The 144,179-nt window shown below is 43.8% G+C and overlaps 1 protein-coding gene and 2 long non-coding RNA genes across 7 annotated transcripts; 2 read left to right on the top strand and 1 right to left on the bottom strand.

Annotated features, from left to right (window-relative positions):
- The first annotated feature begins 4,491 nt into the window (after positions 1-4,491).
- On the top strand, positions 4,492-7,459 carry LOC132507074 (uncharacterized). Of its 2 annotated transcripts, XR_009536040.1 has the most exons (3): positions 4,492-4,584; positions 4,756-5,025; positions 5,865-7,459. It is a non-coding gene; the product is annotated as an uncharacterized LOC132507074 (long non-coding RNA). The 2 variants fall into 2 exon arrangements; XR_009536039.1 differs by lacking the exon at positions 4,492-4,584 and having other exon boundaries at positions 4,614-5,025.
- A 6,035-nt stretch (positions 7,460-13,494) lies between these two features.
- On the bottom strand, positions 13,495-25,188 carry LOC132507073 (uncharacterized). 2 transcript variants are annotated; one of them, XR_009536037.1, is made up of 3 exons: positions 24,976-25,188; positions 15,736-15,821; positions 13,495-14,778 (listed from the first exon to the last, which is right to left on the bottom strand). It is a non-coding gene; the product is annotated as an uncharacterized LOC132507073 (long non-coding RNA). The 2 variants fall into 2 exon arrangements; XR_009536038.1 differs by lacking the exon at positions 24,976-25,188 and adding an exon at positions 19,207-22,811.
- Positions 25,189-76,283: 51,095 nt separating this feature from the next.
- Positions 76,284-141,963, top strand: TARBP1 (TAR (HIV-1) RNA binding protein 1). 3 transcript variants are annotated; one of them, XM_060125307.1, is made up of 30 exons: positions 76,284-77,218; positions 82,176-82,273; positions 83,660-83,729; positions 85,890-86,038; positions 87,115-87,167; positions 88,890-88,987; positions 91,676-91,811; positions 92,709-92,805; positions 93,967-94,056; positions 99,043-99,184; positions 103,887-103,986; positions 104,925-105,097; positions 113,388-113,497; positions 116,036-116,128; positions 118,295-118,482; positions 118,915-119,176; positions 119,282-119,470; positions 120,841-121,022; positions 121,199-121,270; positions 123,111-123,231; positions 124,098-124,208; positions 125,072-125,221; positions 131,073-131,159; positions 133,182-133,378; positions 134,982-135,063; positions 137,023-137,194; positions 140,192-140,383; positions 140,568-140,692; positions 141,109-141,245; positions 141,579-141,963. In XM_060125307.1, the coding sequence occupies exons 1-30, from the start codon at positions 76,288-76,290 to the stop codon at positions 141,745-141,747; spliced, it is 4,776 nt and encodes a 1,591-aa protein (XP_059981290.1). In that variant the 5' UTR covers positions 76,284-76,287; the 3' UTR covers positions 141,748-141,963. The 3 variants fall into 3 exon arrangements, with proteins under 3 accessions (XP_059981290.1, XP_059981289.1, XP_059981291.1); XM_060125306.1 differs by having other exon boundaries at positions 115,967-116,128; XM_060125308.1 differs by lacking the exon at positions 140,568-140,692 and having other exon boundaries at positions 115,967-116,128; positions 141,579-141,718.
- The last annotated feature ends 2,216 nt before the right edge of the window (positions 141,964-144,179 follow it).

Here is a 144,179-nt window from a genome sequence, read left to right as displayed (position 1 = left end):
TGGGTTTCTAGCAAAAGAAAAAAATAATTGATATTCAAGCTAGAAAATAGGGAAAAAAACAAACGAAGCTGTAGGTCTGTTTCGAAGCTCTCCGTCCAGCAAATAATTTTAGGGATGCCTACAAGTAGATGACTTTGGGACCAGGTTACATTTTCCCCATCTTTTTTTCTCTTAAAGGGTAAGAGGTATTTGTCTGTTGGAAACAGCTCTTAACGACAAATGTGAACAATGCTGATGTGTTCTTAGCATAAATGCCATCGCAGAGGAGAAAATGAACAATGAAACAAACGGCAATGCATTTCTTTCAGTTAGTGGCACCCCAAGCAACACAGTGGCTCAGGCCAGAAATCTGGGAGTCATCCTTGCCTTCTCGCTCTCTTTCACCTCCTCCTGCAGTTCCAAACCCTCACCACCCGTTCCTCCTGACCACCCCTTCTCCAGCTGCCACTGGTGTCCTGGCTTGGTCCTGGTGGCTTCCCAGTGGCCCCTGGACCCATGGGCAGACTTACCTGGGCCCAGCTCCCAGAGCAGAGAGGTCCTCATGGCCTGCAAACCCAGCTACTTCATTCCCTCTTAAAATCTCCTCCTTCTTGGTCAAAACCCAAGCTCCTTGACCTGGCATTTGGTGGCCTTATCTCTTTAGCCACCTCTATCCCTCCAGCTCAAACCTGAGCTTCCTGCCTTTCCCTGACCCTCCACAGGGCAGGGGTCTTGCCTTCCAAACACAAATTCAAAGATAAAATTAAGGGTTTTAAAATGTTGACAGCAGGGCCTTAAACTCCAAGCCCAGGGCCTGTGTGACTACTCAGGTCACCTGCCCATGAGGCCGGCTCTGCCCCTCGGGGTGCTTGTCCCACAGTTTCCTCGCGCCTGTGGCGTTTGGCCTGGAACTTCCTGCCTGTTCTCTGTTTCCATCATCCCCCCCCCCCCTTGTTCTTTAAGACTCACGTGGCTTGGGTATCCGTGCCAAGAAATCCCTCCAAACTTCCCTTCGTACAACCCTGGACTCCCAAGCTGGGGTGGGTCTTTCTCCTTGGAGCTCCTTTCAGACAGTGGTTCCCCGAAGCTGGGCCCTAATCACTCACTGTATGAGCACCTGGGGCGGTTCTGACAATGAATCTGACCTCAGGGGAGGGGCCTGGGAATCTGCAAAGCTCTCAAGTAGGTCTGTGCACCCCATACTGAGGTTTGAGGACGAACACCCCTGACCCCAGGGTCTGTGTTCAGTTCCTCTGTTTCCTGAACATCTGACACAACGCCTGGCACCTCAGGGTGTGCCCTGGCCTCCGGAGGAGCTCCAGAAGCGGGAGAGATGCTCTCTCCACAGATGTGAATGAGAGGGTCTCATCTCCTCTGGTTGGGATCCCTCCTGGGGGTCCCAGGCTGGCGGCAGGCCAAGGAGACTGCAAGGCCCCAAACTGCTAGCATTTCCTTTCGGGTGTCCCCCTTGTCCTCTCACAGAGAGGTGACGTCGAGAAATGAGCTAAACCCCAGGGCCTTGCCACTGGCTTGCTTCAGGCCCAGAGCCAAAGGCAGCAGCGAACTGGGCCGTGGCTGAGTTTACCCCAGTCCCGGTGCCGGCATCGGGAGTGTCCACCACCGACGTCCAGGGACCTGTGCCCCAGGCCTGACAGCTCCCACCCAGCATCCCCAGCCCTGGGCTCACAGAGCAACGCCCAGGATGCTGTAAAGATACGGGTGATGGGCCCTCTCCAGCCTCAGGCCAGAGCAGGGCATTTCTCTGCAGGGAGGGGAAGATGCCCCCTGGGGGTGGGAGGGTAGGCAAAGGGAGGGCAGTCGGCCTGAAATCTTCCACCACCCCTCACTCCCGTCTTCCCTGTGGGGTGGAGGGAGCAGCTGGTGCAGCTCAGGGGCCACCTGTGCGTCCTCTGCTCAGCCCGGAGGTCTCAGCTGGCCACACTCCCAAGACCAGCGCGGGGCCCTCCTAGATCAACGAGCCCCCCAGCCAGCAGGCCACCTCTGGTCCTGGGGTCTCCCCATCACCCTCCCTCACAGCATCTGGGGCACCCCGAGCCCTAGCCTCCGGTGGCCCCATGTCAGGCGTATCTACCCCGAGCAGGAAGACCGCTTCACAAAGACTTGGCCCTCTCTCTCCTGTTTTGATTAGATACAGAGTGTTTTTGCTTTGTTTAAAAAAATATTTTTGGTTTCTTTTATGGCGGTTTCAAACAGTAGCTCTTTCTAATTAGGGGCATAGTCAAATTTGGATCCCATGCCCGCTAAACTAGGCAACATTTCGAGGCATCAGGAAGCTGTCCCAGAGAGGGATGCCCTGCAGTGCCCGCAGCAGGAAGAGGAGGGGTCCCCCCATGGACCACTCCGTAATCGTCTGGGAGCCAGGTGTCCGGTGGTCTGCGTGTGGCTGCCTGAGTGATCGGATGGCTCACGGATCACAAGGTAATTGGGGCCACTTCTGTACCAAGTGCTTCAGCCACATACAACTTCTCCCTCTTCCCGGGACATTTTCCTTCATCATTATCATCATCATCACCCAGTAGTAACAGCTTCAATCTATCGAGGGCTTCATAACAGCTTCAATCTATCGAGGGCTTCATACGTGCAAGGCATGGTGTGAAGGCTGTCCTTAAAGAGTTTCATTATATCCCATCACAGCCCTGAAGTGAGGCAGTTGTTAGCCCCATTTATGGATGGGATGATGGAGGCCTGGAGGTGCAGGTCACCTGTCCCATGTCATACAGATATTAGGATTCAAAGGCACATTGCGCCGTGGCCACCGTGAACCTTTGCCCACACGGTTGCCTCATGGATCACTTCCTTTTTTAGGGCCTCCCCAGCCAGCAGGCGGGGATACTCAGTATCACCGTATTTTAGCCCTCCATAGCCATCACCACAGGCATTTACATTTCTGGCTACCTGTGCTATAATAAAAAAAAAAAAACAGATCTATTTTTGTCTTTATCCCTGGTTCATGGCACAGAGTTCTTAAAACCTTTAGAATTTCCTGAGTGATAAGAGTGTTATTCATAACACTTTGACCACACCTGAGTTTATACTAACCAGATGGCTCACAGGGGTTCCCAGAGGAACCAAACACGTGGTTAGAGGGCTGGGACTTTCAGCCACACCCCGCCTCACCTTCAACTCCAGGGAGGGGAGAGGGGCTGGAGCTTGAGTTCAATCCCCAATCATGCCTCCTTAATGAAACTGCCGTAAACATCCCTGAACTACAGGGTTGAGGAGTTTCCGAGCTGGGGACCACACTCAAGTGCCAGGAGGGTGGTGCACCCCAATTCAGTGGACACAGAGGCTGCTGTGCTGGGGACCCTTCTGTTTCTTGTTCTGTGTAGCTCTTCGCTAGCTGTTCATTTCTATCCTTTATAATAAACGGTAATCAGAAGTCTAGCAACTTTCCTGAGTTCCGTGAGTCCTTGTAGTATATTATTGAACATGGAGGCGGGTCATGGGAAGCACTGGGTTTGTAGTCAGCTGGGGACCGCATTTGCGGTGGGTCTGAAATGGGAGCAACTCAGGGGCACTGAGCCCTTGACCTGGTGGGGGGGGGTCTGTACTAACTACGGGCAGTTAGTGTCAGCATTGGATTGAATTGTAGGACACCCAGCAGGTGTCGGAGGATTGAAGAACTGGTTGGCTGGTGTTGGAAAAACCGTCGTCACACCACCCTGCTCACCCGTGAACCTCTAGGTCTGCGGAGGGACTGGACAGCACAGAGCCTGGCACGTTGCATGTACTCACCACGTCCCACTCCGTAATCTGCAACTATAGGCTCTCAACCTCCAGGTTTAGCTCCAGAAACCTCTCTTTATCTTCAGTTAGTTAATGAAACAGATATTCACTGGGTTCGTTTCAGTGAGCTTGGCCTTCAAATGGCGGCTGTTAGTAAGTTTCAGGACACAATGCCTAAGGTCACATTGATACTCGGTGACAGGGCAAGGACTGGGCATCACAGTCTCGCAACTGGAACATCTCTCTCCGCCTCACTGTCTTTCAACTTTCCAAAGAGTCCTTATTCGATGCCGCAACTATCCTATAGGACCGATGCAAAATCGAGTCACCGTGAAGCTTTAGGACACAATGAAAATGGTTTCCAGCTCTGCGTCACGCCCATTCTACTCTCCAAATTGGCCTTTTCTCCCTCCGGCAGTACAATTGACCCTAGCATCTGAGCTTTTCCCCACCCACTGAATATTGCGAATCATAAGCTTCTCTGTCTGAAAGCCTCTCTCCTCTGAAGACGAGAGAGCTGAGGGCAGGTCGGGAAGGAGATGACTCCAGAAAGGTTCCATGCTGTCAGCCCCTTCCACGGCAGAGATGATTCACTGGGGCCCGGCTCATTCCTGATCACGGAGGCCAACTGGGCATCTGTCATCGTCTCCCTCCTCTCCCGGAAACGGCTTCTTCAAAAGGGTCTGCAGCCGCCCCGCGGGGAGGCCTGTTCAGAGCCTCTGGGGTTGTTGGAAGGTGAAGGGAGGGGGGGAGAGGGTGGAGAGGAGACCTGGAGAGCTGCCACCCGAGTGAGGCCGGTGACAGGACGAATCTATCCGTCCTGTGTGCAGCGCCAAATATGGTGCCGGAGCTCAGTAGGTAATAAACAGTGGTCACATAGCTGGCTCGACAAGGAGAGACATGACAGGAGAGCGAAGGGAAGGCCTGACGTCACCTTGTGCGGTCCCGGCTGAGCAGGCCGCCTCACCCCAGGGTGCTGGAACCCCATATTTGTCCTTGTTGAGCCCACACGTGCTTTGTTCTCGACAGATGTGCCCAAAGCGAGAAGGGGGAAACTGAGGCCACGGAGCATGTTGAAATGGGTTCTTGGCACTGCCCCCTGGGCCAGTAGACTTTCCGAGGGCCTGGTATGGATGGAGCCCCTGTCTTGCAGTCTCAGCTCGCTTTTGGTAGCAGCAGCCAGGCTCTCAGTGACATGAGAGCGGATGTCATTGCCGGAAATACAGTAAGTCCCCTGCATACGAACCTTCAAGTTGCGAACGTTCAAAGATTCGAACCTACGTTCGCATGTCCGGTCGCGTAAGTTAGTTCACGTGTCTGGCGTACGTTGTCACGTGCGTGCATCCTCTGCAAGTGGTTGTGCTTTTGTGTACGTCGCTGTACGGTACTGTATGGAGTACGGTAGTACAGTATCTTTATTTCAAACCCAGGATGTCTGGAAGCAAGCGTAAAAGCAGCGGTGATGTAGCTGGTACTACTGTACTTCTCAAGGTACTCTACTGTACGATTAAAAATGTTCTCTTTATTTTTTGTTTGTTTTTTATGTATGATCTGTCTGAAAAGTATTATAAACCTATTATAGTCCAGTACTATCTAGCTGATTGTGTTAGTTGGGTACCTAGGCTAACTTTGTTGGACTTACGAACAAATTGGACTTACGAACGCATTCTCGGAACGCAACTCATTCGTATGTAGGGGACTTCCTGTAGCCAGAACTGTTAAGTGTTCACTGTGAATGGTTTAAGCACATGTTATAGAATTTTGAGTTTTAGATATTCCAGGACAGCTGTTTGTAGAGGTCTGGGGAAGCCACAGACACCTAAGGCTGGCCCAGGTGACCAGTGCCCCCGCCTAAAAATCTGAGAGCAGGGCATGGTGTTTCCCATCAGGGCCAAAGGGTTGGCATACCTGTAAGGGCAGCGGGGCCAGGGCCACCTCCGGTGGTGTCTTCCTGCACACCAGTGTCCTGCATCAGCTTCATAAACAAGGGGGACCTTGTCCTTTTTCCTGTGCCCGTGTATGTTTGGTTTTTTTTCTTTTCTTTTAATTTTTATTTTATGTTGGAGTATAGTTGATTTACAATGTTGTGTTAGTTTCAGGTGTACAGTTATACATATATTTGGCTTTTCTTAATACAGTTATGAGATGTACCTGGAGCTTGTGTCTTATACGACCACAGAGAGGAATAGCTGAAGGAGGTAAGACCACGCTGTGGTGAGAAGAACACAGGATTTTGAGCCAGAAAGACCTGCCTTTGCATCCCAGCTGTGCCCATCCACACCTGTGAACCCTTTGAGTGTCCAATCTACACACCAAGCTTCCATTTATCCGTAAAACAGTGCGATCTCTCCCACTTTGCAGGGTTTGCATGAGTCAGAAACAGCCCTCCAGAAGGTCAGTTCTCAATAAATTGTGATTGTAGTTGCTACTGAAACGCATATGTGTTCTTGTACACTTAAATGACAAATTACCTATAGGTCGTTAATGGCTAGAAGAAACTCTCCTTCCTCCTGTACATTTTTGTGGTTCAGAACTCTTTCCAACAAGCTGTGGCTTTAAAAATGCAGATGCCTTCTGCAGAAGAGAAAAAGCTTTCCGAGGAAAGCCAGAGGACATCCTGTTCTGATTAGCACGTCTCCGTCTGCACTCTAAGGCCTGCTCTCGCCCGTCACAGAATGCTGAGCAGAGATCTGGATCGGAATGGCTTGGAATCGCGACTGCAGGCCCGCCTGACCGTGAGACTGGGATCCACTACCGTCACCTTCCTGCCGGTCATTCTCAGGGAAAATGTCCTTAAGGTTTCAGAAAAAGCTGCAGGGGTGGTCAACAGCCCAAGGAGTGGGAGCCAGAGGTGGGGACTGGAGAAGACGCAGGTCCTGGGCTGTCCTGGAGGCGGCAAGCTTTCCGTGCTGCTGATGGCAACGTGGCCACCACACTTGGTGAACCAAGGCATGGCCACCATATGCATTTCATGCCCTCATGTTGATTGGACCCATTCCTGTTTGCTCTCCACCATCACCGTCTAAAATGGAAAATTAGGAGATGCACATGCATTTGCTTCATATTGTCCAGGATGGAAAACCCTGATCCTTCGTCCCAGAAGAAAAATATCTGGGAGGCCATCAGATATCAAGCCTTAAATGTCATGGAGAGGTACTGTCCCAGAGCCGTATGAGCTCTGATGGGCCAAAACGGGGAGGTAAATGAGCTAAAAATGGGAAACGAATTAGGACGTCTAAACAGATAGGCAAGTCATTATTAACAGAATAATAGGATTAAACCTAAAACACGACTTATTAGTTTCAGTTGTGAGTTTGCAATTCATATTTCTCCCACAGCGGAGCTACATTAAGAATAGTAGATTAAAGAAAGAAAGAAAGAATAATGGAAGAATGTGACAATTGTCATTTATCACCTATAAAGTTCCACGTTTTCACTCCATGGCAACAAAATCGGTGATCTAAACATCAACAAGTAGAACACATTATAAACAGTTATATACTGTTACCTCCGTAAAGTCATTACAACAGAAATAAAAACTGTTTTTTATTTTAACTATTAATATTCATCAAATGTTAATGAAAACACCTAAAAAATAATTATGAAAAACACATCGCTTAAGTGACAAAGATGAAGGAGATGATCATTACTGTGAATACTTAATCTGCAAAACAAAGAGCATACCATTAATAGACTTAATTATGTCATTAAATATTTAATTTTACTCTCACTACTCAATTTTGTTTGCATTTTTCATATTTTAAATGTCAAAAGCTTCTTAATAAGATTTGTCGTTACGGCAACATCAAAGGCCGGAACATTTAAGTTTAACTTACTGTCTTCATCAAATTGGTCAAACATCATTTTATTGATCATTAAATGAAATGAACAACGCTCCTTGCAGTTTACTACACGTTATGCTTTATTCAAAAGGGGGTTAATAATTGATTCTAGGTTATACCCACAAAAATATTGTTTTCTAATGTCGAAGAAAATTCATTGCTTTCCTTTCACATTTTTTTTTCGGTGAGCATCACACAATGCCCCACATTTCCTACCGTTTGTGTAGGAGAATATAGATCGGAGTCTGCCTTGCTTGCTTATAGAATAGGTCCTTTGACACCATTCACAATTAGATCATTCATTTCCTGAGAGTTGATCCCATCACTTATAACTCCTGCTTCTGGATAAATCTCATCTCACAGGTTTAAGGTCACAGCGAGTAAGTTAGTTTCCTGGTATTGGTGAACGGCACTCAAAACTCTCAGCCTCCAAATATCATACGTTATTGTTTATATGTGGACTCTAAAAGAAAAAAATGTACAAATGAACTTATTTACGAAACGGAAGTAGAGTCACAGATGTAGAGAACAAACTTATGGTTACCAGGGGAAAAGGTCGGGGGAGGGATAAATTGGGAGATTGGGACTGACGTATACACACTACTATATATAAAGTAGGTAATTAATAAGGACCTGCTGTAGAGCACAGGGAACTCTACTCAATACTCTGTCATGGCCTATATGGGAAAGGACTCTAAAAGAGAGTGGGTATAGGTACATGTATAACTGATTCACTCTGCTGTACCCCTGAAACTAACACAACATTGTCCATCAACCAGACTCCAATAAAACTTTTTAAAAAATTAAAATAAAATAAAATAAATAAGTAAAAGCATAAAAAAAGAAAAAACAAAACTCTCAGCCTCACCTTAGCACTCAGTGAGAGCTTCATCTGTCTCAAGCGCCCCACGCAGGGCCTGGCTGGATCACTCAGTGGGCACAGCCCAATAAGCACACACAGCACAAGGACACAGCTCCCATGGCTCATGAGAGCCAGTGGCGTGCATCCGCCCCCATCCCTACTCAGCGACATCACAGTGGCAGCTGGAAATCAGCTATGAAGCACCTACACCAAAGACACTGGCAAATGATACAAATCGGGGCTCTGCTGCACACCAGAGAGCCCGTTGTTACACACCCACCAGCACACCACTGCATACACCTACAGGGACCAGGACAGGACACCCCACTTCTCTCCCACCGTCGTCTCCTGCCCCTTCACTACCTGGGTCTTGATGACCCGAAGCCCAGCTGGAGGAGTAGAGGTGCTCTGTGGTTGCCAGCAGCCCAGGGTACCAAGTGCCCACCTGGGCTTCGAGCATCTCTGTGCCATGGGGCAGGTGAAGCTTTCTCCCCCTGTCATCTGCATCTCCTGACCAGCTCTTATTCCGGGTCAGGCAGCTGAGGCAGTGGGGGAAAGGCCCACGCCCAGCTTTTCCTTTGCTGTCAGGATATGAAGAGCTCTTTGTGGGGAGAGGAAGGCCCCTCCTCTCACAAACATCTTCTGATGGAGTCACTGCCCAGGAGCCTCTCAACCTGGGCTCTAGGGCTGAGAAGGAAGCTGGAACCAGGGGCAAGTGCCCAACCGTCCCAGTTGGGCCAGGATGAGGGTTTTCCCCGGGATAGAAGGACATTCAGAGCTAAAACCCAGGATGGTCCAGGGCAGCCCTGGGAGGTGGATCCCCTTCGGGGCATCTCCTAGCATTATTCTCTGTGAGGCTCAGAGCAGCCCTGGGTGGGGTCTGGGAGAGGCAGATCCACTGGAAGACAGATGTCTGTTTGGAAAGGCCTCTTCCTCCTCTGACAGCAGCTGGAAAGAATAGGAACAGAGAGAAGAAACCAGAAGTTCCCAGGAGAAATCCAGTGTTTCCGTCCTTGGGCATAAATGAGGGGTCTGGAGTTCTGTCTTTGATCCATTTAGGAACTCAATTACATAACCTCCGGGGCTTTGGGGTGGCCTGAGCCCCCAGAGCCTGGGAGAGGCCTGTGGAAATGCAGGCCCAGCCTCTTTCCTCCTGACTGCCAGGCCTGCGCAGGCTCATCGCTATTCCAGACCTGTGAGGCCTCTCCGTGTTTCCCAGTCGCCAGACACACGCTTTTCTGCGTTTTCCTTTCCTACTCGCATCCATATGGGGGGCAGCAGAGTGGCGTGGCAGCCTGTGGACACCAGACAAACAGGCCCGTCCTGACCCCCGTGGCCACCCTGGCCTGTGATTCCTTCCCTGGGACACGCTGGCCCTTTTCAGATGAGAGGTTGGAGTAGAGGCTCAAATTGTCACTTTCACGGAAGGAACAACGACCAGAATAATGATGGGGCGACTCTCCCTGCCTCCCCACACTTACCCTCGCCCTAGAATGGAGCCATTCTCCATAATCTCCCGGTTTTCCCACCTCTGCAGGGAGTTGGGGAGTCAGGAGGCCCAAGGGGTGCTGGTTTAATGGTGGTGCTGAGGTGCTCACCTCACTCCTGAGGGGCTCTGCCCACACAGGGGGCACTCAGGCACAGGCTACCCCCAGACTTCTGATCCACCCCCTCCCACCCCCGCCCTTGGCAACCACAAGTCTGTTCTCTGTCTCTGTGAGTCTGCTTCTGTTTTGTAGATAAGTTTTTTTGTGCCCTATTTTAGATTCCACATGTAAGTGACATCATATGATATTTGTCTTTCTCTGTCTGACTTCACTTAGTATGATAAGCTCTGGGCCCATCCATGTTGCTGCAAATGGTATTATTTCGTTCTTTTCATGACTGCATAGTATTCCATTGTGAGTGTGTGTGTGTGTGTGTGTGTGTGTGTGTGTGTGTGTGTGTATCACATCTTCTTTATCCATTCACCTGTTGATGGACATTTAGGTTATTTCCATGTCTTGGCTATTGTGATAAAGGACACATTTAAATATCCTTTTCTAAATATCTTACCATGTAGTTCATGACCATCAAAAGAAGGGCTCTGGGCTTCCCTGGTGGCGCAGTGGTTGAGAGTCCGCCTGCCGATGCAGGGGACGCGGGTTCGTGCCCCGGTCCGGGAGGATCCCACATGTCGCGGAGCGGCTGGGCCCGTGAGCAATGGCCGCTGAGCCTACGCGGCCGGAGCCTGTGCTCTGCAACGGGAGAGGCCACAGCGGTGAGAGGCCCGCGTACCGGAAAAAAAAAAAAAAAAAAAAGAAGGGCTCTTTTTTCTTTTTTTTACTTTTAATTTTATTGGAGTACAGTTGATGTACAATGTTGTATTTGTGTCAGGTGTACAGCAAATTGATTCAGTTATACATATGTTCATTCTTTTCTAGAGTCTTCTCTCAAGAAGGGCTCTTTCTGATTGACTGAGCCTTAGTATCATTCTGCACTAGGAAAACACCCAGCTATTAGCTTGAACTGAATCAGTGAAAGAAGGCCGATTCCTGTCCTTAAAGTCTTGTTTCTACTCTAGTGGTTTCCCACCATGTGAAGAAGTGTACCATTCTAGTTTCTTCATTCACAGAGGCCTCAGGAAGATTAGATACTCAGGGGCAGACTGATAGACCCGAGCTGGGCAAGGAACAGGAAGTGAGCTACCCCCGTGGACATCTGTTGTGTGCTAAACCTGCCAGAGGGCTTTACCTTATTTAACCCTAAAAGCAATTGTGTGACCTAACTAATAGCATTCCCATTTCGCAATGGAGGCAAACCCAGAAAGGTTAAGAAACTGTCTCAGAAAAGAACACTCAGGAAGGGATACAGATGCGCCTTGAACTGCGTTTGTCCGATTTCACTGGCCCAGAGACTGCGATTGTTAGATGGAAATTCTCCTTCATCTTAATCACAGGAGGGTCACGGTTCAACGGCAGAGAAAAGTATTTGAGGTTGACTATCTGTTCAAAATGTGTGTGTGTGTGTGTGTGTGTGTGTGTGTGTGTGTGTGTGTTGTGTGTAATTATTGCTCCCACAGTGAGACATGGCCAGTGGTTAGAATCAGTGCCTGAGCGAAACAGACCTATTTTCCATTCTTCTTTGTGTTCTTTCTTTGTTTTCTTCCTATGTATAAAGGAAAATTCTAGAGCCTCACTGTCTAATACAATAGCCATCAGCCACATGTGGCTACTGGGCCCTTGAGACATGGCTCATTGAGATGTAACTGTAACATGCACACCAGATTTCAAAGACTTAGTATGAAAAAAGGAATATGAGAGATCTCATTAATAATTTCCAAATTGATTTTATTGACGTGATAATAGTTTGGATATATAGGGGTTAAATAAATTAGATTAAAATTTATGTTATCTGTTTCTTTTTACCTTGTTCACGGGGCTACTGGAGAATTTTAAGTTACGTTTGTGGCTCGAATCTTATTCCTATTGGAGAGCGCCGGTGTCTGCAGCACCGCGTTTGTAAGTCCTGGGATAAAAGATGGATGACTTGTTAAAACTCTCCTCAGCTGGAGAAAACGCTTTCATCCTATTAATACCCACGCTGAAACAAAGTGAAGTTGGTTGCGTATAAACACGGCCTGGGCCTCTGCCGCCCTGGCCCACTGGGATGCGCACAAGATACTGGCTGGGGCAGCTCACGTCTTGTCCAGCTGCACCCAGAGCTCCTGGCAGTCTGAAACGTCTTTGCCTTAAACAGCACTAGCGTTTCTTCCCTGAGCAAAGTGCTTCGTCATTCCTCTCTGGGAGGAAGGTAGGGGATGAAACCGTGACCCAGAAAAATAGCCTGATCTCACCAAGGTTGTTACTGAAGGTCACGACCAAGCCAAGCAGAGCATGCGGTCTACTTCGGCGTTTACCACCCTAGGCAGCCTGCAGATGCTTTTCTGGTCGATGATTTTAACCGCAGGAAAGCAGGTTCAATACCCGGGCTTGGGGGGAAAGGGATTACAGTGTCTGAGAGCCCCGACCCCTCCCCTGCTTGTGGCATTCCACAGTCTCTGGGCTCAATGACTTTTTCTTTCTCCTCTCAGAGATGGAAAGTGCTGGAGTATTCCCCTTTGATGATTTGAAAGTGCTGTGTGCCTTTTGCTCTTTCCTCTTTATATCCAGCCCTCTCCTTTCTCTGGGCTGCTTTTACACCCGTTTCCATAGCAACCACCTCTATTGCATCCCTGTCTGCGAAGAGAAATCTTGCAGATGCCAGTAGGGATCCAACACCTTCCAGGAGCTACTTTGACTCCCTGTCTCCTCCTCTCCCCACACTAATTTTCTTGCCTTTCTTCTCCCGACAGCTGCCCCTTCCTCCAAGTACCTACAAGCCCTTGGGGATGGCCCTCCTCGTCCATGTGAGCCTGAGGATAAGCGGGGAGAAGGCTGGTGCTGGAAGAGAAGGCAGAAATCTCTAGGTCTTATTATAAATCTTAATTCTTCACGTGGCTTCGACGCAACATGCTAAACATAAAAGCTCTCGGGGGTGGAATCAAAGGCACTGAGGCCCTGAGAGCAGTGGGGTTAGGCTCTTCAATCGCCGTTGGATAAGTGTCCTTACCTGAAGCCTGGCAGAATACACAGAGGCTTCCTTGGCCATCTGTACTACAAACCCCACCCAGCTCTCTCTCCAGTCCCCACTCACCTCTACCCCAGCCTCGTGACAAGCTCGTGACCGTACCTGTGCACTTGAATGTCTTCATTCTGTGTATCCCCCCAGAGAGATCAGCCTCTGCTCCTTATTGGTTTGGAGGACAGGGCAGACGTGCAAATACAACACACACACACGCACACACGCGCGCGCGCGCTTATCAGGGCTTTGAAGACCCCCAACAACGGAATCACCCACCTCCCTCCCAGGGCCAGGCTCAGCTGGCCATCTGGGAAGGCAAGGGGAACGGGTCTCCATCAGTGACCTCCCGAAACCGTTTGAAGATTCTTTGCCCACCATCCCTCCTTGGAACTGGGTATTATTCTTTTGATTACACAAGCCTGACAGCCTGATCATAATAAACATGTAACTGAAGAGAACCTATTCCTTTCCAGCAGCATTATTTATTCACCTAAAGCAAAGGCTGAGCTATATTTAGCATCTGATGTCAGTGGGCTGTTTGGATTCTTGGAAATTGGCAGGAAGCCACCTCTCACATGATATATGAAATCACTGATAAATGCTTCTTTTCACCAAAAGAAAAACAGCTTAATAGATGCGGCCTTTTTCTGCTCTCCCCTCCCCTCCCTCTGTCTCCTCCACCATCCTCCCGCCCCCCCCTTTCTTCGGCTGGGATTTGTCTTTCTGTAGCACAGCTCAGCAGAGCCTGTGAAGTGGAAATGAGTTGCTCAGTATCACAGATCAAAATGAGGCTGTTGGGATGCTCAGGATGGTTTTTTCCCTCTCCTAGATCCTGGAAGGCTGCCAAAGCGCCAGTGAATCAGACACAGACGCACAAAAAGGCAAGTCTATACAGCCGTGGCTTTATGGGGCCGAGTGTTTATGGCGGAACACTAGCTCTGGGTTGCTGTTTTGCAGGCGAAAATGGGAAGTAGATAGTGATTCAGGATTGCCATTAAGTGTGAAAACAGTCCCGGTACAGATTGTGTGTAATAAACCCAATAGAGGGAGAAGCTGGAAGAATCTCTGGATTTGCCCCCCTAGATCAGCCTTGGGCCCCATCAAGTTCAGGCTCTTGATGTGTGTGGTGGTTAATAACACCTCGAGCTCGGAACGAATCTTTCCGCCTTCCCTCTACCGTCTCTGCCACGCGCTGGGTCTATCATACAAAGCTGGTGGAGGCGCCGGACAGGGCTGTGCATGTGAAATTAAATTAATTCTCGCCCTCCTGCAGAGATCAGTTTATATGGCCCGAAGCACAGGATTTAATTACCCTTATCTTAGCTCCTGTAAGAACCAGCATCACTATTGATCATGGATTCACCCAGCCCATCAGCTGTAACGTTTAACTCAGGACCCGCAGCCGAAGCCAGGCAGATAGTCTGACTGGCCGTCGGAAACGGGGAAGCGGCACCTCCAGCGGTGGTTTATTTCCATTTCTTTGTCCTGAGCTCCATCCAGTGACCCTGTGTCCTGACACTGGAAGGTATCGTGAAGACAAGAGAAGGGCTTGTTTTCCGCCCTCTAGCATCTAGGATCCCTTCATTAAGTTCCACTCTATCACGTGCTCTGTCAAGCAGTCCTGCCTGGGTGATAGCGACCATGGGCGTGTGAGGGACTTGGAGAGTTTCAAAAAGCCCACAGCAACAGTGCCTTCAACTGGCCCTTCTCCCACACCCGCACATGCATGCGACACTCCTCTTCAGCCTGGGTGAGAGGGAGAAACAAGAAGGGGAGAGGAGGAAGTGTGAGCAAGTGAAATCCGTGCTCTTTGTGTCTCTGTCTTCACATCTTACTAGGCAGGAGAATCGGTGGGTGGAGGGATGAATAGACAGATAAACCAATGGGCAGGTGAACGGATGGACCCACTCCTCAATCAGTAAGAAAACCCACCACAAAATAAACACTGGTTGTAGTTCGAAGCTGTTTTCCATTCAGTCCTTCAATTAGGATTCATTGGGGGCTCCATAATAAGAACTGCAGGTGAGTGAAGGTCTTTGTTTTCACTGGGATAATTTTTTAATTCTTAAAATGAGGGGTGCGGGACCCAGATGACCTGTCAGCTCCCTTCCAGACTCTGAAATGTTAAGGTTCCGTAACTGTGTGATTCTGTGACGTTATGAGTCACCTGGGGTGAATGAACTCTTTTCTGAGAGGTAGCTGGCTTCCTCTCCCCCGAGGTGAGGTGAATGAGTTCCGTCTCAGACACAGATGCTTCTGGAACACTCCCTGCAGGGGTGACCACCACTCGTCTGGGCCCTGAAGGAACCAGTAAAAACCCTCACTCGGGATGAACGTTTGGTCCCACTGAGAATACTGCTCACTTGGGCTCTGTGTAGGGCCACGTCATGTTTATAATGACGATGATGGTGCTTCTGTTTTATGTGAGGAGTCGTTCTTTTGGCCTGAGCTGCTTGAGAAGCTGACTGCTGTTTCTATCAGCCCCAGATCTCACATAGAATAGTGCCGTGGCGTCTAGCAGAGTGACACACGACAGTGACGGTAACCCACTTGCCCATGTCTGGACGCTGGCCAGGGTTTTCCTAGCGCTGGGCTGAAGCCATGGTCTGTTTTGTCATAGTACCTTGGACGGGCATTAGTAAGACCAGATGCAAGTCAACACAGAGAGAGACTGAGACAGTTTAAAGACTTGATTATACTCACGGTTCCTTGGGGAGAACATAAGACACCATGCAGGGCCACGTGGGGAAGCACCAGGTCAGTCAAGAGGCAGATGGAGCTGGGGGGACCTGTGGGCAAGAATCTTTATGTGGTTTCCATGGTGAGGAATGGGTGAGGGAGGGCAATCAAGCTTAGATTTGACCAGCTGTGTTTGAAAGCCGCACCCTGTGAGATTCACGTTCACTGTGACTGTCAGAGGATAGAGTTTAAAGCTATCTGAGGATTCCTAATGTTTCTGGGTGTACTAGTTAGTGTGCTCCAGAGAAACAGAACCAGTAGCGTGCATGCGCGTGCCCACGTGTGTACAGAGGGAGAAAAGGGAAGAGAGAGAAAGACTGATTTTTAAGGAACTGGTTCATGCAACATTGGAGCTTGGCAAATCCAGAATCTGGACTTGGGTAGACCAGCAGGCTGGAGACCCGCAGAAGAGCCAGGGCTGCAATTCAAGTCCACAGGCTGTCTGCTGGCAGAGTTCCCTCTTCCTTGGGGGCCATCAGTCTCTTGTTCTATTCAGGCCTTTGACTGATTGGATGAGGCCCACCCACGTTACGGAGGGTAATCTGCTTTGCTCAAAGTGCAATGATTTAAATGTTAATCTCATCCAAAAACACCCTCACGGAAACAATAATGTCTGACTAAATATCTGGGTACTGTGGTCCAGCCAATTTGACCCACAGAACCGGCCATCACAACGAGAGTCACAGTTTGCTCAGGGGTACCTAATAGGCCCTATTTAAAGTTAATACACGATCATTGACTCCATAGAGGCAGGATCTCTGAGGTGTCCTCACCTTCCCAGCCTTCACCCAGGTAACTTCACAAGCACCTCCGGAAAGCACCTCATAGCTTTTACAAAACACATTCACTCCCATCCTCTCCTTGATTCTCACAATGGCCCACGAGGTCAGCATTTCTGTCTCCATATCAGGGTCGAGAGAACATGAGTGGAGAGGTGAGGTGACGTGACCTACCCGGGTCAGACAACTCACAAGTGGAGAAAGCCAGGCTGGACTCCAGCTTCTGGTTCCAGATGACAGGACCTGGATTTCAGTAGCAACTACTATGTGCCAGGCCCCACTCTGGAAGCTTCCATGCACTAATTTGCTCAATGTTCTGAGTAACTCAGCGATAGAGCCATCACTTTTGGCCCAGGCAGGGAGGCTGAGGCCCTCTCACTGCTTCTTTTCGGCTGGGATCCGAAGCCAGGCTGGGGTCCGCGATCCTAATCGTATCCTCTTCCACCCCCAGCCCCCATCCAGGGCTACTGCTACTCTCTCCTCCTGGTCCCCCAGCCAATGCACTGCTACCCCCCGCCACCAGTCTATCCCTGGAAACTATTAATAATGATCTTGGTGGGCAGAGTACCTGAAAGCAGTAAGAGAAGTTTGCCTAAAGACTTGGAAGGAAATACAGAGAAACCCCCGAAGTGGGACAAGCTATCCAAAGGATGACATCACAAGCATCCTGTGTAGGATCGGTCCTGGGTGCACTAGCTCAAGAGGGGCCCCGGGGCCTTGCTTCTCTCTGCAGCTTGCTTCTCTCCCAGCAGAATCCCCTTTGCTCTGTCCCCATATTACTTACTGGGCCCCGGTCCCGTCTTCCCCATGATCTACCCAATGTGGGCAAACATATTCCTTCAGTAAACTTGTACTGGTGCCAGGCACTGTGCTGAGGACCGAGAGCTGAGGGGTGAGGAGGAACGTGGGTCCTGCCCTCAAGGCACTCACAGCCCGACGGAAGAGGCAGACCAGCCAACAGGCAGTACCGACCCGATGGCAGGGAAGCTGGCCCAGTCGCCGCGTCAGGCCAAGTACCCTGGGCCCACAGCACAGGGCGTCACCGGCTCTGCCCGCGGGATGCCTGAAGCTTTGTCTGGAGGGGAGGGTTGACCTGGAGCTGAGCGGACAAGTCCACAGATGGATGAATGAGGGAAGGGCAACCAGGTGGAGAGAAGCGTGTGTGCAAAGACCCAGAGGCCCGAGAGCATTCGGTTCTGCTCAGCTGGCATATATAACATATGGTGTCCCGGCCAGGAAGGCACAGAAGGCGGGTGGGAGAGACCATCAGCAGCCTGGTATCCCACCGAGAACGAGCTGGGATTTGTTCCCCTCGAAGCAGCCTGCCTGAGCCTTACGCAATCCCGCTAGTACTCCTGAAGCTTTGTGAGCCGTGTGCGAAGGGCTCTGATATGCTCTGGGTAGTTATTAAGCCCTGGGAAGGGGCCTCAGGGCGCGCAGAGAGGGCTGCATGCTGGTTCCTGACCTCAAGGCACACACAGGCCAGGCGAGGAGTAAGAAACGTGAAACATTACAGGCTCTGGGCAGAAAGACTAATTAAGCGTCAGGCAGTACGGCCTCCATCACGAGTGTGGTGAGAGGTGGTGAAGAAACGGGAGAGATGCTTCCACGGGCAGATTATAAATCAGGAAAAGTCATTGCTTCCCGCTGCCAAACTGGGTACAACCCTGTCCCTTGACCTTTCCGGGAGCCTCTGTCCTTTTGCTTAGAGGATTCTCCAAGCACAGCCTTATCCGTGCTCATCAGCGTGGGGACTTCTTTCCCTTTTGGCCTGTATCCTCCAGCTTCCCCTTATCCGAGTGGGATTTTGCATCCCCAGCTGGACTTCATCTGAGCCTCACTGTGTTTAGATCTGGGTTTCAGATCCTCTCACTTTGCAGGGTTTCCTAAGACCACCCCAACTTCACACAGCCTGGAGCATAAAAATATTCTAATACATGCTTGCCTAGTGGAGATTTCCACGTGAGGCTTCTGTTACGAGTGGCCCTATTTCTGCGGGAGCCAGTCGTCTGTTACGGAGCCCTTTGAATGCACTTGTCTGTGGCTGGTAGAGAGTTCCTTGGTCTGCAGCTCAGTGTTCCCAGGGCTGTCGCTTCAGAGCAGAGCAGTACCTTTGCGTGTATCTATTACAGAGACATTAACCACACGCATGGCCCATCTTCTCCCTTACGCCGCACAGCCAGGGTGATGGAAACGCGACATTTTAAACCCAAAAGCAAATTACAGCAAGGAATCGGTGTGAAATGACTATCCTCTGCTTGGAGTGCCTTTTTAAAAGTCAGGCAGCTGAGCCCAGGAGAAAAGCTGGCCTGTCAGACAAGCCCATTCAAGCTTGCGATTCCGCTGTCATTTGCCCGACGGGCCTGAGATAAAGAAGAAGGATAAAAAAATCTGCCAAAGATAGTGCCGCTGAGAAACCAGCACCCAGGCAAACCCAGGAGCCAGCGCCGCCGCAGCTCTGCCCTCTGATAGGACGCCGGCACCCGGGACTTGTTCTTACAGGGATGTCGCGTGACCTCCCATTTCAGCACCAAGGAGACGTGGAGAGGAAGGGCTGCAAAGATCTCCAACTGTGAATCCCCAGAGAATGGGAAGGGAGAACAAAGTTTACATTGAAAATCTTGACTTTCCAAATAGCATGTTGAGGCAGACTCACACAGACAGGTTTGCTGCCGGTCGGGGACTCTCCCGGGGCGGCTGCGTCCTGGAGATTCATCTAGAAAGAATATAACGCTGAGCTTCCTTCTCTTTGCACTTTTTCTGGGGCTTCAGTTCCCAGAGTGGTGCCCTAGGGGCCTGGAGGAAAGAGATGCCCCCCGAGTAGCCGGGAGCGATGGAGCTCGGGCAAATGGTCCAAGCCGCGTGCTCTGGAAAAGCTCACAACCGCGTGGTGGCAGGCGCTCTGGATCACCGGGGACGCGCAGCTCCGGCTCGGCCTGGGCTCCGTCACCAGCTCTTGGTGGGGAGGTGGCAGGCTGACTTCCGGGCTCTGTGCCCCTGCTCTTGGGGGTGAGACAGGAGGACACCCTACCTACTAGGTGACTGAGTTTAACGCCCTTGGAGGTGAGGTCACGCCCATATACCGAATCAGAGTTTGCTGTTTCAGCTAATGTTTATTGTGTCTCTGGGAGTGAGGTGCTTCCTTGGAACTCCCTAACTGCCCTGACAGGGAGGTCTCAGCTCCAGTTTACAGGTGAGACCACTGAGACTCAGAAAGGTTCACTAATGTGCCCCACTCCATACTGCTAGGAAGTGGTCGGTCCAGGAGTCAGAGCCAAGTCTTTGGGACCCAAGTCCAGTGCTTCCCATGAGACACATCCACCCAGCCTGCTTCAGAGGTGGCAGCTCCCACACAAACGGGGACCGTCGTGTAGTCCGCCTTCACCTCCAGGGTGTAGCATCTCTGGATGGACACGTCGTCCCCATCCTCTTGTCTTGATGTCCCATCACCCATTTGCCACGGGGAAGCACTGGCCAGATTATAAAGTAGCCGCAGGGAGTTCCCTGGTGGTCCAGTAGTTAGGACTCAGCACTTCTACTGCAGCGGGTGTGGGTTCGATCCTTGGTCAGGGAACGAAGATCCCACAAGCCTCGTGGCCAAAAATTAAGAATTAAAAAAGTGAAGTAGCCGCAAATAACGGGCAACCATAAAACCTGATTTGTGTCTGGTTGATAAAGACCCTCAGAGGAAACAACCACAGGAGCTGTGAGGCGTCCAAAGTGGTAAACGCTTCCCAGGAAGGACCCCTCCAGGAGCCATGGCTTTAGAGCAATCCAGTTTCTAACAGGCACCGAAGAACAGCAGTCATCAGCACGGCTATCACTGCCATCATCCTCGGCACGAAATACAAGCCTTCACATCTGGTGGGTGGTCCCGATCCCAGGGACGTTGGAGAGTTCATAGGGGCCGCACTGTCCCCGCTCCTGGCTGTCTGTCTTGTGTGTCACTCACAACTGCCTCTTGCAAACAGAGCATTCCCTGGGGAGCTTTCCCCGGGGACACTTTTCTTTGGCACCCTTAAACAGCTGTCATACTGTCCCAGTTGTTTTTCAAGAAGGAGGTCTCCGGAGTTTCATTGAGGCAGACTTGAACTTGACCCTGCCGTGTTGATTTGTTCCCTTTCATCTCTCCCTGGGAAACGGGTGCCAAACCCTGGGTGCCCATGGGTGGATCCTGGCAGCCTCTCAGCCATGGCAGCTCATCACCTGTTGTTTCCTACCCAGAATATGCGTTTGGACGTGTAAGGATTTCAGCAGTTCCTGCAAAGGCAAACTTCTCTGGAGGAACCTGAGATTTCTTCGGCACAGACCAGCTTCACACCCCACGGAGCAGTCTTTCAGCAAAGGGTTTAAAGGTGGGGGCACATAAGTAATGCCTTAGGTAGGGTAGGTGAGGGAGGCCACCATTCAGCACTCGATCTCGAACTTTGTATTTGCCAAGGGCTTTTAAGTCATTTCCATCAGCTATTACACCTGAACGCCCTTAAGAGGTAGGTAGGAACTGGTGTCCTCCTTTTGAGAATAAGGACATGGGGAGGGAAGCATCCCCGGGGACACATCCATGGAGTGAGAAGGGTCAGAGAGGCCTTGGTGGGGAAGCATTCCTCTCAGCCTCCATCCCCAGCCCCGTGTGCTTCCAGCAAGCCACTGGGGAGGATGTTTCTGGAGCGTGGCTTTCGTCCAGGAATCGTCCTACGTGTTAGCTTTCTAAGAGCCAGGTTGAGGTCTTGGTCACTGTCATGTGGCATATGAGGGGCGGCCTCAGAGAGGTGAGTGCCGTGCAGTAAATCACAGAAGGATGAGCAAACTGCTCTGCGCGGAGAAAGCAGGCTCTCATTCCCCAGCCACTCCCGCACCAGCGTTGAAGCAAGATATATTTTTAAACACAAGCCTCGTACAGAAAAATTCCCTCGCATGTCCCCATAGCCTACTAATGGGGCAACTGCTGGCAACCGATACCGCCAGCCCGTGCTCAGGGCTGTGTTCTCAATTTTTCTTTCTATTCTTGTCCCCTGGCATACGGTAGGGTTGCTGTCCTGGGACACTGCAGGCGACTGACGAAAAAGGTTGCAGTCGGTTCTTGCCTGCTCTCAATTTCAAGACTCTCTGATTTCGTTCAGACGCCGGGCCTGTAGGTCTGTGTCCATTTACTGAGTGGCTAACTTTTCTTTCATGTTCTTTATTCTTCAGGCAGATTCCGTAAAACTGCCCGATGCTTCCCATCACCCCGGGCTGAAGTCAGAAAGCCAGCTGCCCCCCCAGGTGCCTGAGAAAGTGGCCTCCGTGCTCCTGCAGGATTTCACGGCAGGATCGAGTGCCTCTTGTCCCCCCTTTGCAAAATGCAAATAGCCGTTTGGGGTCAACTTTGCTTCTCCCCATTGCTCTGATGAGGATTTCTTTCCTTAGCAAGAGAAAAGAAAGTCACCTTACAAGTCCTAATTAGCATGAGTCCTCTCCTCAGTTTATTCAGGCTGTCCTCCTGAATTGTCCTGGTGTGTCCCCGAATATTATTAATGCTGCTGTTGTTGTTTTAAAGGAGCCATTTCTAGCCAGAGGCTGGAGGAGGTGCCCTTTGTCCGCCTCTGGGCTCTGTGGTCCTGGCCCTCACCGAGGGAACCATGCCTGCGCTGCTGTGTTTATTTGAGTTATGTAATATAAACAGCTTCAAGGAGATGGGCTCCTCCACTTTTGTTTTTAAACTCCGACTTCACTTGCCCTCTGCAGAGCTTGGCGCTTGGGTGGTTTCCTCCAGCCTTCTCTGTTTTGCTGCTAGAAAACAAAACAGCCTGCCCTTGACCCTTCCCTAGGACCAGCCCTTTCCTCCGCAGACCCAGCGATGAAATGAACGGCTGCCGGTGCTGACTCTGCATCCTCAAAGGCTCGGCCTCGGCCGGGGGCAGAGGGGGCCGTCCAAACTGAGCAGAGACGAAGCGGTCGTGGGCGAGGCTTTGTCCGTAGCCTGTTCACTGATTCCTGGTTTCCCCAAGTCAGGAGTATCCCTAGAACATCTGAAACATAATTCCACTTAGCATATGGATTGAAACCCGACTTTTCAGGAACACAGCTGATGTGTAAAACACATGTGCCTGTAGTTAGGAGGAAAGTTCAAAAGTCATTGCAGACGTCAGCTCCACGTTATTTTACTATTCGCGTCCCCTTGAATCAAATATTTACGAAGTGTTTCATTGCTCATTAGACCAGGCTCATGGTTTATCCCCCTGATGATGCCACGCGGTGGAGAAAGCCTGCAGTCTTCTCGCTGAGTTTGGCTTGGCAAAATGGCATGCAAGGCACAGTTGGATTACAATATATTTTTAGTAACAGGTTTCCTAAGACAACTCTCTAAGGGTTGAGTCACTGATTCCTTTATTTATACAGTTGTCCTAATGCAGATAACCAATATTTTCAGAATAGTTATTAACTCTCAAATTTCTTATGGTGAGATCCCACCTCCATCTATAAAATTTCATTTTGCCATAGTCCGTCTTTCTCTCTAATCAGCCTGACACGCGTGCTTCCCGTCTGTCTATCAGGGTCCCCAACCTTGGGGTGAGAAGGATGCCCTTTCCATAACTGTGAGTTTTGGAGGCAGGACTAAAAGACAGAAAGCATAGAGGTTTGGAGAACCAAGTGCTCAGGGCGTGGAGGTAGGGAAGAGGGAGCCCAATGGCAGGAATGGCCTGGAATAGAGCACGAAGATCCAGGCACACATCCCTCCCCACTGGATTCCCAGAAAACTACCAGAGAGAAAGAAAGGAAAGAAAGGAGAGGAGGGAGAGAGGGGGGGAAGGAAGGAAGGAAGGAAGGAAAGAAGGAAGGAAGAAGGAGGGAGAGAAAGAAAGAAAGAAGGAAGGAACGAAGGAGAGAGAGAGAGGGAAAGAAAGAAGGAAAGAAAGAGAAAGAAAGAAAGAAGAAAGAAAGAGAAAGAAAAGAAAGAAAGAGAAAGAAAGAAAGAAAAAGAAAGAAAGCAGAAAGAAAGAAAGAAGAAAGAAAGAAAAAGAAAGAAGGAAGGAACGAAGGCGAGAGAGAGGGAAAGAAAGAAGGAAAGAGAAAAAGAAAGAGAAAGAAAGAAAGAAGAAAGAAAGAAAAAGAAAGAAAGAAGGAAGGAAGGAAGGAAGCAGGAAAAGAAGAGAAATTATGGCAATGGGTGGGGGGCTGGGGGATAGAATTGGAGATTTTTGCATCGAGAAATCCTTCCAGTTCTACCCATTGAAGCCCAGGCAGCGCCTCTGACAAAGCCACACAGCATCCTGCTGTCTCCTCAAGCCTTTCAGAATTTCTCTGCATTTTTCCAGCAGCAGCAGCCAACTCTGGCCCAGCCTCTCATCTGCCAACTCGCAACCCCACCCGCCCATCTCCCTGTACATTTCTGTCCTTCAAGGTCAAGTCCCAGTGCACCTCAGCTTTTCGGGGCTCTCCCGTGCGGTGAGAGCCTCGGCCTGCTGAGTCCCGGCGGGGCGGGTGGCGAAGGGGTGAGGCTGGAGGAAATCTGCTGGGGCTGAGGCTTTCTCACACATGTTTCAGATGTGCAGGGGTGTGATGGTAAACAGCGTCCTTGTCGCTGCCAGAGCCTGCCTTTCCACCCCGAGTCCTGTTCCCATCACCCTAGGGGTTCCAGTAATAGGGCGTAAAGCAAACAAAGAAAAACAGTAATCTGGGGTTCCAATTGCATTTTTTGTTTTTAGAAAATGTTAATGATAGGTTATGTGATTACCCTAGGTTTGGTTCTGCCCACTCTGTATTAAGCACATCTGGTATTTAGTAACAATATAAGTAGCAGGAGTTTTTTTGGCACTTGAAAATAAGCTCATCCAATGTTGCCATGCAGTTTGGAAACTCATCAGAAAGGCCAGCCAAACTTGTGGAGATACAAGACTTTTTTTGTAGGCTGGGCAGCTGGCCAGGACAGCTAAAAAATGTGAATTGGCTCAGAACTGCCGCCACGCAAACACTTCTGGAAATTTCTGTGCTTGGGCCCTGCCAAATCCATTATGCACAACACGAATTACAAGAGCTTCTATCTCTCCAAGCAGTTGCTTTCTGAGCTTAATTCTCCTATGCACTTATGAAACATATACACACAACCAAAACGAGAAAAACACCCCCCCCCAAATCCACTACCATTAAAGAAAAGAATTCTTTCCATCAGAGCTGCCAAGCTCACAACTTTTCCTGAATTAGGAGAAATAGCCTCAAACTTCGGTTTGAATTACATTAAATCTAACACGTGGGAGGCAACGGCGCTTCCTGGAAATTCTAGAAAGGAAGGATGTCTCGCATCATGGAAACAGCCTCATATCTCCATAGGAAAAGCAACGCAACAAAAGAACTTGGAAGGGGAAAAACATATACACCTTACATTCGGCATGTCCAGTAATTGGGATTTGGGCCTGAAGTGGGATTTGAATCAGTCTGCGAAGCAAACCTCTGCGCAGAATGTGCTTCTTCTGTGTGGAGGTTGCAGCCCTGCCTGGAGGTGTCTGGGTCAGCCTCGAGGTCCTGCAGGCCTGTCAGTCGTCTGGCAGGATTTGAAGCGGAGGGTGGGCCCAAGAGGGCAGGCCACAGCGGGCCAGGGGGAGAGCAAGCAAGAGAGAAGCAGCCAACCTTTCAAGTCACATCCTGGGTCTGCCCGGGCTTCCCTCCCTTCCAAAGCTTAAAAAGGTTTGCATCACTTCTTTTCTGATTCCAAACTGAGACTCGCCTCCTGCTGTGATTCAAGGTACTAGATTACTCAGACGCTGCCCACGATTGTTTTTAAGGGCCTGGAACTCCACTCTTCTTCTCCAGAATCGCTGGGACGACATTATTCATAGGACACAGATAATAGCTACTATGAGATAATCATATTAGCACATAAGGACACAGGAAGTACAGCTAAATCCTTCTGATTCCCACTGGGTCCAATGCTTTCTTAATACACAGCCCTTTTCATGAGAACTGTAAGGTTGCTGGAGGTCTTTTTTGCCTTAGATAACGGCGTCGATTTTAATAGGTCAAAACTCTAAGGTGTTCTAACTAAGAGCTGATGGTCTCCACCATGTCATTTACACAGTGAATGAGTAACTACATCACTAGGCTAGTCTGTGCCTCAGTTTCCCTCTTTGTGTCCGCTGCGGCCATTCTCCCAGGACAGGGGAAAGGTTGTGAGATTTGGAATCGGTCTCTGCCTTGGGTTCCTGTCACCCCGTGACCTTCTTCGAGCGGCAATTCTCCTGAGTCTCGGTACAGCATCCTCACTTGTAAAATGGGACCGGTACCATCTCGCCCCGAGCTCGGTGGTGAAGGACCAAACGTGATAACAATTACACAACTGCTTCACAAACTGTAGAGCAAGATACAAATGTGGGTTGTTAATAGTACATTTCCAGTCCTAATTGTAGAAATTTGATCACTGAAGTTACCAGGAACGCGATATAGAGAGCGGAGGGATGGGTCCTAGCAGTGCCCACGCATGCGCAGTGGAACCTGGGGATTTATCGAGGTCGGCAATGAGAAGGGATGCTCGCTTTCTGCAGCTAATATAGGATGACCTTTCTCAGTATAACCCTTCATTAAACTGTGTCCCCTGCTTCCGCTTCCGCTTCCTCTCCCTCTCTCTCCCTCCCGTCCTCTCACTTTTCTTTCTTTTAGGAATCAATGGGTAGCAATCACTCTTAATGTGCCATTGGACTAGATTGACCTAAGATTGAAGGTGAGGTTGCCAGTGCTAATCAGATTTCCTTTCCCATTGTGAACTGCATCCCAGAACCGTCGTTCACACGAAGCAGTTAAACAGGTTTGGGCTTTTCACAAAAAAAAAGAAAAAAAAAAGTGCTGGGGCCCCAAGAAAGCACTCTTGGCCTCATTTCTATCTGGCTCACATCGTCTGTCCTGTTCTTTCTTGAATTTGGATTACAGGACACATTTTTCTCAGTTTCCTTTTCTCATGTTCCTGGATCTTTGTTGTAGAATTGTAGGAAACACAGAGTCAGGGGAGTCAGCCAGAAAGGATCTCTCCCTTCCCGGGAAGGTCTGGGACTCCACCTCGGACACCACGTGTGCGCGGCGCCTGCCTTCCCACGGCCTCCCGCCTCCTCTCCCCCGTGACGGTCGTTGTTTTCTTCGTGATGGCCATCACTGGGGGATTTTAAAGCCTGATTAGTTCGAGGGTTTTTTCCTTTCTCAGTTTGAAGACAGTCCCCCTCCCCGCTCCCCGGGAAGCCGGGCCCCACCTGGTCCCTGTGCTCTGGGGCTGCCCAGGAAAGATCCAGAGCTTGTGAATCAGAGTGAGTCCAGCCACAGTGGAAGCGTGGACAGAAAGGAGCCCAGAAGGCCACTGATCGGCCGCTGCAGAAGGAGAGCATGGAGGCTGGGGCTGGGGGAGGGGAGGGAGGCCACTGCCACGCCAGCCACTGTCACGCCAGCCACTGCCACGCCGAGCAAAGACAGGGCCACCAGGCAGGCGCACAGCTCACTCACAGCACAAGGGCGGCTTTGCCTGTCCAGCGCCCCAGAGGCCAGGTACTGTCTACTTGTCCAAGCCAGCAGGCACCGAAGTTAGTGAGGTCACTAGGATGCCCATGGAATTTTCTGGAATCAGAATCAGACTGTGAAGCATTCCCCTGACATTGTAACACCCAGACAGTCACCCCTGTCTTTACCTTTTAGGTTCACCTCTGTGAATCATAATCATGAATATTCATGCAGCATCCTTCCTTTCTCGGCATGTCAATGTGAACTATCTTCATTCTCCTGGGAGCCCTATCACCGTTTTGCTGTGAGGTAGGCAACATAATTATCCGTAATTTTCAACTGAGGGGATGAACGCTTGGGTGGGCAAAGTGGCCTGGCCAAGCTCGCAAACTGTAGTAACTCAGGGGGTGCTATTTGGGGCATCCTGTAAAGTCACCACGTGATCACTGCCTGGGGCTTTGCACCGTTCACTTCTCACCCCATCCTGTTTCGTTAATATTATTTTTGCATTGGTTGTCAAAATGGGCTCCATGGGCTTCCCTGGTGGCGCAGTGGTTGAGAGCATGCCTGCCGATGCAGGGGACGTGGGTTCGCGCCCCGGTCCCGGAAGATCCCACATGCCGCGGAGCGGCTGGGCCCGTGAGCCATGGCCGCTAAGCCTGCGCATCCGGAGCCTGTGCTCCGCAACGGGAGAGGCCACAACAGTGAGAGGCCCGCGCACGACAAAAAAAAAAAAAAAGGGCTCCATCCAGGATTACACACAGAAACGAATATTCTCAGTTCCTCCTACCTGTGAGCTCAGCTGTGTGCTGTGCTATGTCACCAGCCTTGTCCCCCCAGGTGTATGGTGAGTCCTCAGAGCAGGTCTGGGATGCCCTCCACCTGGCCAGGCTTCCTCTCACTCCTTTACCTCATTCCACTCACTAGGCATCATCACCACTGCAAGAAAAGTCCACACTAACAAAGTTAATATTAGAAAGGTTCACTAAAATGTAACCTTTCAGGTCAAATCCATGGATAAGTGTTGAATGGACAAACCATTCCATCTGACTTTTTTTTAATTTATTTTTTTGTTGAAGTATAGTTGACTTACCGTGTTGTGTTCATCTCTGCTGTGCAGTAAAGTGACTCAGTTATACACAGATATACATTTGTTTTCATATTCTTTTCCAAATTATGGTTTATCACAGGATATTGAATATAGTTCCCTGTGCTATAAGTAGGACCTTGTTGCTTATCCATTCTATATGTAATGGTTTGCATCTGCTAACCCCAAACTCCCAATGCACCCCTCCCACAACCCCCTCCCCTTGGCAACCACAAGTCTGTTCTCTATGCCATCTGACATTTTTATTTATTTATTTATTTATTTTATGCATTTATGGCTGCGTTGGGTCTTTGTTGCTGTGCACAGGCTTTCTCTAGTTGCAGCGAGCGGAAGCTACTCTTTGTTGCGGTGCGCGGGCTTCTCATCGCAGTGGCTTCTCTTGTTGCGGAGCTTGGGCTCTAGGTGCGTGGGCTTCCGTAGTTGTGGCACATGGACTCAGTAGTTGTGCCTCGCGGGCTCTAGAGCTCAGGCTCAGTAGTCGTGACACCCGTGTCCCCTGCCCTGGCAGGCGGATTCTTAACCACTTTGCCACCAGGGAAGCACCCCCCATCTGACAGTTTTAAAGTGAAGATTATTTTCCAGAGCAGATGCCACTTTTGTATATTTGTATATTTGTTACTTGCTGAGTACCTACTATGTGCCTACTCTGTTCCTTTTAATCCAGGCACTGCCTCAAAGTGTCTACATGCTTAAGGGATGAATGGGCACCTGTGGAAATCCTGGCGTTCCAGAGAAATCTTTTCCTGTGATTTGGCACGGAACACAACTCTTCCTCTCCAAGGTGACAGCTCGGGCCGTGAGAGAAATTTAAAATGCTTTGGAAGGGGAAGGAGAAGCTGGGACAAAGCAAGAGAGAGGCATGGACATGTATACACTACCAAATGTGAAATAGAGAGCTAGTGGGAAGCAGCCGCATAGCACAGGGAGATCAGCTCGGTGCTTTGTGACCACCTAGAGGGGTGCGATAGGGAGGGTGGGAGGGAGACGCAAGAGGGAGAAGATATGGGGATGTATGTATATGTATAGCTGATTCACTTCATTATGCAGTAGCAACTAACACAACATTGTAAAGCAATTATACTCCAATAAAGATGAAAAAAATGCCTTCTTGGAATAGTTATGTGGTGTTTCTGAATGTGATTGCTAATGGTACTAAAAGGATCTTCGTATAAGCAGTTGGTTGATTATATACTCTGTGTATGAGACAAGGACAGACAGGGAGAGAAGATCCAGCTGTCACTATTGTTTCTAAGTGACAAGACTGCTTTTATTACCATGGTACAATTATTAGCGTTACATATCACCTCTACATCTTATTTGTGGAATGCTCCAAGACGTTAAGAAAAAATTCTTTTTTTTTTTTTTTTTTACAAATCTTAGGTTTTACAGATACTTAACTAAGTTCTCTTGAGTAGTAACCCCTTCCTAGATCATAAGTGCGTTCATTTTTTATTGCCGTGGAACAAATTACCACAAATTTAGCAGCTTAAAGCCACATGCATTTATGAGCTCACAGCCACCACAGGTTAGCTGTGTCCTCCGCCCAGGGTCTCAGGAGCCTGCCATCAGCCTGTCACCCGGAGCTGGGGTCCCAGCCAGGCTCAGCATCTTTGGCCAAGTTCACAGGGCAGAATTCATTTCCGTGAAGGTGTAGGTCTCCTGGCAGTTTTTCTTCAAGGCCAGCAAGGGAGAGAGAGAACATGCTGCTTTGAGTCTCTGACCTCTAGACCTTCTTTTAAAGGGCTCATCTGATTAGGTCAGACCCACCCACGATAATCTCTCTTTCGATTAACTTACAGCAACTGATTAGAGATCTTAATTACATCTGCAAAATCCCTTCACCTTTGCCACATAACATAATGAAATCACAGGAATAATATCCTATGATCTTTGCTGGATCCTATTGGCTAGAAGCAAATTAAGGCCTTGCTCACCCTCAAGAGGGGGAGATTACACAAGAACAAGGGACCTTGGAGGTCATCTTACAATCTGTCTTCGACGATAAGCTACTTCAGAATAGGGAGGTTGTCTTACATATTTTGATCTGTCATTACGCTTAGCAGAGCATTAGGCAAACAATAGAAAAATAATTCATGGACACTGAGAATTTAGTGATTGGCAATAAATTAACATTTTTAAGACACAAAGTTTCTTCCAGAGCACACTCTGAAAAAAAGGTGTTCTGTTTTTTGTCCTCCATAGGTCTTCATGGGTTGAGGTGGAAGGAAGTGCGGATAGGTCACAATCCAAAGAGTCTGTGGCTGAAAGGAAAGAAAAACGAGCTGGGAAAGCTAGGTTCCATTCCAGCTCCTCCCCTAAAAGCCGTGTGAGCTTTCCCCACCTGGAAAGTGGGGGAGATAGTACCCGCCTTTCCTTGTGGGTTTGCTGACAGGCAAAATGACGATGGGCCGAAAAGCCTTTGAAAGAACAAACCGTGGGTACAAAGGTTTTATTGTCCTGCTGCAGATTGCTAAGGAGCTGGTGATTAATAATATACTGCTATCTCAGAAGGTGGACGTGTGATCACATAACCAACAGGGTGTTTTTTTTTTCGGTGATAAGCAGGGAGGCACTCAAGAGACAGCCCAAGCATCTCCCATAAACTCGGGGATGATGCCCTTTCTGGGCACACGTTAGAAAGAACCCGTTCTGAACTTCCTTCAAAGTTTTACCCCGAAGTTGAGCTCTAGATCAATAACCTCTTCTGCATGGATGGACCTAGAGATGATCACACGAAGTGAAGTAAGTCAGACAGAGAAAGACAAATACCATATGATATCACTTATATGTGGAATCTTAAAAAAAGGATACAAATGAACTCATCTACAAAACAGAAACAGACTCAGAGATTTCGAAAACAAACTTATGGTTACCAAAGGGGAAAGGTGGGTGGGGGGAGGGATAAATTAGGAGGTTGGGATTAACATATACACGCTACTATATGTAAAATAGGTAACCAACAAGGACCTACTGGAGAGCACAGGGAGCTCTACTCAATATTCTTTAATAACTTATATGGGAAAAGGAATCTGAAAAAGAAAGGAGATATATATATATATATATATATATATATATATATATATATATGTATATGTATAACTGAATCACTTTGCTGGACACCTGAAACTAACATCATTGTAAATCAGCTATCTTCCAATATAAAATAAAAAATAAATTAAAAAAAATCTCTTCTGCAGCAACTACAGCCAACTTCCATTATCCCCTTGTCCCCTGTGTGTCTGTACCAGGCACACTAAGGAAGGGAGAGAGATAGGTAGTGGGGAGTCTGGGGCCAGCCTGAGCCATGCAGCTGCGCAGAACAAATGCTGATACGGTCCAGGCTGGGGAGACAGCTTTGCAGAGCGAGGGCCCGCTGAGCAGGCTTCCCTCCTGCAAGGAAAGAGTTGACTGCTAATGTGTTAAGATCCGATTAATGTAGGAAATAAACATGTAATAAATAATAGCAGTGTAATGATCGTGGTTGTCATTGCAATGGTTCTATCTGTTGAAAATATGAGATCTAGAGGATGGGTTTCTTAGGCTCATCTTGCCCTTATTGAAAAGAAACTGACAGATGTACTTTACAAAATTGAAGATAATTTTAAAACAGTTGAAGAACTCCTACTCGTTTTCCTGGTTTAACCACTGCTTTATTCTTTTGACCAAGAAAGAACAAGTATGTTTGTTTTTTTTTTTTTTTTAAGAACTGGTATTTAGATTCTACCCTCCATGTCTCCCATCCCCTCCTGAGTTTCCCCAAGTCAAGCGTTACAGACACACAAGACCATGCCTGGATTCTAAACTCTCCAGGGAACTACATGACTTAACCTCCATCCAGGGCTGTGGTCACATACACGGAAAAGCAAACAAGCATCTTTAATGATCTGGAAGCCAGCTCATTTTATGATTTGCACACCTCAGAGAGTTTTAGTTAATGGAAACGTCCCAACAGCACTATTTCCGTGAGACGTTGCTGAATCAGCAGAAAGAACCTGAGAGAACCGAGACCGTTACTTTGCCGGTGTTCCTACGTCCAGTTGCACACGCATTCTAGGACGTGAAGCAGTCTGAGTAAACCACCTTGCTTTTGAGTCACACACTTCAGACATTTTTGTACCCGAGGTGCTTAAAGCACAACTTCTACCTGACACAGGGCCATCGCCAAACATGGCAAAGTGAGAAACAGGAAGCGAAATCTCTTGGAGTAACTGCCTGGTCTGGACTCTGGACTCTCTTAGAATTTTCAAATGAGGAGATCTTGTCTTCTTTGCAAGATGTTGACAAACTGATACTATATTTTTAGCATGCCTTGAATGGAAAACATGAAAGATATGTGAACAATATATTTCCAAATATGTCACATATTTATAAAACATAGTAAATGCATGACAGATTGAGTAGGATATGTGGAAAAAAATAACAGCTGTGGTACACCCGATTTCTTAGCAAATTCATACACAACAAATGACATTCATATCCCATGTTTTGTAAAAATCTATTTTTTAAGTATTTTAGAAAAGGATGTAGGGAATGAAAACAAAAGTTTGCAAGAGAAAAATCACAAGATGGATGTGAATTTAAGTGACATGTCATGTAATGATCATGTATAAAACTAGCTCTGAGTAGGTTACCCATTTTCCTCAGCATGCCATCTTTTGATGGAAATGACATGAAATGAAGCATTAAAAGTGATCTGCATTTTAAGGTGGGCTAAAATGTCATATGTGAGGGAAAGTGTATTTTCAAAATATAAAACGATTTGTGGGCCAGTGTTGTTAAGATTTACTTGGATGGAGTAGAATTGGTGTCAATGGTGTCAATGATCATAGTTTGTGGTACCAAAGACGAGATTGGGTTCTGGACTGAGAAAAGTCTGACCAGGGACACTTGGATTTGAATAAGGGGCCAAAGGCATCCACGGTAAGTTCTGAAGCAGGGAATGAACATGAGAAGCAGTGTTTTTAAGGGGATAGTTTTAGCAGCTGTGAGTACAGTGGTGACGACGCAACCTCTAAGGTTAATAGTATGAAGTCCTTATATTGATAACACAGATATCTGTGATTTACAAATAAGTTTTCTCACTTTCGAATCCATAATCTTATCTGAGCTGTGTAGCAACCCTGGGAGACATGCAAAAAAGGTTTTATCATCTGCATCTTCCTCCCAAAGAAACCAAGAGTCTGTGCCTTCAGGGTCACGGTTAGGAAGAGGAGGAAGTGGTCCTAACAACGAGGAAATTTGTTCATTTAGGATCATATCTGGGAGAAATGGGCTTACAGATAATTTTTTTCCTTCCTCTTCTTTTCACTTTTGCTTTTTTCCAGAGTTTCTACAATGAACAAATATTATTTTATAATGGTAAAATAGCATCAAATGTTACAATTCTTAATATTAAAAATCCCCACTCTCATGTCTTCCAGTCCACTTTCTTCTTTTTCTTTTTCTTTCTTTCTTTTTTTCTTTTTTTTCTTTTTTTTTTTGCGATACGCGGGCCTCTCACTGTTGTGGCCTCTCCCGTTGCGGAGCACAGGCTCCCGACGCGCAGGCTCAGCGGCCGTGGCTCACGGGCCCAGCCGCTCCGCGGGATGTGGGATCTTCCCGGACCGGGGCACGAACCCACGTCCCCTGCATCGGCAGGCGGACTCTCAACCACTGCGCCACCAGGGAAGCCCCCAGTCCACTTTCTTCTCTCGGCTCCCTCCTTGAGGACTTTCCTGTGCTGACTCCTCTTCTCAGGCAGGAAGAATTGGAGAACGCACTGCTCGATTCCTAGGCTGAGCTGCTCTAAGTCAATGTAGAACAGACCAGGCTGTGAGTCTGGAGAACTAAATTTGCATCCTATTTTCTACAATGCTGGGAAGTTCCCTCCTATCTGTGTGCCCTAGTTTCCTGTTCTGTATCCTTTCTGCCAGATAGGAAGGGTTTCAAGATTCTGAAGCAAACATTGCCTTATCAAAGAAAGGTGGTACTAAAATTACATTCTCATGGGAGACTGTTAAAATGTTGAAATACTGCAGTTGAGTCTTCTCCTTAGCCTTGGCCTCACTGAAAGGAGACTTCGGGTAGTGGGAGGGTGGAGAGGGCAGAGTGGGCGAGCATGGGAAAGCACGGAGAATGGGACGGATCAGTTGAGTTGAAATTGACCTCATCAGCAGGCATCCGAGCTTCCTCTGGTCCTTCCCTTGTGAGCAGTGCTCTAAAGGGACATTCCTGACTAATGGACATGCCACAAAAACTCATGCAAGGGGACCATCTGATCTAGGGTCACAGATAATAATAGCCCGGACCCCTTCATTGACCTTGGGCAAGCAACTTAGCCTCTCAATATCCCACTTTCTCTAATTGTAAATAAATGATCTCACTGGGAAGTGAAGGATAATTGAGATCAAATTCCTGAAGGATTTTTAACTCCTTAGAATTCATCAGTTTTAACCTTGGAGGAGCTGCTGGACCCTTTTGAGAAGCTAATGAAAGGTGAGAGCCCTCCTCCCACAAAAATATGTGTATATCCATCAACTTTCCATATACATTCATGTGGTTTATAGACTCCCTGAAGCTTAAACTTCATTTAGGTTGGAAAAAAACTCCCCTACCTTAGAAGGAAAGTGTTGTAAACATGTAAAAGATGAACAATATGTCATTTTTATCATGTCACTGCCATCCTAGTGGACTTGATTCATGCATCTAATGTGCTGTGTCATCATCATTATTTTCATCTCATTATTATTAAAAACAGCTCTATCTCCATTGGCATTCATCCTTCCCTCTCACCCATACCCCGATTTTTTATCATCATTTACACTCTGAAAGTCTTGGAACCAAGGATGTTTTCGCTGTTGGTGTTCTCTGTAAGACCACATTGGTTCCTTCCATCTAAGTATAACCTAGAAAAGAAAGAAGAACATGCATAATTGAAGTGAGTTTTTAAAATGGGTTCTTCATCACTCCTGGACAGTTAAAATTACCATCCCTGAGAGAGAGAAAATGCAAAGTGCTCCCTCAGCACATTATAGAGGACACTTGACGTAAGCACTCAATCCAAGACTGATTTAAATTTGCATAATAATTCTTCTTCTTATTGATTCTAAAATAATTGGAAAGCAGTGGTCTTGAAGATAGACGTTTTTCAAAAGCAATATTTTACACAGAGGTTTAAAAGGAATCAGCCCATTTATTCAATAATGAAAAAAATCATTATTTTCACTTTCCCACCTAATGTCTTCTGTTTTCTCCCATCCTCATGTGGCTCAGCTGGGAATTAGGCATATTCCTTAGTTATACTTTAAAAGAAATTAGTATTATGAAATAGTAGCATCTTTTGTCGACAACTGGCCTTATTCCACACAAAGACACCTGAGTGTGTTTAGATGCTCCTTAGACTTGTATTGGACCTTCCTTCCTTTTCCTTCCCCATCTTTGGCACAATGTACAGGTTTTGAGCACACCAGAATCTGAAGCTCTCTCTCTCGCTGTGTATACATATTTTTTCCTTTACTATCTTCTATAAAAGTCGCTTGCTATTGATTGCCGCTGACTGAGCCGCTTGAGTTGATATCCAAGCAACGCTAACCCAGATAGGGATTAGCATTACATCAGCCGTCAGGCGAGGGAGCCTGGCAGCGGGCCAGCCTGTGAAAACGGAACGCGTTTGCGTCACTGTTCCCTTGGTAATGCTTCTTGGAGCTTTGTCAGCTGTCGTCCCCTGAGGTTGTTTCCTTAATATGTCAACAGACATTCCTGAATCTTTCATGCTGAATAGCTCTTTTCCTTTTCCAAAAACACTTAGGTGACCAAGCAGCTGGTGCCTCCCATTGCTGGCATCTTCCAAAATGTAATTTCTTTCATGAAATAGGTGTTTTGTTCCGTTCCAAACATTCGAGGGGATTTAAGAAGGTTTCAATTTCTGCTTCTGCACGTTAGAGGACCTATTTTTGAAGAAACAGGGCAGCCAGTTTAGTGCAGAGAGCTGCTCCTCTGCTTTTATCATCCTTGGGAAAAGCCCTTATTCCCTCACCAGCTTATCCAAACTCTCCTATTATCCTGTAACCTTGTGACACTTCATAGAGCAAAATGGCTGGTTGAAAGACCCGGCTGGAATTTGCCCCCATTTATGATTTGCTCTCTGATCTTGCTTTAAGGAAGTCTGCGAGACAGAAGAACACGTGGACAGTCACCTTGAGCATCCCCTGCATACCGAGAGCCGTGGATAAGAAAGATTTGTCAACCGTTGCCCATGTGATATCTCTTTCCTCATTTTCCCCACGTCTTTATTTGCTGGTAACTTGATCTCCACTTTCATCTTGGAATATTTTACTTTGAAGAGTACCATAGCCAAGTGGGTTAAGGGAGCCTCGAGCTAATATCCCTTCCTTCTCTCTCACCGGACGTAAACAGAGCTCCTTGAAGTTCAGTTATTTCCCGCTACACAATAGCCCTCCGGACTGTTAGGCAGTGGCTGTAGCAGTTCATCAGACAAAGTCAACAGTTGGAACATCGTAAATTTGGAGAGAAGTCATTTGGTTGGTGCAGGGGGAGGGTGTTATTAAATTCACTTAATCGTGAGTGACGATGAGGGAGTATTGGGGGAAAAAGCCACTTCCGCCTGTGTGAGCATCACCCTCCACTGTGGACGGGCACCAGCTTCTGGGGGGGGGGGGTCACAAGTCTTGTCCTTTGGAAACGCACTAAGAGCCCTGAGAGTTTTTTGTTTTGTTTTGTTTTGTTTTTTTGCGGTATGCGGGCCTCTCACTGTTGTGGCCCCTCCCGTTGCGGAGCCCAGGCTCCGGACGCACAGGCTCAGCGGCCATGGCTCACGTGCTCAGCCGCTCCGCGGCATGTGGAATCTTTCCGGACCCGGGCACAAACCCGTGTCCCCCGCATCGGCAGGCGGACTCTCAACCACTGCGCCACCAGGGAAGCCCCCCTGAGAGTTTTGTGGCCCCGGAATCTGCCTCTGGGATGGGGCCGTGGAGAGCACCACTTCCTCCTCGGCCAGATGATGAAATAATCCCCCTTCTATTCTGTAATTCCCGTGCCTTCAGTCCCCGGCCTCCTGGGAGCTCTGCCATCACCCCCACTGAAGAAGGTCCCCGCTGGTTCACCGGAGGAGAATGGAACTGGGGTTGCCCAGAAGGGGAGAGATTTAGAGTCACTGGGTCTTAGCGCTGAAAGGAATTTGTAGAGACTTAGTGAAACCCAAGCTCCTCATTCATTTTAAGAATGAGAAATCCGAAATCCAGAGAAGTCGAATGTGTTTGCTGGTGTGGCCAAGGTGGTGCTGGGCCTGGGAGGAGAGCCGGTCTCTCTGCCCTGGCCTGTGCCCTTCTCAGTATAGCTGCCTGCGGATCTCCAGGGGCAGGGCCCGGGGTGGCCTGGGGTGGAGGCAGACCCTGGTCCTCTTTGCCGTGTTCGGTGCCCTGTCCAGTGGAGTGTGAAGCTTGAGGGCCATTGAGGCTATGGGCAGCGTGGACATGAGCAGGAAGGATGGAGTTCAGCTCCAGGGGGGCCACTCAGACCCACGTCTCTTCTCCTCACTTCACTGGGTGCCCACAGGAGAGCTTTCCTGCTTGTGCTCCACTGGGACCAGACGGGGCCCACCGTCTCCAGTCTGTACTTGTCCCCTGGCAGGACTGGAGAGGCAGCAAGAGAAGCCCAGCGGTCACTGCGGGGCCAGAGGCAGAGAACCTGGGTGGTGCTGGGACAGCCTTGAACTAGACTCTCACTCCCTTTCCCTTGGGAGCCCAGGAGGAAAATAACATAGACACATACAAGGCAGTGGAAAGGGGTGTGTTAACCCTCACCCAGGGCCTGTACATCCAGAATCAGTTTTTCTCATCCTTCACTTCTTCCCTTTCCCAAAACTCCACGCATCCCCCGTGGGCTGAGATAGTGTGTAGCTGACTGAGCTTGGTGACTTCGATTCAGAGCAAGGATTTTGGGGTCCTACCTCCCGAGTTTCGATCCAGGCTCTGCCACTTGAGAGCATGTGATCTTGGGCAGGATTTTATCCTCTCTAAGCCTCAGTTTCCACCCCTGGAAAATGGACATAATACAAGTTAGTTTAAGGAATATCGTAAGGATTGAATAAGAGGAAGTCTGCAGTGGGTTTGGCCAAGTGCCCAGCACAAAAGTGATGGGTACACCTCAGTGGCTACTGTTATCATCACTTAGAGAACTTCTGTAAGCACAAGCCTTTTCTGTTATCAGGTGGGAATGCATCAGTCATCAATGTCTGGGCTTGGTGGAAGGGCAGCTGCAGACAAGGAGACGGGCTGGTGGAAACCACACAGGTAACCTACACCTCGATGGGGCTGCATATCAACATAGATCCCTTATAGAGGGTGGAGCCAGCCTGTCCTCTCTGGCAAGCCCTAAATTCCGCTTCCAGTGGCCTACAGCCCTAGCTGGGGGCAACTGGCCCCACCAGGCAGTCCAACTGGGGACACGGCTGCAGGGAAAAGAGAGAAAAGAAGCACCGAAGTCAGAAGGGTGAGCGTTCTCATGGCTCACTGCAGTGCAGAGAGGGCTTTGACTGGCCTCTGAGGAGGGGAGGACCTCATGTTCTTCACTATCACCTTATTCGAGATGAAAACGCGTTCTTAGGACTAAAGGACTTGTCTCAGATTGAAGAGTGAGTAACTGTTGAGAGTTAGGCCTGGACCTGCCTCTCTTTCCTTGAACATTACTCCTGCTAACACACTCACATGTGTGCACACACACTCACAGACACACATATGTGCACACAGGGTGAGTGACCACCAGGCAGGACATAGGCCAGGGGGACCCAGCTTTTGCCCTGACTGTGCCAAGCCTGTGCTCTGCTGGCTGCAGCTCCCGGGGGGTCATTAGTGTCTGCAGGGGTGAGGTCTGAACCCACTGCACCAAGGATCCTCTAAACCTCTGGACCCCACATCCGGAGCTATTGTTTCCCCCAAATGGACTGGGGCTGAGAGACGGGGCACAGGAAAAACTGGAATGTCCCCTTTTTTGTTCCCCAGTGTCTCTCTAGCCACCATGACAACGGAAAATCAATCTTTCTCCCTCCAGCTTTGGAATGAGTCACTTGGCAAATAGCTTCATGCGGAAATTACAAACCTCTCAGGTCACCTATGGAAACCCTGGTCTTCAGAAACCACAGCGAGGTTTCTGTTTGTTTTTGTTTGGTTTTTGCTGTTCTCCTCACTTCTGCAGCAGGAGGGATATGGGGGAATCACAAACCACACACTGGCTACACACATTCATTCCACCTGCAGACGGACACGCTTCATTCAGCCTGGGGGCCCTGGATGTCCTTTTTTCCGTTTGCCATTATGGTTTCTCTCTGGCATTACCGCTTGGGTCTCTGTTGTGCTAACTTGGCTAGGCCACTCCCAGGGTGAGCTGGGCTGCCACAGTCCTCTGAGGTGCACCCCTGCATTCCCTGTGGCACCAAAGGAAAGCCTTTACTTGGGACATGTTTCTACGGGGGAGGTTTTCTCGCTTCATGTTCCCTACAGATTTTAGGGGTTTCTATTACTCCTTTGGGGATAAAAATCATGACAAGAAAAACTTTTCACGCCTATGGCATCTATGCTCTTTTCGTGGTTGGTCCACTGAAATTTTTTTTTGGTAACAAGAAAGTATCGAACGATTTTTAAAAATTTTTTTGGCTGCGTTGGACCTTTGTTGGCGCGTGCGGGCTTTCTCTAGGTGCGGTGAGTGGGGGCTACTCTTCGTTACTGTGCACGGGCCTCTCACTGCGGTGGCTTCTCTTGTTGCGGAGCACGGGCTCTAGGCGCACGGGCTTCAGAAGTTGTGGCGCACGGGCTCCAGTAGTTGTGGCGCACGGGCTCTAGGATGTACGGGCTCAGTAGTTGTGGCGCACGGACTTAGTTACTCTGTGGCATGTGGGATCTTCCCAGGCCAGGGATGGAACCCACGTCCCCTGCATTTGCAGGCAGATTCTTAACCACTGTGCCACCAGGGAAGTCCCAGCTCACGATTTTTAATAGCCGGCTTCTATCCCAGTGTCCACCACACGGACAGATTCAGTCCCTCAGGAAGTAGTTTTGAGCATCTTCCATGATCCAGACACTGTTGAGTTTACTGAGGATACAGCTTTGAACCACACAGATACCTTTCTTCTCTTCAGGAAGCTTACATCCCAGTAATGACTAAAAGAAACGTCATAGATATGCTATAAACCAAAAGTAGAATTCAGGCCTATACATGAAGCCACACTTGAACTTGATGGCCGACCTTTATTCATTTATTTTCAAATATTGTTATCAAGTCATTTATTTGGTGATCTGAATTTGAGGATTGAGGCTGCATTTCTTTTCAGAAACCTCAAACTCATCTCCTGATTTTACTGATTGTTGCTCTATACAGATATCCACCAGGCAGCCTGCAAACAGGGGCAGTGTCACAGCAAATCTAGGACTCTGAATTCTCCTCTGGTGGTAACAAGGGTCTGGCTATAGGGCTGGAAAGGAACCTCCCAACCTATGAAAAAAATTAGGTTGGGCTTCCCTGGTGGCGTAGTGGTTGAGAGTCCGCCTGCCGATGCAGGGGACGCGGGTTCGTGCCCCGGTCCGGGAGAATCCCACATGTCGCGGAGCGGCTGGGCCCATGAGCCATGGCCGCTGAGCCTGCGCGTCCGGAGCCTGTGCTCTGCAATGGGAGAGGCCACAAGAGTGAGAGGCCCGCGTACCGCAAAAAAAAGAAGAAAAAAAAATTGGGTTTTGCTGAAGGCTTATCTTGGAAAGGGATTGATAAGTAGATATCATTTAAACGGTTCATTTTTCTTTAGAGATGTAGAAAAGACCTATTTAAATCAACTGCTGAGTTTGTACACTTGCCCTTTGCTGATGTTAATTGGCAGCTCGTCCACTTCTTCATTTATTGAATGGCAGTCCCTGTGCTCGGTGATACAAACACAACGTTTAATAAGACATGGCCCCTGCCTCCTGGAGCTCATAAGCCTGTAAGAAAAGCAGACGTGGAGACAATCATGTAGCTGGAGTAGGTGCTGTATTTGAGGAGAGGGCGGTGATGCGGTCCACCCAGCAAGAGCACGGCAGAGGGAGGGGCTCCAAAAGAGGACACCTGAACTGTGTCTTCCATACGAGTTAAAAGATATCTAAGCATTTCATAAGAGCCAGTGCCTTTTCGCCATCCTTTTCTCTCTGACATTTATCTATGGTGGCTGTAAGGAATTTGGCCACGTTCTCCACCAACCAATAAACGACTCCATCAGCTCTTCGATGGAGTAAGCTGCTTAGTATTCTATTTCATGCGATCAGAGATTAAATTCCAAATTCATTGGCACCGAAGATGAAACAGCTAATTAAATACAGTAATTGCGTTTAAAATCCATGCCTCCGAATGACTGATGAAATCTTCTCTTTTAAATGCTCCTGAAATGCAGTGCGCCCAGCAGCCAACTGTGGAGAAGAAGTAAGTTTTTAGCCTTGTAGCATGGGCATGGCGTCATGCTCTTTCACACATGTGCTTTCCCTAACTTCAGCCTGTGCCTTTAAACGAATGCTTTCGTCCAAGAAGAAGAAGTAAAATTGTCTGTTTGCAGATGACATGATATTATATATAGAAAACCCTAAAGCCTCTGCCAAAAATTGTTAGAACTATAATAAACAAATTCAGTAAAGTTGCAGGATACAAAATCAATATACAACAATCTCTCAGAAAGAGAAATTAAAAGACAATCCCACTGACAATAGCATCAAAAAGGATATGATACATATGAATGAATTTAACCAAGGAAGTGAAAGATCTATAGACTGAAAACTATAAAACATTGATGAAAGAAATTGAGGAAGAAACAAATAAATGGATTGGAAGAATTAATATTGTTTCAGTGTTCATACTACCCAAGCAATCTACAGATTCCGTGCAATCCCTATCAAAATTCCAACAGTATTTTTCACAGAAATAGAACAAACAATCCTAAAATTTGTATGGAACTACGAAAGACCCTGAAGAGTCAAAGAAATCTTGAGAAAAAGAACAGAGCTGAAGGCACCCCACTTCCTGACTTCAAACTACAGTTGACCCTTGAACAACACACAAGGGTTAGGGGTGCCGACCCCTTACGCAGTCACAAATCTGCACATAACTTTACAGTTGGCCCTCCTCTACATCCACAGTTCAGCAACCTCGGATTCTACCAACCGGGGATCGGACTGCGTAGTACCGCGATACACATCTATCTTTAAAATCTGTATATAAGTGGACTCGTGCAATTCAGAACTGTGTTGTGCAAGGGTCACCAGTATATTACAAAGCTATAGTAATCAAAACAGTATTGTACTGGCATTAAAAACAGACACATAGATCAATGGAATAGAATAGATAGCTCAGAAATAAACCCAGGCATATATGGTCAATTAATTTTTGAGAAGAAAACCAAGAATACACAATGGGGAAAAGACAGCCTCTTCAATACATGGTGCTGTAAAAACTGGATATTCTCATGCAAAAGAATGACACTGGACCCCTATTTACACCATACACAGAAATCAACTCAAAATGGATTAAAGACTTAAATATAAGACCCCAAACCATAAAGCTTCTAGAATAAAATATAGAGAAAAATCTGGTTAACATCAGTCTTGGGTATGAGTTTTTTGATTTGACACCAAAAGCAAAGGCAACAAAAGCAAAATAAACAAGTGGGACTATATCAAACTAAAAAGCTTCTGCACAGCTTTTTCATCAACAAAATGAAAAGACACCTATGGGATGGAAGAAAATATTTGCAAACCATATATCCAATAAGGAGTTAATATTCAAAATATACAAGGAAGTCAGACAATTCAATAGCAAAAAAACAAATAACCCAATTTTTAAAATGGGAAAAGTACCCAATCAGACATTTTTCCAGAGAAGATATTCACATGGCCAACATGTACATGAAAAAATGCTCAAATCACTAATCATCAGGGAAATGCAAATCAAAACCACAATGAGATATCACTTCACACTTGTTAAGATATCTATTATCGAAAAGAAAAGCGATAGCAAATGCTGGTGAGAATGTGGAGTAAAGGGAACCCTCGTGCACTGCTGGTGTAAACTGGTACATCTGCTATCAAAAACAGTACGGAGATTTCTCAAGCAATTAAAAAGAGAACTACCATCTGATCCAGCAATCCCACTTCTGGATATATATCCAAAGGAAACAGAATCATTATTTCACAGAGATATCTGTACAACACCCGTTTTCATTGCAGCATTATTCACAATAGCCAAGGTATATAAACAACATATGTGTCCTTCAATGGATGAATGGATAAAGAAAATGTGGTATACATACACACACCATGGAATATTATTCAGCCTCAAAAAGGAAGAAAATCCTGCCGTTTGCAACAACGTGGATGGACCTTGAGGGCATGATGCTAAGTGAGATAAGCCAGATAGAGAGAGATAAATACTGCATAAGATCACTTATACGTGGAATCTAAAGAAGAAGAAGAAAAAAGCACTGATTGCATAGAAACAAGAGTAGAATGGCGGTTGCCAGGACTGTGGGCAAGGGAAAGGGGGAGAGGATGATAAAAAGGCAATCTTTCAGTTGTAAGATGAATAAAGATTTGAGGATCTACTGTATAGTATGGTGACTATAGTTGAGAATCCTGTATTGTATAATAGAAATTTGCTAAGAAAGTACCATTTAAGTGTTCTCACTAAAAAAAAAAAAAGTAAATATGTGAGGTGATGCGTGTGTTAATTCAATTGTGGAATCCTTGTGGAATCCTTTCACAAAGTATATCGAATCATCATGTGGGGTACACTTTAAATACATGACCATTTTATTTATCAGTAGACCTCAATAAAGCTAAACAAACCTTCTATCACTTTTGTTACCTTCTACCTCTGCCTCCCAGACATTTATCTGATTGAATTAAATTTTAAAAAGTTATGTATGGGTGGGGTACGTATATGTATCTTTCAGGAAAGAAAAATAGTGAGGCAGAGGGAAAAAAAACACTGAAGTATTCGAAATAGTAAGATAGGGACTTCCTTGGCGGTCCAGTGGTTAAGAGTCCTCACTTCCAATGCAGAGGGTACAGGTTCGATCCCTGGTCGGGGAATTAAGATCCTACATGCCACGCAGAATGGTCAAAAAGAAAAAAGAACAGAACAAAAATGGTAAGATAACCTATATCTAATTAACATGTATTATTGTAGTAGGCATAGATTATAGCAAGATGACACGAACTAATAATATTTGTGGAATTGTGTAATAACTTGATAGCCAATTTTTGTTAATATTTTAAGTTTCTTATGTAATAGTGGTTTATAACTTAAACATCTATAACTTATAGCATTTTAAATCTTTTAAATATATATTTAAAACTCTGGGGTGTTCTTATTCATAATTTTAGTTGCTGGTTATTAAAATGTATTCAGTTGTGTATTAGAATGTATTCACAGAATCCATGCTTCATTATAAACACCTGGGGAGGGGAAGGGACATAGAATGTACCAGGACCTGTGCTCAGGCCAGTGTTTCTGCTGGAGAACTCAACTTGGGATGTGACAGTGTGTTTGGAGGACATTCAGTTTAGTTTTCTCCCAACTTGATGGCTAGCTGAGGCTTTTGGAATTGTTTCAGCTGGATGGAAAACGGAGGAAGTTATGTCAGATGAATCATTTCCCTGTGTGTTGCTTTACAGAATCACTTCCCCTGAATAATTAATAAAAGATTGACAGGAAGAAGGTCCCTGGAATAACTAGCAGGCAGTTTCAGAAGGGGAATTTTACTTTGCTCAGTCAAACTGAGCACCTAGGTTTTGCCATTTGAGGATTTTTGACAGAGACGGAGGCAGCCTTAGAGCATCTGCAGAGCTGCTCTGAGTTAGAACAGGGCATGTGGATTCCCGGAGCAGCATCCCATCCTCTTACCATAAAGACCCCTGGAAATCGACCATGGCCTTGGGGAAGAGCCTTGCCCGACGCTCAAAGAGCCTCTCCAGAATCTCCTGTTCCACACACTGGTTTCGGCATTTTGTGGCTCTGACTCGCATCTTCATAACGAGATAAAGATTCCAGTTTCTAGGCAAATAAGTCAGGCAGTGCAAATTCAGGTGGCATAAGGATATTCTGCTGTTTTTACATAAGATGGTGCAAAAAGTTTCCAGGGGCTATGCCACGAATCTTAAGACCTGTTTGGTCAAAAAACACTCAGAGCTCACACTACATTGAATTGCCCAGAGCCCTGCAAACACACGTAGGGACGAGAAACACATGTGCTTTCTGGGTCAAACTGCTGCCCTGACGGCAGCCCCTATGTCTCCTCACTGTGGTTTTCATATTTTTTGCTTTTCCACTAATTTTACTCCTTCTTGCCATGATACTTCCATATCTGTTTTACTTTAGCCGAAGAACACGTGCTGATTTTTATTAGGCATGCTGATATCCGTTGCAACTTTATTAATAATCTTGACAATATTATTAATATGAAAAACATAACTCAGGCACCGATTAGGTGGGCTGTCTCCTGTCATTTAAATGCTTTGAACTCAGTTTCGCCAACTGGAAAAGGAAGGCATTGGGTTAGGCTATTTCTGGTTCTTCCAGTGTCTACACACTGTGGTTCTGAAGGGCCCAGGTGGGCTTGGGGCAGGACTGTTCACAGTTTGATGAGGAGATAACCAAGGGATCCCTGGATATCACTCCAGAGACTCTGCCTCTCCCATTCCATGCCTCCTTCCTCTGCTCTCTCCCTGGAAATAATCTGCCTTGCAGTCTATGTGTAGGGAGGGGAAGAGTACGGGGGATGCTCTGGGCACATGGAGTGTCTCATTTCTCCCGGGCCGCCAGGTGAGAGATGTGGGCTTTTCAGGTGCTCTGGACCACCCCAGGTGATCTGGATACATCCCTGCTTGGGGCAGGTTCCTTCTCCTAACCTGGGACCGACCGCACTGCCCCCAACCTTGCAGTGTTCATCAACTTTTCTCACCGTTGTTGGAAAAGTCGCTATTTTGAGTCTATGGAACTGTAGCTGAGGGTTACACAGTTTCCATGGTTAATTTCATGTACAGTGGATTGTTCTAGCTCCTCTCTGTCGGGATTTTTGTTTTGCCTCTGGGAAGTAAGGGGCCCAGCTGCCCCCTGCAAGGCCTCTGGGGGCTGGGTTCCTGGGGAAATGCTGCCTGTTTGCCCTCTGAGGGGACAGCATATACCTCCCAAGCAGGAGCCGAGATGACTATTTCAGATGAAAGTCCAGGTGACTTGGTCACGCCCCGTCCCCCCATGGCTGCTCCTTTATAACACGGTGCTAATAGGGGACCCACCTCTCCAGGGCGAGTGGGCACCCTTGAACTGATTGTCTGCAGCAGGACACATTGTCTGCTAAGTATTATTATAGTAATAGGAAGAGAGCTAGCATTAGCGTTTTTAAGCCCTAGGGATACTTGAAAATCAGAGACTCTGAGAGGTGCTGGTAATGGCTGCCTGAGAGCTGGGAAGCTTGCTTCTGCGCCATCCCCAAGCCGCCAGCATTTAACTCATCACTGTGCAGAGTCATCTGCGTGACATCAGTTCTGGAAGGGGGCTGGAGATCTGGAAGGAGCGGTAATTTAAAAAAAAAAAAAAGTCCTTTTCTATGTGTTTATTTAATCAACAAATACCTGAGTGTCAGGATTTGCTCCTGGCAGGGGGTCGGGCCCCCTGCCACACAGCAGGCAGCCTCCGGGAAAGGAGGGACAATTCCAAGGGTGCGGGTTATACCCGAGCCGACAGGAGGCAGCAGGATCCTGGGGCACATAGATGGGCACAAGTGCTGGGGATTCTCAGAGCCATGGCACAGGGCCTGGCTCCCTATAGATCCCACAAGATGTTTGTGGGATAAGTGGATAAGTGAATAAAACAGTCAGAAAGTCCACATGGGGGTGGGGAGATAAATCTAGTCAAGTTAGAGGTTGCAAAGCCCAGGAGAAATCACCATATGCCAGGGTGTGTGGCCTCAGGCGGACAGCACAGTGGTGGCAAAAAGTCCCAGGTACAGATCTGGCTTGTTCACGAGAATCTAGGGGACAGAAGGACAGGGAGGCAGAAGCAGGGCAGGGCCCTGGGAAATGAACGGACCCAAGGAGCTCCTCCGAGCAGCAGTGCTGACCCCTCTGGGCACTGGCCAAGGGAACTTGTTCTCTCTCTCGGTCCACACACATGCCACACCCTGTAGACCCCGGCTTCTCTCCTTAGGCAGGTGCCTCCCAGCTTCCCCAGCAGCAGATTTTCTGACTCATGCTTCCATCTCTATCCTTGCTGTATGTTTTATAAATAATTTTTCATTTAATCCTTTGATCCATGATTTGGTGGTTGGCATTGGCCCAGGTTTTCAGATGAGGAACCTAGGCTCAGAGAGGTTAAGTAGCTTGCCTGAAGTCACACAGCCAGCAAAGGTGAGAGCTAGGAGATGGATCCAGGTCTACCTGACTTCAAAGCCTGGATTTGTTTTCCTCATCAAGGCATTTCACAGACTCATAGAATCTTCCAGTTGGGAGGGATCTGGGAGGTCACATAGATGAATACTCTGAATAATGCAGGAATCCTTTTCCAGCATTCTCTGTAAGTTGCTTATGGGAAATTGCAAACAAATTCAAAAAGAAAGAAGATGGGAAGGAGGGAAGAAGGGAGAAATAGAAAAAGAGAGGGAGGGAGAGAGAAAACAAAAGTTCAGCTTCAATGAACATATTTAGAATTTTATAGACAGGAAAACCTGTCTATAGCAAGAAGCTATTTTAATTTCAGCATACCTGAACATCTTGTATTTTAGGTTTAGTGTTGTTCTTTTTTTTTAAAATTGTAGTATAGTTGATTTACAATGTTGTGTTAGTTTCTGGCGTGCAGCAAAGAGATTCAGTTACACATACATATATTCTTTTTCATTATGGTTTATTACAGGATACTGAATACGGTTCCCTGTGCTATACAGTAGGTCCTTGTTGTTTACCTATTTTATATATAGTAGTGTGTATCTGTTCATTCCAAACTCTTAATTTATCCCCCAACTCTCCTTCCCCTTTGACAACCACAGGTCTCCTCTCTACGTCTGTGAGTCTGTTTTTGTTTCATATGTAAGTTCATTTGTGTCATATTTTAGATTCCGCATATAAGAGATATCATATGGCTCTGACTCACTTCACTTAGTATGATCATCTCTAGGTCCATCCCTGTTGCTGCAGATGGCATTATTTCATTCTTTTTTATGGCTGAGTAATATTCCATTGTATATATGTACCACATCTTTATCCATTCCTCTGTTGATGGACATTTAGGTTGCTTCCATGTCTTGGCTATTGTAAATAATGCCACTATGAACGCTTGGGTGCATGTACCTTTCTGAATTATAGTTTTGTCTGTGTATATGCCCAGGAGTGGGATTGCTGGATGATATGGTAACTCTATTTTTATTTTTTTATTTATTGTTTTTATATCTTTATTGGAGTATAATTGCTTTACAATGTTGTGTTAGTTTCTGCTGTCCAACAAAGTGAATCAACTATACGTATACATATATCCCCATATCTCTTCCCTCTTGCATCTCCCTCCCTCCCACCCTCCCTATCCCACCCCTCTAGGTGGTCACAAAGCACGGAGCTCATCTCCCTGTGCTATGCGGCTGCTTCCCACTAGCTATCTATTTTACATTTGGTGGTGCATATATGTCAATACTACTCTCTCACTTTGTCCCAGCTTCCCCCTCCCCCCTGTGTCCTCAAGTCCATTCTCTACATCTGTGTCTTTATTCCTGCCCTGCCACTAGTACTGTTTTTTTAGATTCCATATAGGTAGCTCTATTTTTAGTTTTTTAAGGAACCTCCATACTGTTCTCCATAGTGGCTCTACCAGTTTTCCTTCCCACCAGCAGTGTAGGAGGGTTCCCTTTTCTCCACACCCTCTCCAGCATTTGTCATCTGTAGACTTTTTAACAATGGCCATTCTGACTGCTGTGAGGGGGTACTTCACTGTAGTTTTGATTTGAATTTCTCCAGTAATTCATGATAAGGAGCATCTTTTCATGTGTAGTGTTGTTCATATATGGAGTTACACGTGGAGATGGGCCCCATTGCCTTCTCAGGTTGAAAGTCTCCGAAGCCCTCTTCCCTCTAAGATGTGCTCTTTTCTTCCCAGGCAAGACTTTGCCTCCTCTTGTTAAAGGTCCTAATTTGCTGTCCTCGTAATGAAGCTTCTCCACCACCTCCCCCATTTGACCCAACATCAGTGTCAGCCCGGGGGGCACCCACCTGGCCAGCCCAGGCTTCCTGAGTGAAACTAAACCAGGGAGAAGTTAGAAAACAGGCTGCAGACACCCCCAACCAGCTTAGGAAAGGGCTAGTGGATCCAGGACCTCGGGAAGCGAGAAACTCCCGAGGGCTAGAGTTGAAATGGGACCCAGATACTTGACTTGGTTACGTCCTGAGGTTATTTGGGGTGAGATAGCTCTCAGACCTAGAAGAGTAGCAACTCTGTCTAAATCTTCTGGTTTCTAGAAATAAGAGCTTTTGTCCTGTTCACCGTGAGCCTCTCTGGAGTCCCGGGGGGGTGAAGCGTGGTTGTGCAGCCTACAGACAGCACCGCTGTCTCCCAAAGAGCTGACAAGGCTGTGACAGGTGCAGAGCTACTGCCCAGCAGCTCCTAATGCCTGGAGATGTCCTAAAGAGCAGAGGGAATCTAAGAGCCCAATAAGGCAGTCCTCCTGACCTCAGGTTGAAGCTAGACTTGGGTCCGATCAGAAGAGGTTTTGGGCTAAGGTATATGAAAATAAGTGTAAGGGTAACAGGGATTTAAAAAGGAAGACAATTGAGTGGATACAGGTAGTTGGAGGGAGCTTCTGGGAGGGGAGATGTGCATTAAGACTTGAACCTGGAATGGATTTGGGTGGAAAGCGGGAAGGTGAGAAGGACACTGGAGAGGGCTGGGGAAAAGATGAGGGAGTGAGAGGCAGAAAGATGCAAAAGGATGCTTTTTACCTTTGCCCCGGCTCCCAAAGCAATTTTATATGTTGTCTCCTGTGATTTTCACCCCAACTCGTCCCTAACTGACATGTTTAGGAAGACAAGTTCCTGGGGCACAGCTGGTTGGAGTGAGGGTAGGGGGCATCTCACCCCACGTGGGCCATTAAGTCCCTTCCATTGGACTCTGGGTTTGGAAACCAAGAGTGGTTCAGATGAGTTTCTTTCTGGTGGCTGAAGCTGTAAGAGCTCCAGTTTGAAAGACTGGAAGAGTGGATGGAGGCTGCTGGTCTGAAGGGAGGGAGAGAGAGGGAGTGAGGAAGAAGCAGGTGTGCACGGATGGGGGGAGGGGGCAGGGATGATAGATGGAGAAGAGTTGGTCAGTGTTCACACCTGAGACCAAGCTACCTTCCCACACTTGGGATCTGCAAGACATCCCATAATTCTTAGACCAAAGTCCCATTTTTACTTAGTCCTGTAGAGTTTCGTTCCTTTCAATTAAAACTTGCCTAACTGAACCTTCCGACACTGTTGGTGGGAATGTAAATTGGTGCAGCCACTATGGAAAACAGTATGGAGGTTCCTTAAGAAACTAAAAATAGAGCTACTATATGATCCAGCAATCCCACTCCTGGGCATGTATCCAGAGAAAACCATCATTTGAAAAGATACATGTGGGGCTTCCCTGGTGGCACAGTGGTTAAGAATCCGCCTGCCAATTCAGGGGACACGGCTTCAAGCCCTAGTCCGGGAAGATGCCACATGCTGCGGAGCAACTAAGCCTGTGCGCCACAACTACTGAGCCTGTGCTCTAGAGCCCGCGAGCCACAAATACTGAAACCCACGTGCCACAACTACTGAAGCCCGCATGCCTAGAGCCTGTGCTCTGCAACAAGAGAAGCCAATGGAATGAGAAGCCTGCGCACGGCAACGAAGAGTAGGCCTCGCTCGCCACAACTAGAGAAAGCCCATGTGCAGCAACGAAGACCCAACGCAGCCAAAAATAAATAAATAAAATAAATACATTTATTAAAAAAAAAAGATACATGCACCCCAATGTTCATAACAGCACTATTCACAATAGCCAAGACTGGCTATTTAAGCCAACTTAAATGTGCATCAACAGAGGAATGGATAAAAAAGATGTGGAACATATATACAATGGAATATTACTCAGCCATCAAAAAGAACAAAATAATGCCATTTGCAGCAACACGGATGGACCTAGAGATTATCATACTCAGTGAAGTTAAGTCAGAGAAAGACAAATACAATATCACTTATATGAGGAATCTAAAATACGACACAAATGAACCTATCTACAAAAAGAAACAGACTCAAGGACATAGAGAACAGACTTGTGGTTGTCAAGAGGGAGGGAGAGAGGGAGAGGGATGGATTGGGAGTTTGGGATTAGCAGATGCAAACTGTTCTATATATAGGATGGATAAACAACAAGGTCCTACTGTAGAGTTTGGGATTAGCAGATGCAAACTGTTCTATATATAGGATGGATAAACAACAAGGTCCTACTGTAGAGCAAACTGTTCTATATATAGGATGGATAAACAACAAGGTCCTACTGTAGAGCACAGGGAACTACCTTCAATATCTTGTAATAAACCATAATGGAAAAGAATATGAAAAAGAATATATATATGTAAAACTGAATCACTTTGCTGTACAGCAGAAATTAACGCATCGTAAATCAACTCTACTTCAATAAAATAAATTTTAAAACAACCTTCCCAACTGATATACATATGTATCCCATTTAATTATCACAACAGTCCTGCAAGGTTAGTCTTATTATTCCCCTTTCTTGGGCCGCTTAGGTCTCAGGAAACATGGAGGCCCAGCGAGGAATCTGCCCCAAATCATCAGCTAGTAAGTCATTGAAACTTGACTCAAGTTCAGATCTGATTTCAAACTGCAGTACCTTCAACTGCTCCCCCCTAGCACGTCCATATTAATTTGCTGGGGCTGGTGTAACAAAGTACCTCACCCTGGGTGGCTCACACTACAGGAACTGATTGTCTCATGGCTGTGGAAACTTGAAGTCTGAGATCAAGGTCAGGCAGGGCCTAAAGAGAATTCTTCCTGCCTCGTCTAGCTTCTGGTGAGTCGAGGAATTCTCGCCTTGTAGCTGTGGCATTTCATCTCTCTCTCTCTCTCTCTCTCTCTCTCTCTCTGTCATCATGCGGGCTTTGGCCCACTGTGTCTGTCTTGGTGGGTGTTTCTCCTCCCCTTACAAGGACACCAGTCACACCGATCAAGGGCACACCTACAAATATCGTGACCTCATCTTACCTTGATTACATCTGCACAGACCCTATTTCCAAAGAAGATCACATTTGCAGGTATCGGGGGTCAGGACCACAACATATCTTTTTCTGGGGGGTTATAGTTTAACCCGTGCACTCCTCCAGAGTATGAAATCTAATTGATGCAGGAACCGAAGGTAGAAGATGTGGTGATGTACCCAGGACGAGCAGCCCTCTGGCGGGGAGAGAGCCCTCTCTCTTTTTCACGTTATGACCGGATTGAGTAAAGCTATCTTGTAGGCATAGGAGAAAGCTCACAGATAACAACGTAATTTGGGAGGGGCTGGTGAAAACCTGATATTTAAGTCTTTGACGTGTTTGCTAAAATGGAGCATGAAGCAGTGAAAAGGTCAGTGGGGACAGGGGTGAGGGAGAAAGTGGAGCCAGCGATCAAATCACTGCCACCCATCTGGGTGGTGGTTCATTTTATTCCATTGTTAAACACGTTCGCGTGTGCAATCTGCACAATGAAGGGTCAGTCGCCTGATAAGCTTCCAATGAGTGCTCACCGTTGTAAGTGTGTGTTTGTATGGTCAGATGCCCGGTTGACATTTTTTTAATCCTGTCTTCTGTTGTATGTCTTTGGATAATCCTGAAAGATAATTTTGCTTTACAGTCTTTCAAGAACCAAGATTTTGGCCTGTTTCTTTTGAACATCAGTTGTCAATTTTCAGACGAATATCCTTTGGGAAGAACCAGAATTAGCTAAGCAAGGGAAGGAAAAAGGTATAGGAAAAAGGTTACTCATTATACAAAACATAATGTGATAATTCAGGTCACCTCTGGAAATTCCCAACAAGCAATTGTCTTCAAAATATACTTCATAGGGACTTCCCTGGTGGTCCAGTGGTTAAGACTCCAGGCTCCCAGTGCAGGGGGTGCGGGTTTGATTCCTGGTCGGGGAACTAGGATCCCACATGCTGCCCTGTGTGGCCGAAAAATATATATATACATACACACACACACACATACATACATATATATACACACACATACATATATATACATACATACTTATATACATACATATATACACATAGTCACACGTATACATATACACACTATACACGCATACATGTATATACACATAATATATACACACATGCATACATATATACACATACATACACACATGCACATACATACAGGTACACACACATGTATACTTATATACACATAAATATATACACATACACACATACTTACATATATACACACATACACGTATACACATACATACATGTATACGCATACATGCGTATATATACACATAAATATATACACATAAATACATATATATACACATACATCACCTTCAGGTTCTCCAATATCCCTTTAGTCTTAAGGAAAAAATAGGACAACCAGGAAATGGCAGAGGAAGGAAGATGGGAACATGGACTGTTAATCAGCCAGGTGTAGGAGACCTATATTTGTAGGGCCTATAATCTAGAAACCCCCAGAAAGAGAAGGTGTGCTTTGCTGTAACATTCTGGCTTGAGCATGAATCTTCAGCAGTCACTCAGAACAAAATACCTTCCCAGTTGTCCAATTTTCTCTGTCCTTACATCTCTGACACTGATGCCCTCCAGAGAATGAAGGTCATCCTCCTTTCATCCTCCCTCATAGCCCAGGGCTTCATTGCACCCTCACGGACCCCAGACCCCCTGCCCCGCTACACCAATCATGTTCAAAGCTCCCACCATCCACCCTGACGGATAAGAGCTGAGCTCAGTCGTGGTTGGTACGTTCGCGTGCTACACTTTCAGACGTGTGATGAGATAGTTATTACTGTAAATTATTTTCTCTTCGTATTTTGAGGACAGTTAGTACCGTCTTGAGTCAATGAGCACGTTTGGTATTCACCACGTGCTGAGTGGGCGTGCTGACAGGGCGTCAGCCTGTCCATCTGAGCTCTGATTCCTGGATCCCCTTCCTCCCTCCCACGACCTTAGTCCTAGGTGCGCCTCAGGGCCCAGCAAGACCACCGCCCCTTCCCTCTGGACGTTCCCCAAATTGTCACAGCCTCAGATAGGCCCCTCTGAAGTCCTGATGGTGCCCCCTGTTCGGCCCTCTCTTTCCTCTCAAAACCACACAGACAGGGAGTGCTTGCCAGGGGTCCCCACTGAGCCTGGGTGCCTCATTGGGTCCCCTGCACTACCAGGTTCGTTCAGAGATGCTGGCAACAGATACCAACCCCAAAGATGTGACAGGAAGAGTCGGCCCTTACCCTCCTCCCCTGAATCAAGGGGCACCATCATCTTAAAGCCGGTCCTCGGTAGTCCCTGTGTCCTCAGCTTACAGACATACCCATCCCCAAGCCTGCTCACATGACCGCAAGAATTGAAAGAGCATTTTAAAACCCTGAAAGGGGACAAACGTGAAAAGAAACTAAGCTTTTCATTACTTCCCATAAGCGAGCTGCACATTGAACATTCAAAATGCAGATCTTTCTTGACTTACGATGGGGTCACGTCCCTATAAACCCACCGGAAATTGAAAATACTGTAAGTAGAAAATGTATTTACACACCTAACCCACCAAACATCATGGAATAGCCCAGCTCACCTTAAACGTGCTCGGAACACTTACATTAGCCTGCAAAATCGTCAAACACAAAGCCTATTTCGTAATAAAGTGTTGAATAGCTCATGCAATTTATTGAATAGTGTACTGAGAGTGAAAAACACAGTGGCTGTCTGGGGACAGAATGGTTTTAAGTGTATCAGGTGTGAACCCGCGTGATAGCGGGGCTGACCGGGAGCTGTGGCTCGCTGCCGGGCATCACCAGAGAGGATGGAGAATCGTGGCACAAATCGCTAGCCCGGGGAGAGATCACAATTCAAAATTGAAGTACGGTTCCTATTGAATGCATATCGCTTTTTTTTTTTTTCTTTTGTTGGATGCACTGCACAGCTTGCAGGACCTTAGTTGCTCGACCAGGGATGGGAGCCATGCCCCCTGCAGTGGAATCGTAGAGTCTTAACCACTGGACCACCAGGTAAGTCCTGCATACCGCTTTTGAACCATCATGAAGTCGAAAAATCGTTCCATCGAACCATCATAAGTAGGGAACTATTTCCTCCACTCTTGGTCCTAAGACAATATTTATTTAGATTTCCACGATTAAGGCAAAGGAGAAAACTAAGAACACCACAGACCAATTTTTTAAGAGATGTACCTCATTACACTGCACACGTCATGCTCACATAAGTGAGTCTCTCTCTAAATATAAGATAATGTATATTATTATAAAGTATATACACAAATCTATAATATATATTTAATATATATCTTATTTATTTATATATCTTATAATATATAATTAAAATATAATTAGAATACATAAAAGTATATACCATATATTTATATATATTATGATATAGTTAATATTTAGAGAATATTTTTCTCCTTTATTCCTTTTCCTCAGCCTCATGGACGTTTGGCCCACCACTGCCAGCCAGCGAGGGAAGAGAGCCATTTCTGTTTTCCATGGTAGTTTGAACTTAAATTCTTGCAAGATCTTTGAACCTGGTTTCTTCAGAATTCCCCTAAGTCCCTCAATTAAACTGGATTATTTCAAGCTGGTTGTACAGAGGGTCTTAATGATTTAAAACAAAACAAGACATTCCCTGCTTGGCTATGCCATTTGAAGAACATCTACTTGACCTTCCTTCGCCGGCCTGGGGCAAGAGTCAGGTGAGCCTAATACAAGCCCCGCAAGAGATGATGCGTATTTGGGGTCTGCACAGATGGGCTGGCCCAGGGGCCTGCCGCACGAGGGTGTTTTGAGGAGTTACTCTTAGCGGATACAAAGGACTATAGAAACCCAAATTGTTTCTGAAAATGTTAACAATAAGATGTTTCTCAAAAGGGCCTCAGTCCCTCCTGTATTTTCCAGGAATTCCAACTCAAGCAGTTTTACACAGCCGTTATCACTTAATTACCAATATAAATCTCACTAGTAACTTCCGTAACTTTCTTTGCAAATGAATATGCACACCTCCTAAATCATTCCCTCCTTTTCTCTCTGTCCCTGGCTGGAGTGGAAAGAAACGCCACAGCAGCTGTGATTTGCAGAGGTTTCTGGTCTCCCGGTGTCACCCCAGGCTGGCCTGTACCCGGGACATGGCACTGCAGAGGCTATGGAATTGTACCTGGTTCCCACTCAGCATCCCTCCTGGCATCGCGGGGGCAGGCACGTGGCAGAAACCTGGCTCCATCTGCTTGAAAGGTTCACAAACCATAGTGAACTTTTTAGTGATCTCAGGCCAAGTTTCCGGTATGTAATGAAAACTGAAACCCGGTTTTGGGTTTCCTTACCAAATTCACACAGAGCTAGTCAAGACAAGGGACTAAGTGTGAGGTGGCAAGGACAAGCAGCGCTGAGGCACAGCTAGGACACACAGCATTCAGTTCTATTTCTAGCTCAGCCACGACCTGCTGTGTGGCCTGAGGCCAGTCACCTACCCTCATTCCATGTAGTTAACTGTCTCCAGTATTGAAAGGGGGCTTTTTACCAGAACCATCTTTCTGGTATGGGAAGGTGTTTTGAGATAGTAGTATTCCTCTGAATCATTTTTAATTAAAGCACACACACTTGAAAATATTATAGCCATCCCACCCTGTATGTGTGTATTTAATTTTGTAAATATATATATATATTTTTTTAAAAATTTTTAAATAAAATTGAAACAAAATCTATTACATTTATTTAGGCTCCCTGTCTGCATTCTGAAGTCTTGCTCTTATTTCTTTCTAGGCTTCGGCTTTTGATTTCAGGCACATTTATCCTTACCACTTATGGAGAATACTGGAAAAGGGATTCCTGCATTATTTAGAGGGTTTATCTAAATGACCTCCCAGATCCCTCCCAACTCGGAGGTTCTGTGAGTCTATGAAATGCCTTGGTGAAGAACAAACCCAGGCTTTGAAGTCAGAGAGATCTGGGCCCATCTCCTAGCTCTCACATTTACTGGCTGTGTGACCTCTGGCAAGCTACATAACCTCTCTGAACCTAGGTTTCTCATCTGAAAACCTGGGCCAAAGCCAGGAAGATTGTCAGGAAGATTAAATACCGAAGTACTTTTAAGACATGGAACAGAGTGCCTGGCAAAATGCAGGTGCCAAGGTTTGCTTTTCTTTATTCATACAAGTCTCTGATTGGGTCAAAAATGTAGGTCATATTTGAATATTGCTTTTGTCTTCCCTTCCAGGGCCCTACTTCAGAAAGAGAAAGAAAGAAGGAAATAAACAGTGACTCGCAGAGGCCCTTCTGAAAGCATCACCCATCTATTGAAATGTTCTTTCCATTCAAAAACTAGGTTATTAATTATTCGTTGCCATTGGAACAGAAAATAAGAACAGGCCTCACTGCTTATGACCCAGAACTTGACCATTGTTTGATTCCCATCATTTCTTGGTATCTACGTAATGTATCCCAAATGTGAGATTTGCAGCGTTGAGAGTCAAACAAACTTTAGACTGAATGACTGTTCATAATATTTAGGAAATGCCCTGGAATGACCGTTCACTTGACTTTCATTTCCACTCCAGGCAGCGCATTTCTGGGGGATTATTTCACTGCATGGGTGGCCCGAATCCGTTGGCCTTCAGCCCTATGGCTCATTCCACCGCTCTGGGCAAGCAATAACCACCCAAAAATGCGAGTCTTTCTTCCATGCCCCAGTGGCATGAGTAACATCATTAACTCTTGGGGCTGAGGTTTGGGATGACGTCAAAATCTTCCACCCTCTGTGTCAGCTGTCAGAACACCAGGGTAACAAAGCGTTGGCAGAGTTTGTTTTCACGCCAGCAATGTGGTTGCCTGCCCTAATAAATAATCCTTGGGATATTTTTTTCAAAAGATTCTATTTCAGCAGGATTGCGGGTTTCAAAATGGAAGCAAAACATTCCCTACATCTAGTTCCAGCGAGAACAAATGTGCAAGAAGTCTCTGAAACTCTACAGACAAGGGGAAACGCAGCTGACGTGTCCCCAGGAGGGACAGGACAGGAAGAGCACAGCTGTGCAGTGTGCTGTTTCACATGCTTCTCTATAGATGAGCTTTCTAAAGTGTAAAAACGTTGCAGGGCACTCTGTAAGAGGAGACACGGAAACACATTTCCTCTGGGCCCCGGGCCAGCCCTTGGGCGGACCGAGGCGGGCGCACGTGCACTGTGGATGCCGCGCGCCATCTGGTGGCCAGAGGCTGACATCGAGGGCACCACCCGGGCTTTTACCCCATTGATCCGCAGTAATTTCACAGAAGGAGCGTACGGTGGGCTTTTAAGTTCTGTTGGGAGGTGATCATCGGGGGTCACGGAGGAAGACACTAAGAGCCAGCTGTTCTAAATTCCTTTCCTTAGTCTACAGCGGGATGCTCGAGGTCTCAGGATCTCCTCGAAACAGAGATAACTGATCCTTCCTTTAGGACACCACCAGAAGAACTCAGCTCTGGGCCATCCAGCCTTTCTTGTTCTCCTTTCCATGTCGTGATCACACAGACTTGGGCACAAGAGTCTCCCTCTTGCCCCTGCCTGGAACACACTGAGGTTCTCTTCTCCAGGTTTCAGAATCCTACACTTCCCAAGTCTCGCTTCATAGCACCTCTACATTCTCAGAATATCTGCTTCATTTTTCCCTCACACTAGCGTTTCCGAAGCGTGTTCCAAGAATACTGGTTTTATTATTTAGAACCGTATCTTTTCAGCAACAGTGTAGGAGGGTTCCCTTTTTTGCCCACCCTCTCCAGCATTTACTGTTTGTAGACTTTTTGATGATAGCCATTCTGACCGTTATGAGGGGATACTTCATTGTATCGATAGTTTTGATTTGCATTTCTCTAATAATTAGTGATGTTGAGGATCTTTTCATGTGCTTTTTGGCCATCTGTATGTCTTCTTTGGGAAAATGTCTATTTAGATCCTTAAAAAACTAGATACAGAACTACCATATGATCCATCAATCCCACTCCTGGGCATATATCTGGAGAAAAACCATCATTCGAAAAGATCCATGCACCCCAGTGTTCATTTCAGCACTATTTACAATAGTCAAGACATGGAAACAACCTAAATGTCCATTGACAGAGGAATGGATAAAGAAGATGTGGTACATATATACAATGGAATACTACTCAGCCATAAAAAAGAATGAAATAATGCCATTTGCAGCAACAGGGATGGACCTAGAGATTATCATACTAAGTGAAGTAAGTCAGACAGAAAGAGACAAATATCATGATATCACTTATATGTGGAATCTAATAAAAAATGATACAAATGAACTTATTTACAAAACAAAACAAAACAAAAGAACTGTATCTTTAAAAAAGGCACGCTGAGTTTGAGAAACTCTGGGTGACACAAAATTAAAACAGGTATTACCGTAGGACATCTCAAGAGCTTTGACGTACTGACATTGTAGGGGGTATTTAAGAAGGAACTATGGTTTGTTATAGTTTCTAAACTTGACATTGAAATTTTCCCCCCATCTCCACCTTCAAGTGCGTCTTGAAGATAATGCATTTGATAAAACAACTTTAGTGAGAAATTAGTCTATCCTACTCCTTTGACCCATGATTAGATAGCCATATCTTAAAAGTGAAAGACGTCTGTGGTAGTCTGTTTCAGCTGCCATAGCAAAGTACCACACACTGGGTGGCTCAAACAGCAGAAATTTATTTTCTTGCAATTTCTTCCAAGGCTTCTCTCCTTGGTTTGTAGAAGGCTGTCTTCTCCCTGTATGTTCACATGGTGTTCCCTCTGTATGTGTCTGCGTCCTAATCTCCTTTTCTTATAGGGACACCAGCCGTATTGGACTAGGGCCCGCCCTAATGACCTCATTTCAATTACCTCTTTAAAGACTCTATCTCCAAATACAGTCCTATTCTGAGGTACTGGGGCAGGGGGGTGGTTAGGGCTTCAACATATGAATTTTGAGGAGGACACAGTTCAACTCATAAGACCATCTTGTTTCTGTATCTGTTAGAGAAAATTTGTGCTTCAGCGGGAAACTGCATTCTTTAGGGCAGGGTCAGCGAACTACAGCCAGTGGGCCGGATATGGCCTGTCACCTGGGTTTATAAATAAAGTTTTATTGGCACAAAGCTACACTCATTCCTTGATGGATTATCTGTGGTTACTTTCTCGTTTAACAATAGAGTTGAATAGTCGTAACAAAGACCACATGGCTTGCAAAACCTGAAATATTTACTATCTAGCACTTTATAGAAAAAGTTTGCCAACTATTTGAGCACACCCCTCAGGGTTATCTGACTCTTCAGGGGCTCTGCACCTTTTGTTACCTTTGAGCTATTCTACAGCTTATTAGGTTGTAGATAATGGAGAGAAATGCAAAATAATCCTTGCCCTTCTACACAAGGAAGCCAGCTTTTCCTCCATTTGCTCATTCTTTTCAGACTCCCTCTTCGACAAATGTTCCTGTTCTTTGGATTCTCTTTTGAACTCGTGACGTCTTAACAGTTCCCTCACTGATCGTGACTTAAAATCTCTAACACATGTTCATTCTATATTTGGATAAGAATCATAATTTTCCCTTTTCGAACATTTTCCTTTAACATATCAATGTTATTATTCTTGGGTGTGAGCATAGCATTGGGATTATAAAGGACAATGTTTTTGTTCTCAAAAGATACACACTGAAGCATTTAGGGTGGAGTAGCATGCCTACAGTTTACTTTCAAATGGTTTGACGTGTGTGTGTGTGTACATTCTCACACATATTATCCATCTGTATATATACATATGTATGAAGAGAAAAAGAAAGAGAAAGCATGTAGAGTAAAATATAAACGACCAGTGAATCTAGGTGAAAGTCATACGATGTCCTTGAATGGTGTATCACTCATTCAACTTTTCTGTACTTTTGACAATTTTCAAAATGAAAAAAAAAAATTGAAAGGATAAATTTATATCATATTCCCAGCTAAGCGTGTAGCCGGCCCATGTCCTATACATCTGGATGCGTCTCAGCACTTCTGAGAGTGGCCAATTACAGATACTTGTTAGCCATCCGACTCTTAGCAGTGGGTCCCACAGACAAGAATAAGTAAATGGAACATTGATGTTTCTCTTGTCATATGGCTCCATTATTTTTATGAGTTCTTAATGATACCATGTGAAGAGGATAAGGTAGAATGTTTTTAAACTAGATTTCTCATACTCCTAAAGAGTCCTTTTAAAAGGAATGAATCTTTTAAGATGAACCCAGGATCTGAGGACCACTTAGAGTACGTTCATGTTCAGACTTGGGGTACTACTTTGGGGGGGTGGGCATTGAGGTTCGTATCTCTCAACTACTGTACAGTTATTGCATCCTCTCCCCACAGCTTGACATCATGGTCTTAATATGGTTAGGGACCCCATGAATTGCAATTGTCTGCTGCTTGAGTTGGGACTGTAAGATTTCAAGCTTTCAGCATCCTTCAAGGTCTGATGGAAAGGTAACACAGAGGGAAGAAAGCAACCTGAATGCTCAGATGCTGTGCTATTTAGTGTGAAGGTTTGGGATTGAAATTTTCTGCCTGGGGGAGGCAGAAAAAATGAGTTTTTACAGAATGCTGCTGTTTCTGAATCTAAAAGGCACACTAAAAATAGCTAAAGGGACTGAGCTGCCCAGAGCCTTCTTGAGTTGCCCGGTGGGAGTTCCTGCTTCAAGAATCTGTCCTTCAAAGGTGTTGCTCCAAATAGCCCCCAGAGCTGGTGTGCGCTGGGCGCTCTCCTGGGCTGCCTCTCATCCGGTCACAAGGAAGCAGGAGCTGGAGCGGACCGAGATGCTCCTTAATGGAAGGAAACCCTGGAGGAAGAGACTTTCTCCCTCTGACAGAGGCTGATGGCCCCTGAGAGAGGAGACTGCCATGTGGGTGGAGACCAGGCCATTCTGAAATCCACCAAGAGCACATGGGCTTCGGCCATGGCTAACACAAACTCTAGAGCAAAATGCCTTTTTTCCATTCCCCACTGGTATCTCACTCATTAAGACCTTGATTTTTTTCTTACCTGGGCTTGTGTCATAGCCTCTGATCTGAGCCCTCTGTCTCCAGTTTTGCCCACCCCAAAGCATTCTACTTATGGACTACAAGACCATTTTTCTGTAGCCCAATTCAGTTCAGCTTGTTCTATTTTTAATTTCATTTGGCTTTTAACAAATCAAACAGCCAATTAACCAAGCAGGCAAAAACAAAAAACAACAACAAGAGAAACCAAATCCTTCAGTGGTTCACTATCTTTTACTGAATTAACCTAATACCCTTAACCAGCCCTGTCTTTCTAACTGTATCAGCCATCTCTTTGTCTACTCCACCAAAATCTTCAGAGAGAGAGGAGGTATTGTCCCATCTACATTGGGATGGCAGGGACTGTGTCATCTTCATTTTTCTAAACCCCTATAGTGTTTAGTGTAGTGTCATTCCTGAAAAGGGAGTTCAAGAAATAGCCTTTGGGGTATATGCTCAAAAGAACTGAAAGCAGGGACTCAAAAAAATGGTACAAATGAACCTATTTACAAAACAGAAATAAAGTCACAGATGTAGAGAATAAACTTAGGGTTACCAAGGGGGAAAGGGGCGGGGGGGAGGGATAAATTAGGAGATTGGGATTGACCTATACACACTATTGATACTATATATAAAAAAGATAACTAACAAGGACCTACTGTATAGCACAGGGAACTCTATTCAGTACTCTATAATGACTTATATGGGAAAAGAATCTAAAAAAGAGTGGGTATATGTATATGTATAACTGATTCACTTTGCTGTACACCTGAAACTAACACAACATTGTAAATCAGCTATACGCCAGTAAAAATTAATTAAAAAAAAAAGAAAGCAGGGACTCAAAGAGACATTTGTACACCCGTGTTCATAGCAGCATTATTCACAATAGCCAAGGGGTGGAAGCAACCCAAGTGTCCATCAATGGATGAATGGATACACAAAGTGTGTTATGTCCATACAGAGGAATATCATTCAGGCTTAAGAAGGAAGGAAATTCTGACACATGTTACAGTATGGATGACGCTGGAGGACACTGTGCAAAGTGAAATAATCCAATCAGAAAAGGACAAACACTGTATGATTCCACTTATACGGGATACTTAGAAAGGTCACATTCATAGAGACACACGTAGAATGCTGGTTACCAGGGGCTGGAGGAGGGGAATGGGGAGTTACTGTTTAACAGGGACAGAGTTTCAGTTTTGCAAGATGGTTGCACAACAGTGTGAATGTACTTAATGCCACTGAACTCACCACTTAAAAATAGTGAAGATGGTAGGTTTTATGTTATGTGTATTTTACACCAATTTTAAAAAAGAAAGAAATAGGCCTGGAATGTTGAATTAAGGAGTTTGTGGATGATTTCCACTGTACCTTTGCAGTCCACCTCTTTCAACAGAATGGTTAGACTTTTAAAACATGCAAATCACATCCTTCAACATCCCCTTCTCCCCTCAAAAAGCCCTACAGTGGTTTCCCACCAAGAATCAAGTCTGAGATTCTTAACCTTGTCTATTGGCCCACCTGGCTGGCCTCATCTCTCCGCACCACCCCCCATTCTTTTACCCTTCATACCCTTGGCTCCCTCCTCTCTCAGGGTTTCCCCTGGGGAACTGGTTAATTCCCCTCATTCTTTAGGTATCAGCTGACATATTTTTTAATAAGGAAGTCAGTCCTAGCCCAGATCAGACTGGGGCCTCCGGTTGCAGGCTCTCAGCACGCTCTTGCTTCTCTTGCATAGTACTTATGATAACCGTTATTAATTATTTATAAAGATTTTTGGATCATAAGCTCCCTGAGGACAGGGCTACTCACTGCCCTCCGCACCGTGCCCGGCACATAGCAGGCATTATGAACGAGCTGGATGAACAAGACCGATTTCATGTCCTTACTGACGTGGACTCCTTCTACCAGTCCCATCCGCAGGGGTGTGAAAAAAGACCCCAGGTAATGTAAATTCATTTGCGTACAGCCATCTGTGGTTCCTGATGTAAGCAAGACCAAGCTCCACCGTAGTCCATAACCAATGGGAACCCGTATTCACAGAGAACTGTGGTCACGAGCTAAACTCATGGTCCCGCCCACTCACAGGGACATTAAGTTTCCATCACGTCAGCTCTAGATACAAAAAGAAGTTGCCCAAATACTAGATTTAATGGTAGCTTGCCGATACCTAGATTTACAAGTTGCAAGCAAACAAAATCAAGGATTTTCTTTTTTTTAACATCTTTATTGGAGTATAATTGCTTTACAATGGTGTGTTAGTTTCTGTTTTATCCTGAGAAGACCATAATTCAAAAAGAGTCATGTACCACAATGTTCACTGCAGCTCTATTTACAGTAGCCAGGACATGGAAGCAACCTAAGTGTCCATCGAGAGATGAATGGATAAAGGATTATTTCTCCATCTCCTCTGTACTTTGTCCTTTTTTAACACTTCGGCTTATAACTCTCCTTTCCCCACCCCCCAACTCCACCTGCCCCCAAAGTCTTCTACCTCTTAGATCTGGTCTCCTGAAGTTAGAATGTTCACACTTTTTCAGTTCTCACCATCTGCTGCTGGACAAGGGGTGGAGTGCTCTGGGTATGTGTGTGTGTGTGTGTGTGTGTGTGTGTGTGTGTGTGTGTGTGTGTGTATAGGACAGAGCAAGAAGAGGTGTTTTCTAAAGTCTGTTCATCTGTTCTCTTGGTGGAGGACCTTAAAAAACAATTCAACCTTTTACGGTGAAAAGATCAGCCTCCTCCTAGCACATCTCCTGTATGTTCTTAGGCTGAGTGGCTGTCTGCTTCCTTCTATCCCCTTCTTTTACCTTAGCCTGGGGAGTTGCTGGAACAGGGAAAGTGGGAGGGAGATACACCTGCCTTGTTATGCTGATTTTTATAAACTATACAGTTTATAAATCCATCTTTTTTTTAAAAAAAATCACTTTTGACTCAAACTCACAATTTTTAAAAAATTTATTTATTTTTATTTTATTTTTGGCGGGGTTGAGTCTTTGTTGCTGCATGTGGGCTTTCTCTAGTTGCAGCGAGCGGGGGCTACTCTTCGTTGCGGTGCGCAGGCTTCTCATTGCGGTGGCTTCTCTTGTTGCGGAGCACGGGCTCTAGGCGCACGGGCTTCAGCAGTTGTGGCTCGCGGGCTCTAGAGCACAGGCTCAGAAGTTGTGGCGCAGGGGCTTAGTTGCTCCGTGGCATGTGGGATCTACCCGGACCAGGGCTCAAACCCGTGTCCCCTGAATTGGCAGGTGGATTCTTAACCACCGCGCCACCAGGGAAGCCCCTATAAATACCTCTCGATTGACTGACTACTTGATTGCAAAAAATGAAATAAAGAGTACCTACCTCTTATAGACTCATAAACATTGAAATCTTTATTAGCTAATGAGAACAGCACTGAACTTAACTAAAACTGCCCATCATTAGAAAGATATGAGATCTCCAACTTAAAAATACAACAGTCTTTAAAATGAACTTGAAACACTCAGCAAATACGTTCTTTTTTACTTTAACATTGCGTTTAATAAACAATGTTTTCAGACATACTTACATGTTTGGGAACTCGTGTGTATTAGTCAGGATTCTCCAGAGAAACAGAACCAATAGGTTATGTGTATAGATATAGAAAGAAAGAGATTTATTTTAAGGAATTGGCTCACACAATTAGGGAGGCTGACAAGTTCAAGTCTGCAGGGTGGGCTGGCAGGCTGGAGACCCCAGAGAGCCAACGGTGTAAATGAAGTCTGAAGGCCATCTGTTGCAGTGTTTGCTCTTGCTTAGGGAGACTGGGGTTTTTGGTGGTTGTTCTATTCAGCCATCAACTGTGGTCCACCCACATTAGAGAGTGCAATCTGCTTTGCTCAAAGTTCACCAATATACTCTTTTTTTTTTTTTTTTTGCGGTACGCGGGCCTCTCACTGCCGTGGCCTCTCCCGTTGCGGAGCACAGGCTCCGGACGCGCACGCTCAGCGGCCATGGCTCACGGGCCCAGCCGCTCCGCGGCATGTGGGATCTTCCCGGACCGGGGCACGAACCCGTGTCCCCTGCATCGGCAGGCGGACTCTCAACCACTGCGCCACCAGGGAAGCCCCACCAATATACTCTTAATCTCAACCCCAAACACGCTCTAAGTTGACCCATAAAATGAATCATCTCCCGTATGCACACATTTACAAAGAGAGAGAACCCAGGTGAGAACACACACAAGGGAGGGAAAAAAGTAGGTGCTAGCCTGCGCAAGCACTAGAACAAAGCCTGACAACTGCACTGCAGAGGTGAGTGACACCAATGGCATCTGCTCTGTGGGGCATAAACCACCCCTACCTTAGCTAAGCAGGAAAACTGTCAACCACACAATATCCCGCACAAAACCTTGGAAACTGTCTCAAGAGCTCACCGTCAGAGCCTTGTCACACTCCTAAATGAGGAATCAGCAATATCTACTTACTGCTCTCTGGCTCTAAACCCAGGTACAAACATTTAAATCCATGTGCCAAACCTCCCTTAAGGACTTCTACTTATCCTGCACGGGAAGGACATTCCCAGTATTCCGGGAAAAGCTCCTTGAGTAGCTGCTATTAGTGGTGAGAGCTTGATTGGCCTGATACGTCCAAGTCTGGCTAAAAGAAGCAGGTAAAATACGTTGGAAAGAGCTTTCTGTAGAGTTCGCTCATCAGTGGGCTAGCAAAATAAAGACAGCCGCTAATGGATTTCACCTCCTTCTTTACTGCAGTTGCAGCCGTGCAAGGCCCCTCCAGTGCTCTTATTACACTGGCGACAGCTCCCTGGGCTTCAACCTCTCCTGCAGGGATGGGCTGCTCGCTATGGAATCGCAATTCATCATTTAACAGGAATCCTCGTGTGACTGAATATATTGCCATTGCTTCCCTGGGCCGGAAGCAGCAGAGTGAGATTCTGACAGTGACAGAAGGCCTGAGAATTCTGATTTTGCCTCAGAAACAGACCGGATGAGCAGGCTTTGTCCTGCACTCCCCGCCTGCCCAAGTCTTGCAGATCTGACTCAACTGAGGCCCATGGATTGAAGCATCTTGTGGGTCATTCTACAACCACTGCATCAGAGAAGCACACTCACGTGGGACTCCTTTTGTTTGCAGAAAATTCAACAAGGAAAGGAAAGATGGGAGTAAGAGTGATTTTTTCTTTTCTTTTTAAAAGCTCTTAGATTGTTTTTAAAGATATACTGGTGGAAGATTTGGTGGCTTTCACAGCAGTTTCCTTGGGATCTCAGGTGAGACACGGACCCGGTTCGCCCAGAATAGGCATGTCCCTCCTGGGGACCGCAGTCATACTCCTTCGCTCTTCGTACTTAGGCCAGTGAATCGCTCAGCACCCCATACCTCTCTTTCTGTGCATCTGCAAAATGAGCGAGGCCATCTCGAGTGGAAATGAGACAGTATCTATTCATAATAGGGTGATTTGCTGAGGGTTGAAAGGATGGCTACTCCCCAAATATTTTTTCCCCTTCCTCCCTTAACTCCCGTGAACATCTATAATGAGAGTGGGGAGGCAGGAGCAAAGGCAGCACTTCTCAACCGTCTTGTGAAGCTTTTTAAAAAATTCAGATGCTTGTGCCCTGCACTCGGGGTTTCTGGTTTCATTGGTCTGGGGTGAGGCCCAGACATTCTGTGTAAACGCGCTGCTCCCGGGAATTAAAGATGCCCGGTGATTCTACTGGGTACCAAGATGAGAACCACTGGGTTAGGCCGACACAAGTACAGATCTTTTTTCCTAGAAAGGCAGAGCTAACGTGCACGTATTCATCAGATGGTAGTGACAGTCCCAACAAACTTTACTTTGATCAGTCACTTGCCTTTGAGTTGAGGAAAAGGGAAAGGAGCAGTGGATGTCTGGAACCAATTGTGCAGCCTTCTCCTTTTGTGTTGGGCCAGCCAGGACTAGCGGGGCTTGGCCCAGGGAACGTGAGTTTCAAGGCAGGAATGATGGCAGCGATTGGTCAGAAAGCCTCCTCAGCTTGGAAAGAGTAAGATGCTCAAAACGAACTGAGCTAATAACACTAAAATACGACTGGGAGGAGTTCTTATCAGGGAGGAATACTTGGCTGCAAGTATAGAAAATCCAACAAAAGAAGCTTAAGCAAATGGGGCCAATTTTTCCCCTAGAATAGTAAGTCCAGAAATGGATACTTTTGTGGGTTGAGCAGCTCCCAGGAGCCCAGGCTTCTTCTCAGTCTCCTTCCCTGCTACCTTTAATGCAGAGTTTGTCCTCTGGTCCTTTGTCTCGTGGGTTGCAGATAGCTGCTGGAGGTCCAGAGACACCACTGTGTTCAGGCAGGAAGGGGTAGAAGAAGGCTGAGGCAGTGATGGTCTCTCTCCTTTCATCACAAAGCAAGGGCTTTCCCAGACATACCCTAACTGACATCCGCTTAAGTCTCATTGCCCAGGACTGGGACACAGGGCCAGCCCCCATCCCCAAACTGTAAGGAAGGTTGGGTGCTGTGAGCATGAGACATTGCCTCAAGGGTTAACATACCGACATCCTGAAGGAAACCAGAGTTTTGTGGGCAAAGGAGAAGGGAGGATGGATACCGGGTTAATAACTAATGGTGGGGCTTCCCTGGTGGCGCAGTGGTTGAGAGTCCGCCTGCCGATGCAGGGGACGCGGGTTCGTGCCCCGGTCCGGGAAGATCCCCCATGCCGCGGAGCGGCTGGGCCCGTGAGCCATGGCCGCTGGGCCTGCGCGTCCGGAGCCTGTGCTCCGCAACGGGAGAGGCCACAGCAGTGAGAGGCCCGCGTACAGCAAAAAAATAAATAAAAATAAATAAATAAATAATGGTGGCTGACACTGACTCCCCACAGGGAATTCGAGTTTTCTAGATGTTGCCCTTCACATAAAGCTATTACCCATACTGCGATGGCAATTCTGTCTGTGGAGATTCTCTGAAGGGCTTTCAGGGGAGACATCACAAGGCAAGAATCTCAGCAGCTTATCAGGCAGCTCCCTCCCATTCTTTTTTTTTTGCTGCTCTATGGAACATTAGTGGCAGAAACTTTCTTTTTCCACATCTTTTTTGGAGTATAATTGCTTTACAATGTTAGTTTCTGCTGTATAACAAAGTGAATCAGCTATATGTATACATATATCCCCATATGTCTTCCCTCTTGTGTCTCCCTCCCACCCTCCCTATCCCATCCCTCTAGGTGGTCACAAAGCACCGAGCTGATCTCCCTGTGCTATGCGGCTGCTTCCCACTAGCTATCTATTTTACATTCGGTGGTGTATATACGTCAGTGCTACTGTCTCACTTCGTCCCAGCTTATCCTTCCCCACCCTCCATGTCGTCAAGTCTGTTCTTAGACCCTCAGAGGCTCACTGAAGACTCCAGCTGAAATCTTGCTCTGCAATTGCTATTTTCTTTCTATAGCTGACTTCCACTTTGCACTAAGTTGAAAGGATGGAAAAAGCACACTGCATTGACAATAGCACCATCTTCTGTCCAAAGAAATGTCAGCTTCTCAACAGATCAGAGTTTTGGGTTATGCCACAGCCCATTCATTCCAGAGCATATAGTCATGTAAGATGCATACACTTAAGAAGAACTCTTTCAGTGGGTTTTGAGCCCTGGGTACCTATATTTTTGTAAAATTTATTTTATTGAGGAATAGTTGGTTTACAATGTTGTGTTAATTTCTGCTGTACAGCACGGTGATTCAGTTATACATATATACGTTCCTTTTCATATTCTTTTCCATTATGGTTTATCACAGGATATTGAGTATAGTTCCCTGTGCTATACAGTAGGACCTTGTTGTTTATCCATCCTATATATACTAGTTTTCATCTGCTAACCCCAAACTCCCAATCCATGCCTACACCCCCCTGCCCCTTGACAAATACAAGTCTGTTCTCTATGTCCGTGATTCTGTTTCTGTTTCATAGATAGGTTCATTTGGTTCGTATTTTAGGTTCCACATATAAGTGATATCATATAGTATTTGTCTTTCTCTGTCTGACTCACTTCACTTGGTATGATAATCTCTAGGTCCATCCATGTTGCATAATGCAAATGGCATTATTTCATTCTTTGTTATGTCTGAGTAATATTCCATTATATATATGTACCACATCTTCTTTATCCATTCATCTGTCGATGGGCATTTAGGTTGCTTCCATGTCTTGGCTGCTGTAAATAGTGCTGCAGTGAACACTGGGGTGCACGTATATTTTCGAATGATGGTTTTCTCCAGATACATGGCCAGGAGTGGGATTGCTGGATCATATGACAGCTCTATTTTTAGTTTTTTGAGGAGCCTCCACAACGTTTTCCGTGGTGGCTGCACCCTGTGTAACGATCTGAAGTCAGCATGTTCATCATTTCTTATTTTCTGGGGATATCTATTCGTCCTGTCGTGGCGTTCCTGCCCACTGCTTCCCTGGCAGCACCATGAAAAACCAGATTAAGTATCTGCAGGGCTCTCAACAGTAGCAAACAGTGAGCTCATGCAAACACTCCTAGAGGGAGGAGACATGTGAGCGAACATTCATCTGGATCCTTTTCCCCCACTTACACATCCTTTTCCCCAGTCTCTCTTGCTCTTCTCTCCATTACCTTTACTGCGAGGGAAGCAGTATCCATTTTAAGTTGGGAAAGTGAGAAGGGATTAAAATTCAGAGGTGCTTCCCAGCAATCACATTTATGGGTGCTCTATTTCAGATGGGAAGGGAATCAAGGGTATCCATCTTCCGAGATCTCTTGGAAAGGTGTAAAATATATGGTGTAGACAACCAACGGCCATACATGTGAGTTATTCATAAGTTGGAACCAGTGTTGTGAGCACCTAAGCGGATAGACAGTAGGTCAGCTGTGAGAGCCAGAGGCGGAGGATGGAGCGCATCCCCCGAGATGGATCCTCAGAGGCCACTGCCAGACACTCACATCCACAACGCAAAGCACAGGCAGAGTTTCTGCCTCAGAACCGCACACATGTGCTGCCTGAGGAAACAGCACGGGGCAGGCTTGGGGTCTAAGTGATGCCAGAGAGTGTTGAATGAATACATGAATGTATGGGCTAGGGTGTAGTTGCTGAACAGAAGATAGGGCAACTCTAACAACTGCCCATACTGGCGCCTGTTTTTGAGGTTAAAATAACGGCTAGTCTGGTACAGCTACTCGGGAGAACAGTATGGAGGTTCCTTAAAAAACTAAAAACAGAGCTACCGTATGATCCTGCAGTCCCACTCCTGGGCATATATCTGGAGAAAACCATCATTCGAAAAGATACATGCACCCCAGTGTTCGCTGCGGCACTATTCACAGTAGCCAGGACATGGAAGCAACCTAAATGTCCATTGACAGATGAATGGATAAAGAAGATGAAGTAGAGATATACAATGGAATATTACTCAGCCACGAAAAAGAATGAAATAATGCCATTTGCAGCAAGATGGATGGACCTAGAGATGATCATACTAAGTGAAGTAAGCCAAAGACAAATATCCTATGATATCACTTATATGTGGAATCTAAAAAAAAAGATACAAATGAACTTATAAACAAAACAGAAATAGACTCACAGATATAGAAAACAAACTTATGGTTACCAAAGGGGAAAGGGGGGAGAGGGATAAATTAGGAGTTTGGGATAAACAGATACACACTACTATATGTAACATAGATAACCAACAAGGACCTACTGTATAGCACAGGGAACTATACTTAATGTTTTGTGCTAACCTATAAGGGAAAAAAATCTGAAAAAGAATGTATATATATATATACGTATAAATGAACCACTTTGCTGTACACATGAAACTAACACAACATTGTAAATCAACTATATGTTAAAAAAATTGTCATAAACCCTAATTCATTTACGGATAAAACAGGAAACTTGCAAGGGGCAGGGAAGCAAACCCTTGTAAACCCTATTCACATATCACTTCCAAAGCAACCCCTCATCTTCATGAGGGGTCTCACACGGGGTCTTCTCTGTGTCTCAAAGCAGTGTATTGTTGCATGTTGAACCAGGTGACAAGGACTTCAGCTTTCAAATGTTCATGTTTCAAGAGTCCTTATGTCCCTGGAAATTTTCTGACTGATGAACTTATAACACTCTCACTATAAAATACTGCATTCTTGTTCACCCAGTTTCAAGCACTTTTTGAGTAGCTACCATGCTTCTGGTACTATGTTTGGCATGTAGGCTACAAAATGAATTAAAAACAAAATCCTAATTTGCAAGGAGTTCATAAACTGTGGCGGAAACACATATATTCATTCATTTCTTCCTACAACAATCATTTACTGAGTGCCTACTGTCTGCTAGACCCTGGGAGTGCAGATTATGTAGGCGGTAAAGCTGTTAGTCACTGTAGACTTCTCTTTCTTGACGGTTTGGAGGTAACGTATCAGAGTGCACAGCTTTGAGTCAGACAGCTCTGCTGCTTTTTTGTTGTGTGACACCGAGGCAAGTTACTTATCCTCCCCTATTCTCAGTGTCCTCATCCGTAAAATGAGAAAAATAATAGCACTTCATTTATGAGTTGTTTTGAGGATTCAGTGCAGTAGTATAAAGATATTACCATGTCTTCTTCGTAAGTATGATAAGTAACTGTTAGCCATTATTATTACCACAACTGAAAGTTTGGGGAAGACAGAAGAAGTATGATTAGGTTCATTGTGAGGGGCTTCTCAGAGATGCCTTGTAGCTTGGGTCTTCATTGAGGAGTAGAAGATCAGCATTTCTTGAGCATGCTATAACGAGAGGTGCAGGTACTGGGATTCATGGGATAAAAGATATAACTCCATAAACCCCTGCCTAGCCCTCAAATTGCTCTTGGGAGGGGAGGGGGCAGAGAAGTAAACCTGCAGTTATAACAGCATGACAAATGCTGCGTTAGGGATATTCTAGGATGTTTGGGGAATTTGGAAGAGGGTGACCTCACTTAGGTGGGGTGGGTGTTGGTGGTGGGAGCGAGGTATTAAGAAATGACTTTCTGGAGAGATGACATTGGACCATGTGTCTTGAACAAGTGGAGTAGAGGTAAGGGCTTTCCAGAAGATGAAAGGGCTTTTGAAAAGACAAAGGGAGAGCACACGGCATGTTTTAGGGACTTCAAAATCCAGGTGTATATGGGGCATGAGGACAATGGGGCTGGAGAAGTAGGCAGGACCACCTCAAGGGGCATCTGGGATGTCATGCTAAGAAATTCAGCCATCATTATGGGGGCTACGGATAGTCGTGGTTTAATTTCAGGAAGCTCATCCTGGTAGTAATAAGGCATGTGTATTGGGGTGGGGAGCGAATCAGGCAGGAAGTTATTGCTCTTACCTTAGTAAGAAATGAGGAGAGTCTAAAACTAAGGTGTTCGTGGGGGACAGAAATGCGGGGACACCAAAACATTTAGGAAGTTTCATGGATAGATTTGAGGAATCAAAGAAGAGAGTGGGAAGTCTATTTGTAACTGAGCAAGACCCTATGGGGCCTTCCTAGAACAAACCACACCTACCCCAGTGTCCTCTGCCTGCCTCTTGTCTGTAAAAAACCCTTTAGCCTCCTAGGCCTTCCCCGAGTTACAAAGAGTAAATTTAATCAGAGAAGTGAGAAAATGCAGAAAGAAAGAAAAGCAGTCACGCAAGACAAAATAATACTAGTTTAGCCATTAAACAAAGTCAAGGACCTTTAGTTCCTCCTCAAGGGCTTTGGATGATATTCTGAGCCATAGTCTTTGAGCTGTTTTGCAGCTACTGAAACCCCCATCAGGTGGGAGAAGTTAACTGTAGGCTGCCCACAAGCACGTAAACCCCAGACCAGTTGACTCCCATTACCAATCAGAAGAGTGTCCACAAGCTGATCACACACCCACAACGCTCCTCCCTCACTTTGTCTTTAAAAACTTTTCCCTGAAAGCCTTTAGAGAGTTCGGACCTTTTAAGCACTAGCTCCCTGGACTCCTTACTTGACGCCCTGCAGTAAATGCCGCACTTTCCTTCGCCACGACCCCGTGTCAGTAGATTGACTTTGCTGCACGCAGGCAAGGGGACCCAAGGTTGGTTTGGTAACATATTGGCTCCCAGGTTTTCTGACTTGGGCAACTCAGTGAGTGACAGCCATTCCCCTAAATAGGAAATACCTGGGAAGAAGTATATTGGTGGTGGGGGGGTGCAGTATGATGATGGGGGAATGAAGATAGTGAGGTGACCTTCATAAAAGTAGAGATTGAGAATGACGCCCTGAGTGATATTCAATGGAGACATCTGGTAGGCAGTAGGTAGATAAGTTTGCAGTTTGGGAGAGAGATCTGTGCAGGAGATCTAGATTTTTTTCATCATTAGCGTGTAAATCATAGTTGAATCTATAGTTTTAATGAAGTTATTCAGGGAAAATTTAGAGTGAGAAGAACAGGCAGGGATCTGAAGCTGTAATTCTGGAAACATCCATATGAACAGGTCAGGTCAGGAAGAGAAAGAGGATTCTTCCCCCAAAGAGATGGAGAAGAAACAGCTGGGGAAACAGGACAAAGAAAAAAACAAGAATTAGCTATATGATGAAAACTAGAGGAAGACAGAGTTTCAAGAAAAGGAAATCCTCAACAGCCGTTTGGTGTTTTCAATCTTTGCAATTTTAGCCATTCTGATGGGTGTGAAGTGGTATTTCTTTGAGGGTTTAATTTGCATTTCTCTAAGGAATAATGACACTCACACCTTTTCAGATGCTTACATTTGCACATCTTCATTGTTAAGTGTCTGCTCAAGACATTTGCATATTTTTGTTTGATAGATATATGAAGAATATATGTTGAAGGAAACTGATGTTTATTGGCACATTAAATGTTGAAGGCAATGGATATTTACTGACACATTCTAAGTAGGCTTACAACTGAACCCTTTACGCATTTGTCAATGGAAAACTGAATGACCCTGAAATACGGAAATAAAATCTTGCATATATGATGTCAGATAACTGTAAATAACTTTAAATTATATAAAACCAAAAAATCTAAAAATTAAATAATTTTAAATTACATAAAATAAACTTAAATAACTTTAAATTACACTTTATCCATTATGTTTATTACACATCAAGCTCTTTGAAGCTGAGATTGTGACTTCTCCATGGACTTCTTTATGGTTGAAGGCAAAGTGAAAACCCAAGTCATTGATTCAGTTCGCCTAGGATTGAGCTAGAAACCAAACCAGTACCGTGCATGCTAAGGTGAGGTTTCTGTTTCTGTACTTAGCAGTAGATGCTGTCAGATATACAGAACATACAGACACGTGGACTATTTGGGGGACTCTACATGTGGGACCATAAGCATTGTGTGCGAAGGGCTGCATGCAAGAGTCCGCTTGGGCATTTGACTGCCAGCGTCGTGGTGAGTATCTCGTTTTCAGCCCTATCCCTGGCTCATAGCTAGAGTACTTTTCAGGGCCTCTACCTCATTCTTGGGTTTTCGTTATTTATTTTTTATGCAGATATCGGGAACCCATTTCGGACCCACTGTGTCAGTCTCTGTGTGGGTGGTGCCAGGCTGCACCTTTTTGAAAAAAGAGCTTCTAGGTGATCGTGAGTACACCTTCCTGGTGTACCTCTGGCCCATCCTCACAGCGCCTGAATGATTTAAAGCCCTCGGGCAGGCCAATCTCCAATTAGGAATCGATGGAGTTGGTATAGATACGACATTAACGTTTAACGAGGGCCTCTTTTCCTCTTAAAAAAGTAAGGGGCAGAAGCGAGAGGATCAGATCCAAGGCAGTTCTGGTGAGACCTGCCCAAAGCGCGCCTAGCAGGACTAGGGCCGGGCTGCAAGCCCCCTACCTGCGGGTGCGCGCCCGGGCCCACCGCGCACGCGCACGCACTAGCGCACGCCGGCGCCTTCCTGCGGGCGCTCGGGTCAAATGGAGTGGGTGCTGGCGGATACGCTGCTCTCGCAGAGCCGGGACCCTCGGGTCCTGCTTGGGGCGCTGTGCTGCGAGGAGGCGTCCGCGGAGCGCGTGGAGACGCTGCGCTTTCTTCTGCAGCGACTGGAGGACGAGGAGGCGCGCGGCGGCGGCGCGGGCGCGCTCCCGGAGGCGGCGCGCGAGGTCGCCGCCGGGTACCTGGTGCCGCTGCTGCGGGGCCTGCGCGGGCGCCCCGCGGGCGGCGCGGACACCGGCCCAGCGGCCCGCCAGCGCCGGCGCGTGCTGAGAGCGGCGGGCGCGGCCCTGCGCTCGTGCGCCCGCCTCGCCGGGGGCCCGCAGCTGGCGGCCGCGCTGGCCGAGGAGGCGCTGCGCGACCTGCTCGCCGCGGGCCCCGCGCCCGGCCTCGACGGGGCCGCCGAGGCGGCCGTGGAGGTGTTGGCGGCCGTGGGGCCCTGCCTGCGGCCCCGCGAGGACGCGCCGCTGCTGGAGGCGGTGGCGCGGGCCGCCCTCGCCCTGGCGCTAGGCGGGGACGAGGCGGGGCCCGCCGAGGGCGCGGCGGCGCTGGTGGCCGGCCGGCTGCTGCCGGCGTTGGGCCGGTGCGGCGGGGCGGCGCTGCGGGCCTTGTGGGGCGGGCTGGTCGCCCCCGGGGCTCCCGAGGGCCCGGGCCGAGTCGGGCCGAAGCTGCTGGTGCTGAGCGCCCTGGCGGAGAAGCTGCTGCCCGAGCCTGGCGCGGAGCGCGCCACCGCGGCGCGCGAGGCGGACCCGGACGCCCGGCGCTGCTGGCGCTTCTGGAGGACGGTGCAGGCGGGGCTGACCCGGGCCGAGGACGCCCTGACGCGCAAGCGGGCGCGCTACCTGCTGCAGCGGGCTGTGGAGGTGTCGGCGGAGCTGGGGACCGACTGCGCGTGCGCCCCCCAGGAAGGAACCGGTACTTGCTTCTTTGCCCCCGGGCCCATCCCTACTTGGCTTTCTGGGAGGGAGGCCCCCTGCTTCCGGCAGTCAGCTCCTGGGGTAGTCTCCGAGATCCGTACTGAATTGGGTTATTCTCATGGTCCCCATAAAGCCTGAAAAACCTTGGGAACCTCATGTCGAGGGTGTTTTCTGAACTGACACAGATCACTGCAGCCGAGAGGAGTCTGCATCTCCTAAACTTTCTGACCCAGAGCAGGTGGAATACTGCATCCGTGGGAATAATTTAGGAACGAGCCCAGGCAGGATTTTACAGACCAAATTTGCACTGTATCGTGGTAGGTCCGTTCTAACAGGAAAGAAGAGTTAGCGCCCATCAAATTGAAAAGAAAATTATTTACATGTACTGAGCGATGAATTGAGTCTCGAGTGTTAGAATTTTGTAATGGAAACTAGCACGTTCTTTTGAAATTTCCCTTGGTAGTTCTCTTAGCAGGATTTTTAAATATTTGTTAAGCATATGGGCCTTAAGTCGACCTTTGGAGAGTATTTTTGAAATTGATTTGAGTGAGGTTTCAATTTTTTTACATTTTGAGCCTGTGCTTCCTACCACTTTATTACAGAACAAGAGTAGATGAAATAGCAAGGCCTCCCCTCAGTTTGGAATGTTCCTAGTGATTGATTTGCTCACTGAAATTATGTGAAAGTACAATTCTCGTCTTAAATTAATTTTGAGCTATCAAAGTCAAAAATGGATTGACTGATTCAAAACTGCCTCAATAGATAGAAAATGTCTACTTTTCCAACTGGAGCTGCCTACTTATTTATACTGGTAAAGGATTTTTGTTTGGCTGAAGTTATGAGTAGATTAGATTTTTATATAAGCTTAAAACATCAGGTAGTAAATATTTGAACAGTCCAAAAGTTGGTGATCATCCAATGAGAGTTGTCACTGGAAAACATTTTTTAAATTACTAAAGTTAAACACTCATTTATTTTAAAGAGTCAATCATTCTGCAGTTTTAAAGATAAGCAGTGGTCTCATGCTTGTGCCCCCTGCCCATTTCCTTCATTTCAGAGGGCAGCCACTTTTACCTCTTTTAGCTGATTATTTTGGTATTTACCCCCGTATCTTGAAATGATCTAGTAATGTCATAAAGTCCAGTGTCATTCTTGTAATTTTGGTTAAATGTGAGTTCAACAAAATTATGACTAGGAAAATACTGTTCACAGGTGATCTGTGTATATATGATGGGTTTTTTTCCTTCCTGCAAGTTTTTGCTAGATTAATGTCATTTATGTTTTGTTGTCTCCATTCTTATCACTAATTCAACCCCAGATTCTTAGTTAATTGTCTAAATCTTTCCTGTACAAAGTCAGATCATCAGGCATTATCAATTTTCCTGAAGAAGTGTCTCCTAGAGTCCTCTTACAAGCTCAGTTTGGTGCACAGCTGACATTCTTAGATCTGCCTTCACTATCATCTGGGGGATTCCCTTCACCTGATTCTGTGTTGGAGGTCGTTTCCTGGAGTTCGTCCTCTTTTTTGGTTTACTCATTTGTTGTAATGTATTTTCTAATAGTTCCCTGAGATAAAACTTTTTAAGACCTTGCATATCTGATAATTTAATCAAAGGATCCTTTATGTCTGATATGTTTTCACTTCTATCATTTCTATCTGTCACTTTTTTATAGTTTCCATCTCCTGAAAATCCCCAGCTGTTCATGCATGTTGTCTACCTTTTCCATTAGATTCTTTAACATACTCATCATAGTTATGTACAAGTTCTGTACTTGGACCATATCTGAGTTTGGTTTTGTTTTCTGTTTCATCTCTTGGCAATGGGATCACTTTTTTCAGCAGAGACTGAAATATTTATGCCTTCGATGATAGGCACTCCTCTCTGTTAGACTATTTGGGTTGAGTCACTCTGGTGAGCTGGCTTTGGATTTTGTTGGTGGTGGATTGTTGCCTCCTAATGTTTAGTGTGAAGCCTATAAGGTTTTTCTCAGTGTTGTAGTTTTTCTCAAGCCCTTGATGCCGACTCCACGGATGGAGAGCTTCCTCCATGCCTTTGTCCTTCCCTCGAGGGTAGACTGCTGGTGTTGGTTACCTGGTGCAAAGCTTGAGATGGGGAAGGAGGGAACTTTTCATTTCTCCTACAACAGCCTCTTCTTAGGCCCCATGTGCCCGATCCTTAGGGTTCAAACTTTATTTTTTTTTTGCGGTACGCGGGCCTCTCACTGCTGTGGCCTCTCCCGTTGCGGAGCACAGGCTCCGGATGCGCAGGCTCAGCGGCCATGGCTCACGGGCCCAGCCGCTCCGCGGCATGTGGGATCCTCCCGGACCAGAGCATGAACCCATGTCCCCTGCATCGGCAGGTGGACTCTCAACCAGTGCGCCACCAGGGAAGCCCAGGGTTCAAACTTTTTAGCCATCTCTGCTCCCTCTCCAGTGGCACATAATCTCTGCCTCCTACTTAATGAAGGGTTAAGAGTTTCCTTAACTTCTCCTGTGACGGCTGCATTCTGCTTGTATCTGTGGTGGGTCTCGAGGGCTGATACTCTGCCCCCTCCACAGCAGCAGACCTGCTTCATATGCGTGCCGGACACATAAGAGCCTTTCCTCGTGTCAGTGCAGGGTCGAGGGGAGAGCAAGTGTTTAGCCATCCCCAGGGGCAGCCAACTTTGCCTGGTGTGAGAGCAGGGACAAGGGTGGGATTGTGGGAGGGTTTCCTCCGGCGGCCGACAGCTTTGGCCTCCTGTCAAGGAAGGGTCCAGGGTGCAGGCAGGCGTCTTCAGTTGACCACCACCTTGTACTCCTGCAGGGCATGGATGGGCTGCCCTTTGAAACCTCGGTGGGCCCTGCATGCCCACGCCTCCAGGGTCCCCTGCCCTGCCCACAGTCTTTCTTGAACACATGGGGGAGGCCTTGAGGAAAAGAGCTGGTGAGTGGGTGTAGACTCCCTTGGGGTTCCCAGAGTTTCTAAGTTGTCCACACTTGGCCCTTAAAATCTTGTCCAATTTTTATTTTGTTTTTTAACTGCAGTTCGTGTGTCCTGTCTTATTCTTGGAGAGGCTCTTTGCCCTTTGGAATTCAGAGAGCAATGCGACCTCAGCTCTCTGATGGACCTCCCCCCACAAAAAAAAAAGTTTAGGGTTTTGTTGATAATCCAGCCTTTCTTCTCTTTGTTGGTGTGGCAGTAATGTTTTCTTGTGGCTTTCTTGGAAGCCAAGACCAAGCATATCTAGACACTTTTATTTTGCCCTCACATTCAACGGATGGTTTGATTGGGGTAGAATTCTGGCTTGGAAAACATTTCTGTGCAAAATTTTAAAGGCATCCATCCATCTGATGTCTTAGAGGCTCGAGCTCCCATTGTTAGTGTTGAGAAGTCTGAAACCATTTGAATCCTGTTTCTTTGTATGTGAGCTGTTTCTTCTCCATGGACGATTATAGAGACTGTGTCCCCAGCTCTCTGTCATTTCAGTTTTGAGGGCCTGTTTACATCCTGGTGTAGGGCACTCGGACCTTTTCAATCGGGAAATCATGTCCTTCGGTCCTGAGAACTGCTCTCGTATTACTTTGATTTCCTCCCTTCCTCTTTTGCTTTCTGTTCTCTTTTTGGTTATCGAACCTCCTGGACTGGCCTTTAACACATCTCTTCTCTCCTGTTTTCTATGGTTTTGTCTTTGTGCTCCACTTCCTGGGTGATTTCCTCAACTTTATTTCCAGTCCTTTCTTTGAGTTTCTTCTTTTTGCTATCAGATTTTTATTCTCATGAGATCTTTTTTGTTCTTGGAATGCCCCCTTTTTAATAGTATCCTGTTTTTATATCGTAACCACACTGTCTTATCTCCCTTTAAAATATTAGTGAAAGTTTTTTCTTTTTCAGGTTTTCTTTTTCCTGTGTAGTTTTGTTTTCTCCCGATTTCCTTGTTTATTTGTTTTGGTCTTGATCTTTAGTGTAGAGGTTTCCCTAGATGTCTGGGGAGCCTTAGACACCTGCTTATATACGTAAGAATGTGGGACGAAAAGTCAAGTTTAAAGCTCTAAACACATGAGTGGTGCTTGTTGACTGTGCGCTTCGCTGTAAGGCGATCTGGCCAGGGCATTTTGTTAGGTAATCTCTGGTGAAAGTATTTTCATGTCTTTCCTCTTGGGGTGGCCACATGCCATGGAGAAGGTCCTCTGGGACCTGAGAGGCCAAGACGGTGATGGGGGCAGGTGGAAGGGGGTGTCAGCGTCCAGGGTGCATACGTGTTCACTTCCCATTTTCATGTGGCACTCACCCTGACCTCAGCCGTGTCCAGTGCCCCTCAATCTGGAGACCCACTCTTTTACCTTCCCCAGAGAATCAATCCCAGTCTTTTTCCTGTTCAGAACACAGGAAAGGGCATCTGGGGATCTGCTTCTTAAACACATTAAACAAATCCTTTTTAGTTTAGCCTTGATTTTCACCTCTACTTCCTGAAGTATTTTTTTCTGCCAGTTCCTTAGGCTTGGGGGGATTTGTAGTGTGAATCAGGTTTTTTTCTTTGCTTTCCTTGTGCCAACTTAAGAGTCACTTGTCTTGATTCTGCTTGTTTTAATTTGATTTGCGGATCCTAATTTCATTGCTTTTGTCTGCTCCCCTGTTTTCTCCAATTCTTGGGTTTTTGCCTTTGAAAAATCTTACTGTTACAGTGAGATTCTTAGGGAGAGAAAGTAGAGTACATGTGTTCAAATCTGTCATCCTTACCCAGAGTTCCAAGGTAGTAACCTTAATTTTTTTTGAAAAAACCTCCTTTTGAAATTCTTGTTTGCCCAAGCCTGCTACCTAGGCTCTAATACAGGGGCACCCGCCATTGTTAGAGAAAACGACATTTGGTAATAGTAGCATTATTTTAAGAACTGTTATCATTTGGAAGCTTATGAAAGTTTCTGACTTAGGAACTAAATCTAGGAACTAATTTTCTTTTTTAAACCATATCAGGCCCAAGTCTGTTTTGGTGGTCTGAGAAGAAAAAAGATGAGCTTCTAAAGTTTTGGGAAAACTATATATTAATTATGGAAACTCTTGAAGGAAATCAGGTAAGTGTTTTCATATTTTAACAAATCCTATGTAGATGCAGTTCTTGGGGTTTTTTCCCCAAACATTCTGTAAAAGCAATACAGAAAGGCCAACTTGGATATAGCATAATGGAGTCCAAGCGTACTTTGTTTTCTGGCATAGGTGCAATTTAAGATTGAATATAAACTCAGGAAATTAAAGAATACTTTCAGTTGACTTAAGTTATCATTCAAAGAATTCAGTCTTATTTGATCTTCCCTTGACATTTACTTCTAAAATGTTTACGAGTTTTTAGTTTCTTGATGTTATGAATAATCTCCTAAGAAATGCACACTAAGGGAAATGTTACTTAAAGTCTGAGGTAAATTGTTATTAAGTAAATAATGATGCTATAATGGGCCTTCGATTTTGTAGATTACCTTCCTTCCTTCCCTCCTTCCTTCCTTCTTTCCCTCCTTCCTTCCTTCTTTCCCTCCTCCCTCCCTCCTCCCTCCTCCCTCCGTCCCCCTCCCTTCCCCTCTGTCCCTCCCTCCCTCCCTCCCTCCCTCTCTCTCTCTCTTCCTCCCTTCCTCTCTCTCTTACATCTTTGCATTCTTGGTCCTGAGAATGGAAACTTGAAAAATCATTTGCAGTCGACTTTGAGTTCATTTTTGTAGGCTCTTAGAGTTTTTAAGTTGAGAAGAATCTCTTAAGATTACCTACTCTAGTGCAGTGTTCTCCAACTTTAACATTCATTAGGATCACCCAGATGGCTTATGAAAGTGTCTGGCCTGCAAAGTTTCTGATTCAGTAGGTCTGCAGTGGGGCCTGAGAACTCAGGTATTTTACATGTTCCTAGGAGATCCGTAAGCTGCCATTCTGGGCACCACGCTTGGAGAACCCCTGTTGTAGGGGTTCTCAGTCCATAAGGTGCGGGGCCTGCCATCGTGGAGCCACTGGGAGGTGTCAGTCCAGATGCATTGTTTGTGGACTAAAATAAAGAATTACTCATATGTACTAAATATATGTAGATACAAGGATGAGCAATAAAGGAAAAGCATTTCTAAACTTATGGTTTTCCTGAATCAGTATATCCTCAAGACCCTCACTATTTAGAAACTGTGATTTACCTTTAGTTTATAGGGTATGTAAATTAGATGCTGATATCTGTAGCAGAGTCTAAGAATGAAGAGCATTGAACTCTGAACTGACTCTGCTTCTAAATGTGTGGCCTTGAGCAACGTGAGTAACTAGATAAAACATCGCAGTATTTTTTCCTCTTTGTAACATATTGGTATACAGGCCCTGCCTCTTCTCCAGGGTGGTAAGGAGGAACAGAGTGACTGTTGTATAAATAGACGAAAAGTCTTTTGAGTTTTGAACGGTGAATTTTCATTTCCTGTGGCTTTTTGCTCTTGTTTTTTCAGATACATGTTATAAAGCCAGTTTTACCAAAGCTGAACAATCTGTTTGAATATGCAGTGTCAGAGGAAAATGGTAACAGTTACTTTTATTTTGCTTTTTTATAACACATACAGTTTTTCCCCTTAATTTTATAAGTAACTCTTATTCATTATAGAGCATGTTATAGGAATATATGAATTTACTGCTACCAAGAGACCGCTGCTAACATTCCAGATACATACCTTGTGGATTGATTGTTCATAATGTTTTTTTCTCACTCAGCAGTATAACCAAATGCATTTACCTATGTCCTTAAATAGTCTTTGAGAATTTAATTTTAAATGGCTGCAGAGTTTTCTATAATTTAGAGGTCTGGTAATTTATAAACTTCTGATTATAGAAAATTTCAGACATTCACGGAAGGAGAAGAGTTTGTATGATGAACCCCACCACCCGGCTTTAGCAGTGATCAACTTGTGCCGGTCTCTGTCTCACATCATATGTGGCCTTTCCTGCTCCCTCCCCATCAAATGATTTTGAAGCCCATTCCTAGACAGCATATCATTTCATCTGTAATTTTTTTCAGTATATATCCTTGAAAGATAAGGGCTCTCTGGTAATGTTTTAATCATGGTGTATTATTCATTTTTAATAAGAGCTCTTTGGTATTACATATTTTAAGTGCTTTCCATCCTTATTCTCTTAATGTATCTGTTTCCTCGTTAGAGTTATTTTCTTCGGGTTTCAGCTATTCTGTAGGTTGGACTTCTTAGGAAGAGAAAATTCCAAGATGCTATTTTAAATATGGTTTTTAAATCCTGTATCAGTTCTATATTATGAGGGCTTCTTAGGAGAAATAAAATGAAGCTGGAGCTTCTTAAAATTATTTTATGAAATTAAGTTTAGATCAACGAGACAGCTAATGCAAGCTAATGGTGTTTTGTATTCATATGAACGATAAAATGCTACATTATCATGTTTACACATGAGAAATAACCTAGGTAAATGGGTTTTAGTGCCTGCTTTAGATAATTACAACTTTAGTAGTTTAACCCCTTAGGAATTGAGCTTTATTCAGCTGATTGCTATGGTTGTTTTCTGATACACTGGGATTTTTCACAGACCATAGGAATCAGTAGTCCCACCTGGGGCTAGAATTTAATTGAATCCTGTTGTGACTTCACTTATGCATTTACTATTAAAATGATTCTCCTATTACCACGTTTTGCCCACAGCTCTTGGCAAACCAAATCAAATGGCAGTGACAGATTTTGAAAAATCACTGCCAAAGGATTGAACAAGCATCTTGGTGTAAATTACAAAAAAAAAAAGACTGATTTATTTATAGAATGCCATGAGTTAAAAATGCTGAGTTTTTTTTTTTTAAAGTGTTAAAAGGTATTTCAAAAAAAGTTAAAGTATGTCCAAGGTACATACTCCATTTTTTGTTTCTCATTTGTATATTTTCTTAATAGATGTTTACCTAGTGTCCAATACACGCTAAGCACTGGGATAAGGTGGTGAGACAGATGTACTCTTTTTCACTTGATTTTTTTCTGTTTTCCGGGAAAAAATAGCTTTGATGATAAGTTCTAGACAGGCAACAAACAAGAGGCAGAAATGGAGTTATCTAGTGAGTGAGGCCATACCTTGGAGAGGGCAGCTAGGAAAGACTGCCTGAAGAGTGACACAGAAGTTGAGGAGACAGCTCTGGGTGCAGAAGCCCTGAGATGGGAACAGCTCAGTGGGGTAGAGGACCCGACCAGTAAGCCACAGCACAGTGGTGTGAGAAGGCGGGTTAAGGTCGGAGTAGTTGTCAGAAGCAGTTCACGCCTCGCTTGTTTTTTAGTCTGAGTTTTGAGAAGCCACGCAAGGGTTTTAAATAGAGCAGGGACAGTTTCAGGTTTCTGTATGAAAAATGGATTGAAGTAAGGTGAGAGAAGAATTGGTTGAAATCACCCCAAACCTAGCGTTTCAACCTGCGTGGGGTCCTATTTAATTTCTGTACACTGTAGCCACTATGACACTCGCTTGCAGCCTTTCTAAATGAATCTCTCTGAAAATGGAATACCAAATACTGAAGTTATTTCGGTTATTCAGTAATTAAACACCCTCAGATGCGATTAAAAAGAGACTCACTTTTGCGGTGTTGGAATGAAGTGAATGTGTTTGTGTTTAGTTTTGAATATGTAGTCTATGTGGGGCAACATAATGTGAAAATCTTAAGTCAACATTCGGTGTTTATTTCCACAGGATGTTGGCTCTTTCACCCATCCTGGCATCTGTGTATTTATAAAAGAATGTTTGAAAGTGAAAATAAAATCCTGACCAAAGAAGGCGTTACCCATTTTTTGGAGCTCTATGAAACAAGGGTTCTTCCATTTTCAGCAGAATTTTCTGAGGTAATGACAGCCTTTCCCTTTCCTTTTTCCCTTTGTCAAAAGATGAGGCGCGAAGGTATTTGTTTTATCCTATGTGATCTTCAAAAAATATACACTAGGGCCTGAAAATCGCAAGTAACATTTTAGAGGTTTGCATGCAACAAATCCTATTTCTCTAAACTTAGCTATCGTACTGGGAGAACGCTTTCTGTAATGTAGTTTGTCGATAGGCTGCCTGCATCATTACCAGTAGTTCTTTGGTATCAGTATTCTGAACAAAAGTCAACAGCATGAAAACTGGTATAGAAGCGTGTTAGTGATATTGTTTCCACAGTTCTGAGTCACTGAATTACCGCTCTTTGTTTAGTCACGCTAGTCCCCCAGTTCTGAGTCGATGAATTACTATCGACTGTACTGAGCGGAGGTTGCCTTTAGAGCTATATTATTAGCATCTATGCTTCCATTTATCAGAAATCACAGAAAGCAAAGAGATTGTGAGAGCTACAGCTGTGACTTAAAGTTTTATATTATGGTGCCACATGAGTCAGGTGATCACTGACTTTGGTATGGTAATGTACCTCTCATTTAGAGGTAACTTTCCTGATTGTCCAACTACATGTATAGTGTTTTAATATGCATCATTTTTCTACATTCTCCTAGCCTTCTTGCACTTCCTGGAAGCTTGCTTTTTTGTCTAGTTAATATTTTTGAAGATATACTTTTCCTCCTTTATCTTCCAGGCATAGGGGCTTGAATTTTCTCTTGAGTATCTTTTTGTTTTTCCTTTGTTACTACCTTTATTTTCCACCATGTGTCCCTTCTTTGGACTGTTTTCTTCCTTCTTAGCACAGCATGTACTCTCCTCTCAGTAGTCCATATGTTTTCATCAGGTGGGAAAATTCGGTATTTGTTTTGTCGTTCTGGTGGAATTAAGGTATCCTCCAAGACTATCATAAATGAACCTACAGCATAAGAGATCAGCTTTGCTTGTAACAGCTTTTCTGTAGCACTGTGTAGGATGTGCAGTTACAGCAAGCTGACCGTTCAAAATTACAGTTACAACTTAACATCAAAAACTTTTTTCCTTTTTTTTTTAGTTTATTATTGGGGCATTAATGGATGCACTTTCACAGAGCTCTCTATACAGCAGGTAAACAAACACTGTTATTTAGCAGCAATGCAGTCATATGTTTTTGGTATATAAATTTAATGTGATTATGAAATATGACCAGATTGTTTAATGAATTTGTTACATAAATATATGTTGCCTTGTAGATATTCAGCTTTTTCTAACCATGTCATCCCTTCTGTGTTTGTTATTCTTCTTGCCTTTCTTCCAGTAGTTGTGTCAGGTGTTTCTCTTTTTCTTTTCTTTCCTACTTTGAACCCATCCATTCTTGGCCTTCTGGGAAGGATATCTTACATAGCTACTTCTTTTCCCTTACTCCTGATTTCTGCCCTCTTGGAAATTGTAGTGGCTTTGGCTAGCCAACACTTGACACTTTTTTTTTCCTTTTTCTTTTAACTTTTGATCTTGACTTATAGAAAAGTTGTGAGAATAATACACAGAATTCTCATTTATCTTTTATCCACATTCCCTAAATGATACTGTTTAACCATATTTGCTTAATCATCATCTCTCTCATGACGATTGTGTGTGTGTGTGTGTGTGTATACCTCTGTTTCTTAGCTCTGTCTCCTGAGCAGACTTACCATCTATATTTCAGTGTCTGTCTGTCCATCCATCCATCCATCCATATTAAAAACCATCAGTTCACACCAGCACATCCATTTCTAGTCCACTACCACAGGGTTCATTCTAACTTCCCCCTTTCCCTATCTGACGGTGGAGGCCATTCTGCATGACATATTGCTTATTTGACACCATCACCCTTTGTCAAGGTTGATACTGGGAAGAGTTTGTCAGTATTATGCCTTATCCTCATCTTTTGAGCATTACCTGTACTCTTGAATTATATCTTCAAAAATTTCCCTTGCTTTTGAAATTATGTTGTCTAATTTTGAAAACTAAGTTTTTTTATACTTGCAAGTCTTTTGTTTGGTATACCTCTAATAGAAAAAAAACTCACCACCAACTTCTTTAAAATTTTTAAGTTAGTCTCTGCTAAGTTATATTAATATTTAGTCCTATTTAATATCGAAAGAGCAGAGCAACGCTAGATTTGCCAATTATTTTTGATTTTCAAGTAATCATTACTGTTGAATAGTTCTCCGAAGCAATTAGACCGCTGGAAAGCAGTAAAACCAACGTGGTGCTTTCTGAGAGTTGACAAACACATTTATTACGAAATGCCTTCAGTTCCCTAGCACCCTAATGTGTTCAATTAATAGATAATGTCCCTGGCCGAAGCATACAGCAAAAAAAAAAAACAAAACAGTGTGACTTTTGTAGATGTTAATAATTAAATGCTCTTGCAAAAGTTACTTATTACTAACATATGTCTTTCTGTGAATGTTATTTCTTTTATTTAATACTTAAAGATTTAAAATCATTGGATTAGGTGTTGGGAACAATAAAATATAATTTTAAAGTTTCATTTTTAGACTTTTTTTTAAACGATACTATTTGGCAAGATTCATATATGTGTGTCAGAGAAAGTGTCATTAAAGAAGAAATCCATGCCTGCTTAGTGTTGCACATTGCTAACTCACGTCTGTTTTCCTAGAAGATCTCTGATGAGATCTTCTCATCAGAGAAGATTTTACTGAAAAATAGAATGCAGGTTTAGAAGAAGAAGATGGTTTTATTGTTTTATTGTTGAAAGACATTTGGGCCATATTCCATTTAGTTTCAGTCTACTTATTTGTAAATAGATTTAAAATATTTGTTTTTTTTCCCCTTTGTCTGTAGGTCCCCAGGCCAGCTGATAGGAAGTGGTTCTCCACTGGGATTGAAATTACAGAAGTTCTTAGTCACTTACATTTCTCTTCTTCCAGAAGAAATAAAGAGTATGTGTCAGTAAAGAGTTTCTTTTTAACTTATTAGCTTAAATTTTTAGTATGTTGGTTATAAGCACCAACCTATGACTATTATAATCAGTATTATCAAAATAGTTCCTTTTTCCGGAATATGCAAATTTTGTCAGAATTATACACATGTCCATTGAAACTGAGTACACAATTTTACTTTTGTATATAACGTGATACCAGTATTGGTATCCGTAGCATGGAAGCAGTTTTGCAATGTGTGCTGCAGTTTGCCGTTCTTTCCACTTGTCTCTATTCAGTTTCAAAAATGAGCAAAATAGGTCGAAGAAAGAAAGAACCTGGGCTTAGGAAAAAGTTATAAACAGAGTATCTGTTGTGGCAAAGTTGTTCCTTTATAGATATTGACTCAGAAAGATAAGAAAGGAAAAAATACTTGCTTTTCGTAAGACCTTGTATCCTAGAAATATCCCACTTCTTCAGGTTGGAGATGTACTTTTCTTCCTGATGGGCTATGTTGGTAAGCAAAGCACAAAGCCAGTGTTATTTTCCTTGCTGAGTAGCAGGGCCCACTCTTCTTTCCGAATCTTTTTTTTCGTTCTGGGCTTTGTGACTTAGAAAGTGACCCTGGCTATGAAATATATATATATACTTTTTCTTTTGTATTTAATCTGCAAATAGGGTGAACAATGACCAGTGGTGCTATGTATTCAAAAGTCAGGGAAGAAAGAGAAAAGATGGTCACCTGTGTATCACAACTTTAGATTTACAGAAAACGGATTGTTTTGATTACTTTTTTAAAAAGTTAAACTGGAGAAGATAACTGTCAGAGCCGTTCTTTAGTTTGCTAGAATTTGGAAGCTTACAGTCTGGGGATTCATTTGCCGACCACGTTGGCACATCTCACGTCCACAGCACGGTGTGAGTGACATGACGGTGATCAGTGCCCCCTAGAGTTTGAGCGCCTGGAGTTTGTGGCCGTGTGACCCTGTCAGTGTAGTGAGTGAATAAGCAATAGAGGCTTGGCTGTTGCCGTCGTCCTTGTGTCATGAGAGAGCTATGAGGCAGAAGATGGGAACTTAATTAGTCCAACAGGAGGGAGGGCAGGTAGAATGTTTATTTACAGTTTTTACTTTGTAGTTTTTTCTGTCAACAATATCCTAAGCGTATCTAGTTCTGAGCTAGGCACTTTGGGAGATATAAAATACAGGCAATACCCTTTCAGGAGCGTCCAGGGATTTCTCAAAAGTCATTGTAAGTGATGATCTCCGGAAACAGACATTTTTATTAACTACTGTGACTTGAAGATCCTTAAGATGTCACATATTAGCAGAGAAAGCAGGATAGAGCACCATCCTTTGTATCTCAAAATACTTAAATTAATTACAGTGATTAGATCCAGGGTAGGTACAAAATAACCTGTGAGTAAGATCTAATATCACTGTTTGCAGATATCAGAGGCCAGTTACCATTGGTACTTCTTATCCTGTGTTTCTTTAATATCTCCAACAGATGAATGGTTTCCAACAGTAGAAAATTTATCTTTTACCTTAACTATTAAATATATAGCTACATGGTTTTCAGAATTTCTACAATGTACTAGAATACTTACCTTACTAAAAAGGAATGAAATTGAAATGACATTGATTTTTTTTTGTTCCCAACAGCTTTATTGAGATATAATTCACACACCATAAAATTCACCCTTTTAAATTGTTCAGTTCAGTGGTTTTCACTATAGTCACAAAGTTATACAACTATCACCACTAATTCCAGAATATTTTCATCATCCCCAAAAGAAACTCCTTGCCCATAAGTAATCAAGTCTCATTTTCCTTTCCCCTGGCTCCTGTCAGCCACTAATTTACTTTCTGTCTCTCTAGATTTGCCTATTCTAAACATTTCATATAAATGGAATCATATAATACGTGGCCTTTTATTTTATGTCTGGCTTCTTTTGCTTAGCATAATGTTTTTAAGATTCACCTATGTTGTAACATTTATCAATATTCCATTCCTTTCTGTAGCTGAATAATCTTCCACTGTGTTGATACTTCACATTCTGTTTATCCATTCATCAGTAGATGTTTAGATTGTTTCCACTTTTAACTATTATGAATAACTCCTATGAATATTCACATACAGGTTTTTATATGAATGTAATCTTTCACTTCTCTTAATTATATACCTAGGAGTAGAATTATTAGGTCAAATAGTAACTCTGTGTTTAACTTTTTTTTTTTTTTTTCCCGGTACGCGGGCCTTTCACTGTTGTGGCCTCTCCCGTTGTGGAGCACAGGCTCCGGACGCGCAGGTTTAGCGGCCATGGCTCGCGGGCCCAGCCGCTCTGCGGCATGTGGGATCCTCCCGGACCGGGGCTCGAACCCGTGTCCCCTGCATAGGCAGGCGGACTCTCAACCACTGCGCCACCAGGGAAGCCCTGTGTTTAACTTTTAATGGAGCCACCAAACTCTTTTCCACACTGGCTGTACCATTTTACATTTCCACCAAGAATGTCTGAGCGTTCATGTCTCCACATCCTGGTTAACAGTTGTTATTGTCTGTCCTTTTGACGGTAGCCATCCTAATGGGTGTGAAGTTGTATCTCATTATGGTTTTCGATTTGCATTTCCCTACCTAAAGTCTGATGATGTTGAGCATCTTTTCATGTGCTTGTTGGCAACAATGACGTCTTAAAACTTTTTCTTTCAGGTAGTTTCCTGTTAAAGTTTATTCAGAAGATGACGAGCCGACATTGGTGTGCTATTCCCATTTTGTTTCTATCTAAGGCTTTGGCAAATATCCCAAGATGTAAAGCCCTGGGTATAGAAGGGCTTCTTGCCCTGAGGTAATGTACTCTGAGTATGTTCACATACGGTTATTTGTCGAACCTTTCCGTTAGTAAATTTTGTTTTTCCTTCTGCTTTAATCCCTAGTGAGTGGTTTTAGTTAATATTGGCATCAGGATTTTTCGCTCTTAATTTTATATAATAAAAAAGTAAATTAAAAAAACCTATTCATATAGTTGAACTTATTTTGTTTTATGAATTACTAATTTAAATATATGCCATAATACATACTATTGGATTATGGTCACTTTAAAAATAAGGCCAGTAAGTTGTTTTTATTACATTGATATGTAGGAAACTAGAGATAAAATAACAAATATTAATATTGATTACAAAGTATTTCAAAAAAGTGTAAAATTCTTACTTTGAAATTGTCTTTTTTTTTTAATAAATTTATTTATTTTTGGCTGCGTTAGGTCTTCATTGCTGTGCGCGGGCTTTCTCTAGTTGCGGCGAGCAGTGGCTACTCTTTTTTGCGGTGCGTGGGCTTCTCATTGCGGTGGCTTCTCTTGCTGTGGCGCGTGGACTCCAGGCGCGCGAGCTTCAGTAGTTGTGGCACGCAGGCTCAGTAGTTGTGGTGCATGGTCTTAGTTGCTCCGCGGCATGTGGGATCTTGCCGGACCAGGGATTGAACCCATGTCCCCTGCATTGGCAGGCGGATTCTTAACCCCTGCGCCACCAGGGAAGTCCTTATCTTGTTGTTTTTAAAAGGAGATCTGTTTCATATTAAAATTGAGCTCCACTAGAGGCCTTAATTATTTAATAGCTTTGAAATTCTCCTGGCAGTGACTGTCTGCGTTAGAAAGTGTAGATATATTAAATCAAGTTGTCAGTTACTACAAACTATCAGAATTGTCCTGAGACAATGGAAGTGCATGTGTTTTCTCCGATGTCAGGGACGTTCTTCAGTGCACCATGATCACACATCAGATCCTGCTGCGAGGGGCAGCGCAGTGCTATCTCCTTCAGACGGCCATGAATCTGGTAGACGTGGTGAGTTTATCTTTCTTCCTAATGTTAACTCCAGTTTCCTAGTCTTTCTTAGTGAGCGGGTGTTCATAAAAGAGTTAACACAGCAGGCCTGTGATGCTGTCGTTAGAAAGCCCTGCTTATAAGGTTGGCCCTTGGCTGGCATCTGGGAACCTGGATTTCAGGAGGGTTCCCACCATCCTACCTACTGTGCCTGTGGTACTCATACAAACAGTGTGGTCTCTGCTGAACACCTGCTTTCCTTCCCGGGTTCTGGAATTGTAGGTGCGAGGCAGGGGGTGTCTGTGTGACCAGCTTCCAGTAAAAACCCTGGGTGCTGGGTCTCTAAGGAGCTCCCCTGGTAGGCATTTTACACGTCGGTGGGGTAGCTGGGTGACCGGACCGGGAGAGGACTCTTGGAAGCTTTCACCTGGTTTCCTCTGTATTTTTTGTGCACGTCTTCCAGGAAATTGACATTCAAGGAAAACCTTTATTCTCTGTTTTTCACAGAGCTCCAGTAACACTACTGCTGAGAACAGGGGTCAGCAAACATTTTTGTGAAGGGCTGGGTTAGTATATATTTTAGGCTTTTTGAGTCATACGGTCTCTGTCACAACTACTCAAGAGCAGCCATAGACCGTTTATAAATAAATGGGCATGGCTGTGTTCCAGTAAAACTTTAATTACAAAACAGGCTGTGAGTGATTTTGCCGACCCCCCGGCTTAGAGCAAGCCATCTTAATTGAAGATGCGCAACCTTCAGGGAATGAAAAGACCCGGGTGGTTTTCTTAAGGCGGGGTCGTTTTTGCAGCGTTGAAAAGTCAGATTCACTTTTAAGTAATAGGGAATTTCTTATAGGCTGTTTCTGTTTTTGCTTTTAGATCTGTGACTGTGTTACCTCTAAGATAGCAACCTCAATTTTAAGGAAACTAGATTTGTGAAGTGATCTTTCATTTTCTATAATGGTCGTAGATAATTGCATATAATTGCATGTTTGTAGTCAGTGTCTTCCTGTTAAAAGTTGAATAGTGTTTTCTTTTTAAAAAGTAGCTTTCGATTTACCTAATAGTATTCTACCGTAAGTGGTCTGCTAGACTGCTTTTGCAGTGATTTTGATTCAGTGATGTTTGATTCAAACATTTTTAAATGAGTAATTTTTTAAAACTGCCCTGCCCCCCCCCCAGGAGAAAGTGTCCCTCTCTGATGTCTCATCTCTTGTCATGTCACTGAGACAAGAGGAGTCCTTTGGACGAGGAACTTCATTGTGGACAGAGGTGAGCCTGAAAATAATTTAACGATAAGGTCTTTGAAAACTTTGTGCAAAATTGTTACCTAATTGAATTCGTTACTAGCCTTTTATGTCAAATATGATTGCTTTGCTATCTGTCACCAGGGGTTTTTAAAACTTGTTTATTTGCTTTGAGTGGATGTAACCAGTAACGCTGCTGAGGTTCCTGTGGAGAAACGGGGGCAGGAAGTATCTGGAATAGAGAAGGACCAGTTTGGGGGGGCAGTGTTAGTGGGCAGATCCCGATTCCGGATGAGATGTCCTGGGAGTGATGATGACGTTAGACTCAAAGCCAGTAACACAAACCTCCTCTTTGTCGTCTTCTGTCGGTTCTTGTCACTTTCATCTGCTCAGGCTCCCCAGCCTGGCGTGTAGGTAATCCATAATTCTTCCTGACTTTTTGCATCTCGTTCACCGTGAAACCATAAGTGTCTTGCCTTCTTCTTCAGCCGCTGCTCGTGGAGACCTTCCCCTGCGATGACTGCTTTCTCACTGAGCACTCTCTGCTCACCCCGTGTGCAGCGCCCTGAGGTCCTGCTGTGGTCTCATGGGCTGCCCTTCTCTGCGGGTTCTTCAGTCGTCCGTGTCCTCCTCCTTTTTATTTTAAACTATGGGACTCAATCCATACTGCTGTTAGCTCTTACCCAGAATCCTAATCTGTGTCCTCTCTAGTTTATATATATATATATTTTTATTTTAATTTTATTTTTTTGCGGTACGCGGACCTCTCACTGTTGTGGCCTCTCCCGTTGCGGAGCACAGGCTCTGGACGCGCAGGCTCAGCTGCCATGGCTCACGGGCCAAGCCGCTCTGCGGCACGTGGGATCTTCCCGGACCGGGGCACGAACCCGCGTCCCCTGCATCGGCAGGTGGACTCTCAACCACTGCGCCACCAGGGAAGCCCGTAGGTTATATATTTTTTGAGGACAGGAACCTTTTTTTGTTTTAAATTTTGTATTTCTCCAGTGCCTAAGAGATTACTGAGGCTAGAGATGTGATTATTTCCTTTAGAAAGAAATTCCAGCTAGGTACGCCTGGAGAGAAACAAGAGAAATCAGCTTGGATTATGTTAAAATAATGAGGGCATAGAGTAAGGTAATGGCAGAGGGAATGAGGAAGGGGCTAATTCGAGCCTTTGAAAATTCGAGTTCTGTTTTATTTTCTTGACCTAATACATCTGTTTATGTGGAATACATCTAATTATGTGGAATCTGAAAAATACAGAACCATGGAAAGCAAGTAAAAATCACCTGTAATGCCAACCATCAAATCCATATTTTTTGGTTTAACTCTTAATTTTTCAGATATATTTATTCTCACTCTTGCTTTCTCACTATATATATATATATGTATATGTATATTTTAAATGATATATTAATACATATGATATTTCTAAACAAACTAAGATTATACTGTTTTGAATTTTATTTTTCATCTTTACCTACATTTGAATATTATATAGCATGTTGGCTAAATAGTTCCCCAATATGGGATATCTAAAAATTCGGTTGATTAAATATTTTAGAATTTATTTAATCAGTTCCTTTTGTTGGGCTTTTGCTTCAGATCTTATTTCATCTAGAAATATGTACTACTAAAAGATGAAGATACTGCTAAGAAATACGCCCTTATCACGCCTAAAAATGTTATTAATTTCTTGATTCAAATGTTCGGTGTTTAATTTATCCAGATGTTCAATAAAGGTGTTTTTCTGTTTGTTTTTTGCATTTTGTTTGTTCAAATAGTCAGTTTTATTCAAGTACCCAAATCAGGTCTATTCATTGGATCGATATGTATAGTTTGTAAATGGTGGTTAATCCACCTGGAACTTATTTTGATATCTGGTGTGAGCTGTGAGGTTTAAATGAAAAAATGCATGTAAACATGTTTCAGACTGTGCTTGGCCCATGCTAAGTGTAAATATCTACGGCTACTATTGTCTTTTCCCCTTGGTTTGATCAGATAGCTGCTTGGTTTAAGTTTACAGAAAAAAAATGAACAGAAAGTACAGAGAGTTCCCATATACCCGCTGGGTACCCTCTGCATCCAACACCTGTGGCTGTTATTATTAGCGTCTTGCATTAAACATGGTACATTGTTACAATTGATGAGCCAATACTGATACATTATTATTAACTACTGTTCATAATTTACATTAGGGTTCACTCTTTGTGCCGTACATTTTGTGGGCTTTGACATGTATCCACCGTTGCAGTATCACACAGAATAGTTTCCATGCTGGAAAAATCCCCAATTCACCCAGTAATTCCTGTCTTCTCTTGCTCCCCCAAACCCCTGGCAGCCCCAGGTATTTCACTGCCTCCATAGTTTCCAGAACGTCCTGCAGTTGGAATCATACGTTGCGAAGCCTTTTCAGATTGGCTTCTTTCAATAAGCTATAATATGCCTTTGAGGTTCCTCCATGTCTTTTCATGGCTTGGTAGCACGTTTCTTTTTAGCACTGAATAATATTCCTTTGTCTGGGTGTGCCGTTGTTTATCCATTCACCAACTGAAGGACATCTTGTTTGCTTTTCAGTCCTGGCAGTTATGAGTAAAGTTGGTATAAACATTTACATCACAGATTTGTGTGTGGACATAACTTTTCAGCTCATTAGAGTAAATACCGAGGAACACAGTTGCTGGATTTTATGGCAAGAGTATGTTTGGTTTCTTAAGAAACTGCCCTTCGTCTGAGGACGCATACAACCATGGATCATGAAGTATCATAGTATTTACTACTGAAAAAATCCACATGTAAGTGGACCTGCACAGTGTAAACCCGTGTCGTTAAGGATCAACTGTATTTTTTTTAAACATCTTTATTGGAGTATAATTGCATTACAATGTTGTGTTAGTTTCTGCTGTATAACAAAGTGAATCAGCTGTATGCATACGTATATCCCCATATACCCTCCTTCTTGCGTCTCCTTCCCACCCTCCCTATTCCACCCCTCTAGGTGGTCACAAGGCACTGAGCAGATCTCCCTGTGCTATGCGGCTGCTTCCCACTAGCTATCTATTTTACATTTGGTGGTGTATATATGTCAATGCTACTCTCTCACTTTGTCCCAGCTTACCCTTTCCCCTCCCCGTGTCCTCGAGTCCATTCTCTACATCTGCGTCTTTATTCCTGTCCTGCCCCTAGGTTCATCAGAACCATTTTTTTTAGATTCCATATATATGTGTTAGCATACTGTATTTGTTTTTCTCTTTCTGACTTACTTCACTCTCTATGACGGACCCTGGGTCCATCCACCTCACTACAAATAACTCAATTTCGTTTCTTTTTATGGCTGAGTAATATTCCTTGTATATATGTGTCACATCTTCTTTATCCATTCATCTCTCGATGGACGCTTAGCTTGCTTCCATGTCCTGGCTATTGTATATAGTGCTGCAATGCACATGGTGGTACATGACTCTTTTTGAATTATGGTTTTCTCAGGGTATATGCCCAGTAGTGGGATTGCTGGGCCGTATGGTAGTTCTATTTCTAGTTTTTGAAGGAACCTCCATACTGTTCTCCATAGTGACTGTATCAATTTACATTCCCACCAGCAGTGCAAGAGTGTTCCCTTTTCTCCACACCCTCTCCAGCATTTATTGTTTCTAGATTTTTTGATGATGGCCATTCTGACCAGTGTGAGGTGATACCTCATTGTAGTTTTGATTTGCATTTCTCTAATGATTAGTGATGTTGAGCATCCTTTCATGTGTTTGTTGGCAGTCTGTATATCTTCTCTGGAGAAATGTCTGTTTAGTTCTTCTGCCCATTTTTGGATTGGGTTGTTTGTTTTTCTGATATTGAGCTGCATGAGCTGCTTGTATAATTTGGAGATTAATCCTTTATCCGTTGATTTGTTTGCAAATATTTTCTATTCTGAGTTGTCTTTTCATCTTGTTTATGGTTTCCTTTGCTGTGCAAAAGCCTTTAAGTTTCATTTGGTCCCATTTGTTTATTTTTGTTTTTATTTCCATTTCTGTAGGAGGTGGGTCAAAAAGGGTCTTGCTGCGATGTATGTCATAGAGTGTTCTGCCTGTGTTTTCCTCTAAGTTTTAAAGTGTCTGGCCTTACATTTGTGTGTGTGTGGGTTTTTTTTAAACCTCACTTTTTGTTTGTTTGTTTTTGGTTGTGTTGGATCTTTGTTGCTGCTCGTGGGCTTTCTCTAGTTGCGTCAAGAGGGAGCTACTCTTTGTTGTGGTGCGTGGGCTTCTCATTGTGGTGGCTTCTCTTGTTGCACATCACGGGCTCTAGGTGCCCGGGCTTCACTGGTTGTGGCTTGCAGGCTGCAGAGTGCAGGATCAGTAGTTGTGGCACACAGGCTTAGTTGCTCTGCAGCATGTGGGATCTTCCCAGACCAGGGATTGAACCCGTGTCCCCTGCATTGGCAGGTGGATTCTTAACCCCTGCACCACCAGGGAAGTCCTGGCCTTACATTTGCATCAACTGTATTTTAAAATGCACATATCATAGAAAATAAACTTGCAAGAAGGATAGGAACTTTCATTATAACTTACATCTCAAATTCTATGTTCTCTCATAAATAAATCCTTGTTTTAGTATATGAAGCTGGAATAAATTTTAATTTAAGACTGTTATTTGTTTTGCATAATGAGTTATTTTTCGTAGAGATGTTCGTTAGAACACCTTATCAAAATGTGCATTTTATATTAGGTGCTTTAAAAATTCTTGCCTGTTAATGAAGTTTATAAGTTCTTTGAAGAGGTTAGAAAACACACACACACACACACACACACACACACACATATGTGTATATACACACATACATACGAACACTTTTCTGTCTGAGCTATCTGCGGAGCTCAATCATGACAATAAATGTTCTGTTACTGTTGTGTTCAGTCATTTAAATTCAGCTTATTGTGGAGGAAAGAAAATTGGCTTAGGGAAGTTAGAAACCCTTTGTTCAGTTAAGCTTTTAAAATAAGTAATAACTTTTCTTTTCTAGCTCTGTGATTGGCTGCGTGTTAATGAAAGCTGTTTTAGGCGACCCTTAACTTGTAGCTCCATTGGACTTCACGAGACATCCTCTTTAAATGCTTATGTAAAGAACCTAGTCCAAGAGTATATTAAGTCACCTGCCTGGGAAGGTAAGTCTGAAATCATTTTTATGGACTGATATATCCAAAACATTTTCAAAGAGCTTTTTAGTAGTTTTTCAGATCGAGATTCAGGCTTAAGCAAATATATGCCAATTTATGGATGTCAGACTTGTATTTCAGCCAAATAATGTGAATAAACAGAATGTAAAAATACTGTTTCGTAACTTGTACTTTATTTGTTCTAGAACTTGAGATTTTAAACATTTTAAATGTTTTAAGAAGTTGCCTGGGTAGGACTCGGACACAAATACATTTATTAATTTATTCTACAAGTACTGAATCTTGGCTCGATCTGCAGATGTGTTTTTGGAGCCTCGGTAGTGGAAATATTTGTAGATAAATCTGTTCATCTTTTGTTTGTTTTCAAAGCATTACATTTAGTGTGAACTGATTATGAAAAGTAATTTTAGAGAAAAATTATGTTTGTTAGTTTCTTCTCTTTACCAGATACTTAGCAAAGATCAATTTTGCTTCCTCTTTAGGGAAATGTGTTAAGACTGCTTTCTGATGCTTCCTCATCATTAAAGTCATTAGTGATAATTGGGGTAAATTGCACCTTTGAATTTAACGCGTCTTAAATTTCCTAGCTTTGTCTCAGACCAAGTCATTTTCATCTCCCGATTTCTCTAATCTGATCATGGAATAGGTCTTAAATGATTAGATAATTATCCTTCCAAAATACATGAGTTTATCTGTTTGTTATTCTTAGAACATTTCTCTTTTATGTTTTATTCTCTCTGTTGTCTAGTAAATTTTCTGTACTGTTACTTTTTAGGCCTTTTCTAAGGCCTAAAAAAGTAAATAAATTTTAGTCCCTACTAGAGTAAACATAGATTCAACTCCCTGAAGTATCTATAGAACTTGTCTTATAATTCAGTGCATAACAGCATAAAGTCTGATTAAATAATTCAAAATTGGATAAAATAAGATTTTTAGAGTTTCTTCCTTAACATTTCTAGAACTTAAAATATACTGTTTATATAATATGCTATTTTAAGTTTTTAAAAAATTGACCTCAAGTGCAAAGGAGGTGTGTGTGTGTGTGTGTGTGTGTGTGTGTGTGTGTGTGTGTGTGTGAGATATTTTTGACTCTTAATGCCCTTGGCTAAGTGCCTTTATAAAATTTTAGTTTAGTTATCAATTACTGGCCAGTTTTCAGAACAAGGTAATAAATTCCAAAGCAAACATTATTTAACGAGTTTTTGAGCATAAAATACATATAACATTCAAATTTGTTTTTATATAAAGACCCATCAGCTCAAATGTTTTTAATCAGATTCTACACCTGAAGTAGCTTTTTTCTTTGGGTTTGACATCGTCAGTACAGATAGATTTTACACTAATTATTCAGCAACCATATATCAAATGTTAGTTCTAAGTGCCAGACACTGGAGTTACAGAGATAAAAGGTATGTCCCCCACCCTCAGAGAGAGCATGGTCTAGCAAGGGAGTTGATAAGTAAGCAGATAATCTTAGCGCAATGCCCTGAAAGCCATAAGCACTGGGATGGGGAACCCGGGTGAGCAATACTGATCCAGAACAGGTAGACCTGTGGGAGTCAGGAGAGGTCACCAGATGAGGCGACAGCTAACGAGTGAATAGAAATTAAGGTGGAAAGGGAGAAGGCGTATCCTGCAAGGCTTGGATGAACTTGCATCCAGGGAACTGAAAGTAGGTAGGATCCATCTGTTTCTGTCTATAGCATGGACCCCAGGTAGGAATGGTTAAGAGATAAGGATGGATATATGTTAGGTAGATATATATGTACCATACCATATATGTGATATATAGCAAAACAAAGCAACAACAACTAAAACCACACAAAACCAGCATCATCAACAAGCAGAAATGTTGGAGAGCTTTCAGAGAAGGCTTTCTGAAATAGAGAAAGTGAGATATAGTTTGGAAGCAGCAGTAAAAGCTTGTCAAAAGTTGGAAATGTTAAGATCAACCAAAAAGTGAAATATATTTGAAGAAATTTATACTTAAATTAGAGAGTCCATCAGAAAGGATATTTTGAGTAAAGATTTTGTAGTTAAATGATGTGCCTACTTAAAATGTAACCAAGCTGAAGATATGTAATAATCCCAAAGTAGTATACTGCAGCTGTGTAACAAATTTTAGAAACAGCTCTATTGAGGTATGATTGGCATACATTAAATTGCACATATTTAAACTATGCAGTGTAATGGGTTTGACCTCTGTGTATGCTCACGAAACCATCAGGATAACAAGATAATGAACACATCCATCACCCCCCACCCCCGAAGTGTTTTCACACCTCTTTGTATTATAATCCCTGTCTCCCACTTCTACCTGTCCCTCTCCATCCCCAGACCAACCCTGGTATGCTTTCTGACACTATAGATTACTTTGCATTTTCTAGAATTACACTCAGTTTTTAGAATTCGTGGTAGCAAGATTTGAGTGATAATTTAGGGGTAAATTAAGATGATTGAAGATAGCCAGTGACCTTTTGTTTCTTTAAGACCATTGTTGCTTACTTTCACTTTTCTAGCCTCAGAGAGAAAAAGGGGGGAGAGTGTATAAAGGATTCTCTGCCAGTCGTTCTCTGAGAAGGATTTCCAGACAGGCAGCATCACCTGGAAACATTTTAGAAATGTGAATTCTCAAACTCTATCCCACACCTGCTGAATCAGAAACTCTGAGTGTAGGGCTCACCCTCTGGGTTTTAACAAGCCCTCTGGGGGACCTCTAATACATGCTGAGGTTTGCGACCCACTGTTCTGTAGCCTGGATTTCCCTAGTGTGGTGGTAGAGGATTTGGCAGAAATCTCTGCAGGAGTGTCCTCCACTGGGTCAGGCACTCTGATGTTACCAGCCTGGTCCTGTGGCTCTCCTTGAAATCAGAAATCATTAAAAATCCACTAAACTTCTGATTTATAACCTTCCCTTTCAGTATCCGAAGTGAAAAATTGTTTAGGACTTCAAAAAGTGGCATTGTGATTGGAAACACTTCATTCTCAAATAGCACCCTTACCTGACCCCTGCCTCCTACAAGGTCAAAAAGTATCTGATTATGTGATTGCTAGAAATTATAGGCAACTGAATACTGAATTGCTATTTGATTTCATTTTAGTCTTCATTAATGAGTTTTTATACGTAAATGTGGGATATGAAGCTAATGTGAGTAAAAATGTTTCAGAGAACAAGTTTCAATAATTCACTTTTATAAACACCTATAAACTTAACCTATTTTGGAGAGCACCAACTTTTAGAGTTTCTAAAAAATACAGATTTCTTACTGATAACTAAATGATATTTATAACATTTTAAAGAATAAAGTTTATCCTTTTGTTGCATTTTTAAACTAAGTTGCCCTCCATACAAGTATGTTTTTAGTATTGTCTGTCTTCTGTACTGTTCTAATTTGTATCAAAATATATTAAATTACTCCCCAAATTTATTAGAATATTTAAAAATATGTTTTAAGTATCTGAACCGCTGGGCTGGAAAACTAGATCCCTTAACTAATTTTTCTTGGGAGTTGAGATGAAGAGTATTATCTTACAATAGAATGAAAATGAAATGTTCTATCTATGATTTATTTTACTTTAACTGGCTTTCAGTGATAGGAAAATAATTTTATCACTTAACCAAGTTCTGTCTTCCAAAAGTTGTTCTAGGAACTCTGCATATATTATTTAATTTTTATAATAAACCCAAGGAAAGTCATAGGTTTATTTAGTTTGATTTCATAGAAGATGACCTAAGCTTTCGGAGAGAACATTCGTCTGTCCCAGACTCCCACAGCTAACAAACAGTAGGACTGGGGTTTGAACACAGTTCTAAGAAGCAAAGCCTTTGTGTCTGTATCCAATCCATCCCCTTTCTGGTTCCATTTCACAGAACTCTCACCTCTCAACTGAGATGCCAGAATTGCCTCTTAACCGGTCACCTTGCACCTACTCTTGCTTCCTCTAAAATCTCTTTTCCACATTGTACCTAGAGAAATCTTTTTAAAATACAAACTTTGATCTAACAAATGTCTCCTCCACTTCTTTATACACATTCACTTTGACCTTTAGTGTCTTCCTCTTGCCTTTGGGATGAAGACAGAAACCCGTTACATGCCTACGAAGTCCCTGGTCTCTCCCGCCTGGTCCTGTAACCTCATCTTTGGTGCTCCCTCCTATTGTTTACCTCAGCCCTTTCCTGGAATATGGTGTGCTCTCCCCTGCTGGAGGCCCTTGACATGTACTTCCTTCTGCCTGGAAAGGTCATGTCTCCCTTCACCTACCTCATTCTTTCCCAGCTTTTTATACCCAGCTCAACTGTCATCGCTTCAGAGTGACTTTGTCTTACTTCCCAGTATACACTCTACTTGCACCATTTAGAGCACTCACTACAGTTATCATTTTACGTTTCTCTGCATATTCTTTGATGAATGCTCTTTTCTCCTGCACTGTAAGTATCGTGAGGACAGGAACCATTGTGTCTGCAGCACTGAGGCCAGTGCATGGCATGTAGTCGGCATGCAGAGATGATTTTGTGTTCACAGTTAAGTATGTAACAATGAGCCATGCTGTGGGGTGTTCCGCTATATTTCTTCTCAGCTGTGTTTCTCTAATATGGATAAAACATAATCATTTAGCTGTGTTATTTTTGAAACATCATCCTGGAAGGATTTTGATAATGCTTTGCAAACCTTATCTATTGTTATTTAAGGAGGAGAAGACTGCTGTATGCCTGATTGGCTTGAAGCCAAGCTTGTTGCTGTGATGGTCTTGCTGGCCATAGATGTGGAAGGAATGAAGAGTCAGTATAGGTAAGTGTTTCTAAACTTGAAAAGAAAACTTTCTTTAAAAAAGGCTAATCAGATTTATGGTACATATTCAGACTTTTCAATGATGGGTATGGAATTGATCACAGTGTATTCAAGGAAGGAACTAGAACATTGGCAGTGTACTTTAAAAATGTTTAAAATTAACAATAAGTTCATAGGATTAGAGGTTTAAACTAGAGAAGGTCAAAAAAAAAAAACTGTATACACGAATCACGGGTCTTGTATAAGAATATTAGAAGAATGGGTTGTAAGGTCCTAGTATAAGATTAGGTAAAGACATTTACTGGATTTTACCCTTTTGTAAAATGTGTTATTTTTTTAAAAGGTAATAAAGATAAAACAATCTCATTTGTATTTTGAGAAACGTGAGAAACGTGTCACCAGATTATAATTGTTGCAGTAAGCAGCTTCATTAGGTAGTGTACGTATTTGCATGATAATACAATTAATTTGATTATTGATTAACGTCAAATCTCTTTTCTAGACAAAGTTTTAGTACTAAAGTTAGTGATAACAGTTTTTCACAAATCTTTAGTGCTTTATATATATTTTCGTTAACATGTCTCATTTCCTTGGCTGGCATGGATTTGTTTTGTTTTTTGGTTTTTTTGAAATATGGAAGCGAGGTCTCAGCATTTTAATTTGCCAGTAAATTGGATATAGGATTTCATTCATACTGTGCCCCGAGTCGAGCACAGAGTTGTGTTGCTCCCTGTGCTTTCTTCTCCAGTGACTCGCTGAACTCACTGAAAAAGCACACACAGAAAGGTCCATCCTAATAGGTTCTAGGTGTTTGGATCATCCCTAATAGTAATTCTGTCCAATGGAATCATTAGCTAACCAGTTCCACGACTGTAGATGGAAAACAGTTTCTTTATGCTTTTGAAATGCTTGATTTGGGCGTGTCTTTTAATGTCTAGTGAAAAGCGGAGGACACAGAATGTATTAAGGATATTCTTAGATCCTCTCCTGGATGCCCTTGTGAAGTTTGGTACAAATGCCTACATGCCCTTGCTGAAAACTGACAGATGCCTGCAGTTGCTGTTGAAGTTACTGCACACTTGCTTGTTGAAAGGTTCCGGTACCCAAGATGGTGAGGATCATTGGTTTCTGTTGGTGTTTTGCTGGATATATCGTTGGTACTCAGAATGAGAGGAAATTCCTGACCTTTTAACTTCGTGCATTCACCAGATATTTACTGAGTAGCTCCTGGTGGTGCTGGGGATGCAGAGGCAAAGTAGCAGACTGCCCTCACCGAGCTGACATTTTCATGTTTACATTTGTTGCTCACTGTTGATTTTAGAATGTGATTTCATTTGCTTTTGCTTTTTTTTTTTCCCAATGGGCTCTCACTGATTTCCAGACTACTGAAAATGATCCCTAGTTCATACGTTTTAAGCCAAGATCCATTTCTAATTGCCACTGTGCTGCTGGATGTTGCAGAAAGTAAAGCATGAGAATAGCAATAATTTTATAATTATTTGTTTCTAAATATGTTCATCCCTCAGCACCTCTAAGTAGAAAATACTTCATCCAGGAAGTACAGTGGTGGTAGATGGCAGCATTGAGCACTTTCTTCGTTCCTTAAACTAAGATTTATATAAAACAGTAGTTGAAAACCCATGGACATCAGATATGAGAATATCGATGGGTAAGCCTTGATTCCCAATCTTTCTGACCAGTTTCATTTGGAACTTTAGAAATTTTCTATTTAGAAAAGAGTATTCTAGAGAAGCATTGGTATTAGGTTAAACCTGAGGATAATATGAAAGTTTAGGTTTTAATATAGGCTTGTGAAATATTAAAGCTTGTTTCCAAGTTCTGGTATTTTTGGTAATGGTAGCAGAACCGAATGCTGTACACGTAACAGTAACTTTTTATAAGACTTTTAACTCCTTTAAGGGCATAAATTTGGGTTCATTTGACATGTCTTGACTGTTGAAAGCACTAGACTCAGTGCCTTCAAGTGCAGGACTGGGTTACGGGTACCTTTTGGAAAACTGTGATATTTGATACACACAAGAACGTGTGATGGTTATATGTAATTATGATGCAAAATAATTGAATAAACACCCACGAACGCACCACCACGGCATTTGTTGCTAAGAAGGAGTTTACCTATGACTCCTCAATCCTTGCCTTTTGCCTCCTTATTTTGACTTTTATCTGTATCACTTCCATGCACTTAAAAAATGGTTTTACCACATACATCGATGCTCCTCAGCAATATATTGTCTCATTTTCCTGCTTTTGAGCTTTATAGAAATGTTACTTTACTGTAAGAAGCCTTCTGTAACTTCCTCACTTAGCAGGTTTCTAAGAGTCATCCGTGCATGTCCTTTCTCACACTTCCGCATTTTCCCCGTTGTGTTACCTTCCGTTGTGTGATGACACCACAGTTATGCGTTCTTCTATTGCTGGACAATGGATTGCATTTCGTCTGCTACTATTGTGTACAGTGCTGCCTTGAACACTTGTCTACGTGTCTCTTCTAGGCCTGTGTCTCTCCAGGGCACATGCGTGCCCCTGGGGCCAAAGTGACCGGTTCTTAGAGTATGTACATATTCAGCTTTTAAGATAATGGAAAATTGTTTTTCCAAGCAGTTGTGTACACGTTTTATGTTCTCATCTGCAGAATGTAAGTTCCCATTGATGCTCCTGCATCTCTCATTATACTACAAGTAAGAGCCAAAGAAATCAGTGTGTAATTTTGATAGTAATTGACTTCCAGATAATTGGTAAACCATAATAAGCTTAATTAACTTAATGTTTTTTTAATTGAAGTATAGCTGTTCACACTGTTGTGTTAATTTCTGCTGTACAGTAAAGTGATTCAGTTATACATATATTTATTTACCTGTTGTTAATATTCTTTTCCATTATGGTTTATCATAGGATATTGAATATAGTTCTCTGTGCTATACAGTAGGACCTTGTTGTTTATCCATTCTATATATAATAGCTTACATCTGCTAATTTAGATCTATTTAACTAACTTTAAATAGATCTAAATCCTGAAGGGATTTCTTTGATGGGGGAAGAGTTTTTCCATTTTATAAATGAGTAAATAATCTAGGATTAACTACTAGTACAAGGGTCAATGAACACATAATGGTAAAGTCAGAAATAACTAGGTACAGTCAGCCGTCTGTATTTATGAATTCAACCAACCATGGGCTGAAAATATTCAGGGGAAAGATTCCAGAAAGTTCCAAAAAGCAAAACTTGAATTTGCTGTGCTCCAGCAACTATTTACACTGTATTTACAGCTATTTATATAGTATATACAAGGGTACTTGGCTAAGCCTGGGTCTGCTACAGAAGGGAAGATGTGTAAAATTAAAACATACTCCTGGGAAATGCAAATACATTTTCACCTACTTATGAGCAATAATGGCTTATGTGGGAAAACCCATTTTACTTAAAACTCCCCCAAAGATGTCCTAAAATGTTCAAAATAAACTAAAGCCTAATTCATAACTTTGGTTAAATGGTCTCTGCTGCTTCTCTCAGCTTAAAGCTCTAAATAAATGATGTTCCAGTGGTTATTTTTTTTAAATTCAGAATAACTGTACAGTGTTTATTTTAATATTTGAGGAAACGTACTTACAGTTACGCTATAACTCTCCCTTTGTTGCCTTGGATTATATGGGTGAAAGTAACTGGCCTAATCACACTTCTTCTGTCCTAACTACTTGCTGAATGTGTCACAATATCTACATATAATGTATTGGGTTGGCCAAAAATTTCGTTCCGTTTTTGCCATACCATCTTATGGAAAAACCCAAATGAACTTTTGGCCAACCCAATATATGTGGATATATCCACATACAATATCCACTTGTAATCCTTGTTGCTGTCACTTTTTTCCTGAGTTGCTTTTGTTTTCTGGCCTTGATGTTTTGTGTCTCTTTGAACTTTTCTTCCTGAGGTAGCTTTTATTTTTTAAAAATTGTGGTAAAATATACATAACAAAACTTACACTTTAACCATTTTTTTTCTTTAACATCTTTACTGGACTATAATTGCTTTACGGTGTTGTGTTAGTTTCTGCTGTATAACAGAGTGAATCAGCTGTATGTATATCCCCATATTCCCTCCCTCTTGCTTCTTCCTCTGACCCTCCTTATCCCACCCCCTAGGTGGTAGCAAAGCAGTGAGCAGATCTCCCTGTGCTATGCGGCTGCTTCCCACTAGCTCTCTGTTTTACATTTGGTAGTGTATATATGTCAATGTTACTCTCTCACTTTGTCCCGGCTTACCCTTCCCCCTCCCCGTGTCCTCAAGTCCATTCTCTACGTCTCCATCTTTATTCCTGTCCTGCCCCTAGGTTCATCAGGACCTTTTTTTCTTTTAGATTCCATCTATATGTGTTAGCATACAGTATTTGGTTTTCTGTTTCTGACTTACTTCACTCTCTATGACAGACTCTAGGTCCATCCACCTCACTGCAAATAACTCAATTTCATTTCTTTTCATGGCTGAGTAATATTCCATCGTATATATGGGCCACATCTTCTTTAGCCATTCATCTGTCAATGGACACTTCCATGTCCTGGCTATTGTAAATAGTGCTGCAGTGAACATTGTAGTACATGACTCTTTTTGAATTATGGTTTTCTCAGGATATATGCCCAGTAGTGGGATTGCTGGGTCATATGGTAGTTCTATTTTTAATTTTTAAGGAACCTGCATACTGTTCTCCATAGTGGCTGTATCAATTTACATTCCCACCGACAGTGCAGAGGGTTCCCTTTTCTCCATACCCTCTCCAGCATTTATTGTTTGTAGATTTTTTGATGATGGCCATTCTGACCGGTGTGAGGTGATACCTCATTGTAGTTTTGATTTGCATTTCTCTAATGATTAGTGATGTTGAGCATCTTTTCATGTGTTTGTTGGCAATCTGTATATCTTCTTTGGAGAAATGTCTATTTAGTTCTTCTGCTCATTTTTGGATTAGGTTGTTGTTTTTTTGATATTGAACTGCATGAGTTGCTTGTATATTTTGGAGATTAATCCTTTGTCAGTTGCTTCATTTGCAAATATTTTCTTCCATTCTGAGTGTTGTCTTTTCATCTTGTTTATGGTTTCCTTTGCTGTGCAAAAGCTTTTAAGTTTCCTTAGGTCCCATTTGTTTATTTTTGTTTTTATTTCCATTTCTGTAGGAGGTGGGTCAAAAAGGGTCTTGCTGTGATTTATGTCGTAGAGCGTTCTGCCTATGTTTTCCTCTAAGAGTTTTATAGTGTTTGGCCTTACATTTAGGTCTTTAATCCATTTTGAGTTTATTTTTGTGTATGGTGTTAGGAAGTGTTCTAATTTCATTCTTTTACATGTAGCTGTCCAGTTTTCCCAGCTGGAAGAGGCTGTCTTTTCTCCATTGTATACTCTTGCCTCCTTTATCAAAGATAAGGTGACCATATGTGCATGGGTGTATCTCTGGGCTTTCTATCCTGTTCCATTGATCTATATTTCTGTTTTTTGTGCCAGTACCATACTGTCTTGATAACTGTAGCTTTGTAGTATAGTCTGAAGTCTGGGATCCTGATTCCTCCAGCTCCGTTTTTCTTTCTCAAGATTGCTTTGGCTATTCAGGGTCTTTTGTATTTCCATACAAATTGTGCAGTTTTTTTGTTCGAGTTCTGTGAAAAATTCCATTGGTGTTTTGATACGGATTGCGTTGAATCTGTAGATTGCTTTGGATGGTATAGTCATTTTCACTATGTTGATTCTTCCAATCCAAGAACATGGTATATCTCTCCATCTGTTTGTGTCATCTTTAATTTTTTTCATCAGTGTCTTATAGTTTTCTGCATACAGATCTTTTGTCTCCTTAGAAAGGTTTATTCCTAGGTATTTTCTTTTTTTTGCAGTGGTAAATGGGAGTGTCTGTACTAGACACGATTAAATTATACACTTTTAATGGGTGAATTGTAAGATATGTGATTTATAGCTCCATAATTTATTGACCATATTTATGTGGATCTGTTTCTGGATTGTTTTGATCTGTATTTTTATCCCTTTGCCAATACTGTACTGTTTTGGTTACTGTAGATTTACAGTAAGTCTCTAAATATAGGTATTGTGATTCTTTCAAATATATTCTTCTTTGTCAAAAATATTTCTAGCTATTCTAGCTCCTTTGCCTTTCAATATAAACTTTATAATCAGCTTGTTTGCATTTACCAAAAAAAAAATCCTGCCGGAATTGGTTGGAATTGCATTAAATCTGCAGATCAGTTTTTTTAGGATTGCTTTCTTTATTATATTGAGGCTTTTAATTCATGAATATGGTACATCTCTTGATTTATTTAGGCTGTCTTTTATTTCTTTCATCAGAGTTTTTTAGCTCTCAGCATATAGATCCTGTGCAGGTTTTGTTAGATTTATATCTTTTGGAGGAAGATTATTGTAAATGATATATTTTAAAATGTTTTGGTTTTCAATTGTGCATTGCTAGTATACAGAAATGTGATTGATTTTTGTGTGTTGACCTTGTATCCTGTAACCTTGCTGAAGCACTTATTAGTTGTAGCAGTTTTTTTAACAGGTCCTTGGGATTTTTTGGTAGACAGTGGTGTCATTTGTGAATGAGGCCAGTTGTATTTGTAGAGTTGTGTGTAGTGCTCCCTTATGCTTTAAATGCCTGCAGGATCTGGGGTCTGATATAATTCCTTTCTAACCCCTGATAGTGGCAGTGCTCTCTCTCTGTCTCTCTAAGACTGGCTAGTGGTTTATCAATTTTATCGACCTTTTCAAGGAACGAACTTTTGGTTTCATTGAATTTTCTCTGTTGATTTTTCTCTTTTCAATTTCATTGATTTCTGGGTTTTTATGTTTACGTCTTTGTGCTTACTTTTGGTTTATTTTGCCTTTTTATTGACATTTAGGTGGAAGCTTAGATCATTGATTTTAGATGTCTTCTTTTTTAAAATGACATTTAGATTTTCTTAAGTTTTGTTGTAACTGCATCCCACAAATTTTGGTATATTGTATTTTCAGTTAAGAATATATTTTTTTGGAGACTTTTCTCTTTTACCCGTGAATTATTTGCAAATGTATTTAGAGATTTTTCTGTTGTCTTTGTGTTATTGCTTTTTCTTTTTTTTTTTGGCGGTACGCGGGCCTCTCACTGTTGTGGCCTCTCCCGTTGCGGAGCGCAGGCTCAGCGACCATGGCCCACGGGCCCAGCCGCTCCACAGCATGTGGGATCTTCCCAGACCGGGGCACGAACCGCGTCCCCTGCATCGGCAGGTGGACTCTCAACCACTGCGCCACCAGGGAAGCCCTCTGTTATTGCTTTTTAATTTAATTCTGTTCTAGTCAAAAGAGCATACTTTGTACAATTTCAACTTTTAAAAAATTGTTAAGGTTTATTTAATGATCTAGGTATGGTTTATTTTGGTGACTATTCCACGTACACTTGAAAAGAGTATGTGTTCTGCTGTTGTTGGGGGGAGTGTTCTATAAATGTCAGTTGTATTCAAGAGCTTCATGGTGTTTTTCAGTTTTGTATTCTTGCTGATTTTAGGATGGTTGAACCCCACTATAATTATGGACTAATCTCTTACTCTAGGGATTATAATGTACATACTTTTTACAGTCAGCTTAGAATTAATATTTTACCACTTACAATTAACATAGAAATGTTACTACCTTATAGGTCCCTTAACCTCCTCTCCCCCATTTATTACAGATATCTTACATTTACTCTTGTTGAAAATCCTACTGGACAATGTTGTGTTTTTTGCTGTCAACCATCAAACACATTTTAAAGACTCAAGAGAAGAGTCTGTTGTACTTACTAAGATATTCACAGTTTCTTTTGCTCTTTCATCCCTGCCGTTCCATGTTTTCCTGTGGCGTTGTATACCGTTTGTTCGAAAAATGTCTTTTAATATTGCTTTTGTAGCAAGTTTCTTGGCAATGAATTCTCATGGTTTCCCTTCCTCTGAGAATGTCTTGATTTTGCCTTCTGAGTAATATTTTTGTTGGATATAAAATTCTGGTCTGATGGGTCTTTCCTTTCAGCAATTTAAAAGTGTTCCATTTGCTTCTGGCCTCCATGGTTTCTCAGGAGAACTCTGTAGTCCTTCACATTGTTTTTCCCCCCAGGTAATAAGTTGTTTCTCTGTGCTTTCAAGATTGTTTCTTCATTTTCGGTTGTCAGCAGTTTGGCTATACCTTGTCTGATTGCATATTTTATTGATTTGTTTTCAAGCCCACTGATTCTTTTCTCTTGCCTCTCCTTTCTATTAAACCCATCCAGTTGAGTTTTTAAATTTTCAGTTATTGTACGTTCAGTGATAAAAATCTCTGTTTGGTTTTTGTGTATATCTTCTCTTGCTTTCTTCAGACTTTCTGGTTTTCCATTTGTTTCAAGAGTGTGTGTTGATTGACTGTTGAAGCATTTTTTAATAGCTGCTTTAAAGTCTTGGTCAGGTTATTCTTAAATCACCATCATCTTGGTGTTTTCATTCATAGATTCTTTTCCCATGTGAGATAGGGAATAGCTCACGCTTCATATACCCAGTTATTTTCGATTGTATCCTAGATATTTTGAATATTGTGTTGTGAGACCCTGGATCTTGGTCAGATCCTGAGACAGTGTTGATATTTTTGTGTAGCAGACAGTCAGCCTGGCTTGGTTTAGGCCTCAGTTCCTGATGTTCCGGCTTTTGTGGGTGCTGGTTCCACAGTTTTGTTTTCATGTCCTTTGCAATGCTATCTTGACCTGTGCCCCATGTGTTCCATCTGATGGTCAGGCTGGGACCTGTCCAGTTGTCTGTTAGCTCCGTTCTGAAAGTCTTTGACGTGCTGAATAGTATCACATCCAGGCCTAGCAGTTCAGGGGTGAGCCCAGCACTTCATAAGCCACTTGCTGGGGCCATTTTCCTGAGCGCCTCCCTCTCTGGACTCTCCTAAGTGCTCACCGTCCGGTTCTCTGAGATTCTCCTTTTTCATTCCCTGACCAGAAGGTGGGCGCCCAGTCTGCTGCCCGCTTTCTTGACTGCTCCGCCACCTGGGTCCAGTCTGTAGGAGGACAGGCGCAAACTCACCGCTGTTCAGGGTTACTGCTTTCTGAATCCATCTGCTGCTTTGTGCCTTTCAGAGTCTTCAAATAGCTGTTTTGAATATTCCGTCCAGGTTTTATAGCTGAATTCAGTGAGAGAGGGCAGTGTGTCTTTGTTGCATCTTATCCAGAACTAAAACGCCTAAACGATTTTTAAGATTAATTATAGAGATCCCCATGGTATCAATGACTATTCTATCGTTAGAATTCATTTTTGGTAAGTGATTCATGTATAAGCTTAACATAGGTGAGCTTTTACTAGACCGTTGGGTGTACTTTGTACCAAATAAATTTATTTCTCTCCTTTTAGTTGCTCATACAGACGAGGTGTTTACTCTCCTTCAGAACTTTGTCATGTCTACCACAGAGAGTGTTTCGGAATTTATTCTCAGAAGACTTACTATGAAGGAACTAAGTAGGGTATGTATGTATTGGAGTAACTTTTCAGTCTTTTCATCAATATTTTGAGTGATTACTGACTGGCAGGCACTGTATTAAGTTGAAAATTAACGTGATAGTTTCTCAAAAAGCGGCCTTTGGGAGCAGAAAAAGATATAAGCTTTAGGGCTTCCCTGGTGGCGCAGTGGTTGAGAGTCAGCCTGCCGATGCAGGGGACGCGGGTTCGTGCCCTGGTCCGGGAGGATCCCACATGCTGCGGAGCGGCTGGGCCCTGCGCGTCCAGAGCCTGTGCTCCGCAACGGGAGAGGCTAGGTGGTGAGAGGCCCGCGTACCGCAAAAAAAAAAAAAAAAGGGAAAGGTTAATGTGATTTTATCCTTCAGATGGAAAGATTTTTAAAAGTAAACTCATTATATAATAGTTTAAAATTAGTTTGAAAAATCCACTCTTTAATACATTAGGTATTAGAATTCCCAATTAAGCACATTTGTTTGGTAGCTTATTAGAGTTTAATAAAAATCTCTTCCCCCATTTTCCTTCCCCTCAGCAGCGTGATGGTCAGTATTTAACAACTGGCTCTTGGGGGAAAAGCCCTGATTTGTAGTGTTTATTAGTTCCTGTGGTTGATTTCAAGCTACCCGCACGGGGCCATGAATCAGGGAGAGATGAACCGTCCCCCTCACTTCACAGAGGAAACAGCAGCCTCGGCCGGCGTTACCCCTGCTTCAGACTGCTCGGTGTCTGCCTCACCCACCCCTGAATCCATCCTCCCTGCCTTCCCTCCCTGACAGGAGAGGAAGGTGGTCTGGACCTCATCCCCTCCCATTTGCTCAGCGACTTTACCCTGTTGGTCAGCCTCTCTCTTTCTTGTATTTCTCACCTCTCCTTTCCTCCTGGATTCTTCCCGTGAGGAAAGAGAGACGCTGATCAACAGGGTAAAGTAAGGGACAAGGGTCCCTCATCTAACAAGGACCCGCTCAGTTCTGCGTTCCTTCTGGTGCCCTGTTTCCTTCCCTTTGTGAGCTGGTCTGTAAACAGACCCCTCAGCTCCTGTGAGTAGAAGTGGCTCCTTTGTCCTGCACCTGACGATGCTTTTCAGACCACGTTTCTCTTGACCCCCTCAGCCCCAGTGGACACTGTTGACGCCTCCGCCTTGAGACGCTGGCGTTTATGACATCATCCTCCTGCTGTTTCCCCTCCCTCTGGCCGTTACTCCCACGAATGTCCATTCTCTGCTGCGTAGCCTTGGAAGTCAGAGTTTTGCAGGTTGGCCCGGGCCCCTCCTTTTCTCATTGTTTCCTGTCTAGGTGACCTCACCGGCATCCCCAGCTTTAGTTATGCCAGGGCCCGTCACATTCCTTTCTACCTCAGACTGACCTTCTGAGGTGAACACCCATTCAGCGAGTTGCTGTTTGACAACTCAGGTTGAATTTCCCCCATATACGCTATTTAAAACTGAACTCCTTATCGTTCCTGCAGGAGGTTATCCGCCTTCCCCCGCCCCAGGTTCCCTTCTCGGTGGATGTACATGATCCAGCCGGTTTCTTCAAGCCTAAAACTTGGGAATCCTGGCAGCTTTATCCCTCACTCTCACCCACTGTGTTCAGTCTTGGCACCAAGCCCTGGCGTTGTTTCCTTCTCTCTGCGTTGTATCCTAGAGCTCGGCAAAGCGCCTGGCATCTAAGCGTTGCTCGGTAAAAACTGCTACACTGAATGAATTCTGTGCTTCCTGTGTGCCACGGAAGCCTGGGGATAGAGGAATTGGCACAGCGATAATAAGCAAGGCTACCACTCAGGGCCAGTTCCTTCAGAATGCTTTCTCTCTTAATTCTTTCAACAAAAACCCTGTGACGGAGAGATACTACCCTCCCCATTTTACGGGTAAGGAATCTGAGGCCCAAAGAGGTTAGGTCTCTTGCAGTAGGTCACACAGCTGGTGATGATAGAGCTGGACCGAACCCAGTCTGCCTGTGTCTGTGAGTCGAGAAGCCCTGCCTTTAATTCTGTCCCCTTCCCTGCCCCCCCATCCAGCTTACTAGCTCTGATATGCTGGGTAAGTTGTTTAACCTCTCTGAACTTCGGAAAGTGGGACAGTGACCATTCCTTGTGAGAATGGAGTATTACAACTGCCTGAAGCAAAGCAAGTGGCAGTGGCAGTTGCTATACTTGTTACTGTGATTATTTATGATGTGTTAGCCTGGGATGCAAGAATTGGTAGAACATAGTTTCTGCCTTCCAGGGCCTCATAATCAAGGTGGGGAGCCAGCTGAGTAAGTCGTGCTGATTGCAGAGTCACCGTCTCAGCACAGAGGAGGACGTGCTTAGCTCTGCCTGGGGAGTTGATGGAAGGCTTCCTGGAAGAGATGACTTCTCCTCTCATCAATGTGGTCTTTCAGTACTTTTAGATAAACTAATTTACTTCCTGCCTAAACTCTCATAGCTTTGTGAAAATCATGAACCTTGCTTGTTAAGTGTTTTATTGTTTCTCTTAGGTTTCAGATCTGGAACGTTGCCATTTGTACCTGATGGTATTAACTGAACTTATAAATCTCCACTTGAAGGTTGGATGGAAAAGAGGCAACCCTATTTGGAGAGTTATTTCTCCTTTGAAGAACGCATCCATTCGGCATCTTCAAGAGATGGACCGCGGACAGGTAATCCTCTTTGCTTCAAGGCTTGTAATTATGTTGAGTAAGGCATACACAGAATACATATTTGACTATTGGACAATATTTTGATACATAAAAAGCATCTGCTGAAATTTAATTTTGAAAACAATATCCCTTGTTCATCATATCTGATGAAGATTGGGACTCCTGTCATAATATTAGGTACATAATAAAGGTGTGGTGACTGCAATCGTAAAATCATTTAGATACAGATAGTGGATTTTCACTAGGTCTTTTGCCTGGGTACCAGTAAGGGACATTTTGATGTGTCCAAATTCACCAGTCCAGTGTCCAGAGCCTCCATGCTTGGATTTCTACCTCATTTTCTAGCCCAGTTCACAGCATCTCCCCTTCCTTTCCACAGAGCCCCCTATGCTGCAGTCACTCTAGGCCACCATAGGGAGCTTCACAGATCACAGCACATGCCATATCCTGCCTCATCTGGGCTTTCATTGTGTCTCGTCCTTCCACTGAGAACGCCCTCCCCTCAACATACACTTGTCAGTATCTGGTGCATCCTTTTCGTCCCAGCTCAAGTTACATTTTCTCTTAAATGAAATTTGATCAGTGTCTCATTCTTTTCTTCATTTACCTGTTGCTCTTTATGCCTCCATTTTTGTGTTTTTTTCCATCTCACTTGTTTTGGGAATAATTTATGTATATATGTCTTCTCCACTAGATTTCAGTACCTAGAGGCATTTCTGAAACATGATATAATAAGGCATAGTGGTTATGAGCACAGGCTTTGGAGTTAGACTTCCTGGTTCTGAATCCTGGCTTTATCTTTACTGGCTGTGTGACCTTGGGGAACTTACTTAACCTCTCTGTGCTTCATTTACTGCACCTGCGAAATAAGGGTTATAAGGTTGATGTGAGAATTAAAGCAAGCTCATGCATGGTGAACCTTTAGAACAGTACCTGGCACATAGAGAGTCCTCAGTAAATGTTAGCTGTTTTCCCTTAACACACACGGTAAGGGTTTTAAAAATTTGAGCGGAATCCTAGTCTAGTCTGGGCTGCTAATTAAAATAGCTACTCGATTGCTTTAATAATCTCATTTTTAAAGTAGTTTTCGAGAACCGTATTAAAAGAAAATTATAAGGAGAACTGATGAATATTTCAGCATCCTGTCTACTGCATATTAGCGTATTAGTGTTACAAAAAGACACTGTGAGTTTTGAATGTAGACCAGAATTGTGAACCATACCACAGTGATTTTTAAAGATTGGCTTACTCTCTTTACTAATTCACTGAATTCCTTTAAGGTTAATAGGGAACGTATTGGCTCAAAAGTAGCCCTAAATTTTATTTCCTGTATTGGCAGTGTTGCTAAGTAAAATTCATCTGCAGAGATACTTGATTTTCTGTGGTGGTGGTGAGGGAAGGTATGAAATAAGTAGTAGAAGGTTCCTTTCTGTAGAGATGTTACTGGTGGGCGGTATTTGGGAGAACTGCTTTGGTCTCTCAGGGAAGTATTTTCCCTATCTAGGTTCTTACCTGCACTCCTGGCTTCTTGGTTGAGATTATTGACTTTCTCTCTGTAAGAACAAAGCCAGGCTGTCTTGGTTTCCTCCTTTCTGCTGCTACCTGTAGAGTTCCAAGTGCTTTACGTGAAATAACCGATTTATTTAATCTTCACAATAATCCTGTGAAGTAGATTCTGTTACTGTCCCCATCTTACAGATGAGTAAACCAGGGTGTAGTGTGTCCACAGTCAGCTGGTGGTAAGTGCAGAGCCAGGGTCCAGACCTAGGCCATGTGGTTCGAGTCCAGCTCTTAACTGCTGTGCTGTGTCGCCAAAAGCAGCGTGCAGCTGACTGAAGGAGTTGTTTATATATATGCCAGGAGTCTTTTTTTTTTTTTTAAGTCTACTTTAGCCAAACAGCTGAAATAAGACTCACCCATAGGAACTTTGTATCCAAGTTGTCTCGTCTGCATTGCTGAATTTTTATTGCCACTTTGTTTGCCACCAGTCTGTACAGAAATGGTAAAGAGTGACGTACATTGGATTTCCTTTCATTTCCTCTGATATTCAGTAGCAGGCACAGAGAGGGGAAGGAGGGCATGAGATTCCCATAGACTGGGAGCTCAGGTCCTTATTGGTTAGGATTTGCTTATGTTCAATAAAAGATTGTCCCATTTGCTCCCCAGGAACCGACACTGGGTAGACAGATTCAGAGAGTCGTTAGTATGGCTGCCTTGGCCATGGTGTGTGAGGCCATTGACCAGAAGCCAGAGCTACAGCTGGACTCTCGGGATGCGGGAGCCACGGAAAGGTTCCTCTCCTCTCTCCAGCTCAATCAGACGCTGCAGAAGCCCCACGCAGAGGAGGACAGCAGGTGTGTTCACCCCTTGGAGAGAAGCATATACGTGAAAGGCATCTTTTTTGCTCACGTTTAAAAATCCATTTTTGTTTGAGTCATTGAGATAATTAGTGACTGCTCAACCTTACGTAAAGGGCCATGGAAGCTTCGAGATGAGGCTTCATTCAGGATGATAACATATGATCAAATTATTCATCCCTGTTACTGGAAACCCATTAACTTTTCTGCATTTAGTTTTCAGTGAATCATTTAAAGTGAGTGCAGGTACCTACTTTCAGTGTAGTTAGGAAATTGAGGTCTGTGTTGTTTCCTCGTTTATTGGTAGACAGGATATTTAATAATGACTGTTTAATTTCTCCCCTTGTAAGGGTAGTGTACTACCGCACGCAAAAGAAATTGAGACAGACTCCAAGAAGGATGGGGTAGTGACTTTATTTTTTGTCTCAGTTTTTTTGAAGAGTCATCATCTTCCCAAGGATGGGGGAAGATAGTTGCACAATATATTCACGATCAGTGGGTCTGCCTCTCTTTCTTGTTGAAAAAATATCACACCCTTATACCAGCCTCAGAGGACGAAATTCTGGAACCGATTTTACCTGCTGTTCAAATGCCAATGAGGACTTTGCAGTCGGCACTAGAAGCCCTCACAATTCTTCCTTCTGATCAAGTTTTACCTGTGTTCCACTGCATGAAAATTTTGGTTCCCAAGGTAAGATACAGTGAGACCAGAATTAAAGAATAACCATAAGAACAGACCATCAGTTTCTGAAATCGTGGTAATTATGTATTTCTTTTTTCTTTTTTCCCCTACCAGCTTCTGACCTCCTCTGAATCTCTCTGCATAGTGTCTTTTGACATGGCTTGGAAAATCATAGCTTCTTTAAGCAACACTCAGCTGATATTCTGGTCTAACTTAAAAGCTTTTGTTCAGTTCGTTTTTGATCCCAAAGTTCTTACCATTGCTGCCAAAATCAAGGGCCAGGCCTATTTCAAAATCAAAGAGGTAACTTTTTTTAAAATTGGGACTAAAAAACATGTAACATAAGATGTGGCATCTTAACCATTTTTAAGTGTACTGTTCAGTAGTGTTAACTATATTTACATGATTGTGAAAGACCCCCAGAACTTTTTCATCTTGTGGAACTGAAGCTCTGTCCCCATTAAGCACCTCCCCTTTCCCCAGCCTGCCTTCCAGCCCCTGGCAAGCACCGTTCTACTTTATGTCTGTGAATCTGATGATTTTAGAAAAAAGAGGGAACTTTTTGTTTTCATTTTAATTTGTGTGACCTGTAGCACATGAAGAAGAAGAGAGTTATATTTGTAATTACATATGAGATTTGTTGTTATTTATTTATTCAGTCAGTCAATATTTTGAACCTTCTTCAGTGTCATGAGTAAGAACAAAATCTGCTAGATGTAAAGAAGCAGGTGCACAGCGGTAGCCCATGAACCACATCTGCCTTAAAAACGTATTTGGTTCATATAATCAAATTGAAATCCTTTGAATTAGTTGCCAGCTTTTAAGGATTGGGAACTTTGCATGAAAATCTGTATTTCCTCTTCTCTTGGAAAATTGTATGATCTGGTAACGCTGGTCATTCCTACGTGACAGCAGTGTCCCGGCGGTCACTGGTCCCTGGCCCATCCAGGTGGGGCACACCCTTTCTGTTGCTCCAGTCCAGACCGTGGCTTGATTTCTCCTGGACCCTGAGGGCAAACATCACGTGCCATTTGTCAGTGCCTCTGTGCGGTTGCTTTTCTTGTTCAAGGAAATATTTCTCTGGATATAACCTATCCAAAGGTCTTTCTGGTTTCTGGAGGCATTTGTGTTTACAGTCACGGATACGTAGTAGGGAACATAAGGTGATGGAATTACATCATGCCTCAGATTCACATACACTCCTTATCCAAAGGGGCAGATGGAAAATAAATCCATTTATTACCCTGCCGTCTCTGCGTCCTTTCCTGACCCACGGTACACACTGAGAGAGGGGGGCCTCTTTTGTTTTGAGGAAAGGGAGGCCCCTGGCAAGTGCAAAGAAAACTGAAAATGTCAAGGGTGAGGCGTTTTTTCTCCCTCTCATTCCCTATCACTGTGGGCAGTTGTTCCTCTGGGATAGTTCTGGGTGAATATCAGTATCAGTAAAATTTTATTTATTTTTAGTATTAAATGAAAAATTAGCATTCTGTGATTGGTTCGCATCGTGCAAACAGGGAAGAGTTTTTAATTTTTTAGACTCTGTTTATGGTTATGTTGAAACTATCATTTGAAGGCATTCAAGTAACAGTTGTTAGCAACATGAATTTTTTTTTCTCTTTTTTGAAAAAACTTAATTGGTCAAAGGATAAAGGAACTATTGTATTTCATTCCAGATTATGTACAGGATAATTGAAATGTCTGCTATAAAAACTGGAGTCTTCAATATATTGATCAGTTATTGCTGCAAATCTTGGATCGTTTCTGCTTCAAATGTGTCTTTATCTACTGCTAAAAATTACAGCGAACTTGTCCTTGAGGCGTGTATATTTGGAACGGTGTTTCGGCGTGATCAAAGGTAAAAGATGCCATTATTTCAGCCTCACGTAACTTATATTAAGTGTCTATTTGGGTAGAATTGTATCTTTATTTTAAGGCTTTCAGTTAGAAGAATATTGATTAATTTTTAATTTGGGACTTCAATTTTTTTCTTCTAAAACTTGTTGTTCTTTGTCACATGTGTTTTATGGAAAGACTTATTCAGGATGTACAGACCTTCATAGAAAATCTTGGGCATGAGTGTGCAGCGAACACAGTTATTGAAAAGTAAGTATGGTGGGTCCTCCATATCTTGATATAAATGCGGCATTCAAAACATAACATCATATGAGAAACATTCTGTATAAGATATTGCATGAGCCTTCCAAATTGTGTTAGAAATTATATTGCCTTGCTAATATATTTTCTTCAGATCTGTCACTATTTACTGAAATATGATAAACTTTAAAAAAATTTAGTGTGGGGCTTCCCTGGTGGCGCAGTGGTTGAGAGTCCGCCTGCCGATGCAGGGGACATGGGTTCGTGCCCTGGTCCGGGAAGATCCCACATGCCGCGGAGCGGCTGGGCCCGTGAGCCATGGCTGCTGAGCCTGCGCGTCCGGAGCCTGTGCTCCTCAACGGGAGAGGCCACAGCAGTGAGAGGCCCGCGTACCGCAAAAAAAAGAAAAAAAAATTTAGTGCCAAGTCCAGCATAAATAAGGAAATAACTGTGGGGAATATGCAATCCCTATCCCTCTTCTTTATTTGGGTGGAGGGGTGATCATCAGTGCACATAGTTTATTTTTTTTTTGGCTAAAATCCACTATTTAACAAGTCACTATGCTCACGCAAAAATAAAATTACTGTTGGAATAGGCCCTAAAGTTTTGATGTCTGGGATAAGCCTATTCTTATCTAACCGCCGAAATAATTTTTTTGGAGCTTTTTTAAAAGTTTTTATTTTCTCACATAATTTTCAAAACTTTGTGCATAGGTGTTTATGAAGAAGATAATAAATTGTGTTGTCATGATTCACTTTGATTTTAGAGTTTAGGACAACAAATGACAATTGCGTACAGTTACCACAAAGTTTATTATTCTAAGAGTCATAGCTATGTTTTAAATCTGCCACTCGTCATTAAATATATACATTTTTCATTGTTAATTATTTTAATTAATTTTTTGTTTTCTTGGCTGGTTATAGTATAACAATAAGTGAAATTTATTTAGTTGACGTTTCCAGAATATTTTGATTTCTACTAGACAGATATTGTTAGATTAAAATGACATTTATTCACATTATAGTCATTTTAATGAACCTGGAAATAATTAACAATTTCAGTGAATTTATGTTTCCCCATTTGGATACTGAAAATGCTGGGATGCTCAGCACATACAGTGAGTGCTCTCTGAGTTTGCCCTTCACTTAGAGACGTGCACTTAGAGTGCACAGTGACGACAGCATCGAGGTGTTGGTGTGTGTTCTTGCCCCTGAGCAGGAGGTGTCTGTGGTCCTCTTCTAGGAACAGTGTCATGAGCTGTGATCTGTTTTGTCCACAGATAAGGTATTATTGACCCAGTATCAGTAGCGTGTGCCTTGTTTTTCCAGAAGTCTGGGTGAATTTGTGCTCATTCAGACTTTGTGTACAGGATCTCCTGTTGATGTATTTGTTACTGTCCACTGTCTGTCCTGATTTAAAATGCATTGTCAGGGGAGGGGGAAGGGTGAGCTGTGACAAAGCGAGAGAGTGGCATAGACACATATACACTACCAAACGTAAAATAGAGAGCTAGTGGGAAGCAGCCGCATAGCACAGGGAGATCAGCTGGGTGCTTTGTGACCACCTAGAGGGGTGGGATAGGGAGGGAGACGCAAGAGGGAAGAGATATGGGAACATATGTATATGTATAACTGATTCACTTTGTTATAAAGCAGAAACTAACACACCATTGTAAAGCAATTATACTCCAATAAAGATGTAAAAACAATAATAAAATGCATTGTCATTAAATATGAAGCTACTTAATTTTAGAAAACTTTGGAAGGTTTTGATATTTTGAAATTAATATCTAATGTATTTTTTAATTTTGAAAATGTATTAACATAACCTATCATTTTATATTTTTTAGTACTAAAAGAGAGGACCATTACGTGAGAATTTGTGCTGTCAAATTCCTGTGTTTATTAGATGACTCAAATATGTCTCATAAGTTGTTTATGGAAGATCTTGCAATCAAGCTATTAGAAAAAGTAAATATGCTTTATTTTACCTTAAAGTACCTTGACTTAGCAGTTCAAGCACTCACAGTGACGTACCAGAAGTAAACCCGCCCGTTGGCTGAACTTAGACAGCACAGACCGTGAAAGCCGGGGAGGGCGCTGCTAACGTAGGAGGACTCTGTGCTGCCGTTGCCTTGTGTCTGGTGATGGCACTGTCCATTTACTGAGGTGCCCCTGTCTTAATGGTGTTTATATCAAATTGCAGGTTCCATTATTCCAAACTTACGCCATCAAGGGGCATTGTATTCCCTTGCTAATACATATTCTTCAGATCTGTCACTATTTACTAAAATACGATAAACTTAAAAAAATTTTTAGTGCAGAGTCCACCCCTGTGACCCCATGTCTCCCCCTTAACTGGGCACAAGGAAGGAGAAGTATATTTTCAGGTACTTTTTTTACTACGTAAATTTGTATGGTTCCTTTTCTAATTTTAAAAGCAGATAAGTTTAGACTTCCTGGTGGTCCAGTGGTTAAGACTCCACGCTTCCAATGCAGGGGGCATGGGTTCGATCCCTGGTCAGGGAACTAAGATCCCACATGCTGCACGGTGTGGCCCAGAAATAAAAATTAATTAATTAATTAAATAAGAAAAATAAAACTTTTTTTAAAAAAAAAGATAAGTTAAACAAAAGAACGAAATTCATTGTTTTGAAAGGAAACTTGGGAAAAGTATCATAAGAAAGTGTCTGTCTTATCCTTCTGCCTTTCAGAGTATAACAGGCTCCTATGCCCAGTTTATACTTTTTAAACTTGAAGTTGTCACTGATTTTATTTTCATTAATCACGAATTCAGTAGGTAATTTCATATTGGTCCCACCCTCTCCCTCTCCAAGGATGAATTGGTGTCCAAGTCAAGAACTCGATACTATGTGAACTCTCAACAACATAGAGTGAAAAACCGAATATGGCAGACTCTGCTTGTACTTTTCCCCAGATTCGATCAGGTATGACATTTATTCCATTCGTACCTTTAAGCATAATGTTTTCATATGAATAAACTATGTAGTAGAAATTGTCATGTGCTACTTTAAAATTGAGAAAGTCGTCTGCTTAAAATTTATACTTTAGTTCTTAAAATTGAAGTTTATTCACAAGTTTTTTTAATAGAATACTAAGGCAATTAGGTGTTGTAGAAATAAATTGGAAACTGATTTACATGGCCCCATTTAATATATTTTTCCCCTCAGTATTTTATTGTAATATTTTAACTGTTTAAAGACTCATATGCCACGATAAAACTTTAAGCTGTTTTTTTAATAGTGGCTATTTCTTAATTAAAATTAGTAACCATTTTCAAAGTTGATAAGGAATAGATTTTAATTTTTCCCACCACAGAAGAGAAATCACTATGGGACATGATAGAGACTAGTGCTGCTAAGGTGATAGTCATAATGCGACATATAAATGTATCATCACAAAGTGAGAGAGTGGCACTGACATATATACACTATCAAATGTAAAATAGATAGCTAGTGGGAAGCAGCTGCATAGCACAGGGAGATCAGCTCGGTGCTTTGTGACCACCTAGAGGGGTGGGATAGGGAGGGTGGGAGGGAGGGAGACGCAAGAGGGAAGAGATATGGGGACATATGTATATGTATAGCTGATTCACTTTGTTATAAAGCAGAAACTAACACATCAATGTAAAGCAATTATACTCCAATAAAGATGTTTAAAAAATAAATAATCATCACATCATGTTGTACACCTAAACTTATACATTATATGTCAGTGATATCTCAATAAAAATACATTTTTTAAAATTAATAACCATAACAGTTTAATTTGTGTGCTTTATTTTTCTCAGAATTTCTTGAATAGAATTACTGACAAGATTTTCCAGGCTGGTTTCATCAATAATCAAGCATCCATAAAATATTTTATAGAATGGATTATTATATTGATTCTTCATAAATTCCCTCAATTTCTTCCGAAGTTCTGGGACTGTTTTTCTTACGTAAGTAAAGGAGATTTTTCATAATTTTTTTTAATGAAGAAAAGATCTTAGCTATGCTGGGAGATTGTTTCACTTTAATAGTTTTCTGGCTGTCAGTTGCCCTGCCCCTGATGTACTGATAGCCTAAATTGTGTTTTGCAGGATTTGAATTAATTTAGACAGAGACAGAAAGCCCTGGCGTTTATCTTGAGTATAGCATAATTTTTATTTGAGAGTTCTTCCGTTCCAACAAAACAAAGATGGAAAAGGTTTCTGTTGTTAAGGAGTAAGGGAAATAGGCGCCTTCTATATTTTTATTTACCAAGCAAAGTCTTTGTTTGATCTTAGCGATAAGAATGCTGAGGAATTGGGGACTTCCCTGGCGGTCCAGTGGTTAAGACTCCGTGCTTCCAATGCAGGGGTGCAGGTTCGATCCTGGTTGGGGAACGAAGATCCCACATGCTGCAGAGTGCAGCCAAAAAGTAAAAAAAAAAACAACAAAAAATGATGAGGAATTAAATGCATTCCTTACATTTTAAAGAATTTCTTAGTAGGGAAATTTCAAATATAACCAAAGCAGAGAGAGTAGAAGGGAGCCCCTACCACCCAGCCAAAAGCAAGTGTCAGTTCATTTCCATTCTTACTCCTCTGAACCCTCACGCACGCCTCTGACACCTCATCCCCAACATTCTTAAATCTTGAAAATCATTTGTAAGGCATCGATACTAAGATTAGTGATAGAGTTTGCAGTTGCGGGCTTCCTGACAAATAGCAAGTTGTTTCTAAACATCAGTTCTAAATACTTGCCTCGAGTATTTTCTGCTGGTTCCCAAGTTCATCCTTCCCTTTCTGGGTAAATGACCTTGCCTTCTGTGTGCGAAAAGCATCTCTTTCTGTTTCTTCCTTTCTGTTTCAGGGGGAGAAACTGTTGTTCTTTCTTGCTCATCTGTAGCTGTGTCCTTATGTGCCCTGAGCTCTTCACTCTTATTCTGTTGACTTTTCCTCCCTCCTGCTGTCGTCCTTGTGTCTTCTTTTCCTTCTATTAAACTTCGAGAGTGAGTATCTTTGCCTTTCTCTCTTGCTCTTCTTAAACCACTGGGCTCTGCCGCATCTTCAGAAGTCGCACGTTGAGGGCTTCATGTGCAGCTACAAACAGCCTTGTCTTTTCTTCCTCTTCCTTACTGCCGTGCAGCCTTTCTCGTTGACTGTTGCTTTTTTTCTCCAGCTGACTGTACACTGTGGTGGTCCCTTCTCCAGTCCCTTGTCCTTCTCTTTCTATACTCCCTGTCTCTGCTAGTTCGCTGCATCCCAGCCACCTCCTAGGCCCTCTAACATAATCACTTCAAACTTCATCCTGTGTAACACGAAATTGATGAGCATGTCTTTGCCTGAAATTCCCCCTCCCACACACACACATAACGCGGTCCTTCACACACACACACACACACGGTCCTTCACTGTCCCAGACTCCTCTCCTGAAACCTGGCTGTTACGATAAGCATGGCGGCATCATCTTCACAATGATCCTGAAAAGTAGGTCGGAATTTTTACATTTTACTTAGTGAAAAAACTGAAGTCCAGAGAGATTAATAACTTGTCACACCACTAAGGAATGACAAAGCTCTAACTCAGGTGTCTGTTTCCTTTCAGAAGCCGCGTTCGTCTTCACTGTTCCAAGGTTCCTCTCCTGGCTCTTCCTTCTTCTCTTCATGCCCATAGAATTAAGAAACATACTTTGACATTTTTTCCTTGCATTGCTTCTCAGACCTGTTGCTTTATTAATCTCGTTTGATGTGTCTGCTCTCAAGCGGGTGGGCGCTGCCTCAGAAATTCTCACGGAAGGCCCCTGGCTCTGGTGTGCTTCCAGCCCCCCTGACTCTCCTGTCCCTGGTCAAGCCACCAGTTCCGTCCCGTTTCTCCACTCTGCTCAGTCTCTCAATTTTCCATAAAGAGCTCTCAGAGCTGGTATATTCTCTTCACATCTTTTCCTCGTGGACATCAGGGTTTTTCACTGTAAGCACGTAAAACGCTGGCTGATTGAATCAAAGGGATGGAAAACAGCAGGGATGGGGGAAGTGAGGTAGCCCAGAAAGCTGCAGAATCCAGCTTGGAAAATAGGCAGGAACAAGGTGGGGCTCAGTGGTTTCCAGAACTGCTATAGCCACAGGCGTGCCGTAGAGCAGGTCCACCAGGGACATTGCTTCACCCCACTGGACGCCTGGCACCATCACGGCAGTGCTGCAGCCTTGGCCAGCCGTCTGCCTGCCGCCTCTGCCGCCTGCAGGGAGTGGGTTCTCTGTGGGCTCTGCCTCTCTGGGTAAACAGTTCTCAACCCAGCATTCAGGGCAGGCGTCTCCGGATCCAGGTCAGGTGACTTCTCTTAGCTGCAGGGAGGCTGGGAAAATGAATGTCTGGCATTTCCAGCTTCTCACAAGACCTATAAGGTGAGAATTCCCTGAACTGGGAAGGGGATTCAGAAGAGATACCCGCAAACAGGCAGTGTCCACTACACCCTTTTCCTCCTTTATTTGAAGCAGGTGACCTTAGCTTTTATGTTTCCGAGAAAGTGGCAGTCATCGCATAGGAATACCTTTACCTTCTCAAGAGCAGTCACGCAAATAAATATATAGGGTTGGCCGAAAAGTTCATTCAGGTTTTGCCGTAACATCTTCTGGAAAAGCCCGAACGAACTTTTCGGCCAACCCAATACCTTGTCCATATCCACCCAAGACTGCTTCCCTCCTATATCATCAAGGACCTGCATCTGCTGTTGGGGTAATTCCTCTGCTTGTTCTCTGGCTTATCTTCCTGTCTGCCTTCTCGGGAACCTTAGCCCTCGGTCTCTCTCCTATACCTAGTGTCCCCTTCTTAACCAGGTGGTTTCTCATCCATTGTTACGGGTATTTACACTGAGCTGCTCCTATAGAGGACGCCTGTAATCACCTATCTCCCTACCCTGTCAGAGCCAGACTTGCTGAAAGAAGTGTGTGTATGCCACAGTTTCGGGGTTTTCATGTTCTCTTTGCCCACAGTTCAGTCCAGCGGACCCACCTCCAGCTTGGTCACTTCTCAGATGACCCTTCGCCAGGGTCGGTGGTCAGCCTCCTGCTTCCCCCCATCCGTCTATGCTGCAGACGACCTCCTTGTTCCTGGTTCAGTAACACTTCCCTGGTTCCCCCTGCCCCTGTGTTTCCTCTTTTCTGTGTCCTTCCTGGGCATTCCCTTCCCTGCCCAGCTGTTAAATGTTAGTGCCTCTCAAGGCTGGGCCGCCTTCTTTCCTTAATTTCTCCTTGTTTTATAGTCAGTTTTATCTGGGTCATGGATTCACTTATTATCTGATGTGAATGACCCAGTAATTTCTCTCTGTCTTCCAGCCATCTTCCCCTAAGTGCCCCATCAGGCTGACTGCAGCCATGCCCGGCCTGGCCGCGTTTGATGGAGCACAGCCATGCCCGTTCATATATCAGTACCTGTCGTTCATGGCTGTGTTTGAGCTAAAAAGGACAGAGTCGAGTGTTTGCAGCAGACTGTATGGACCTCAGAGCTGTATTTTTATTCACTGTTTGGTCCTTTACAGAAAGCTTTGCTGACCCCCGCTGTGGACATTCTTCTTGAATGTTTATAAATCATCTAAAACTTGGATGTCTGACACCAGGTGCCCTATATTTGCCCCAAACTTGATCTTTTTCTACTATTGTAAACAGCACCACCGTCTGTACAGCTGCACAAAGCAGGGAACTCAGCGCTTTTCCTGACTCTGGACCAGATCCTGTTGCTCTTACCTCCCGAGTGTTTCTCAGTCACCATCTCCCGTCTCTGCGTTTGGCCTTGGTCCAGGCTGCATCGTCCACTGCACTGCTCCCCTCAGTGGACCACCTGCGTCCCCTCTTCCTCCCTTTCAATCTCCTCTCCACACCGAGGCCAGAGCAGGTTCTTCAAAATGAAAATGTGATCAGGTCGTCCACTTTCAGCCGTGTGTGGCCTGCAGGTCTCACGTGGCCTATGCCCTCTTCCCCGTCCAGTCCGTGTGCCCCACGTTCCCGCCTCTGCAGTCGAGTCATGGATGCATGCATGGGCTCAGTTTTCTGTTGCTGGAACATTCCAAAGGCCAGGGGTGTGAACAACACTCTATTTTTCCTGCTTCTGGATTGACAGGACCAGGCTGGGCTGTTGTGCATGTGGTGTCCACTGGGCTGGGACCTGCAAACGACTTCTTCGGCCACGTGCTTATCACCTTGGCTGCAGTAGTGGGGACAGCCGCGGGGCCGGGCACCACTGGTTCTGCAGCTGTGTGTGTGGTCGCTCAGGGTGCCGAGGACAAGCGTTCCAGGAGGACGCGCCCTGGTGAACCCGCACGTTCCCAGCCTCTGATCGCGTGCTGCTTATTGGCCAGGGCAGATGGTGTGACCAAGCCCCCCAGGGGCGGGGCCCGCCTTAGGGCCTGGTTACTGGACAGCTTGCTTCATCGGGGCCCCCATGTGGCCGAGTACCGCCCTGACCTTTTCTGTTCTTTTTCCTCGCCTGCGTAACTGCTGCTCTTCCTTCAGATCACAGTTCATGTGTCGTTTGTGTCATTTGTGTCATTTTTTTTTCCCCCCTGTACTCAGGCCTCTCACCGTTGCGGCCTCTCCCGTCGCGGAGCACAGGCTCTGGACGCGCAGGCTCAGCGGCCATGGCTCACGGGCCCAGCCGCCCCGCAGCACGCGGGATCCTCCCAGACCGGGGCACGAACCCGTGTCCCCTGCATCGGCAGGCGGACTCCCAACCACTGCGCCACCAGGGAAGCCCAATTTATGTCATTTCTTAAAGGAAGTTACCTCCCTTAGTTTAGACCCCCTTAGTGTGGGTTTTTGTAGCACGTAAATAGTTCTTTTTATAATGGGAATTTTAACTTACTGTCTGGTTTGATTTTCTTTCCATTAGACCATAAGCTCCAGGAAGGCAGAAAAATCTTATCTATTTTTGTTTTCCTCCGTTTCTGCCACAGTAACTGGTCCATGGAAGACAGTCAGTAACTAACTACTAGTTACATAAAGGAATTAATCATCTGATTCGCCTTTTGGAACACTTTCTGAACTGTGGTGTCTGTAGTCTCTTTCCAGTCTACCCGGTGTCCGTCAGTTTGTCATCATTAAAATGATGTGTAATTCCAAGTCACTATCATTGGGAAGGTTTCCGAATTCCAGTTGAACACTCTCACAAGTAGCGTTTCATTGAGGGTTCTGGTTTTTTTTTTTTTTTTTTTTTTTTGCGGTACGCGGGCCTCTCACTGCTGTGGCCTCTCCCGTTGCGGAGCACAGGCTCCGTTCGCGCAGGCTCAGCGGCCATGGCTCACGGGCCCAGCCGCTCCGCGGCACGTGGGACCCTTCCGGACCGGGGCACGAACCCGCGTCCCCTGCATCGGCAGGCGGACCCCCAACCACAGCGCCACCAGGGCAGCCCTCTTGAGGCTCTTTTTAAGCAGCTGCAGGGCCCCATTTAACCTCTGCTGCTCCCCTCCGCACGGGGGCCTTTGCCTCCCGCTTGCCTGTCTTGGTTCGTCTTGGTCATCTTCACCTGTTCCCCCGCCTACCCCCGCTTTCTCCAGCCAGCCCTTCTCTCCGTGCAGTGAGCTCACTCTGGTCTCCCCCAGGTACTCCTCGCCTGAGTGGTTAGCGGCCGTGTGTGGATGAGTGTTGTGCCTACGGGCATTTGACTCTGGGACGTCCCTGTGCTTTCTCGCTTTTCCTCCTCTCCTCCCACCCAGGCCGTGGCTGCGTTAGGGAAGAGCCGGCCTCATGGCCCGGGGCCCAAGCATGCAGCCCGGCGCCTTGATGTGCACGGGCTCGCGGCAGCCTTGAGTGACTGTTCCGTGTATCTGATTTATTTTCAGGCCGAAGAAAACCTTAAAACAAGCATTTGTACGTTTTTATCAGTTTTGTCGCATTTGGACATCATTACTGAAAATATTCCAGAGAAGGTAGGTTATATTGTTTATGAGAAGAGTTCAGACTTGACTATCAAAATAGAACTTATACATGTGCTAACTGTTCTCATTTAGAGTAGTCCTTGTGTTTTGCAGTTTCTCCCCTTCCCTTCCACTCCCCTCCTAATGGCAATATGCACTTAGACACAAATGCACAATAAGGTGTTACCCACGGGCACACACACACTGAGATAACGCCTGAGCCCATGTTAAATCTCTAGACAAATTAATGGGCAACTTTTAATGATAGGATGCTTAACTTTATGCAAGTATTTACGTAAGATTATTTAAATAAGACTTCCCTTATTGCATTTAACTGTTCCTTGGCTGGCAGAGTTATTTAACAAATGCTTGTACAAAGAAACTCATGGTCAGAGTATTAAAAGCCATTGTGTTATTGAAGGTTTATATAAAATGACTGTCATTATTCAGAGTGTGAAAGGCAGTTCTTCATCTTTCTCAGGTTTAAAGCATCTTCCCTAGATAAGTAGAGATCTTAGCTAATTCTGGTTAATCACTATGGCAACTGTGGAGAATTCAGGAAAACCTGCCGGTAAAGATTTAGAGCAAGATTCTATATTATTGAATCTATATAGAGTGTACTTATATGTTGTAAATTCTGGGAGAAACTTAACACAGTCGACCCTCGGTCAACACAGGCGTTGGGAGTACCGACCCTCTGCGCAGTGGGAAATCCACATGTAACTTTACAGTCACCGTAATACAAGGTTCCTCATCTGTATCTGTGGATTCAACCACCCGAGGATCCTGTAGCACTGTAGTACGTCTTTAGTGGAAAAAAAATCCACGTATAAGTGGACCTGCACAGTTCAAACCCCTGTTGTTCAATGGTCAGCTGTCTGAAAGAAATGTTGTTTAGTGTTGAAAGTGAGGCAAAAATATTGGGGGGATAGGTTTCCTAGAACTTTTCAAAGTGTTGTCTTTAAGCACAGTAACAATCCGATTTCGTTGTTAACCTATTTCATCAATCCTAAGAACAGGTCTTTCTTCCCGCCACATTTTAACCTCAAAAACCATGATAATATCTTAAAATTGATGGTGTGTTACAGTGTCTGTCAGCCAGATGGCAGTGTGTTAGTTATAGTTATGTGAAAACTTGTGTTAACACCTTCCGGTAAGAGTTACGAAAGCTGTAGCATCAGGTAATAGCAGTTGTTATCTTTCTGTTTTAAATATGTGCAGGGAAGAGATTTGCTTACAATCTGTTGAGAGAAGTAAGATAGACAGGAAACTGTACTATTGCAGGGCTCTTAGCTTGGTGCAGCCCAGTAACATTTACAGATGAGCCGTTTGTAGGAGCATTAAGGTAGCTCCTGATACTGTATTAAAAGTTTGAGTCCATCTGGTTTCCACATTAATACATGTCACTTCCTTTGCCTTTCAATATCTGTTGAACTGTGTGGTTTTAGAAATCAGGGATTATCATTGCATAAAATCTCCTGGCTGTGAAGGTGAAAAACTCTGAATTCCCAGGAAAAGACTACAGGGAAGTTTAAACTCTTATTTTTTTTCTCCCCACTTCTTAATTTTCCTGCCACCACTCAGTGCTGTGTGGGTCCAAGGTCACTATTAGGGAAAACAGAGTAGTTCAGACCAGGGCAAAACAGCATTTTATGAGGTACCTTGCTCAAGTTCACTTAATATTTCTAACTTTTTCAGCCCATGGTAAGGTAATAAGTGATGGAGACTTCTTTAAAACACTGGTCATACAGTGGTTAGCATGAAAGTACTTCATTCAGATTAACCTCGGTACTGGAGTATGGGGGAGAACATGTGTGGCAGCATGGTAAATAAAAACTAAAGAGCTGGGAAGATACTTTTCCTTCTTGAGGAAATCACTCCTGCCAGTGTATCTGTCTGAGAATGACGATGCAAAAACAGTGAAATAAGATTTTACTTTGTAGCATTTTTGTCACCTATACTCCTTGTTCTTGGTCATACAGTCAAGGGTAAAGTGGTCCATGTTTACATCTGAAGAATGTTTCTCCTTTTCAGAAACTCATTCTGAAGCAAGCCCTTATTGTCGTACTGCACTGGTGTTTTAATCACAATTTTAGCATTCGACTGTATGCCTTAGTTGCTCTTAAGAAAATCTGGAGCATGTGTAAGACATTGCACGTTGAAGAACTCGATGCTTTGACTTCCGTTATTGAATCCAGTCTGAATCAAGTGGAAAACATGCATGGAGCAGGGTAAGCAGGCCTTGTCCCCTTCCCCTCGGTCCAGCATTGTGTGCAGAGAGGGCATAGAGGGTGCCCAGCTTTTAGCAGCTCCTGTTTAGCGCATCACGCTGCAGTGCACAGAGCTCGGATTAAGCAGCATTTAAGCAGCTCACTATTTGATGTGCAGTTTAATTACAGTTCTAAGTGCTGTCAGCTCCGTCATTGATCTCTCTTCTTTTTCTTTTTTTTGCTCTTTAATCCTTGATCTTTAATTTAGGGACCTCTAGACGTTTCTCTTCAGCGTAGCCAAATGTTTTCATCCTCTGTTGTCAAAGAACTGCTGAGAAGTAGCATGACCGGACTCTAAAGCCATGCTCATAACCCCTCAGATGTCCGGGTTAAAGCTGGAAGCTCTTGCCTTTTTCTTTTCTAAGAGAACTTCTCTATTCCCCAAACAAAATCCTAGTCAGATGCTCAGTATCAAACAGATACAACACCGCTGCTGTGATGGAGTAGGTTGGGGTGCACGACTCAGTAGCAAAACCCAGGGGGATGGGAGCTCGGACACACGTTGGGGTGCTGTCCTTTGAAGAGACCCTTGAAAGCCAAGGGGCAGAGAAGACAGGTGCATAAGGAGGGGCCAGTCTCTCATCTCAGGTCTCCTCTCCTCACCCCGCTGATGTTGAGGCCCAGCCGGCAGTGACAGGAGGGGCTGGGAACTCGGGGGTGAAGGAGGTACGCTGGCCAGAGCAGGAGAATGATCTCACCGGGAGGGCATCTTGAAATTGTTGCTCAGCTTTTGGGTTGTCGGTCATGAATTTAAACTGAAACCTGCCGGTGGCCACGTTTTGTCACTTTTATTCCTCCCTCTTTTGCCTTCTAAAACTTGACAAATTTTTGGTTTTTGTTGTTTGTGAGTATGTACCTAAGTATTTAAAACCCCTTACTTTCACCTGGCTTAACAAAAGTTGGTACAGTTTGGCTGCGTGTCATGGATCTTCAGGGTAGAAAACGTGACTTACGTGGACTTCCCTGGCAGTCCCGAGGTTAAGACTCCGCGCTTCCACTGCAGTGGGCAGTCCCTGGTCGGGGAACTGAGATCCCACATGCTGCGCGGCGCAGCCAGAAACAAAAAAGTAACTTACGTAACGATTTTCTCTCCTGAAGGAAGAAAAAAAAAAAAAGCATTTATGGCCAGAGAGAGACATAAGGATCCCAGCCTAGATTTCTTACATGGTTCCCTTTTAGAATTCTTTTTGCCCAAGCAAGGGAGTTGTACCTGCGGCAGCTGTTCCTGTGAGATTTTCCCATCGTTGTCTGTTGACTGACGACTGTCTCCTCGATGGAGTGGAGACCTGAGTTTCATTCTTGTTGAGTCATTGTTTGACGTAGGACTGTGAGAGTTATTTAATTTCTTTGTCTGTCTTTGAGTTTCACTTGAAAACGTCAGATTTAGGGTCAGCTTTTAAGGACGCTGATCTTGGAGGTAGGGGTTATTAATCTTGGGATAAAATTCACAAGATTTTCCATTCCTTCTAAATTCTGCGGTGCCTCTTTAAGAGAGCTACTTGGTTTTCCCCCTTACCAGAGTGGGTTCACTAGTCTGTACCTCACATGTATCTTTAACACTTAGGAACGCGAAGAAGAATTGGCAACGGATCCAGGAGCATTTCTTTTTTGCAGCGTTCCACCCGCTTAAGGACTACTGTCTGGAGGTGAGCAGAGGGTCTCATGTGCGAACGACTCTCTTCCGTATCTTTAGTCCCCGTGCTTCCTTTCTGCCGCGGTTGTGGAAGGTGTACTGAGGTTAACTGTCCTTACGACACCGCCTTCACGGTCGTAAAGTGCTCCGTGTAATTTTGTCACGGCTGCTTGCACTTCACTCTTCAGCAGTGAAAACTGGCTAGTCATTTTCACTTTCTGTTTCTCAGGCAGTGTCTGGCTTGTAAACACTGGAAGGGGGAATATTTAACTCTGAACAGAAATCTGTTCTGACATTAAAAGGAAATGAGTGAGAACATTTGTGCAGGTGAGATCTGTTGTAACGAACGAAGCCCACTGTTAATGAAAGAGCGAGAAGATCTACTCTTTTGTTAAGTGCCTGTTTTAGGTTCTGGATGGCTGGAATTGTGTAGCAGATGACCCACCATCTCAGCGATCCTAACAGAATGTGCTTATATAATTCCTTTAAACTTATTACAGTTGGCATGTGAATTAATATACAGATTATTAAAATTGGTACATATATTACTTTCTCCCTTTTTCGACTACAGTTACAGCCTTGGAATTTAAAACGTGATCTAGGAATCTGGAAGTATCCGAAACTTCAGCTACCATGCATAAGCAGTTTAGCTACCACGCATAAGCAGTTTTTTGTTGTTGTTGGGGTGTGTGTGTGTGTGTGTGTGTGTGTGGATTACTAATAAGCTGGCCTTTAAAAAAAAATACAGATCTATATGTTGTGAGATAGTCATCATAAAACATTATTGTGTACTTTGTTGCTTCATTGCAAAAATTATTTAGGATTTTTCAAATATTTTAACGTGCTCTGTTCTGTGTCCTTTAGCGCCCAGAATGCTTTGTTTGACATCTTTCTGAAGGACTCTTAATAACTCTCTAGTGCTAAGTCAGCCTTTTCTATTCAGTTCTCCAGCAGGAGTAAGTCCCTTGCTTCCACTTTTCCTTCATCCTGACTTTGACTGCCTCACCCTCATATGTTTTATATATTTTATTCTCTATTAATTATACGAACCATAACTGTACATATCAAAATAATGGCACACAAGAACTCTGTTTCTCTGTACATTTGGAGCTATACTTGGTACGTACTTAATAATCATCATGCCAGTTTCAATTTGCACAAATATTGCTAATAAAGAGAAAACCATATTCATTCTAAAAACTTTTATGAAGACTTGGACATTGTTATAAGTTTATTACTTTATTTTTAAATTGCCTACTGTGCTTCTGACTCCTGTGCCTTTTCACATTTGAGGGTTATCTGGATCTCAGTTTTCTTGTCATAGGTAAGAAAAGGGGAGGATTGTCATGTAGTGACTGAATAACTGCTGTTCACAGTGGTGTCACCCTGTGCAGTTTCCAAATCACTTTCATGTGCTCTTTTTACCTGATTTTACCCTCATTTTACCAGTGAGGAAGTTGAAGCTGAGAGAGGCTAATGGCTTGTCTAACGTCACACAGCTAAGATACAGTCGAGGCAACATCTAGAGTCTAAATTTGTATATTGGCAGCGAGAGTGAAGATCGGGCATCACAGGAGCTTGAATCTGATTGCTTATGGAGGTGTCTGGTTGTCAATAAATAGCATTTATCCAAATGTTGTCCAACATTAATGCTGATTAATTCCAAAACACTTCTTGCTTGTATTAAGAGCATGGTGTATACTATGTTACATACAGTTAGAAATACTGGAGTGGAAGATCTGCCCGCTCTCAAGGATTTCCTAAATTAATCCCTTAATTTCTTAGAGAAGATAAGAAGTATAGATAGACAGTTGCTACAAGATATAAATGAAAGTATGTCATTTGATCAGATGTGATAGTTTGGCAGAACACATCAGTAATAATAATTAAGTTGTACTTTAAACATGTTATCATGTATTTCTTTGTTATTTTTAAGGGAAGAAAATATAGATGTTTACAATTCTCCTTTCAGACCATATTTTATATCCTTCCACGCCTTTCTGGCCTTGTTGAGGACGAATGGATTGCCATTGGTAAATTCACCAGGTTCACTGACATTCCTTTAGATGCAAGATTTCAGTGGTACCTTTCTCCAGCTCAACTTTGTGAACTAAAACCAGGTGACTGGTCCCAGCAGGACATAGGTAAGAAAAACTTCTATTTTACTTGTTCTCCCTGTTGCCTCGGTCAGGCTCATTGATTCACGTTACTTAGAATAGGTGGTTGATAGTACCATTTTTCATGGATGTGGTGAATTCTGCTCCACTTAGAGAAAAGACAGAAGGCGTGGTGTCACTCTGACTAGTACTTTCAGTTGACATTGGCTTTGCTCTTAATAGCCAAAGAGAGCTTAATCTGCTTTACTGTATAAAGCTAAAGGCTTCTGTTGTCTTTGAAGTATTGATAATTAATATTCATTGCTCTTCTACTATATATTTCTGAAAAAATATAGATATAAAAAAGGGCCAAATTAAGAAATCTCTTTTCTTGTCCTATTTGGGAGTGAAGCAGAGCTCTGCATTCCCTGCTCCGTCTGGCCGAATGTCACTCATCTCTTACCCCTCTTTTCCCTATGGCTCCAGCCCTCCTTTCACGTGCCCCCGCCCCCATCCTTCCCTGCAGCTTTCTCAAGGACCCCCCCTTTTCCCTCTGTTACTTCCCGTCCTCCTCCTTCCCTTCACAGTCCAGCTGCCCCAAAAAACCGGGGACCAAGTCTCCCGCCCATTTTTAAAATCACAGCTAACCTTAAGAGATGTGTAGTAGCGATCTGCATTCTCAGCATTTCTGTCACTCACATTTTGTCCTTCTGGCTTCCCCAGCCCATAAGCATCATGGAAACTTCTTTCAGAAAAGCAGAAACTGTCTTTGTCTACTTCTTTACAAAATCTAAACAGATGCTCTTTTCTTACCATACCTGACCCTATGTAGCATTTATTTGCTCATTTCTTGCTCTCCTGATTTTTCTCCTCAGTCTGGCTTTTCTCACTCTCCTTTGAGTTCCCCTCCCTCGTCCCTTATATTTATAGTTCTCTCAAATTTTAGTGTTTTCAGGAATCCCTTGGACATCATGTTGAAAGTGCAGATTCTTGGGTCCCACCCTTAGATTTCTGTCTGGAGGAGAGTTCTAGGAAAGTGCATTTTTTTGATCAAATACTCTAGGTGGTTCATTTTAAGACTATCACGTTAAATTTATTTACTCAGTCAACAAAGATTTACTTATTGCCCCCTGTGTGCTGAACAAAAGACAAAGGCCCTGCCCTCAGGGCGCTTACATTCCTCCAGGGGGACAACCCTAAACAGATAAGATGTCAGGTAGTGTGGAGAAAAGAAAGCAGAGTAAGGAGTGTGAGGGAGGATTAAAAAGACCTTTTTTAAGGAGCTGACATCGAGCAGAGGCTACATGAAGTGACAGCAAGTCAGGCAAAGCCTGGGGAAGAGCAAATGTGGATTTGGGGGCAAAAGACAGTGACGGGAGCCTTCTCAGGGCGGAGGGGCCCGCCTGACCGGGAGGGGAGGAGAGGGGAGCCGCACATCTGCACATCTTGTCTGACTTCTGCCATGGCGTGAGTGGGGCAGAGAAGTGGGGAGTTACTGGATGGGGAGAAGGCTACAGAGGTCTTTGTTTTGTTTGTTTTTGGTAAAGAGGGGGATATTGCAACAGGGTTTCTCTGCTGAGACGTGAATGCTAAATGCTTTCATTGGCCTGGTTTTCTTCTCATTCTGTTTGCTCTCCCTGCACGTTTTTATTAATTTCCACAACTGGAAACCACCACCTATGTAACTGCAACTTTCAGATCCTTATCTCTGGCCAGCCTCCTTCCTGAGCCTTCTAGACACTTTCACTAGCTCATCTATAAGCTCTTTAAACTCAGTATCCAAATCCACGTTACCTTTCTGCCCAGACGAGCCTCTTCTAATCCCCTTCCTGTTAGTGGTCTCACAGGAGTCATTCTTCTGCGGTCCCTCTAGCCACATCCGTCAGTTATCAGATCTTGGCGATTATGCCCTTCCTCTTCAGCCCCTCTTGCAGAGACTGTTTTTGTCTTTTTTGGGCTAGTGTGAAAGCCTCTCGGTGGTTTTCCCTCCCCACTTATCCTCCACATTCGTTTTTAAGAGGGGTTTTTTCTGCAACACAAAACCAGTACTGTTACCCCCTTTCTTAAAACCCTGTACTGCCTCCTGTCTGTAGAATAAATTCTTTATCATTTTATACACAAAGCCCTAACGGCCTGGTCTGAGTCACATCCCTCCCTCCACTGCAGGCTGTGAGCGATGCCTGAGTCTGCTCCTGCGGAACGTGTCCACAGTCTGCCCCGCCCTTCCCACGCGCTCTCCTTTGCAGACTTTTACACTCCCTTCCCTGAGCCCTCCTGCGTCTTGCTTTTTTGCCCCTCCCTCCCCCAGACATTAGCAACTCCTGTCTGTGGGCACACCCTCAGTATAGTACCGCGTCGGTCACCGCGTAGGTCGTGGTTCCATGTGTGTCTCTTCCCTCCCCAGTAACCTAAGTGCCCCCGTTTGCTCAGTCAGGTCTGGAGTGGGAAGGAGAGCCTGGAAGGAGAGTCTCAGTCCTGAACTAGAGATCACAACGCACATTAGACAGCTCAGTAACATCCGTGTACTCATCGCGATAGCCAAGAGATAACTGCTCCAAAGAAGAGTTCTCGTTTTTAGAAAAGGTCCCCCAAGTACTTGGAAGATAATTTAAGATAAAGCCTGTTTGTTGTTACAATATTGTTGTATTGTTGTATGTACAATATACATACAGTATTTCTACAGAAAATTCCAATCTAATAACACCATTGTTTGTAAGATACGCCATTATTTTATGTAACTCTAAGAAAAGAATGCTGCCAAACCCATGGTACCCTTACGGATTCTAAGATGCTTCCCAATTTGGGGTATGCCAAAATGGAAAAAATGTGCATCTTTGATTTTCATGAAATATTGTCGTATTTTGGTTAGCAGGGTAGAATTTGAACATTTTAAACTGTTACCGAAAATGACAATTGTATCTGAATCCAAGTAAAGTTCTTTAGTCAATGAACCTCATTCTAAACTATCATTTTAAGCTCTTAAAAAAGTATATATGCATGTAAATCAATAGAGAGGGAGATTTATATTTTCTTTTTCTTTCCCAGGTTCTAACTCGGGCGAAGCAGATAACGAGTCAGAGTGGAGTGATGTTCAGAAGAAGATTATCCCATGGAGAAACAATGTTCCCGACTTAGACCTGGAGCTGGTATTTCAGGATCGTGCGGCCAAACTTGGGAAGTCACTCAGCAGACTGATTGTAGTGGCCTCACTCGTTGACAAACCAACCAACTTAGGAGGTAAAATTAGAGTTTCCACTGGGCTTGCTTAACATCTTCTGATCCCGAAAATTTGTAATTGACCCAGTGCCATTTGTGGCCTCTCTTCCACATTTCCCCCTCTCCGGGAGCTTCAGAGGAATGCCTGGGACCTAGTGAACTTGGCCTTAGACTGGTGGCAGTAACCCTGGCTTGTCCTGTGCAGGGCTGTGCCGGACCTGTGAGGTGTTCGGGGCCTCGGCGCTCGTGGTTGGCAGCCTTCAGTGCATCAGAGACAAGCAGTTTCAGCACCTCAGCGTTTCGGCAGAACAGTGGCTTCCTTTAGTGGAGGTGCGCGCAAAGTGATGTATTATTAAAATTTTCATTTGCTAGACTCTTTTGTAGTACTCTGTCTTCACGTTATCAACCCTTTTGCAGTAGTCCAGCCTTTGATAGCTTAAAAATAATACTGAAAAGTAAACTACAGCCACTCTGTTCTCCTGTTCTTATTATCTTTCACACTGTTGTATTTTTAGAAATCAATAATGTAGAATTCTTTTCAGTAAAATGTGTCCTGTTATAAGTCACTCTCGTTTGATAAATTTATGAGATGTTGGGAGCGTTCTTTTTTATAGTATATAATTTTGTCCTTTTCCTTTTAACAAATTTCAGTTTCATGAAAGTGTTTTTTTCTTTAACTGATTTTACCCCCAGGAGGGCTGTAAGTGAATGATTTAATATTCTGCTCTTTGTAAACGAATATTAAGGTAAAACCACCTCAGCTGATCGATTATCTGCAACAGAAAAAAGCAGAAGGTTACACCATCGTGGGTGTGGAACAGACTGTGAAAAGTTTAGACCTAACCCAGTACTGCTTCCCTGAGAAGTCTCTACTCTTGTTGGGGTAAGAACACTGTCTTGAGAGTCTGTCTAGAAAACGTTTCAGAAGGTTTACAGTTTTACCTGGACTCTTGATCATACACCTGTACCTGGCTTTTGACTTGCAAGGTTTATGGAAAGCCCCCCTAAGTTTTCGTTTTATTTCACCCGTTTGGGATGGTCAGGTGAACACAGAATTGACCCATAAACCTTCTTGTTACACTCTTCTTTATTTTCCTGGTACCACAGACTTGTGTCATTGTGTTAACCTGTCTCTTCCAGTAACATCCAAGATATCTGAGAAAAAAATTTTTTATTATAAGAAAACTACCTTTCTTCTCCCATTTTTCTGAATCAGAAATGAACGGGAAGGAATTCCAGCAAATCTGATCCAGCAACTGGACGTGTGTGTGGAAATTCCTCAACAGGGCATCATCCGCTCCCTCAACGTCCACGTGAGTGGAGCTCTGCTCATCTGGGAATACACCAGGCAGCAGCTGCTGAAGCAGGGGGACCCCGGGTCCTGAAGCTTGTGCCTTGTCTGACGAGTTATCAAGTTATCAAGTTATCTATCGGTGCTGTTGAAACATTGTTTTAGAACTATTTGGACTGATGAGATAGATTCTGAAATCTGTTGGGATAATTTGCATTTCTTTATTTGCAGTTTAATGCCAAAACTTTGTCATGTGCCTTAACTATATTGCTGTATGTTGTCCCCTTTAATAAACCTTTTTTAAAGCTAAGTTGTATTGCTTCTTTAATAAAATATTTTAAGCAACTGTGGAAATAAAACAATATTTTAAAAAGATCATTTCTTTCCTAGAAACTAGTATTGTCAGAAATGTGGATCATGGTAGGAGGAAGGCAGAATTAGGGCAGCTCTGATTATCTGTGAATACCACACCCCTGTCAAGAGCAAGCACAGGGCGGGGTGGGGGGGGAGCAAAGCTTCAGCATGAGGAGGAGCCATTGGCCTCTTTCTGCTGATTTGTATCTACTTCTGCGCAGGGAGGAAACATGCTTGGCAAGGTGCCAAACCAGCTTCCCTGTAAGTTCATAACTTATTTTTAAAGTCATAAACTCGGCCATAATCATTCATATGAAGTTTTTAGGAAATTTTCATATGCCATCTTCGCTCAGGGTTCAAATAGTGATTAGAAATAGTCTACCTTCTGACAGTTGTCAACGTGGACCCAAAGGAGGTGACACCCTTGCACATCGTTACCAGTAGTGAGAATGGAACCCACGAGGGTTGATGTGCTGTTTCTCTTCTTCTGAGGGTTTTTTGTTTGATATTAGGATTACTTTATTATTTAATGGTAACTGTCACCATCCAGCAATGCACTTCAATCATGTCTGGGTCCTTTTTTAATAATAATTAAGTTTCAGAGTTCGTTACCTGTTACGTACTTTTTTCTTCTGTAGCTTTATTTTTTAATTTATATTTTTACTCTACAATATCACTTATATGTAGAATCTAAAAAATAATACAAATGGATCTATATGCAAAACCGAAACAGACTCACAGATACAGAGGGCTTCCCTGGTGGCGCAGTGGTTGAGACTCCGCCTGCCGGTGCGGGGGACGCGGGTTCGTGTCCTGGTCTAGGGGGATCCCACGTGCCGCGGAGCGGCTGGGCCCGTGGGCCACGGCTGCTGAGCCTGCGTGTCCGGAGCCTGTGCTCCGCAACGGGAGAGGCCACAACAGTGAGAGGCCCGCGTACCGGAAAAAAAAAAAAACAACCTAGTGGTTACCAAAGGGGAGAATGAAGGGGGGAGGGCCAAGTTAGGGGTATGAGATGAACAGATACAAGCTACTATATATAAAATAGATAAGCAACAGGATATACTGTATAGCACAGTGAACTATACCCAGTATCTTGAAATAACCTATAATGGAATATAATCTGTAAAAACACTGAATCACTATGCTGTACACCTGCAACTAACAATATTGTAAATGAACTATACTTCAATTAAAAAAAAAAAGAAAATGAATACAAAGAACTTGGATTTAAATAAAATAGCCAAGACTATACAAACATGTAGAGGAAGAAATGTAGAGAATAATTAGAATTAGGTGGGGTTTTCCACCCATTATATCATAAAGCAAATTTTGCACTCACATTCTTCATTCCACTTTGGAGGCTCAAGTCAGAATTAAAATAGAGTCAATTTGTTGCTGGTCATTTTACATTAGCTCTTTGTTGTTACTGTAAGAATAATACATTCTCATGAGGAAAAAATTAAAAGTCTGGTGAAGGATGGAGAGGGGACAGTAAAAGTGGATGCCACATAAATCCAGGGTAGAATATTCAGTGGTGGGATTGAATAGAATTATATCATTTGGAAGCCCCAGAACAACATTTCTCCTCCTACTTCTGTATACTTCAGGTACAGTAATCCACCCCCATCACCTGAGACAGAGACGGAAATAGGAACAAAGTGATAAGGTGACTTTCTCACAGTCTCACACATCAGTTGGCTTCAAAAATCAGACCAGTGTAATAATTTGTCTGATTTGTAATAATAATTTATTATTATATATTTTTATATATATATTATATATATTATATATATTATATATATTATATATAATACATATATAATATATATTTTTATATATATAAAAATATATGTAATAATATATATATTATTATATATTATAAATAAAAATATTTATTGTAATAAATATATATTTATTTTTATTATTATTTTTATTTATTTATTTTATTATTATTATTTATTTATTTTATTATTTATTTTATTATTTTTATTATTATATATTATAAATAAAAATATTATTTATTGTAATAAATATATATTTATTTTTTATATATATTTATTTTATTTGTTTTTTATATATATTTTTTTATATTTATTTATATATATAAATATATAATATATATACTATATATAATATATATTATATATAAAATATATATATAATAATATATAT

This window comes from Lagenorhynchus albirostris, chromosome 16 (assembly GCF_949774975.1).
Source record: "Lagenorhynchus albirostris chromosome 16, mLagAlb1.1, whole genome shotgun sequence".
Taxonomy (NCBI): domain Eukaryota; kingdom Metazoa; phylum Chordata; class Mammalia; order Artiodactyla; family Delphinidae; genus Lagenorhynchus; species Lagenorhynchus albirostris.
The sequence above is the reverse complement of the archived record's forward strand: the minus strand, read 5'-3'. Positions and strand labels throughout refer to the sequence as shown.

What these genes read in the sequence shown, in the direction of transcription:
- TARBP1 (XM_060125306.1), top strand. Translation starts at nt 76,288, where the DNA reads ATGGAGTGGGTGCTGGCGGATACGCTGCTCTCGCAGAGCCGGGACCCT. An exon ending in CTATGAAGGAACTAAGTAGG is followed by an intron (nt 113,498 to 115,966) that starts GTATGTATGTAT and finishes TGTTTCTCTTAG; the next exon opens with GTTTCAGATCTGGAACGTTG. An exon ending in CTGAAAATATTCCAGAGAAG is followed by an intron (nt 131,160 to 133,181) that starts GTAGGTTATATT and finishes TCTCCTTTTCAG; the next exon opens with AAACTCATTCTGAAGCAAGC.